This window comes from Bubalus kerabau, chromosome 21, assembly GCF_029407905.1.
Source record: "Bubalus kerabau isolate K-KA32 ecotype Philippines breed swamp buffalo chromosome 21, PCC_UOA_SB_1v2, whole genome shotgun sequence".
Lineage (NCBI taxonomy): Eukaryota > Metazoa > Chordata > Mammalia > Artiodactyla > Bovidae > Bubalus > Bubalus kerabau.
Genome location: NC_073644.1, coordinates 11,685,034 through 11,807,406, shown reverse-complemented (window position 1 = coordinate 11,807,406; position 122,373 = coordinate 11,685,034). Strand labels below are relative to the sequence as shown.

The window sequence follows — 122,373 nt, the reverse complement described above, 5'->3', positions numbered from 1 at the left end:
CAACAGGGGAGTGTGAACTGGAATCATCTGAAAAAAAAAAAAAAGGGACTTATCTATTGGTATCTTTATATTAAAAAATTCATTTACACAGAGAGAAAGATTTTGAAATCTTGCTATTTTCTCCAAACTTTTGATTTTTTCACTTCCTTCCAGAATAAATATAATAGTTTAATGTAATAACCACATGGATATTTGCATATGAAAAGCATCTACTTAATTATAGCTTGACTGCCAAACTTGCCCCAAATAGGAGGATGAAAACATCAAAACAAAATAATACCAGATCATCAAAGCAAGAAGCAGAGCAGCAGGAAGTCCAGACATCAATAACAAGATAAGTTCCAGTAAGATATAATATGCTAGCATTTCTTAAGTCTTTATCAATTTGAACCACACTATTTTTTTTCATGCAAAACATAAGAATAAAAACCTTTCAATACAAACTGTCATTATATGTAAATTGGTTATAAGAAAAGAGTCTTCTGGAATCTATACTGCGGAACCGCAACAACTGGATTCCTTCAAGTTAAAGGATCATAACACTTGAGAAATACTTTAAGAGACAATGAAAAGTGGACTGGGGGTAGTAGTGGCAACCACCCAGTAAACTGCCAGGGCCGGCACTCACTTTATCCATAACCCTCGCTTTATCTGTACTTGCTCAAAGTTCCCAGAGGCTCAAAAAGAGTCAGGCTTTGCACAGGAAAGGCTTCCCTGGTAGCTCAGACGGTAAAGAATCTACCTGCAATGGTTTGATCCCTAGTCAGGAAGATGCCCTGGAGAAGGGAATGGCAACCCACTTCAGTATACCCTAACCGAAACTGAGAGTCTGCGGCTCTCCGAGTTTTAATACTTCAATAAGCTGAACCATTACCCAAGATTGTTCCACATTTGTAAGTCATGTTATACTTCAGAAATCCCTTGAAGCTCCATGAAGACCAGGAACCCATTACACACGCCCTTTATGTATTCAAAACTATGCATTATTTTCCTTAAAGACTGCACCAAAATTGTACCAGCTTTTTGAACCTGCTCAACATTCAGAAAACTAAGATCATGACATCTGGTCCCATTGCTTCATGGGAGGGTAACAGATGGGAAAACAGTGGAAACACTGGCAGACTTTATTTGGGGGGGCTCCAAAATCACTGTAGATGGTGACTGCAGCCATGAAATTAAAAGACGCTTACTCCTTGGAAAGAAAGTTATGACCAACCTCCAGAGCATATTCAAAAGCAGAGACATTACTTTGCCAACAAAGGTCGTCTAGTCAAGGCTATGGTTTTTTCAGTGGTCATGTATGGATGTGAGAGTTGGACTGTGAAGAAAGCTGAGCACAGAAGAATTGATGCTTTTGAACTGTGGTGTTGGAGAAGACTCTTGAGTCCCTTGGACTACAAGGAAATCCAACCAGTCCATTCTAAAGGAGATCAGTCCTGGGTGTTCTTTGGAAGGACTTATGCTAATGCTGAAACTCCAATAATTTGGCCACCTGATGCGAAGAGTTGACTCATTGGAAAAGACTCTAATGCTGGGAGAGATTGGGGGCAGGAGGAGAAGGGGACGATAGAGGATGAGATGAGATGGCTGGATGGCATCACCGATTCGATGGACATGAGTTTGAGTGAACTCCGGGAGTTAGTTACGGACAGGGAGGCCTGGAGTGCTGTAATACATGGGGTCTCAAAGAGGCGGACGTGACTACGCTCATTCAGTGGAGCGGTCCTAACCTCTTCCAGGTGCTGCTACCTTACTGGAATGGATTTTTGATCAAATAAACTCTTAAAAGTTTGAATATGCCTCCGTTTATATTTTAAAAGTTCTATCACCAGAAAAACAAGCCAAAGGGACCCCAAGGGCCCCCAGGAACCCCGAGCGATTAGGCGGAGTTACCTGCGGAACTGGTGCCTCCTCGCGGCTTGCGGAGGTCGTGAGAACTTCCCCTCCCTTCGGATTCCAGTCCTCGTTTAGCAGCTTTGTGTCGGGAGCATTCACACTTCTACAAAAGTCTGAACTTTTTCTGAAAACTGGGGCTTGAAACTGGCTGGAGTTGGCTTAGGTCGAACTTAGAAACCGGACTAGTTCCAGGTCGGACCTGGTCCAATTTAGAAAGTAGTCCAGGTTCTGGTTCTGACGGGGCCTGGGTTAGACTGGTTCCGGCCTCAGACCAGGTCTGACTAAAAGTGGGCTGGGCCCACGTGAGACCTCAGGGGACTAAAATTTGATTTTAAGCCTGAACAGTAGGTGACTACCAAAGATGATCTTGGATCACAGTGGTCACAGCGGAGACCTTGTAACCGAGAAAACTCATAACGGTATCCATTTAGGAGCAGCCCCTCAGGAAAAGGGATAGTTCAAGCATTTCTGTGAAGGGTAGAGGGAAGGTTAGTTTTCCTTCCCTGCATTTCTGGGGCCCAAGAGAGTGGCTGGGACATCTCATTCACTCTGCAGACTGCATCCCGGGCAAACTGGCGAAGCCCACGCAAGGTAAGAAGTCTCACCAAGGCCTGCCCTCCTTAACCTCTGTCTGGGTGACTAATTGAGAGAAGAAGGTAAATTTTTATGTTGTTCCTTCCTTTCCAAATTCAGATTGTCTGGCAAAAGGCATTTCTAAGAATTAGATCTTTGAATTGTGATTTATGGATTTCCATTTGGGTACCCATTGGTTGTCTTCTTTCTCTCTCAGAAACAGTTGTTACCTTCTGGTCGAACTTGTTTTGTGTCCTGAGAACTTGGCTTTAGCAACTGTCAGATTGGGGGCCCCCTGAATATGGCTGGAAAGAAGTATGGTTTATACCCCGTTTGCAGCTGGAATCCTACCAACTTTCATCAGCTCTCGGGAATCGTCTGAGTTTTTCTTTCTTTCAGTAATTTGTGAAAGCATTTCTGAATCTTGGGAGGGTGGAATCTTTTCACCCTCTTTGGGACCCTTCCTGTGTCCATGGAGTTGTTTAATATTGCTAGGAATATTTCCTGTTTCTCCTGGCTGACACTTGACAAGATTTTATTTATTTATTTATTTATTTATTTATCGTAGTGCTGACATCAGAAGTTGGCAAACTTACAAGCTGATATTCAACAGCCTGATAGGATTTTTTTTTTTTTTTTTTTTTTTTTTTGCATTCTCCCCTGAGCTAAAATAAAACTAGGCACCCAGAGAGAAAGAAAAACTTTCTGAAGGCAAATATATCTAAATCTAGAACATAGGAATTAGGAATCTTTCCAGCTTAGACTTCTAGCATAGTTGAAGATTTTCTCCCTGTTGTAAAGAAGCAAACTGAAGAATAAGTAGCTAAATGGCAGATCAGCCTAGGTAGCTTTCAGGTTGCAACTCAATTCCTTAAGAAATTAAAAAAAAAATAATAATAATAACTGCACTGTTCTTGCATGCATGGGTGCTGTCACTTCAGTTGTGTTGGACACATTCCAATCCAATGGATTATAGCCAGCCAGGCTGCTCTGTCCATGGAATTCTCCAGGCAAGAATACTGGAGAGGATTGCCATGTCCTCCAGGAGATCTTTCCTTGACCCAGGCATTGAACTGTAGTCTGTTACATCTCCTGCACTGGCAGGCAAGTCCTTTACCACTAGCACCACCTGCACTCTTCTTAGACATGGAAGCAACCTAGATGTTCATCATCAGATGAATGGATAAGAAAGTTGTGGTACATATACACAATGGAGTATTACTCAGCCATTAAAAAGAATACATTTGTATCAGTTCTAATGAGGTGGATGGAACTGGAGCCTATTATACAGAGTGAAGTAAGCCAGAAAGAAAAACACCAATACAGTATACTAACGCATATATATGAAATTTAGAAAGAGGGCAACAATAACCCTGTATACGAGACAGCAAAAGAGACACTGATGTATAGAACAGTCTTTTGGACTCTGTGGGAGAGGGAGAGGGTGGGATGATTTAGGAGAATGGCATTGAAATATGTGTAATATCATATATGAAACGAGTTGCCAGTCCAGGTTCGATGCATGATACTGGATGCTTGGGGCTGGTGCACTGGGACGACCCAGAGGGATGGTATGGGGAGGGAGGAGGGAGGAGGGTTCAGGATGGGGAACACATGTATACCTATGGCAGATTCATTTTGATATATGGCAAAAGCAATACAATATTGTAAAGTTAAATAAAATAAAATTTAAAAAAAAAAGAATCAAGTTTTTACAAGAACAGAAATGCAGCTTTAGAAACAGTTCAAAGCCCTTCTTTTTTTAACCAATCCCCAACCCTGTCATCTTAAAAAGCTTGTAGGTACTATTAAAATTCTGAATTTAGGTAACAAAGGTCCTTGGGGGAACTCACATTCCTTCCCAGTGCTTTTGAGATGTAAATGTTTTACCCAAATTTCTTTAGGAACTGAGAGCCATCCGTTATCAGAGGAAAAAGAGAAAAAGGAAAAGCTATTTGAAAACTATGTGAATGGAAAATATTAAAAAGCTCCACAAATATTGTAAAACATTAAAGGCATCTAAGCAGTTATATGCAAGTTATGCCATCTGCCAGAACACAATCTATATTCCACTGCTCTTTTATAAACTAGTCAGCTTTGCATTATTGTGTCCATCTTATGGCTAAAATTTTTAAATGAAAGCTGTAAGATCTCTGCTTTCTGTCTGTACGTTTCTGATGTCTATGCATGTATATTATGGATGTATGATATTATGTTTGTCTTAAAAGTTCAATCTAAGATTCACTGTGAGAAGTTCTGCAAGGTTGATTTTTATAAAGCCTTATATGGTCAATCAGTACTCTTGCTGCACTTATATAAATAATTAGGCCAAGTTTAATGAGATTCAATTTGGTCTTCAAACAAATTAGTCTTACTGTGATCATATTTGATTAAAATGAGGGTGATTAGACTGAGGAAAAAAAAACTATGTTTCAATAGAAAATTGTAAAAACTACCTGTGGATGCCAGATTCTAGTCCATTCTAGTCTGTTCATTGTCTTTGAGGTTTTGTTATGTATCCACAAATTGAACTGGATCCTGAATTCTACTCTACTCAGATATCTGGCTAAAACTCCTGGCTTGAGATACAGGTGCAATTCATATGGCAGATAATTATGGATGAAGTTAATTTTGTGGTAACTCTCAAAGTAGAGTACGGGTGGTTTTACCAATGGATGGAAGGTAACAAAGCCCAAATGAAAACCCTAGACAAACAGGCATTCTGTGAGTTTGAAAAAAAAAAACAAGTGATGGTGACAATGGTATAGGGAGCAAGGAAGGAGAGAGAAGCTCCCGAAGTGAGTTTCAGTTCAGTTCATTTGCTCAGTTGTGTCCAACTCTTTGCAATTCCATGGACTGCAGCACGCCAGTCTTCCCTGTCCATCATCAACTCCCAGAACTTACTCAAATTTATGTCCATCGAGTTGGTGATGCCATCCAACGATTTCATCCTCTGTTGTCCCCTTCCCCTCCCACCTTCAAGCTTTCCCAGCATCAGAGTCTTTTCCAGTGCGTCAGTTCTTCCAATCAGGTGGCCAAAGTATTGGAGCTTCAGCTTCAGCATCAGTCCTTCCAATGAATATTCAGGACTGATTTCCTTTAGGATTGACTGGTTGGAACTACTTGCAGTCCAAAGGACTATCAAGAGTCTTCTCCAACACCACAGTTCAAAAGCATCAATTCTTCAGTGCTCAGCTTCCTTCACAGTCCAACTCTCACATCCATACATGACTACTGGAAAAAAAATAGCTTTGACTAGACAGACCTTTGTTGGCAAAGTAATATCTCTGCTTTTTAATATGCTGTCTAGGTTGGTCATAACTTTTCTTCCAAGGAGCAAGCGTCTTTTAATTTCACAGTTGCAGTCGCCATCTGCAGTGGTTTTGGAGCCCCCAAAAATAAAGTCTGTCAGTGTTTCCACTGTTTCCCCATCTATTTGCCATGAAGTGATGGGGCCGGATGCATGATCTTCGTTTTCTGAATGTCGAGTTTTAAGCCAACTTTTTCACTCTCCTCTTTCACTGAAGCACAAGCTGGAATCAAGATTGCCGGAAGAAATATCAGTAACCTCAGATACGCAGATGACACCACCCTTATGGCAGAAAGCAAAGAACTAAAGAGCCTCTTGATGAAAGTGAAAGTGAGTTTGGGACAAAATAACTCACTGAGACTGAAGAAAAGCCAAGCATAAGTTAGAAAAGACCTTTACATTTGGGGACTAAGAACCCAACCATGAAATTTAAAGGAGAGATTTCTATGGAGAGGTGTAGGTGGAAATTAAATTGCTTAAACAGTAAAGAAAGGTGTGAGTCATGTTGTCAGGCATTTTGGTAGTGAAAAGGAAATAAAACAATTATCCCAGCCATGATGTATTTAATCTCAATAAAGTCTATTGCAATACTTTTCCAAATCTGTTTCCTATACCCAAGACTCTTCTCATTTGAATCTATCCTAAACACCTCATCTTAGGACTATTTCCAATATGAATATCAAATAGTAACTTCCTTTTTCAAACATATTGACAACTTCATTGTGTGGTTTAAATTATACAAATTCTTCACACTCAGCTTTATGGTCCTTCAACATATAACATAAATAGTATGATTTCCCATTTATTCTCTGCTGCTCCCCAACACATATTCTGTGCTACACCGGAGTTGTAATATATGTTATTCTGCAAATAACCCCGAACTTTCAAGTTACTATTCATTCCTGGTCTTTCTTCCCCTTAGTTTTGAGTAAGACTTCCACGTCCATGTTCTACATTCTTATGTATGCTTCCACTCTTTCCCAAGTGGTGCATTCTTTATCTAACCTTTCCTGATTGCTGCAGACTATGTTCCCCCCAAATTCATATGTTGAAGCCCTAATCTCTGGTGTATTTGGAGGTAATAGGGTCTTTGCTTGCATGCGTGCTAGGTCACTTCAGTTGTATCTGACTCTTTGCGAACCTATGGACCATAGCCCTCCAGGCTCCTCTGTCTGTGAGATTCTCCAGGCAAGAATACTGGAGTGGGTTGTCGTACCCTCCTCCAGGGGATCTTCCCAACCCAGGGATTGAATCCACATCTCTTACATCTCCTGCATTGGCAGGCAGATTCTTTACTGCTAGTGCCTTCTGGGAAGCCCCTAATAGGGTCTTTAGGAGGTTATTAAGGTTAAATGTGATCATAAAGACAGGGTCCCTATCCAAACTTATCCATGCTGGGCTTATAAGTAAAGGAAGAGAGAGAGATTTCTGCAAGCACTCAGAGAAAAAGCCATGTGAGTTCAAAGAGGAGGCCTGCAAAAAAGAAGAACTCTCATCAGAAAGCCAATTCCACATAAACTTCATCTTGGATTTTCAGCCCCCAAAATTGTGAGAAAATGCATTTCTGTTGTTTAAGCCACCTATTCTATGGTATTTTGTTTTGGCAACCTGACTTGACTAATACATTGATCCAAAATGAGATATCACTTGCATCCCTTCCAGCACCATATATAGAATTCATTTTTGCCTAACTCTAGAGCACTATATCTATTTTTATAGCTATCTTGTCACAGATATTAGGATAAAATTTTTGGATGAGAAGAAATACACTTAGTTTTGTAAACCCCATGTATTCTACATCCTGCACATTCACTAGAACAATTAATATACTGAATTATAATTATAAAAATTCTATAATTCTAACAAAGCCAGATTTTACTAACAGAATTACCTGTCTGTATGTACGAATTGACTAAGTAGTCACCTCTCTGAGAATTTAAGACTGAATTTGCAACCCTAATTTTCTGAAAATACTATAATATCTTTGCACTGCATTATTGTACAAATATATTTGAAAATCTGTATAGCTATTAAAAACAAACAGCAAACTAAAGTATATGTAGTTGTGTGAAACTGGAGAAGTCACTTTCACCCTGGACCACATCTTACAGACCTAAAAATGAAAGTAGATAGAATATGACTCCCAGTGCTCCCAATTATTATCACCTATGGGTCTGTGGATTTGAGGTGAATAAACAAGTACCAACCAATTCATGATGTTTTCATTGTAGCAATGTCTTCAAGCTTTGACCTTATCAATAGAGTCCTGAGGGCATTTTAATTTGCTACTGTGTTGACTGTGGGGAGAAATTATTTGCAACACTGTGAGATTTAAGGAGAACAAGAAGTAAAAAAAGTATCTTCAAATTACACTCATCATGGTCCTAGTATTTGCCAGTGCTTTGCTTTGGATGCTTTCCTACACTCTTGTATCTTTACAAAAATTCTCTCACATTGGTATGAGGACTTCATTTGGAAAGGAGACAGATAAAGTTCAAAAGTATTGGAATTAAATTTCTCAAGATTTTATATATATAATAATTATACCAATACAGTATACTAACACATATATATGGAATTTAGAAAGATGGTAACAATAACCCTGTATACGAGACAGCAAAAGAGACACTGATATATAGAACAGTCTTTTGGACTCTGTGGGAGAGGGAGAGAGTGGGAAGATTTGGGAGAATGACATTGAAACATGTATAATATCATGTATGAAACAAGTCGCCAGTCCAGGTTCGATGCACGATACTGGATGCTTGGGGCTGGTGCACTGGGATGACCCAGAGGGATGGTATGGGGAGGGAGGAGGGAGCAGGGTTCAGGATGGGGAACACATGTATACCTGTGGTGGATTCATTTCAATATTTGGCAAAACCAATACAATATTGTAAAATTAAAAAATAAAATTAAAAAAAATATATATATATAATTATTGTTGTTGTTCAGTCACTAAGTTGTGTCCAACTCTTTGCAACCTCATGAGCTGCAGCATGCCAGGCTTCCCTTTCCTTCCCTATCTCCCTGAGGTTGCTCAAACTCCTGTCAGTGATCCTATCTAACCATCTCATCCTCTGTTGTCCCCTTCTCCTCCTGCCCTCAATCTTTCCCAGCATCAGGGTCTTTTCCAATGAGTCAGCTCTTTGCATCAGGTGGCCAAAATATTGGAGATTCAGCTTCAGCATCAGTCCTTCCAGTGAATATTCAGGATTTATTTCCTTTAGGATTGACTGGTTTGATCTCCATGCTGTCCAAGGGACTCTCGAGAGTTATGTCCAGCATCACAATTTGAAAGCATCAGGTCTTTGATACTCAGCCTTCTTTATGTTCCAACTCTCACATCCATACTTGACTCCTAGAAAAACCATAGCTTTGACTAGATGGACCTATGTTGGCAAAGTGATGTCTCTGCTCGATGTATACAATATACAAAGTATAATTTAAAGTCAATATAATTATTATACATTGTATGTTTATTATACAACATATTATAATGATATGAATACATGTTTAGACATTAGTACATCATATATAACATCAATATATTTTATATAGTTGTAATAATATATAATTTATGATGTAGCATATATATAGTTAGAGATAGGATCAGCACACTAAAGCTTGTGCTGTTTCCAACATTCTATGCTAACAGCTTTAAAATCACATTTTTTTAATTTTAAAATTATAAAGAAATTAGAGAAAAGATGATTGTTAGAAAGCACAAGTTATTATGAACCCTCACTTATGTTATAATGAAAAGTACAAAGAAAAATACAAAATAAAATGTCTCTTGCTAGACTATGCATTAAAATTTCTTATCTTAGGTTTGCTCTTTTCATTTTGGTTTTTTGAAATGTGTGGTATATTTACACAGAAGGAATAAACTGAATGCCACATATCTTTAAACTTGAAACCTGACATATTATATTGAATTTCATTTGCTTCTAAGTGTTGTGCAGTATGAGTTCTGCTCATCAAATTGTGAAATTCAATATTTTTTTTCTTCCAGTTAATGGAAAATGCTTAAATAAATGACATTTTGGTCCACTATATTATATTTGGTGGTGGATCATAGATAAGAGTGGAAAGAAGCAAAAAGCTAAAGCATTTACTTTTCTAAAAAAAATAAGACTGCTACTATTTTTAATCTCTGTAACCTCCAAGGGTTTGTTTGGTTTTGTTTTGTTTTTGTTTTTTACAAAATTAAAAAATACATTCTTAACCTTGTGCTACACACATTAAGTTGGCTATTTTAAGATGATAAGCATTTCATATATTAGACATTTAACATAACTAAAAACCAACGCTTTAGAAAATGGGACTGAGGGGGTTGCTTACCAATTAAAATTTGTTGAAGGAAATTGAATGGCAACAGTTGAGATGTGATTAGCTCACAGCATAAAGCCAAGAGAAGCCTGTCAGTCTCCACCCGCTCCTTCCTGCTACCTCTGTTCCCACTATATTGTAGTCTCTCATTTTTAACTTTTTTGAAACTTCCCATACTCTCCTACTTACCATGCAAGAACAGATCTGTTGAAGGCTCCCTGTATCTTTCCAACTCCTCAATCCTTCCTTTAATTAACTACTTCATTCTGACTAACCCCTCTTCATGGGCCTCCAGCCACCTGGATGATAATAGTAAGCCCCTTTCTGCAGCTGATGCCATGTGCATCTTCAACCACAAAATTAGAGAACTCTTGATGATCACATGGAGTTCTGACAATTCTGACATTTCATAGATGTTAAATTTGTCAATCTAGATTTAATTCCTCTTACTGTCTAAAACTTTGAAAGTACAGTGGTATATATGCCAAAATATATTTTATTCTGAAGACAAACAAATAATATCTGTCACCATCACACAGGTGATGAGAAGGTAGCCCAGAAGGGAAAGTGCATTCTCACCAGGCTAGTCCTGGCCTCTCTCATCTCTTGCCCACATTTCTGCAGCTTCCTCATCTCTCTGTCTCCAAGCTCATCATTCTTCAACTCATCCTCAACACTATTGTCACAGAGGTCTTCCTAAAATACCCTCCATTGAGGCTGATTTTCAGGTCTAGTACTTCATGCTTTATTATTATCTATAAAATACAGCTCTGTCAAAACAAGATGTTAACAAATTGTTTGCTAAACTATTTCTACTAGTCTCCTATAAGAAATCTTCATACTTCTGAACTGGTCTTTTAGCAAACATTGAAAATATTTTTCCAGGCCCTCAAGATTTTCTTGCGTAAATAACCATTCTCCTCATCTACGCCTACCTTTCCTTCCAACCATCCCCACATGGTGATGAAGGTTGAAAAAGTGAAAGTGTTAGTTTCTCAGTCCTGTCTGACTCTGTGAGCCCATGGACAGTAGTCCCCTAGGCTCTTCTGTCCATGGAATTCTTTAGGCAAGAATGCTGGAGTCAGTATCCATCCCCTTTTCCAGGGGATCGTCCTGACCTGGAGATCAAACCCAGGTCTCCTGCATTGCAGGCAGATTCTTTACCATCTGAGCCACCAGGGAAGCCTGTGATGAACATTAGGACCACACAGTTTAGTGATGTCTCTGTTGTCAAACCCCCTGTTCACTTATCATCTGTCTTGCTTGTTTGGCTTGTACTAACGCTATCTCATAATACAGATTTTTATAGAAATTTATTGTTCTCTTTGGAGATATAACTTTGTTAAGGGTAGAGACAACTCCCAATAAATTTATGTCAATTGTTAGAACAATTAAGGTGACTCATGCAAGGATACAAATAATTTGGAGATCGATTCAAAATAATCAAACGATTACCTGACTGACATTTATTTAGTTTTGACACTTTTATTTATGGAAGATGTTAGATTGCAGGGATTTTTTTAATGGGTAGGAAATATACTGTTGTGTGAAAATTGTATGTCTTAATTATGTTGAATTGGTTCATGGTGTTTTTTGGGTCTACTATAGTCTTCTACTTTTCTGTGTATTCATCCTATTAATTTTTGAGAGTTTGATATTGAAACTCCAACTAAAAATCTTAATTTATCTACTTAAAAAATAATTGTAATATACTCTGGAACTATGTTTAACTTTGGTCTGTATCTCCCAAGTCATATGTAAATGTGTTATCATAATTTCATAATTTAAAAATTAAGAAAGAGAAAACAAAACTGATTAGGAAATAGTCTGCCCTCTTCTCAAGAGAATAATCATGTAATCTTAATAACATACAGGCAAAATATTTCAAAAAAATACAACTTATGCTATATAAAGAAAAACTTAGTACTGTACCTCGTATTTCACTTTAACTTTTAGTATACATACCAAAGTCTCTATCAGTGGTAGGCATCCCCTTGAGATACAAGGAATCTGGAACAACATTTAAATAAAGGAGAAAGGAAATTAGAAATCCTTCTGAGACATGTCTTCAATAAATTATCCATGCAAAACTGTTAAGATACTGGCAGGTTCTCAGAAATAAACTACTGAATCTTGCATCCCAGGAAAGTAGACCCATGTCAATAAATTCAGTTGTTTTAGTCTGAGAGTTCACATTACTTAATACCTTTAGAATCGACCCTCATTAAGATAGTGCTCTAGAGTCCAAATTGTCAGGGTCTTGCAACCATTTCAGTGTATAAGCTATCTCCTTTCTTATAAGATCCTATAGATGAGGATAATTATCCATGGTAGCAATGTAATGTGAAGTGGAGAGGATTTAGCCCTGAAACAATATCTATCCTTTTACGAAACTGGTCTTCAAATGTAATCATTGAGAATTTTGACAAGGTGAGCTCTTGTTTTTTAGATGGAAGTCAAAGGTGAAAGTGGTGGAGGGATGTGGTAGGTGGTTTTCTCCAGCAAGGAAGATTTAAGATTTGGGAGGGTTCCCAGTTTTCAGTCTGACCTACGTCTTCCTACATCCCCCTTCTCAACATTTAGAGTCCCACTTTTGAGCCACCAAGGCTCCTAATGCCCATAGTAGAGACCTGGCGACGTGTGTGGATCTGAATGGAAACTGTGCAACAGTTCCAGGTATGCCCTGAACCTGAGGCTCCAGAACAACTTCCCTGCAATGATATGAGTTAAAAGAGAACCCAGAATATCCTAAATACCACATGCTAGCAACTCTACTATATACAAATGGGATAGATTCAAGAGCAAACAACCATAGATCTGTGATTAGAGCATAGATACGTCAAAGGAGGGGAACAAAGAGGCCAAATGTAACAATAATATTTACTAAGGCATATGCTTAACTCTAGGCTTTCCAGATGGTTCAGTGGTAAAGAATCCGCCTGCAGTGCAGGAAACACAGGTTGTGAAGAGTCCCTGGCAGGAAATGGCAACCCACTCCAGCACTCTTGCCTTGCAAATGCCATGGACAGAGGAGCCTGGTGGGCTACAGTCCATGGGGTCACAAAAGAGTCAGACACAACTCGGTGACTAAACAGCAACTGCAGCAATCAACAATAATACTTAACTGTATTGAAAAACAGTCGGAAAAAGTATAAATAACATGAAAAACTATGTAGGAATGAAATGAAACTATACATTTTTCTAAATTACTTACTAATAATAAGCCTAGCAACTACCTTGAATATTTAATGCAGACTCAAAATATATTAGTTAATCCTAATAGCTGACTGAACATATTAAGAAAAAATAAAAGAGGATGATTAATACCATAACCTATAATACACAGAGAAAAATGAATGTAAAATAAGTTATATATCCCACATGCTTTAGTTTATAAAGCCTAAAGATGAAAAGTAAGGAAGTTAATTTTTATCTTGATAAATTAGAAGAACAATTTTGAAAAAACAAAGGACTTCCCCAGTGGTCCAGTGGTTAAGACTCTCTGCCCTCAGTGCAGGGGGCAAAAGTTCAATCTCTGGTTGGGGAATTAAGATCCCATATGCTATATGGAGTGGCCAAAGAGTAAATTAATTAAAAATTTTAAAATAAATTAATTTTAACAAATAAGTGAAACTAAGAATAGAAAATTTTAAAAGATTAAGCTAATGTAAACCAAAATATAAAACAAAAACTATTCAAAAAACTAAATAAATCTGAAATATGATGCTTTGAAAAGATTAATAAGAGATTAACTCCATGAAGATTTAACAAGGCAAAAAGATAGTGAGCTTGAAGGGCAAGATCAGTAATGAACTAGGAATCAGAAGAGTACATATAGAAGAAAGTAGGGGGTTAGAGACAAATACTGTGCACTATATATGGTAGTCAGTTTGAAAATTGAGAAAAAAATATATCTTAGCGAAATACGAGTTACCAGAGTCAAGTCTAAAAAATAGGAGAAACTGAATAAGCCAGTTACAACTACCAAAATTGTGAGTTTTTAGAGCTTTTCCATTGAAAAGGGCACTAGGAACAAATGGATTCACAAATGAGTTTCTGTCTCCTAAAGAACAGATAATTCCAATATTGTTTACAATATTCCAGACCATGGGAAAAACTAAACTAAAAACTCCTAATTTATTTTATAATTATAACATACCACAAACCTGACAAAAATAATGCCAAAGACTAATATGATAGAGTAGATACGTAGCTATAACCAAAAAATTAGTGGAAACATACAAGAATTACAAAAATACATATGCAGTGCCTTATCAGGTCTGCAGGATTTTTTCAATTTGGGAAACTGTTTAGGACATTTTACCATAGCAACATATTAGAGAAGAAAAACCATATGAATGAATATTTACAGTACATGATAAAAAAAAAAATTCCATGCCTGTTAATAAAATCTCTATCTAGAACAGGAAAAATTTTGTGCAAAATTAATAGAATTATTGTGACATTTTGTTGCTACAGAGACTTGCATTTCATTAAATAAAATAAATGTTGCCCCTGGAAGTAAAGACACTTGATTACAAAAGAACCCTGGGGCTTTTAACTTTATTTCAATGTCACTTTAAAATATTAAAGATGGAGCATTAATTAAACATAGTGAAGTAAGATTTAAATATTAACTTGCAGACAACCAAGAGTTGTGCTTAAAGGAGAATGAGAATTAAAAACTTGGGATTTCTTGGGGAGCTTAATTCACACTCTAGTATGTACTTTAAGACAGTATTTTCCTCAAATAGGTATGAGTTACACAGTTATTTTTGAAAAAATATATAGTGCAAGAGGCAAACGTTTTCCATGAAAATGTGTAGATCTGAGGTTTTTTTCACTTCCTCATTTAATATTTTGTATTAATAAATATAGGGTGGGGCAACTGCAGTGGTAGTCATTTAATACCAGAGAATGTTGCCCTGATTTGGACTTAGAGGCATTGTGTTTTGAATATCAACTATGGAGTTAAAAAGAAAAAATCAAGAAACTTCATTCCAGTTTGTTCCTGTATACTTTACTAACTAGAGTGAAGGATGTCTTTCCTTCATGTCTTTGTACCTTCATATCTAGGGGAAAAAAAGGTGTCTCAACTATTGGTTGGTAATTCTAGTCCAACATTTTTTTTCAGCCCTATTTAAGCACTGTCAGTAGACGTCAGTTGAATTTAATGTTGCTTTGATATCACAAATTATACTCACTTTGAGGTTACTTGCACATCCACTTGCTGTGATGTAAGGATGTTAGAAGCCTATTTATAATCACAGAACATTCATGGAATTAAAAAACCAAAATGTTAACTCAGTCTTTCATGAAATAAAGAAAAAAATTGATTAAACCATTCAAAAGATACTATAACCAGGACAGTCTAACAAAATGAGATGGGAATATCAGCCTTTTCCATTAAAAATAAATAAATCTTCCTAAAAATTTAACTTGTAAAATGTAAGCTTCCAAATTGTATATCATCAGCTTTATTCATCTCACTATGAAATTACTGTCTGCTCCTGAAAATAATTATCCGGTGGTACCAATTATACAGGCTTCCCCAGTGGCTCAGCAGTAAAAGTATCCACCTGCAAAGCAGGAGATGCAGGAGACACAGGTTCTACCCCTGGGTCGAGAAGATCCCCTGGAAGAGTAAATGGCAACCCACTCCAGTATTCTTGCTGGGAAAATCCCATGGTCAGTGGAGCCTGGCTGGCTATGGTCCATAGGGTCAAACGAGTGAGACACAACTGAACACACACACATTCACACACACACCAATCATATATTCTTAGGGTCGGTGAATTAGATGTTATTAGAAATGATAAAAGCAGTCTTTTTCACAACATAATTTATAAGGACAGAAATAGGGAATTTTAGTTTCTGAAATCTTGATTTAACAATGATTTAAGGACTTGTGCTCAGCCCCAAGGTTAAGAAGCAGGCACACTCTCCATTCTCTAGAGAAATATACTGTCTACATAGATACAGACATAAAACTCAAAATTATATTGGGGTAAGCAGAGAAGAGTGATGTCAGCAAGATGACAGAATAGATATTTTCAGCACTCATTTGTTAGAATTAACAAATGATCTCAATAAAGTTGCAGGATACAAAATCAACGTATATGAATCAGTTGCACTTCTGTACACCAACAACAAACTGGCCAAAAAAAGAAATTAAGAAAACCCTCCCATTTACAGCAGAATCAAATAGAATAAAACACTCAGGAATACATTTAACCAAGGAGATGAAAGAGCTATATGCTGAAAGCTATTAAACATTGATAAAAGAAATTAAATACTATGCAAATAAATGGAAAGATATCCTATGTTCATGGATATAAAGAAATAACATTGCTAAAATGCTAATACTTGATCCTGAATTGCCAAAGCAATATTGAGGGGGAAAAAAAAAGCTGAAGACCTCATACTCCCTGACTTCAGAGTGTACTATAAAGCTACAGTAATCAACAGTTTGGTACTGGTGTAAAAACAGAGACACAGATCAATGGAATCAATAGAGAACCTAGAAATAAACCCACACACTTATGGTCAATTAATCTATGACAAAGGAGACAAAAATATACAATGGGGAAAAGGCATTCTCTTCAATAAGTGGTTCTGGGAAAATCAGACACTTACATGTGAAAAAATGAGATTACATTTTCTCACATCATATATAAAAACAAACTCAAATGGATTAAAGATGTAAATGTAAGAGCTGAAACTATAAAACTCCTAGTAGAGAATATAAGCAGAGCACTCTTTGATACAAATTGTAGAAATGATTTTTTGAATCTGTCTCCTAAGACAAAAGAAATAAAAGCAAAAATAAGTAAATGGATCCTAATTAAACTTAAGCTTTTGCACAGCAATAGAAACCATCAACAAAATAAAAACCTACTGAATGAGAGAAAATATTTGCAAATAATATGACTGACAAGAGTTTAACATCCAAAATATACAAACAGCTCATACAACTCAATATCAAACCAAACAACAAACAACCCGATTGAAAAATGGACAGAAAAGAAGGAAACCTTGTTATTTACAATAACGTTAATGCAGCTATGAACCTGAAGGACATTATGGTAAGCAGAATAAACTGAAGCCAAAATTTAAACACCGAATGATCTAACAGTCAAACTCATGAGAGCAGAAAATTGAACTACAGTGGCTAGGGGCTGGAGGGTCGGGGAAATGGGGAGATGTTAGTCAAAGGGTATCAAGTTTCAGTTAGGCAGAATGAATAGACTCTGGAGAGCTGATGTCCAGTATGGTGACTCTAGTTAATAATACTGTATTGTATACTTGAAATTTGCTAAGAGAGTAGATCTTAAGTGTTTTCACCACCACCACCACCAAAAATAGTAACTATGTGAGGTGACAGATATGTTAATATGATTGAGTTAATCATTTCACAATGTAGACTTATAAAAAATTTCACATGTTAAACGTTAAGCATACACATTTTTATTTGTTCATAGTAACTAAACAAAACTGGAAAGATACTGAGAAAAGATCTGTGGTATAAATTTGTATGGTATTAGTTCAGTTCAGTTCAGTCGTTCAGTCGTGTCTGACTCTTTGCGACCCCATGAATTGCAGCACGCCAGGCCTCCCTGTCCATCACCAACTCCCTGAGTTCACTCAGACTCACGTCCATCGAGTCAGTGACGCCATCCAGCCATCTCATCCTCTGTCGTCCCCTTCTCCTCCTGCCCCCAGTCCCTCCCAGCATCAGAGTCTTTTCCAATGAGTCAACCCTTCACATGAGGTGGCCAAAGTACTGGAGTTTCAGCTTTAGCATCATTCCTTCCAAAGAAATCCCAGGGCTGATCTCCTTCAGAATGGACTGGTTGGATCTCCTTGCAGTCCAAGGGACTCTCAAGAGTCTTCTCCAACACCACAGTTCAAAAGCATCAATTCTTCAGCACTCAGCCTTCTTCACAGTCCAACTCTCACATCCATACATGACCACAGGAAAAACCATAGCCTTGACTAGACAGACCTTTGTTGGCAAAGTAATGTCTCTGCTTTTGAATATGCTATCTAGGTTGGACATAACTTTCCTTCTATAGCCAGTGTTAAAGGAGGTGTCCCAGGAGGAAACACATGGGACAAGAATGAAAAAACAAAAGAAGAGAATTAGCAAGGTAGAAAAGTAGTCATTTCAGGCAGAAAGAAGAGCTCATTCAGAGACCCCACTGAGGGCGATGAGGATGAAGATGCTGGTAACAGAAATAGTAGAAGAAAGGGAGAAGGACAACTCAAGAAGTGGCAATTGGTTACGAGAGAGAAGTGTAGAATCCAGTGCTTTTTTAGAGATGGAATTTATAAGACTTTATACTGGTTGGGTAGCGGAAAGAAGCTGAAAGAAGAATTCCTCTAAAATAACCAGCCCTCCAGACCAGCAGAGGCAGCAGCCGGAGCAGCCGCAGCCTGCGTCCTCTCCCGCCCGCCCTCCGCCGCCCTCCACCCGCCCCGGGGTCTCTTTCCCCCTTCCTCCTCCTCCTCCTCCACCCCCCCTTCCTCCTTCCTCCTCCGCCCGCCCCTATTGTTCCGCCCCCAGCCTCCCGCCCTTCCCCTTCCCGCCCGCTCCCCTTTTCCCCTCAGTCGCCTCACGCCTGCAGTTTTTGGTTTGACCCCCACCAGTGACCAAAGACTTGACCACTCAAAGTCCAGCTCCTCAGAACACTGCTCGACATGGACACCGGAGTGATTGAAGGTGGATTAAATGTCACTCTCACCATCCGGCTACTTATGCATGGAAAGGAAGTTGGCAGTATCATCGGAAAGAAAGGAGAATCAGTTAAGAAGATGCGCGAGGAGAGTGGTGCACGTATAAACGTCTCAGAAGGGAATTGTCCTGAAAGGATTATCACTTTGGCTGGACCCACTAATGCCATTTTCAAAGCCTTTGCTATGATCACTGATAAACTGGAAGAGGACATCAGCAGCTCTATGACCAATAGCACATCTGTCAGTAGACCCCCAGTCACCCTGAGGCTGGTGGTCCCTGCTAGTCAGTGTGGCTCTCTCATTGGGAAAGGTGGTTGCAAGATCAAGGAAATACGAGAGAGTACAGGGGCTCAGGTCCAAGTGGCAGGGGATATGCTCCCCAACTCAACTGAGCAGCCCATCACTATTGCTGGCATTCCGCAATCCATCATTGAGTGTGTGAAACAGATCTGAGTGGTTATGTTGGAGACTCTCTCCCAGTCCCTCCCGAAGGGCGTGACCATCCCGCACCGGCCCAAGCCATCCAGTTCTCCGGTCATCTTTGCAGGTGGTCGGGACAGGTACAGCACAGGCAGCGACAGTGCGAGCTTTCCCCACACCACCCAGTCCATGTGCCTCAACCCTGACCTGGAGGGACCACCTCTAGAGGCCTATACCATTCAAGGACAGTATGCCATTCCACAGCCAGATTTGACCAAGCTGCACCAGTTGGCAATGCAACAGTCTCATTTTTCCCATGACGCATGGCAACACAGGATTCAGTGGCATTGAATCCAGCTCTCCAGAGGTGAAAGGCTATTGGGCAGGTTTGGATGCATCTGCTCAAACTACTTCTCATGAACTCACCATTCCAAACGATTTGATTGGCTGCATAATCGGGCGTCAAGGCGCCAAAATCAATGAGATCCGTCAGATGTCTGGGGCGCAGATTAAAATTGCGAACCCAGTGGAAGGATCTACTGACAGGCAGGTTACCATCACTGGATGTGCTGCCAGCATTAGCCTGGCTCAATATCTAATCAATGTCAGGCTTTCCTCGGAGACGGGTGGCATGGGGAGCAGCTAGAACAATGCAGATTCATCCATAATCCTTTCTGCTGTTCACCACCACCCATGATCCATCTGTGTAGTTTCTGAACAGTCAGCGATTCCAGGTTTTAAATAGTTTGTAAATTTTCAGTTTCTACACACTTTTATCATCCACTCATGATTTTTTTTTAATTTTATTTTATTTTTAAGCTTTACATAACTGTATTAGATTTGCCAAATATCAAAATGAATCCACCACAGGTATACATGTGTTCCCCATCCTGAACCCTCCTACCTCCTCCCTCCCCATTCCATCCCTCTGGGTCGTCCCAGTGCACCAGCCCCAAGCATCCAGTATCGTGCATCGAACCTGGACTGGCATCTCATTTCATACATGATATTTTACATGTTTCAATGCCATTCTCCCAAATCTTCCCACCCTCTCCCTCTCCCACAGAGTCCATAAGACTGTTCTATACATCAGTGTCTCTTTTGCTGTCTCGTACACAGGGTTATTGTTACCATCTTTCTAAATTCCATAGATATGCGTTAGTATACTGTATTGGTGTTTTTCTTTCTGGCTTACTTCACTCTGTATAATAGGCTCCAGTTTCATCCACCTCATTAGAACTGATTCAAATGTATTCTTTTTAATGGCTGAATAATACTCCATTGTGTATATGTACCACACCTTTCTTATCCATTCATCTGCTGATGGACATCTAGGTTGCTTCCATGTCCTGGCTATTATAAACAGCGCTGCGATGAACATTGGGGTACTTGTGTCTCTTTCCCTTCTGGTTTTCTCAGTGTGTATGCCCAGCAGTGGGATTGCTGGATCATAAGGCAGTTCTATTTCCAGTTTTTTAAGGAATCTCCACACTGTTCTCCATAGTGGCTGTACTAGTTTGCATTCCCACCAACAGTGTAAGAGGGTTCCCTTTTCTCCACACCCTCTCCAGCATTTATTACTTGTAGACTTTTGGATCGCAGCCATTCTGACTGGTGTGAAATGGTACCTCATAGTGGTTTTGATTTGCATTTCTCTGATAATGAGTGATGTTGAGCATCTTTTCATGTGTTTGTTAGCCATGTATGTCTTCTTTGGAGAAATGTCTATTTAGTTCTTTGGCCCATTTTTTGATTGGGTCATTTATTTTTCTGGAGTTGAGCTGTAGGAGTTGCTTGTATATTCTCGAGATTAGTTGTTTGTCAGTTGCTTCATTTGCTATTATCTTCTCCCATTCTGAAGGCTGTCTTTTCACCTTGCTAATAGTTTCCTTTGATGTGCAGAAGCTTTTAAGGTTAATTAGGTCCCATTTGTTTATTTTTGCTTTTATTTCCAATATTCTGGGAGGTGGGTCATAGAGGATCCTGCTGTGATGTATGTCAGAGAGTGTTTTGCCTATGTTCTCCTCTAGGAGTTTTATAGTTTCTGGTCTTACGTTTAGATCTTTAATCCATTTTGAGTTTATTTTTGTGTATGGTGTTAGAAAGTGTTCTAGTTTCATTCTTTTACAAGTGGTTGACCAGAGTTCCCAGCACCACTTGTTAAAGAGATTGTCTTTAATCCATTGTATATTCTTGCCTCCTTTGTCGAAGATAAGGTGTCCATATGTGTGTGGATTTATCTCTGGGCTTTCTATTTTGTTCCATTGATCTATATTTCTGTCTTTGTGCCAGTACCATACTGTCTTGATAACTGTGGCTTTGTAGTAGAGCCTGAAGTCAGGTAGGTTGATTCCTCCAGTTCCATTCTTCTTTCTCAAGATCGCTTTGGCTATTCGAGGTTTTTGGTGTTTCCATACAAATTGTGAAATTATTTGTTCTAGCTCTGTGAAGAATGCTGTTGGTAGCTTGATAGGGATTGCATTGAATCTATAGATTGCTTTGGGTAGTATACTCATTTTCACTATATTGATTCTTCCAATCCATGAACATGGTATATTTCTCCATCTGTTAGTGTCCTCTTTGATTTCTTTCACCAGTGTTTTATAGTTTTCTATATATAGGTCTTTAGATTCTTTAGGTAGATATATTCCTAAGTATTTTATTCTTTCCGTTGCAATGGTGAATGGAATTGTTTCCTTAATTTCTCTTTCTGTTTTCTCATTATTAGTGTATAGGAATGCAAGGGATTTCTGTGTGTTGATTTTATATCCTGCAACTTTACTATAGTCATTGATTAGTTCTAGTAATTTTCTGGTGGAGTCTTTAGGGTTTTCTGTGTAGAGGATCATGTCATCTGCAAACAGTGAGAGCTTTACTTCTTCTTTTCCAATTTGGATTCCTTTTATTTCTTTTTCTGCTCTGATTGCTGTGGCCAAAACTTCCAAAACTATGTTGAATAGTAATGGTGAAAGTGGGCACCCTTGTCTTGTTCCTGACTTTAGAGGAAATGCTTTCAATTTTTCACCATTGAGGATAATGTTTGCTGTGGGTTTGTCATATATAGCTTTGATTATGTTGAGGTATGTTCCTTCTATTCCTGCTTTCTGGAGAGTTTTGATCATAAATGGATGTTGAATTTTGTCAAAGGCTTTCTCTGCATCTATTGAGATAATCATATGGTTTTTATTTTTCAATTTGTTAATGTGGTGTATTACATTGATTGATTTGCGGATATTGAAGAATCCTTGCATCTCTGGGATAAAGCCCACTTGGTCATGGTGTATGATCTTTTTAATGTGTTGTTGGATTCTGATTGCTAGAATTTTGTTAAGGATTTTTGCATCTATGTTCATCAGTGATATTGGCCTGTAGTTTTCTTTTTTTGTGGGATCTTTGTCAGGTTTTGGTATTAGGGTGATGGTGGCCTCATAGAATGAGTTTGGAAGTTTACCATCCTCTGCAATTTTCTGGAAGAGTTTGAGCAGGATAGGTGTTAGCTCTTCTCTAAATTTTTGGTAGAATTCAGCTGTAAAGCCGTCTGGACCTGGGCTTTTGTTTGCCGGAAGATTTTTTATTACAGTTTCAATTTCCGTGCTTGTGATGGGTCTGTTAAGATTTTCTATTTCTTCCTGATCGAGTTTTGGAAAGTTGTACTTTTCTAAGAATTTGTCCATTTCTTCCTCGTTGTCCATTTTATTGGCATATAATTGCTGATAGTAGTCTCTTATGATCCTTTGTATTTCTGTGTTGTCTGTTGTGATCTCTCCATTTTCATTTCTAATTTTATTGATTTGATTTTTCTCCCTTTGTTTCTTGATGAGTCTGGCTAATGGTTTGTCAATTTTATTTATCCTTTCAAAGAACCAGCTTTTGGTTTTGTTGATTTTTGCTATGGTCTCTTTTGTTTCTTTTGCATTTATTTCTGCTCTAATTTTTAAGATTTCTTTCCTTCTACTAACCCTGGGGTTCTTCATTTCTTCCTTTTCTAGTTGCTTTAGGTGTAGAGTTAGGTTATTTATTTGACTTTTTTCTTGTTTCTTGAGGTGTGCCTGTATTGCTATGAACTTTCCCCTTAGGACTGCTTTTACCGTGTCCCACAGGTTTTGGGTTGTTGTGTTTTCATTTTCATTCGTTTCTATGCAAATTTTGATTTCTTTTTTGATTTCTTCTGTGATTTGTTGGTTATTCAGCAGTGTGTTGTTCAGCCTCCATATGTTGGATTTTTTAATAGTTTTTCTCCTGTAATTGAGATCTAATCTTACTGCATTGTGGTCAGAAAAGATGCTTGGAATGATTTCTATTTTTTTGAATTTACCAAGGCTAGCTTTATGGCCCAGGATGTGATCTATCCTGGAGAAGGTTCCATGTGCACTTGAGAAGAAGGTGAAATTCATTGTTTTGGGATGAAATGTCCTATAGATATCAATTAGGTCTAACTGGTCTATTGTATCATTTAAAGTTTGTGTTTCCCTGTTAATTTTCTGTTTAGTTGATCTATCCATAGGTGTGAGTGGGGTATTAAAGTCTCCCACTATTATTGTGTTATTGTTAATTTCTTCTTTCATACTTGTTAGCATTTGTCTTACATACTGCAGTGCTCCCATGTTGGGTGCATATATATTTATAATTGTTATATCTTCTTCTTGGATTGATCCTTTGATCATTATGTAGTGACCATCTTTGTCTCTTTTCACAGTCTTTGTTTTAAAGTCTATTTTATCTGATATGAGTATTGCTACTCCTGCTTTCTTTTGGTCCCTATTCGCATGGAAAATCTTTTTCCAGCCCTTCACTTTCAGTCTGTATGTGTCCCCTGTTTTAAGGTGGGTCTCTTGTAGACAACATATGCAGGGGTCTTGTTTTTGTATCCATTCAGCCAGTCTTTGTCTTTTGGTTGGGGCATTCAACCCATTTACGTTTAAGGTAATTACTGATAAGTATGACCCCGTTGCCATTTACTTTATTGTTTTGGGTTCGAATTTATACACAATTTTTGTGTTTCCTGTCTAGAGAATATCCTTTAGTATTTGTTGGAGAGCTGGTTTGGTGGTGCAGAATTCTCTCAGCTTTTGCTTGTCTGAAAAGCTTTTGATTTCTCCTTCATACTTGAATGAGATCCTTGCTGGGTACAATAATCTGGGCTGTAGGTTATTTTCTTTCATCATTTTAAGTATGTCTTGCCATTCCCTCCTGGCTTGAAGAGTTTCTATTGAAAGATCAGCTGTTATCCTAATGGGAATTCCCTTGTGTGTTATTTGTTGTTTTTCCCTTGCTGCTTTTAATATTTGTTCTTTATGTTTGATCTTTGTTAATTTGATTACTATGTGTCTTGGGGTGTTTCGCCTTGGATTTATCCTGTTTGGGACTCTCTGGGTTTCTTGGACTTGGGTGATTATTTCCTTCCCCATTTTAGGGAAGTTTTCAACTATTATCTCCTCAAGTATTTTCTCATGGTCTTTCTTTTTGTCTTCTTCTTCTGGGATCCCTATGATTCGAATGTTGTAGCGTTTAATATTGTCCTGGAGGTCTCTGAGATTGTCCTCATTTCTTTTAATTCGTTTTTCTTTTATCCTCTCTGATTCATTTATTTCTACCATTCTATCTTCTAATTCACTAATCCTATCTTCTGCCTCTGTTATTCTACTATTTGTTGCCTCCAGAGTGTTTTTAATTTCACTTATTGCATTATTCATTATATATTGACTCTTTTTTATTTCTTCTAAGTCCTTGTTAAACCTTTCTTGCATCTTCTCAATCCTTGCCTCCAGGCTATTTATCTGTGATTCCATTTTAATTTCAAGATTTTGGATCAATTTCACTATCATTATTCGGAATTCTTTATCAGGTAGATTCCCTATCTCTTCCTCTTTTGTTTGGTTTGGTGGGCATTTATCCTGTTCCTTTATCTGCTGGCTATTCCTCTGTCTCTTCATCTTGTTTAAATTGCTGAGTTTGGGGTGTCCTTTCTGTATTCTGGCAGTTTGTGGAGTTCTCTTTATTGTGGCGTTTCCTCGCTGTGTGTGGGTTTGTACAGGTGGCTTGTCAAGGTTTCCTGGTTAGGGAAGCTTGTGTCGATGTTCTGGTGGATGGAACTGTATTTCTTCTCTCTGGAGTGTAATGAAATGTCCAGTAATGAGTTATGAGATGTCTATGGTTTTGGGGTGACTTTGGGCAGCCTGTATCTTGAAGCTCAGGGCTGTGTTCCTTTGTTGCTGGAGAATTTGCTTGTTATGTCTTTCCCTGGAACTTGTTGGCCCTTGTGTGGTGCTTGGTTTCAGTGTCGGTATGGAGGCGTTTGATGAGCTCCTGTCAATTAATGTTCCTTGGAGTCAGGAGTTCCCTGGAGTCAGGGTTTGGACTTAAGCCTCCTACTTCCAGTTATTGGTCTTAATTTTACAGTAGTTTCAAAACTTCTCCTTCTATACAGCACCACTGATAAAACATCTACGTTAAAGATGAAAAGTTTCTCTACTGTGAGGGTCACTCAGAGAGGTTCACAGCGTTACATGGAGAAGAGAAGTGGGAGGAGGGAGTTAGAGGTGACCCAAATGAGATGAGGTGGAATCCATAGTGGAGAGAGTGGGCTATCCAGTAGTCACTTCCTTATGTGCACTCCACAACTGGACCGCTCAGAGATGTTCACAGAGTTATACAGGGAAGAGAAGAAGGAGGCAGGAGACAGAGGTGGCCAGAAGGATAAAAGGGGGAAATGAAAAGGAGGGAGACAGATCCAGCCAGTAATCAGTTCCTTAAGTGTTCTCCACCGTCTGGAACACACAGAAATTCACAGAGTTGGGTAGAGTAGAGAGGGGTTAGGGAGGAGATACAGGTGACCTGGTGGAGAAAATGGAGAGTCCAAAGGGAGAGAGAGCAGTCAAGCCAGTAATCTCGTACACTAGTGAAAAATGGGTCCTGAAGATTGGGTTCTTAAAGGTACAAAATTGGTAACAAATACATAAAAACAAAAATTAGAAATCTAGAGTAGAGTTTGGAATTTCAAAAATGCGATGTTAATGAAAAGAAGAAGGAAAAGAAAGAGAGAAAAAACGAACAAAGAAAAACAAACAAGGTCGTGAAAGTAAAGAACAGTCTTATGGACTCTGTGGGAGAGGGAGAGGGTGGGAAGATTTGGGAGAATGGCATTGAAACATGTAAAATATCATGTATGAAACGAGTTGCCAGTCCAGGTTCGATGCACGATACTGGATGCTTGGGGCTGGTGCACTGGGACGACCCAGAGGGATGGAATGGGGAGGGAGGAGCGAGGAGGGTTCAGGATGGGGAACACATGTAAACCTGTGGCGGATTCATTTTGATATTTGGCAAATCTAATACAGTTATGTAAAGTTTAAAAATAAAATAAAATTAAAAAAAAAAAAAAAGAAACTACAGGTACAAAATTGATAACTAATACCAAAAAGCAAAAATTAAAAATCTAGAGTAGAGTTTGGAATTTCAAAAATACAACGTTAAAAAAAAAAAAAAAGAAGAAGAAGAAGAAAAATAAAGAGAGAAAACAAACAAACCAACAAAAACAATGTCGCAAAAATTATAAAGAAAATACAGGTACAAAATTGATATCAAATACCAAAAAGCATAAATTAAAAATTTTGAGTAGAGTTTGGAATTGCAGATATATGATGTTATATAAAAGAAGAAGAGAAAGAAACAGAGGAAAAAAAAAGTCACAGAAATTATGAAAAAAACTATAGGTACAAAATTGATAGCATATATCAAAAGGCTAAAATTAAAAATCTAGAGTACAGTTTGGAATTTCAAAAATACAATGTTAAAGAAAAGAAGAAAAAGAAAAAAGAAAATAAAAAAAAAACCACGGTCAAAAAATTATAAAATATATATATGAAGTTTGCTGAAGAAGAAAAAAAAAAATAGGGTCTTTTTTTTTTTTTTTTTTTTTGCAAAGTAATAGTTATAAAAGTGAAAATTAAAGGACAATAGAGGACTTAAAAAATTTTTTTCTTTTTTAATTAAAAAAAAAAAAAGAAAGAAAGATTGATCGTAAAAATAGTAAAAATATATCTAGGTCTTTCTCTGGTTTTGTTGTGAGTATTGTGGGTTCAGTTCATTTTTGGCAGTTCCTTAGTCCGACTTATATTTCTCAAGATCTATAGGCCCCTTCCTATGTAATCCGTAGTAACCACAGGGTTTTAATCTATGGCCTGTAGCTTCCAAGGCTTTTCCCTCTGTTACAGCTTCTTCTGTTTGCTGGTCTCTTCAGTGTCTGGTTCCCGCCCTGACACAAAGGGGATGGTTGAGGACACTATTTTTTTTTTTTTTTTTAAATTTAGGCTCACTTGTTCAGCCGCGCTGTGGGGAGGGAGGGAGGGATGCTGCAAACAGATAACACTGGCGTGCGCTCGCAGTGCCTCAGCCACACTGGGTCTGCCCCCGCTCACGGCGTGTGTAGCCTCCGTGCCCACACTGCTAGGGCTCTAGGTTGTTCCGCCGGGAACAATCAGAGGCTGGCCCTGGGCTGAGCTCCCAGGTCCAAGCTGCTCAGGTTCAGGCACTCCGGTAGTCCTCAGAGGCGCAGACTCGGTTGGGCCTGCGTTTTGTGCTCTTCCCAGATCCGAGCAGCTCAGGTGATGTGTTTGGCGGGCGCCAATGCTGCGACTTATCGCCTCCCCGCCACTCGGTTATCTGGGTGTAAAACCGGCGCACCTTCTCAGGTAGATGTTGACCGTCCAGACCCCCAAGAAGTTTTAGTTAGCAAAGAAGCCTGCTTACAGTTTTATAGATAGTGTCTCTCTGGGGCTGCGATTGCCCCCTTCCAGCTCTGGCTGCCTGTCACCGGAGGGGGAAGGTCTGCAGCCGGCTATCTCTGCTCAGTCCTTTGTTCCGTGCGCGGGCCTGGCGGTGTCTTAGGTTAGGGCTGGCTTTTCGCGTGGTAGATATCCCACAGTCTGGTTTGCTAGCCTAAATTATTTCGCTCAGATAGCGCTCAGGACATTCGGGCGGATTCTTACTCTAAGGGACACAGCCCGCGCCGCGCTTCCCTGCCCAGCCCCCGCTTGCTAATGCCGTGTGCAGGCGTCTGCGCTGCTTCTCCGCTGGGGGAGTTCCCGTAGGGCTCACAATCCGCGATTTTTAATTGTTTATTTTTTTTCCCCTCCCTTTTATGTTGCCCTCTGTGCTTCCAAAGCTCGGCACAGATTCGGCAGTGAGAGGGTTTCCTGGTGTTTGGAAACTTCTCTCTTTTTAAGACTCCCTTCCCGGGATGGAACTCCGTCCCTCCCTCTTTTGTCTCTTTTTTTGTCTTTTATATTTTTTCCTACCTCCTTTCGAAGAGTTGGGCTGCTTTTCTGGGTGCCTGATGTCCTCTGCCGGCATTCAGAAGTTGTTTTGTGGAATTTACTCGACATTTAAATGCTCTTTTGATGAATTTGTGGGGGAGAAAGTGTTCTCCCCGTCCTACTCCTCCGCCATCTTGGCTCCTCCCCCCACTCATGATTTTTTAATTAAAGCATTTTAATTCCTTTCTCTGTTCAGCTGTTAATGCTGAGATCCATATTTAGTTTTATAAGCTTCTCCCTTTTTTTTTTTTTTTTTGGCTCATGAATTTTTTTTTGTTTGTCATGGAAATGTAAGAGTGGAATATTAATACATTTCAGTTTAGTTCTGTAATGTCAGTAATTTTTCAAAAAAATTAAAAGATGGACTGGAAAAAATAAATAAATAAAATAAAATAACCAGCCCTAAGAATTGATTAAAGAGTGGGGTGTAAGTTGATGCAGCCTCTATGGAAAGGAGTATAGATCCTCAAAAAATTAAAAATAGGACAACCATATGATCAAGCACTTCACTCCTGGGTATTTATCTGAAGAAAAGGAAAACACTAATTTGAAAAAAGTGTATATGCACCCTTATGTTTCTTCCAGCATTATTTACGACAGCCAAGATAGGAAGCAACTTGAGTGTCCATCAACAGATGAATGAATAAAGAAGATTTGGCATTTGTCTGTCTCAGATCAGATAGATCAGATCAGTTGCTCAGTCGTGTCTGACTCTGTGCGACCCCATGAATTGCAGCACGCCAGGCCTCCCTGTCCATCACCAACTCCAGGAGTTCACTCAGACTCACGTCCATCGAGTCAGTGATGCCATTCAGCCATCTCATCCTTTGTCGTCCCCTTCTCCTCTTGCCCTCAATAGCTCCCAGCATCAGAGTCTTTTCCAATGAGTCAACTCTTCACATCAGGTGGCCAAACTACTGGAGTTTCAGCTTTAGCATCATTCCTTCCAAAGAAATCCCAGGGCTGACCTCCTTCAGAATGGACTGGTTGGATCTCCTTGCAGTCCAAGGGACTCTCAAGAGTCTTCTCCAACACCACACTTCAAAAGCATCAATTCTTCAGCACTCAGCCTTCTTCACAGTCCAACTCTCACATCCATACATGACCACAGGAAAAACCATAGCCTTGACTAGACGGACCTTTGTTGGCAAAGTAATGTCTCTGCTTTTGAATATGCTATCTAGGTTGGTCATAACTTTCCTTCCAAGGAGTAAGCGTCTTTTAATTTTATGGCTGCAGTCACCATCTGCAGTGATTTTGGAGCCCAGAAAAATCAAGTCTGACACTGTTTCCACTGTTTCCCCATCTATTTCACATGAAGTGATGGGACTGGATACCATGATCTTCGTTTCCTGAATGTTGAGCTTTAAGCCAACTTTTTCACTCTCCACTTTCACTTTCATCAAGAGGCTTTTTAGTTCCTCTTCACTTTCTGCCACAAGGGTGGTGTCATCTGCATATCTGAGGTTATTGATATTTCTCCCGGCAATCTTGATTCCAGCTTGTGTTTCTTCCAGTCCAGCGTTTCTCATGATGTACTCTGCATAGAAGTTAAATAAACAGGGTGACAATATACAGCCTTGACGAACTCCTTTTCCTATTTGGAACCAGTCTGTTGTTCCATGTCCAGTTCTAACTGTTGCTTCCTGACCTGTATACAAATTTCTCAAGAGACAGATCAGGTGGTCTGGTATTCCCATCTCTTGAAGAATTTTCTACAGTTTATTGTGATCCACACAGTCAAAGGCTTTGGCATAGTCAATAAAGCAGAAATAGATGTTTTTCTGGAACTCTCTTGCTTTTTCCATGATCCAGCTGATGTTGGCAATTTGATCTCTGGTTCCTCTCTGCCTATTCTAAAACCAGCTTGAACATCAGGAAGTTCACGGTTCACATATTGCTGAAGCCTGGCTTGGAGAATTTTGAGCATTACTTTACTAGCGTGTGAGATGAGTGCAATTGTGCAGTAGTTTGAGCATTTTTTGGCATTGCCTTTCTTTGGGATTGGAATGAAAATGGACCTTTTCCAGTCCTGTGGCCACTGCTGAGTTTTCCAAATTTGCTGGCATATTGAGTGCAGCACTTTCACAGCATCATCTTTTAGGATTTGAAATAGCTCAACTGGAATTCCGTCATCTCCACTAGCTTTGTTCATAGTGATGCTTCCTAAGCCCCACTTGACTTCACATTCCAGGATGTCTGACTCTAGGTGAGTGATTACACCATCTTGATTATCTGGGTCGTGAAGATCTTTTTTGTACAGTTCTTCTGTGTATTCTTGCCATCTCGTCTTAGTATCTTCTGCTTTTGTTAGGTCCATACCATTTCTGTCCTTTATCGAGCCCATCTTTGCATGAAATGTTTGTCTACATATCTATTATATATATGGAATATTATTCAGCCATGCAAAGAATGAAATCCTGTATTTATGACAACATGGATTGACCTGGAGGGTATTATGCTAAAGTGAAATAAACCAGAGAGAGAAAGACACATATTCTGTTATCACTTATATGTGAACTCTGAAAAATAAAACAAATTTAACAAAACTTTAAACAGTCATAGAGACAGAGAGCAAATGGTAGTTGTCAGAGGGTAAGGGGTAGGAAGAGGAAAGAAATAGGTCAAAGGGGGACTAAGAGGTCCAAACTTTCAGTTACAAAGTCACTGAGTCACAGGTATGAAATGTAGAGTCTGGAAGTGTAGTCAGTAATCATATGATACTTTTGTATGGTGACAGAGGGTAACTAGACTTAATGTGGTGATCATTTGGTGATGTATAGAAATACATTTCTTGTTTACCAGGAACTAACATAATGTTAAAAGTCAATCGTGCTTCAAAAGTGAATAAACAAACATTCATAGAAAAAGAGATCAGATTTGTGACTACCAGTGGTGGAGGGTGAGTGAAGCGAGGATTGAATGAAAGTCATTAAAAGGTACAAACTTCCAGTTATAAGATTAGTAAGTACTAGGGATATAATGCACATGATAATTGTAAATAACACTGTTATTTATATGCAATATATGAAAGTTGTTAAGAGTAAATCCTAAGAGCTGTCATCGCAAGGAAAAAATATGTGTCTATATGAGATGATGAATTTCACTAAGCTTGCTCTGGTAAACATTTCATGATGTTGGTTTGCCAAATTATTATGTTGTACATCTTAAACTTATCCAGTGCTGTATGTCAATTATATCTCAATAAAACTAGATGGAAAAATTATACTAGAAGATAGGGCTAAAAAAAAAAAGAGTAGTGCTATAGCAGTATAAGGATGTCCCATACCATATTGGAATATGCTTATTCTTTTTTTAAAGATTTTTTGAACCATTTTAAAAGTCTTTATTGAATTTGTTTTATGTTTTTCATTTTTGGCTATGAGGCATGTGGGTGGGATCTTAGCCCCCTGGACAGGGATTGAACCTGCACCCTGTGTGTTGGGATGCAATCTTAACCACTGAACCACCAGGGAAGTCCCTGGAATATATTCATTCTATACAGTGACCTTGAGCAAATTATCCAAACACCTATAAACCTATCTGATTGTTTGAAAAATGGAAATAATGATACCAAACTTTATGATCTTCTGACGCTTAAAGATAGTGTGTGTAGCATCTAACACTCTACTCTGGCATTTAGTGTTAATTTATGAATGATACATATTGTGTATATTATTATTAGTTGGGATATGGCTGTGGCTGCTGTAAGAGATACCCTAAAAGGCCAGACCTGAAACTGACCATATCATCTCATATGCAGAAATTAGTCTCTATCCTGAGCAGTTACCTGTACTGTGCTATGCTGTGCTAAGCCGCTTCAGTTGTATCTGACTCTTTGCAACGCTATGGACCATAGGGCACCAGGCTCCTCTGTCCATGGGATTCTCCAAGCAAGAACACTGGAGTGGGTTGCCCTGCCCTCCTCCTGGGGATCTTCCCCACCCAGGGCTCGTACTGGTGTCGCTTGCATCTCCTGCATTGGCAGGCAGATTTTTTTACCGCTGCAGCACCTGGGAAGACCAAGAATGTGTTGTAGGAGCCACCTATTTGATTAACATAGGAGCAGAAATTTCTCTACCACAATTATTCTTTCCCATTGTTAAGGAAATTTAAGACTGAATTCTCAAATATTTTTACCTCAAGCAAATGAGATTGAATGGTAATTGTATATTTCTCTTGCTAATTGTGCTTTTCAGACACTACATCAACCAGAGATATGAGAAAAGAAGATTATTTATTCAAAAATGTGTTAATTAGTACAGAGAGAAGAACAGGACCTGTGTATTATTTATAGTCCAATGGCTCATAACTTTGAATTAACTTCAAATATTTATGATCAGCTGAAATTAATGATGGCCTTTTAAAAGGAAATTTATATTTCACAAAAAAAGTCTGTAAGTTTAACAAAAGTCCTACAAGGATAATAAAATTATATAAATTGAAAATATATACATATATATTTAGTGAGCTGGGAACTGTAGTTTAATTCAGGATGTACCCAAATCTAGATTAATTTGATTTTTAACTGTAGAGTTCTCCTAAAAGTGATAACCAGCAATTAAAACAGACAGGTTTCTATATTTCAGAACAAGATCTAACATTAAAGCCCTAATATTATAGTTTAGAAAATCTTTATTTCATTTATAAGGAAAAATAAATATCTGGTTCAGAAAGTTTGAATAATCAAATACTTAAAAATACAATACAAACTAAGGATAACACTCTAAACAGGTCCTTTCATTGCACCTCTTTCTTTTACACACAAAAAAATCATTGCATGCTATGTTATTTCACATAGAAATGCCCTGGTTTTAAAATGTGTATGTTACTTTTAAGAAAAAAGTATGAAGGTATTATTTATAAAAGGAATACTTAATATTCAAAATTGACATTCCAAAGGTTAAAAATGGTAATCTTATTATTCTTCTCCTTTATACTGTTTCTCTATTAACATAAACTGAATGCTATTTTCATACATAAACCTTTACATCTCTTAATGAAATGCCCAATTTTCATGTACTCCTTTGTTATTTCAGACAAAAAACTTCTAAGTGCACAGTGATTTACATAAAGAAAATTCTGCAACCCTCGTTGTTTCTAAAATTTTCTATAGTTACCCTCTGACATAAAACCATTTCATTTAGTGTGTGGCCTGTGGCAACAGCTAATAACTCAGCAGTGGTCCCAGCGAGGAGATGCAAAGCTCCCAGAAGTGTTGTAAGTTAGTGCAATAACGCTGAGCGATGGGTGCGTAGAATTGCTTTCTGATTCTGCTGATGACAAGCCTGCACATGAGATTTCCCCATCACGTAACCTTAGCCTACAAAACTCCCGTACAATGGCATAACTGTAAGATGTCAATAAAGCGTTTGTAATAATGACCATGAAAACCTTTTTCTTTAGACTAATAATGTATCCCTTATTTTTTTCTAATTGGATTTTCCTAATATTTTGGAGGATATACTGTGAAGGCAAATTGATTTTATTCATCTACAGTGTTTCATACATCTAATAACTTTTGAAGCTTCCTTTAACAATCCTTAGAAGCCTCGTTTTACAATCCATTAATTATATTTTAGTGTCTTTATGCAACTACATCACTTTACACAAAAATATTAAAATTAAAAACATGCCTGCTTTAAAATGAGAATTACAGGTAAAAATCAATACTAATGATATGCTCAACACTCTAACATTGATTGTGATAATACATTGTTATGCTAAAAACAATATAGATAGTAATACACACACACACACATATAGCCATCTACTTTAAAATAAGTTCTATTTGCTATTCTTGCAGTTTTTTCTTTCTAAACTTGGGATTGTTACAATCATACATAAAGTGTGAAAAATTAATAATCATATACAACCTGGTTACTTGGATAACTGAGAAACAAAACCTGGCTAAGTTTTCATCCTTCTGTTCAGAAGCTTGTTTTTCTATCAGGTATCCCTCATATCTACATATGTAGATGAATATTTATATATTATATTTTATTGATTTATATTTATGTTTTGGAAAATAAACATTAACCACTATGAGCTATTGCAGGAGATGCAATAGACGCAGGTTCAATCCCTGGGTCAGTAGTATCCCCTGGAGAAGGAAATGGCAACCCACTCCAGTATTCTTGCCCAGAGAATCCCATGGACAGAGGAGCCCGGCGGGATACAGTCCATAGGGTCACAAAGAGTTGGACACAACTTAACCGACAACCCAGCAAGCACATTCAGGTATGTGAATGCACTCTGTCGTGTCTGACTCTTTGTGACCCCATGACTGTAGCCCACCAGGCTTCTCTGTCCATGGGATTCTCTGGGCAAGAATATTGGAGTGGGTCACCATGTCCTCCTCCAGGCGATCATCCCAACTCAGAGATCAAACCCATGTTTCTTGCATTGGTAGGCAGGTTCTTTGCCTCTAGCACCACCTGGGAAGCCCCCCCCTCCTTCCTGAATACTATCATTATAAGGAGCTACTACTTTGGGGGGCTTAAAAGAGCAAATCCAGGAAGAAGCCCTACATAACTTAAGGCAGGACAAAAGCTAGTCTCAGTTTCTGACAGGAATCGACTAGCATCTGCTGGCATTTGAATCTTCACCAACATCAAATTTGACCCCCAGAGGAAGAGTGGGACCTTTCTTCCCTCGGTTTTAATTTCCATTACCTTTTCTGCCTGATGGAATAGAAAGCATTCTTGTTCATTTGAGGAAAATCAACACTGTAATCTAGCCTACATTTCAGAGGAAGGGAAGTCATATTTTCTTCTCTAAAGCTCACTACATTTCTTTAGCTTTCAACTATGAGCATACTCTACATTTACAATCATAAAAATGTTATTTAGAATATATTAACCATCCATTAAATCTGAACACACTATTCAATAAATGGTAGCTAATAGCTTTATAACTTATCCTACAACAGTAATTGCATTTTAAAATGTGTAACTGCCACCAGGCTACATGAATTAATCCAACTTGGTTATGGTATATAATCTTTTAACATGCTGTCAGAATTAGTTTGATAGTATTTTGTTGAGGACTTTTGCATCATTATAATCAAGGTTATTAGTCTGTAGGGGTTTTTTTTTTTTTCCTTTGTTGCTGTGTCTGTGTCTGACTTTAGTACCAGGGTAATGCTGGTCTTGCAGAATGAGCTTGGAATGATTCCCTCCTCTCCACTATTATTTTTGAAGAGTTTCAGGAGGATTGGTATTAAATCTTCTTTAAGTGTCATTTAGTCTTCTCTAGGGAGGTCAAACTGACCCAGAACTTTACTGTGCTGGGAAGTTTTTGATTACCAATTCAGTTTCTTTATTTGTTATTGGTATATTCCAGTTTTCTATTTCTTCATGAGTATCTAGATAGATTGTGTGTTCTTAGGAATTTATTCATTTCCTCTCAATTGTCCAATTCGTTGGCATACAATTGTTCATTATATAAATTATTTTCTGATTTTAGTTACTTGAGTCTTCTCCCTGTTTTATTAGGTAGTCTAGCTAAGAGTTTTTCAATTTTGTTGAACTTTTCAACAAATCAACTCAGTTTCATTGATTTTTTTCTATTCTCTATTTGATTTATTTCTGCTATAATCTTTATTTCCTTCTTTCTGTTAGCTTTGAGTTTAGTTTGTTCTTTTTCTGGTTTCTTGAGTTGAAAGTTAGTTTGTTGATTTAAGGTCTTTCTTTTTTAATGTATACATTAAAGCTATCAGATTCTCTTTTAGCACTCTTCTGTGTACCCAGCGTTTTGTCCCTAAACAATCAATATTTGGTGCCTTTTAAAGTGAGTTTATTTATTCTCTGTTTTCCACACTGGATCCTCATTTTTGTGTGTGGTAGTATTTTTTGAGAATCTTTTGTGTACCAACCACTGTATTGTAGCTGGTGGACATCACAGACAAACATAAGAATACTTATCACAGTATAATAAAGACTATAAGGGAATTAGTGTATTGGTGATAATAGAACACATATTTTCAATTCTATCTCCTTTTTAGAACATTCTGGTCACCACAAACTAAATTTGTTTTGTGACTGACCAATGGAGGATTCCCTGAGGAGTGAGCTACAAGAGCTTAGATCTATCAGGGTCCAACCCTAGAGTTAGGTACAGTTTCCCAAACTGCATAGCATTGGAGAATGATAGCAAGATTTCAGGAAGGAGAACACCATGATGTCAACCACAGGCTGCTCACACAAACCTGAATGGTTATGGTGGGAGGTGGAGGTATCTGAATTAAGAGTAACATGTTAAGAGATGTTGAGTGTGGCCAGAATGTAGAGTGTGAGATCATAAGTGTGAGGATAGGCATAGAAAGGAATTTTAAGAAGTCAGGACTTATCATGAAGCAAAAGGAAGCTACTAAAGATTTGAAAGCTAAAGGATAATAGTAAAAAAGGAAGATAAGTATAGCTATAGTATAAAAATATCTTGGAAAGGTATTCTACCTAGCTGAGCTCGTGATGGTATATGGAGGGAATGGGTGTGTGGATGAAGAGATTGAAAGGGTAAAAAGATTCTCTGGATCTGTTTAGTACAGCTAGGAAAATTATATCCATGAGTTAGAGAAATAGAAATATCAATTAGATTAAAGAAAAAAAAGTGAGCTAAAATTAGAAATACTGTGCTCCTTTGTCTATGGGTCTTTAGGAGATAATTCAAAAGTCTAAGCAGGGATTTAGAAATTAGTAGCATACAGAGGCAAATGGGGTTCCCTATGAGGAGTCAGAGAACCAGAGAGGGAACCCTAAAGAATACCAGCATTTAAGGGGTAGAGATAAAAAAAAAGCAGCTGCAGAGTCTGGACGAGAGTAGCCAGAATGTGGGACACATGGAGAATGTGGCAGCAGAGAAGGTGAGGAAGAAATATAATTTTTTTTTAAAAGTCAAAAACTACTATAAGTGACCAATAAGAAAGATATGGAAATTATCTTTGGGATGCAGAGCAGAGAAAAAGAGATTGCTAGCCATCCTGGGAAACTAACTGAACCTCCCTGTGGCTGGTGACTGCAGTGTGTTAACAAGGAGCATTCCCGAGTTACAAAAGACTCCATGTCCATGAACTTGACGGTGAAGGCAGGTGTGAGTGAGGTCTAGATGGACAAATGCATATTTTCATTAAGATAAGAGAGACAAGCAAATAACTTCAGTAAATATAACAGCACATTTTGTAATCACGAAGTAGCCCAGAATACTCTAGCCACAAGGCACTAAACACACTCTAAGAAACATACAATCAGGCAGATCAGAATGAATTAGTGTTCAGGATTTTACACCCCTTGTCTTTCACATGTGGAGAGGGCAATGACTGGTGTAACCAACTGTATTTTCACAAAGATAATTATCCTTCTCCATCCAGATTTCCTGCTCAGAACAGGTGCTTGCCAAGGAGCATTGCTGTGCTTCTGCAGAAGCAGTGCCACACTCCTGAAAACAAAGAGCCCTGACCTCTGCGAATGTGAAAGAAGCCCTGAGGGCCAGCATAGCCCCTGTGGGCAGTGCTTTGCCCAACAAAATATGAGCAGTTTGATCTCCCAGCCCATCCTTCCTCAGAAAAACTGCATCACAAATAACTACAAGGAATCCTTTCCCTTGGACAGAAAGAAAGCTCTGCAAGGGGTAAGGAAACCATTGCCTTTCCTTTTCTTTGAAGACAGTTGCATCATTTCATGTCTCAGTATTTATAGATAGTACTAGGCATCTGTATCAATAGAACTAATAGCGAGCATCCCTAGATTATACTGACACAATACCAGAGCACGTTAGGTCAAAGAAAGAAGCTTGCTCTAAAGGTTCTGAATAAGCATTTGATTCCTGCATTCCCTCGTAGCTCAGATGATAAAGAATCTGCCTGCAATGCAGGAGACCCAGGTTTGATCCCTGGATCAGGAAAATACCCTGGAGAAGAAACGGCTACCTATTCCAGTATTCTTGCCTGGAGAATTCCATGGACTCCCTTTTGAGTTCCACCTTCCATCTCTACAGGGTAATGTCAACCCACTTTGCCTCATGTTCAAGAAATCAGGCTGCAGATTACCATCTGGTATTATTTTCTCTAGCCACGTGGAGGAATTACTCAAGCCATCTGGTCTATCTTGAACATGCATTCATGGAAAGTGCCCTCCATTCTCCTTGTTCTATCCTCCCAAACCAACAGGTCCCACAAGCTAACTCATACTCTCTTCTCTTAACACTCCATCCAGCATCATTCTCCTCCCTGTGCTGTGCTATACTAAGTTGCTCAGTCATGTCCAGCTCTTTGTGACCACATGGACTGTAGCCCACCAGGTTCCTTTGTCCATGGGGATTATCCAAGCAAGAATGCTAGAGTGGGTTGCCATGCCCTCCTCCAGGGGATCTTCCCAAACCAGGGATCGAACCCAGGTCTCCTGTACTGCAGGCAAATTCTTTACTGTCTGAGCCACCAGGAAAGCCCAAGAATACTGGAGTGGGTTCAGTTCAGTTCAGTGGCTCAGTCATGTCCAACTCTTTGTGACCCCATGGACTGCAGCATGCCAGGCTTCCTAGTCCATCACCAACTCCCAGAGCCTACTCAAATTCATGTTCATGTCAGTGATGCCATCCAACCATCTCATTCTCTGTCGTCCCCTTCTCCTCCCGTCTTCAATCTTTCTCAACACCAGGGTCTCTTCCAATGAGTCGGTTCTTCACATCAAGTGGCCAAAGTATTGGAGTTTCAGTGGCTAGCCTATCCCTTCTCCAGGGGATCTTTCCAAACCAGGAATCCAACTGTAGTCTCCTGCAGGCAGATTCTTTACCTTGCCAAGCTACAAGGGAAGCCCTACCTTCTCTTAATTCTTTATAGTACAAATTTTTATATCAACTTCACAAAAAGTTGGGGATCATATATAACTTCCTAGTCTATTTCAGTTATTTATTAAACATGTATGTATTGAGGAGTTACTAGGGCCCATATAGTGTCCATAAAACATTCTTGCCTTCTTGGAACTATGGCTTTAATGGAAAATAAAAGAACAATGATATAATAGCTATTCAAATCCATATCTTTTGATGTGACCTCCTCCAACTAAACAGAAACTATGTGGAAAACAATATATTATACTAAGTATTTCACCCTTATGGCAGAAAGCAAAGAGGAACTAAGGAGCCTCTTGATGAAAGTGAAATAGGAGAGTGAAAAAGTTAGCTTAAAACTCAACATTCAGAAAACGAAGATCATGGCATCCAGTCCCATCACTTTATGGAAAATAGATGGAGAAACAATGGAAAGAGTGACAGACTATTTTCTTGGGCTTCAAAATCACTGCAGATGGTGACTACAGCCATGAAATGAAAAGACACTTGCTCCTTAGAAGAAAAGCTATGACCGACCTAGAGAGCATATTAAAAAGCAGAGACATTACTTTGCCAACAAAGGTCCATCTAATCAAAGCTATGGTTTTTCCAGTAGTCATGTATGGATGTGAGAGTTGGACCACAAAGAAAGCTGAACGCTGAAGAATTGATGCTTTTGAATTGTGGTGTTGGAGAAGACTCTTGAGAGTCCCTTGGGCTGCAAGATCAAACCAGTAAATCCTAAAGGAAATCAGTCTTGAATATTCATTGGAAAGACTGATGCTGAAGCTGAAGCTCCAATACTTTGGCCACCTGAGTCAAGAACTGACTCATTGGAAAAGACCCTGATGCTGGGAAAGATTGAAGGCAGGAAGAGAAGGGAACAACACAGGATAAGATGGCTGGATGGCATCACCAACTCAATGACATAAGTTTGAGCAAACTCTGGGAGTTGATGACAGAAAGGGAAGCCTGGTGTGCCGCAGTCCACGGGATTGCAAAGAGTTGGACACAACTGAGGGACTGAACTGATGTTGTACTAAGTATAGCATGAATCTTGGAGTTGGATGCACCTAATTCAAGTCTCAACTCTCTGTGAAACAGGCTATAAGTCAAGTAACTTCTCTGTGGCTACTTTATTCACCTGTGAAATGAAGTCATTACTATCTACTTCTGAGGTTTCTGGAGAGGCTTAACTAATGTAATATATCCAAAGTTTACTTACACTGAGAAAGTAAACATTACTAAAGGAATTAAACATTACTGAAAGAATGAATCTTTTGATCTGTTTGAAATTATGAAGGTGATATATATGTATATATATCACCTTCATTAAAACAAGAGACTCCATTAAAACAAGTATGTCAATTGTTGCTTCCAAAAACTAAATAGAACACAAAAATATGAGTGGATAAAAAATGTTGTTATTAAAAAATCTAAAAAGACTAATGAATAGCTCTCATGCTGGTTTTTTATTGAGGGCACTGTATGCCTGGCACTAGGCTGACGAATTTGATATCACCTTATGTACCTTTCAAAACCAATCTGTGAATAAATTTATAGGGATCAAATTTAAGGCTTAGAAAGGCAAGTAACAGGGTTGATACATGTCAGATCCACTTGTCTTCACTTTACTGCCCAGGTACTGACCATAATGTAGCAAGAGATTTTTCAATATACATGCAAGGATTTTCATAAACATACCAGAACAAACTGCACCAAATTTGCAACTCTGAATTGTTGTTTTTGCATTCTCTGTGCTTAACTGAAAGCTCCATACATCTTTAATAAATAAAAGAGTAAAGAGTAAAGTTTTGTCTCTAGATAAATATTCAATTCAAGGGAGTCTCAGAAAGTCCTTTGTGTATTTCAAGTATTCCAATGCTGTTTATTTTTCAAACTCTCAGTGGAGTTTCTTCACAATCTGTGTAACTTTTTTTTTTTGCATTTGTGAAACGGAGGCATTCTCATCTTTTAAAAATGGATGTGATTTCTGAAGATGACGAAAATTTATTCAAGGCCAAAGCTGGAGAGAAAGCATGCAAACATGTTGAGTACAGCTGTTGTGGGATTACCATGAAGTCACACAACAAACTCTCCCTCTAAGTGGAGTCCAGATAAAAGAGTTCTAGCAAGTCCTCCTTTGTTCCGGTGCACGTGGCCTCTCACTGCACTTGGCTGTTTGATAGATTTTGACTGATGCAAAGAAAACATGCCAAAGAAAGAGTACAACTTACCTCTATCTCTGTTTTCTGTCCCTTTAGAGGAAATGATCGGCACCATGTGGAAACATTAGCAGATATATCTCAAGATAGCACTTTCATCTGACACTGTGAGTTATAACACCCTGTGTTTGCAGAGTGATTTATCATTTTAACATATTCTGCAGTTAGTTAACTTTACCGGGCCCCAAAGGTACAGTTGCTGGTATTTTTCACTTCATTTTTCCCTCATGAGCACAACAAGGATGTTTCACTCCCAAACTATTTTCGTCATGTCGTTCTCATCTTAGAAGTAAGTAAGTCTCTTTGTGGGCTTTTGCACTTGTTTTTGCTAACTCTACTCAGCTTTAGTCCCTATTTATGTTGTTTTCAATTTGATTTCAGGTTTTAAGTATTATAACATCATGTTCAGAAAAATTTGTTTTTCCATGTGGAAGTCAGCACACATCACAGTACCACCATACCAGAAACAATGAGAAAAAAGATAGACTAATATGGTCACATAATTAAAAAAAAAAATCTGCACATAGCAACAAGTGATACAGACAAAGTTGAAAGATGACAAGCTGGTAAAAATTCATGTGGCAACCTTATATGACAGTGTGGCTTGTGGTACATTGTATTTGTATTGTGGCTTATGGTTTATAGTGAAATAATTACATAATTGCTATTTAAATGCATATCTTTTGACTCCCAACTAAACAGAACTCTGGAAGCCAATATATTAATATGTTAGGGCACGGGCTTTGGAGGGAGGTGCACCAAATTCAAGTCTCAACTCTGTGTGCAATAGGCTGAGTCAACTAACTTTTCTGTGGTCCAGTCTTTTCTCTTCTGAGAATAAGGCATTATTATTTATTTCTTAAATTTTAATATAATCTAAATGGTATCACTTATCTTGGAATCTAAAAAAAAGTCAACTCACAAAAACAGAGACTAGAAAACTGGTTGTGAGGGGACACGGGTAAAGGAAGAAGTTGGTAAATGGGCACAGACTTTTGTTTATAAGATGAGTAAGTTCTGAGCGTCTGATGTGCAACATGGTGACTATAGCAGATAAAATGGTATTGTTTAACTGAAATTTGCTGAGAGGTAGGCCTTAAAAATTCACACACAAAACCAAGGAAACCAGAATTGAAAGAGACATGTGTACCCGAATGTTCATCACAACACTATTTACAATAGCTAGGACATGGAAGCAACCTAGATGTCCATTGGCAGATGAATGGATAAGAAAGCTGTGGTACACATAATGCAGTAAGATTAAATGTCAATTACAGGAGAAAAACTATTAAAAATTCCAACATATGAAGGCTGAACAACACACTGCTGAATAACCAACAAATCACAGAAGAAATCAAAAAAGAAATCAAAATATGCATGGAAATTAATGAAAATGAAAACACAACAACCCAAAACCTGCCGGACACTGTAAAAGCAGTGCTAAGCAGAAGGTTCATAGCATTACAGGCTTACCTCAAGATACAAGAAAACAGTCAAATAAATAACCTAACTCTACACCTAAAGCAACTAGAAAAGGAAGAAATGAAAAACCCCAGGGTTAGTAGAAGGAAAGAAATCTTAAAAATTAGGGCAGAAATAAATGCAAAAGAAACAAAAGAGACCAAAGCAAAAATCAACAAAGCCAAAAGCTGGTTCTTTGAGAAGTTAAATAAAATTGACAAACCATTAGCCAGACTCATCAAGAAACAAAGGGAGAAAAATCAAATCAACAAAATTGAAAATGAAAATGGAGAGATCACAACAGACAACACAGAAATACAAAGGATCATAAAAGACTGCTATCAGCACTATATGCAAATAAAATGGACAACTTGGAAGAAATGGACAAATTCTTAAAAAAGTACAACTTTCCAAAACTGAACCAGGAAAAAATAGAAAATCTTAACAGACCCATCACAAGCACAGAAATTGAAACTGTAATCAGAAATCTTCCAGAAAACAAAAGCCCAGGACCAGATGGCTTCACAGCTGAATTCTACCAAAAATTTAGAGAAGAGCTAACACCTATTCTACTCAAACTCTTCCAGAAAATTACAGAGGATGGTAAACTTCCAAACTCATTCTATGAGGCCACCATCACCCTAATACCAAAACCTGACAAAGATGCCACACACACAAAAAAAAGAAAACTACAGGTCAATATCACTGATGAACATAGATGCAAAAATCCTTAACAAAATTCTAGCAAACAGAATCCAACAACATATTAAAAAGATCATACATCATGACCAAGTGTGCTTTATCCCAGGGATGCAAGGATTCTTCAATATCTGCAAATAAATCAATGTAATACACCACATTAACAAATTGAAAAAGAAAAACCATGATTATCCCAATAGATGCAGAAAAAGCCTTTGAGAAAATTCAACATCCACATATGATAAAAACCCTCCAGAAAGCAGGAATAGAAGGAATATACCTCAACATAATAAAAGCTATATATGACAAACCCTCAGCAAACATTATCCTCAATGGTGAAAAATTGAAAGCATTTCCCCTAAAGTCAGGAACAAGACAAGGGTGCCCACTCTCACAACTACTATTCAGCATAGTTTTGGAAGTTTTGGCCACAGCAATCAGAGCAGAAAAAGAAATAAAAGGAATCCAGATTGGAAAAGAAGAAGTAAAACTCTCACTGTTTGCAGATGACATGATCCTCTACCTAGAAAACCCTAAAGACTCCACCAGAAAATTACTAGAGCTAATTAATGAATATATTAAAGTTTCAGAATATAAAATCAACACACATAAATCTCTTGCATTCCTATACACTAACAATGAGAAAACAGAAAGAGAAATTAAGGAGACAATTCCATTCACCATTGCAACGGAAAGAATAAAATACTTAGGACTATATCTACCTAAAGAAATAAAAGACCTATATATATAAAACTATAAAACACTGGTGAAAGAAATCAAAGAGGACACAAATAGATGGAGATATATACCATGTTCATGGATCAGAAGAATCAATATAGTGAAAATGAGTATACTACCCAAAGCAATCTATAGATTCAATGCAATCCCCATCAAGCTACCAACAGTATTTTTCACAGAACTAGATCAAATAATTTCACAATTTGTATGGAAATACAAAAAACCTCGAATAGCCAAAGCAATCTTGAGAAAGAAGAATGGAACTGGAGGAATCAACCTGCCTGACTTCAGGCTCTACTACAAAGCCACAGTCATCAAGACAGTATGGTACTGGCACAAAGACAGAAATATAGATCAATGGAACAAAATAGAAAGCCCAGAGATAAATCCATGCACATATGGACGCCTTATCTTCAGCAAAGGAGGCAAGAATATACAATGGAGAAAAGACAATCTCTTTAACAAGTGGTGCTGGGAAAACTGGTCAACCACTTGTAAAAGAATGAAACTAGAACACTTTCTAACACCATACACAAAAATAAACTCAAAATGGATTAAAGATCTAAATGTAAGGCAAAAAAAAAAATAAATAAAAAAAAAAATAAATGTAAGGCCAGAAACTATAAAACTCCTAGAGGAGAACGTAGGCAAAACACTCTCTGACATAAATCACAGCAGGATCCTCTATGACCCACCTCCTAGAATATTGGAAATAAAAGCAAAAATAAACAAATGGGACCTAATTAAAATTAAAAGCTTCTGCACAACAAAGGAAACTCTAAGCAAGGTGAAAAGACAGCCTTCAGAATGGGAGAAAATAAGAGCAATCGAAGCAACTGACAAACAAATAATCTCAAAAATATACAAGCAACTCCTGCAGCTCAATTCCAGAAAAATAAATGACCCAATCAAAAAATGGGCCAAAGAACTAAACAGACATTTCTCCAAAGAAGACATACAGATGGCTAACAAACACATGAAAAGATGCTCATGCTCAACTTCACTCATTATCAGAGAAATGCAAATCAAAACCACAATGAGGTACCATCTCATGCCAGTCAGAATGGCTGCTATCCAAAAGTCTACAAGCAATACATGCTGGAGAGGGTGTGGAGAAAAGGGAACCCTCTTACACTGTTGGTGGGAATGCAGACTAGTACAGCCACTATGGAGAACAGTGTGGAGATTCCTTAAAAAACTGGAAATAGAACTGCCTTATGACTCAGCAATCCCACTACTGGGCATACACACCGAGGAAACCAGAATTGAAAGAGACACGTGTACCCCAATGTTCATCACAGCACTGTTTATAATAGCCAGGACATGGAAGCAACCTAGATGTCCATCAACAGACGAATGGATAAGAAAGCCGTGGTACATACACACAATGGAATATTACTCAGCCATTAAAAAGAATACATTTGAATCAGTTCTAATGATGGAGAAGGAAATGGCAACCCACTCCAGTATTCTTGCCTGGAGAATCCCAGGGATGGGGGAGCCTGGTGGGCTGCCGTCTATGGGGTCGCACAGAGTCGGACACGACTGAAGCAACTTAGTAGTAGTAGTAGTACTAGTTCTAATGAGGTGGATGAAACTGGAGCCTATTATACAGAGTGAAGTAAGCCAGAAAGAAAAATACCAATACAGTATACTAACGCATATATATGGAATTTAGAAAGATGGTAACGATAACCCTATATGAGTGACAGCAAAAGAGACACAGATGTATAGAACAGTCTTTTGGACTCTGTGGGAGAGGGAGAGGGTGGGATGATTTGGGAGAATGGCATTGAAACATGTATAATATCATATGTGAAACGAACTGCCAGTCTAGGTTCGATGCATGATACAGGGTGCTTGGGGCTGGTGCACTGGGATGACCCAGAAGAATGGGACGGGGAGGGAGGTGGGAGAGGGGTTCAGGGTGGGGAACACATGTACAGCCATGGCTGATTCATGTCAATGTATTGCAAAACCAATACAATATTGTAAAGTAATTAACCTCCAATAAATAAATAAATAAATAAATTTTTAAAAAAGGATGTGGTACATATATGCAATGGAATATTACTTAGCTATTAAAAAGAATGCATTTGAATCAGTTCTAATGTGGTGGATGAAACTGGAGCCTATTATACAGAGTGAAGTAAGTCAGAAAGAAAAACACCAATACAGTATGCCGGTGTTGCTGCTGCTAAGTTGCTTCTGTCATGTCCAACTCTGTGCGACCCCATAGACAGGAGCCCACCAGGCCCCTCCATCCCTGGGATTCTCCAGGCAAGAATACTGGAGTGGGTCCAATAGAGTATAATAGCACATATATATGGAATTTAGAAAGATGGTAATAATGACCCTATATGCAAGACAGCAAAAGAGACACAGATGTAAAGAACAGACTTTTGGACTCTGTGGGAGAAGACAAGGGTGGGATGATCTGAGAGAATAGCATTGAAACATGTATATTATCATATGTGAAATAGATCGCCAGTCCAGGTTTGATGCATGAGACAGGGTGCTCAGGGCTGGTGCGCTGGGATGACCCTGAGGGATGGGATGGGGAGGGAGGTGGGAGGGGGGGTTCAGGATGGGGAACACATGTACACCGATGGCTGATTCATGTCAATGTATGGCAAAACCAATAAATATTGTAAAGTAATTAGCCTCCAATTAAAATAGATAAATTGCTGCCAAGTCGCTTCAGTTGTGTCCGACTCTGTGCGACCGCATAGACGGCAGCCCATCAGGCTCCCCCATCCCTGGGATTCTCCAGGCAAGAATACTGAAAGTAAAGTCGCTGAGTCGTGTCCGACTCATAGAGACCCCCATGGACTGCAGCCTACCAGGCCCCTCCATCCATGGGATTTTCCAGGCAAGAGTACTGGAGTGGGTCGCCATTGCCTTCTCCGAATAGATAAATTAATTTGCAAAAATAAATAAATAAAATTAAAATAAAAAGCAGAGACATTATTTTGCCAACAACAACAACAACAAAAAGTCCACACCAAAAACAAAAGGAGATAGGGACCTCTGTGGCAATCCAGTGGTTAAGACTCTGCACTTCCAGTTCAGGGGGCACAGGTTTGATCCCTGGTTGGGAACTAAAGATGCCACATGCTGCTTGCCATGCCCACCCCCCAAAAAAGACAGATAAATACGTGATGTATGATGTGTTAGTTAATTCCATGGAAGTACTTCTGTTACAACATTTCTCTGTACCAGATAATTATGTTGTAGACATAATTATATATACGTAAATATATTACCATTTTACTTGTCAGTTATACCTCAATCAAGCTGGATAGACAGATAGATAGATGAATAGATGAGCATCAGAAAGAATGATGATGGCAGGGATTAAAATATCAAAGATGCTAAAGTACATGAGCTATTTTTATTATTATTATCACTACCAATGACAGTAAATAAACTATTCAGCCACTACTGGAGGTTGCCAGGATCCTGTATCCTAACTCTAGTGATTAATAAAGGCATCCCATTGCAATTTCCTATAGGTTATTTGTGTGACAAGTGACAGTTTATTCATATTATAGTTCATTCCTTGAAGAAAACAAAACCCTGGGAACCCATGCTGAAATCCCACTAGGATTTTATTTTGTGTTATTTGGAATATAAAGCAAAAAGCATCTGTCATTAAAGACACAAAAACCAAAAACAGATTCCTAAAAAAGGGAAATTTAAACAAGCAATTTCCAGATTTTATTCACTCTCAGGGCCTATATGCAATTGTGTTTTAAGAAAGACATAAAGATCATACCAAACATGCTTACGAGCAAAAGTGTTAACCTACTAGTGCCGTGCTCCACCAGGAAGGAAAAACCATTCCAAGACTGTGTCAAAGCTGCCAGGCCCTATTCAGAGATCACCCCCACCAATGCCCCGTAACAATAGCCTAGCAGGAAATTCATAGGTTGAAATACTAACCCCAGGTACCTTGGAATGTGACAGTATTTGAAGATAGGGTTTTCGTAGAGGTAATTAAGATAAGGTCACTGGTGTTTGTTTGCTTTAATCCAATATGATTTGTGTCCTTATAAGAATAGGACTATTTGGATAAAGATACAGATGGAGGGAAGCTGATATGAAAACACAGAGAGAGCACAACCACCTCTAAAGCAAAGAAGGAGACCTGCAAGAAATTGTTTCTCATGTCCCTCAGAAGGAATCAACACTGCTGACATCTTGATCTTAGATTTATAGCCTCCAGAACTGTGGGAAAATAAACTTAGGTTGTTTAAGCCGCCCAGTCTGTGGCACTTACTTATGGCAGCCTTAGCAAAACAGTACAAGGGCTGAGTCACATCTTAGTCCAAAATGGTGATTTCTTCACAGCCAGGATTGATGTCCAGAATAATGGCATTAATGCCTGGAACCTTGGGACAGCATCTACATGAAAGATAAAACTATAGATTCATGTAGGGGCAATGAGGTATGGAAAAGAATGTAATTATAAAAAGTAGATGTAGATGCAGAAACACAGAGAGAAACCATTTAGTGATAAAACTACATTTTGCTCTCTTCATATTAAGAAGAAAAAAAAAAGCAGAGTTAGTTACTACATGCATCAAAAGAAGGACTCTCATGCCATTTCTAAACAGACTCAACACACTGTAACTAAAATTAAATGGTACAAATACATATTTACTCCTGTAATTGCCCTTAAATGTATTATTCATTTCAGAAGCTCTAAGAGGAGACTGGAGTGGGCCATCTGAAATATATAATAGAGCAGACAAGGATTGTGTGCCTTTCCCCAGTAGGAGAATATGTATTAGGAGGAAGCAATTGTTTGATGATGTGTGGGACACAACCGGATCTATTTGTATTCTGCCCTTTGGAATAGTCCTTGTATATACATATTTTCATGCCACACCGCTCAAGGGCTGGTGATTATCTCTTTAAAGGAACTGCTAACGATTTCAGGAAATTGTCGAATATAATATCTGAAAATGATTTCAGAGTGTGAAAACATTTTATACACTTTGCAAATCAAATGTATTCAGCTGGAAGGGACTAGCTTATGTTGCTGGCTCTATTTTGCATGTTTTTAATACTTAAGAGTCAGATGATTTAATCTTTGGCTTCTCGGGCAGGATGCAGGTGCACTGATGCTCATACGCCTCAGTAAGCGTCCTCCCGTACCTTAGGTGAGTTTTCAAGTCTGCCACATGACATGACATTTTCTGCTGACTGCAGACTGGTAAGAAAATTAATAGGTCTTTTCCCGTTAGGTATTTTCTGCTTCCAGTCACACCTAGAGTTAATGAATACAAAAAGTTCACCTGGAATTTATTCAAAAGGAAAGAAGAAAAGGGAAACAGTAAAACTGCAAGCAAAAATCTCTTACAAATTTGGGCTTGAAGCCAGTTTTAGAGTAATACCCTAATTTAGTTCCTTTTGCTGACAAAGGAAAAACCCAAAGAAACATAGACAGACATGTATAGGCATTAGTGTGGGGTCACTGATTCTGTTGGCAAGCCCCCAAGTGACTTGAGGGACCTCATCACCTCCCTATGAGATAGGACCTTGGGTCTGGACCCTATTTGCCTATAAATTATATTGTTTAAAAATAGACAGTTTCAGGGGGTGAATGAGAAATCTGCACCCTCCTCTCATTTTACTCTGAACCTAAAACTGCTCTAAAAATTATCTTAAAATTGTGTTTTTAAAACACAATTCTGCTATATAAATGATATTGTTAGGAGAATGAAAAGACAAGCCACAGACTGGGAGAAAATGTTTTCAAAACATGTTTGTAATAAAGGACCAATATCCAAAATATACAAAGAAACCATAAAACTCAATGACAAGAAAATGAACAACTCAATTTAAAAATGAACGACAAATTTGAACAGAGACCCCACCAAAGACGATATACAGGTGGCAAAAAAGTATATGAAAAGATCCTCAGTATTATGTCATTAGCAATTTGCATATTAAAACAACAGTGAATTACTACTTACATCTGTCAGAGCAGCTCACATCCAAAACATCAACACCAAATGCTGGCAAGGATGTGGAACAATAGAAATGCTAACTCATTGCTACAGGTTAAGTTTGAAAGACAATTTGATAGTTTCTTGCAGAACTAAATATACTTTAACCATATGTTCCAGCAACTGGCTTATATTACCCATGTTGGTTGAAAATTTATGTCCACTCGAAAACCTGTACTGAAATTTTACAGCAACTTTAGTTGTAATTGCCAAAGTTTGAAAGCAACCGAGATGTCCTTAATCTCGGTGGTGAAGGTGAGTGGGTAAACAAGCTTGGGTATATCCAGACAACGGGATATTCAACAACAAAAAGAAATGATCTGCCCAGCCATGAAAGAACAAACCATAAAATATGGAGGAAGCCTAAATGCACATTGCGAAGTGAAAGAAGCCTATCTGAAAAGGCGATGTACTGTATGATTTCATTTATATGACATTCTAAAAAAGGCAAAACTATGAAGGCAAATAAAATCAAAGGGTTGCCAGGGATTTGAGGAAATTGGGGCCTGGGGGGATGAACAGGTACAGCATGGGATTTTTAAGGCAATGTAACTATCTCTATGATAGTGTAATGAAATGCTTTTTAAGACTGGGACTGAAAACAAGCGTCGTGTTCTTTGTGGGAAATTAAATGATGTCAACTGGGTTTTGTGCCTAGATTCCTATGCATTTTTATTTAGGAGGCCTCAGCAATAATGACACTCAGGAAAGAAGGGAATGTCTCTTGTTTTCTAGCCACTTCCACATGTTTCAGCTTCTTCATTTCATACTGTTAGAAAACAATGGCAAAAACCTTCTAATAAAATATTTATATAAGGATACAATGCTTTTAGCTGTGGTTATCTTCATGAGCACTGAGGGAAGAGAAAAATAATTTTACTTTAACTCCTGCATAATATTCGCTTACTCATTTGGACTTTTATGAAGTTTCAGGCACTTATGCGCCACATCCTTAGGAAACATCGTTATGAACTCTTATCCTCTCTCCTCTTCTTTTCTATGACCTTTTTAATTAAATATTTTCCTTCTTTTCCTTTTCTAATTTTCAACCTAATTAAACCCAGCAAGCATTACTTAAATAGCTACTATATTACCAGATCCCATGCTAGGTATTATAAGTAATACAAAGGCATATAGAACTATATCTTTATTCTCAAGTGGAATACAGTATTGCAGGAAGACAAACACACACATATATCATCTAAAATATAATAAATAATAGTAAGTTCCCCCACTTACTATTCAGTGGTAAAACAAAGTGATATGAAAGCAATCATGTATATGGGTTGCTGCTAAGTCGCTTCAGTCCTGTCCGACTCTGTGCGACCACTTAGATGGCAGCCCACCAGGCTCCCCCATCCCTGGGATTCTCCAGGCAAGAACACTGGAGTGGGTTGCCATTTCCTTCTCCAATGCATGAAAGGGAAAAGTGAAAGTAAAGTCGCCCAGTTGTGTCCGACTCTTAGCGACCCCATGGACTGCAACCTACCAGGCTCCTCCATCCATGGGATTTTCCAGGCAAGAGTACTGGAGTGGGGTGCCATTGCCTTCTCCCTGTATATGGGTTACATGATGAAAAGTGAACATCACTGAGCAGGTGGCACAGAAACTGGACAAATTGTTTTTAAAAATAATTAAGGTTAAGAAAAGGGCTAAGAAATTTCAGGAAGCAAAAAGGAAACCATTAATGGGATAACCTTTACTTTGCCACTATGTAATTCTTTAAATGAGTAACTGAATTTACATCTTTTTTTAGAATTAATTGTGGACTGTATTTTTTACTATTAATTTTGCCATTGGTTCAGTTTTGGGATTAGAGATAGGCCAGCAAACAAACTAGACTAAGAAAATTTCTAACTTTTTCTATCATCAAGAAGACTAAATAACACTGCAATTAACTTTACTTGAAAGTTTGATAAAGCTTTCTCTTTAAGTTAAGAACCAATTTTCATAATTTTAGATTAAAGTAGAATACTTTTAAAGTATCTTCCTATTTTTGGCTGCTTAAGCTTGACATATTTTATTCTGTTTTTGGTACTTTGCATTTTCTTAGAAATTATCCATTCGATCTAAAATTGTAAAATCCAAATATATTAATATAATAGTCAAGATAAGATTCTCCAATCCTTCCCCCCCACCAAATAACCATATATTTAATTAACATCTTTCTCTTACCAAGCATTACATTTCCTCTCCTAACACCAATTATTTTTGAGGTCTTTATTTTTCTTTTTGGCTCTGTTCACTATTTGAATTTTGTAATTATCTGTTTTCCATTTCATTCATTTCTGCTCTCCCTGTTAATTTAGACATTATACTTTCTTAGGATTTATTCTTGTGCATTTGTTACTTTGTTAAATTGAATACTTACTTTATATACTTTTATCCTCCCTTTCCAAAAACTGTATTTAAAACTGGACAGTTTCTTCTCAGTATAAGTTTGATCATATTCTATAATTTCTTCTAGTCCTATCTCTGTTGTCTGTAATTAAATAGCTTGGAGTTTTTAATTTGATAAACTGTAAGACAGTATTTTTAGAAAAACAATTTAAATATAGCACATCATGCTTAGTTGCTCAGTTGTGTCCAACCCTTTGCACCAGGCTCCCCTGTTCTTCACTGCCTCCTGGAGTTTGCTCAAAATCACATTCACTGAGTCAGTTATGCCATCTAAACATCTCATCCTCTGTCGCCCTGTTCTCCTGCCTTCAATCTTTCCCAGCATCAGCGTCTTTTCCAGTGAGTTGATTCTTTTCATCAGGTGCCCTAAGTATTGGAGCTTCAGCTCCAATCAGTTCTTTCAGTGAATATTCATTCAGGGTTGATTTCCTTTAGGATTGACTAGGTTTGATCTCCTTGCAGGCCACAGGACTCTCAAGAGTCTTCTCCAGCACCTTAATCAAAAGCGTCAATTCTTTGGCACTCAGCCTTCTTTATGGTCCAACTCTCACATCTGTACATGACTAATGGAAAAACCATAGCTTTGTTGGCAAAGTGATGTCTCTGCTTTTCAATATGCTGTCTAACTTTGTCATAGCTTTCCTTCCAAGGAGCAAGCGTCTTTTATTTACATGGCTATAGTCACTGTCCACAGTGATTTTGGAGCCCCAGAAAATAAAATCTGTCACTGTCTCTACTTTTTCCCCTTCTATTTGCCATGAAGTGAATAGGACTAGATGCCATGATCTTATGTTTTTGAATGTTGAGTTTTAAGCCAGCTTTTTCACTCTTCTTTTTCACCATCATCAAGAGGCTTTTTAGTTCCTCTTCACTTTCTGCCATTAAAGTGGTATCATCTGCATATCTAAGGTTGGTGATATTACAGAGTCAGTTTCGGTGATTGTTCCATCAATTTTTGAAAATGATATTTAGTCTTTGTTAGATGTTGATTTTTATGGATGCTTAAATTAAACTTCTTAATTGCATGATTTAAATCCATAGTATCCTTAATTCTCGACTCAGTCTATCCATTGCCCAGAAACTACTTAAGGTTTCCCAGCCTGATCACATTGTTTTCCTATTCTTATATTTTCATCATTTTCTGTTTCAGACATTTCAAACTTATAATTCACATAAACATCGATGATTTTATACTCTCTTATTAGATTTTATATTCTGTCAATATGAAATATCTCTCTGGACTTTTAAATGCTTTTAATATCAACCCTATGAAATAACATTGCCAAATCTGATATTTTTAAGTATCTAAGTAATTTTAAGAGTAGTTTTTCTTCTCTCTTTTTCTCTTTCTCCTCCTTGCTCCCTAACTCTCTCATTCTGTTTTTTATCCTTTTCATAAAATAATAAAACCTGTGGCAAAATTATGCTAATGGAAAAATGAAATATTAACTTCATTTTTTTAAAGTTAACCAAAATATCTTTTCTACCTCAGAATTAAAATATTCTTGTAGAAACCTAGATCATGAATCTGTATTTTATCCAAGCATTATGATTTCAGAAGAATTGTAGCTATGATTCAAAGCCTCCTTTCTAAAATAAAGGTCATCTGACAGAAAATTATCTAGTTATCTTATACTTGAACTCTTTCCTTCCTGATTAGATTCCAAGGTCCAAATCTGTCAAATCCAAATTTGTGTCGAAAACAGGCACACAAATTTTAATATTACAAAGGCAAAGTAAGCATGTATGAAAAGAAAAAAAAAGTTGATCATTTTAAAGATTCATGCCTTATTTTTAAAAAATAATGGGAAAGGAACTGAAATGTCAAGACAAAAAATAAAAGACCCATAAACTGCAGACAGAGCACTATTTGGGGCTGGTTTCCTCTCTCAAGAGGGTTTGCTGCCCTCTGTCGGTCTTTACAGAAATAGAATTAAAAAAAAAAAAAAAACATACAAAGCATTTAAAAACCAAAATTAAAAGGGTTTGATTGTAAAATATTTCAAAGGGAAGTTTACGTGGTTTATAAAGTAACCCTTTTAGTGGGATCCGTGAGGCTCTAAAGCCACCCCATCTCTGGTTCCCATGGAGAAGGCAGGTGTGAGGGGTCCCACCATGTGAATCGTCTTGCTTTCTTACCTGATTTCACCCACAGACCAGATTCCCTAATGAAGACAACCATCCGTACAGTCTGCACAAATTAGACTGTGTGATTGAAATTCTATACAAAAGTGCACCAGAAAAACACCTCATCTTGAAAGGTGATTGAATAACTTACAGGACATACAAAGAGCTGTATAAGAAATAGAGAAGCAGCAAGTAAAAGAGAAGTTAATAAAGCCAAAGTCACAAAAACAGATAAGAACACCAACAAGAAAATAAAATTTAAAGAAAAAGAGGAGTTTTCTACTCTGTTTACAGTTCACATGTTGAACAAGCATAAATCTTCACAGTATTTTTTTGGATCTATCTCCTAAGGCAAAAGAAATAAAGGAAAAACTAAACTAATGGGATCTAATTAAACTTAAAAGCTTTTGCACAACTAAGGAAACCATCAACAAAATGAAAAGACAGCCTATTGAATGGGAGGAAATATTTTCAAATGATATAATAGGTTAATAGCCAAAATATATAAACAGTTCATACAATTCAATATCAAAAAACCTAGTCAAAAACTGGGTAGAAGACCTGAATAGATATTTTTCCAAAGAAAATATACAGATGGTTAACAACACATAAAAAGATACTCAATATTTCTAATCATTAGAGAAAGGCAAGTTGAAGCCACAATAAGATATCACCTCACCTCTCTCAAGATGGCTATCATCAAAAAGACTACTTGGAGAGGATGTAGAGTTGATGGGAATGTATACTGGTGTGGCCACTATGGAAAACTATGGAGGTTCTGCAAAAAGCTAAAAATAGAACTACCATATGATCCAACAATTTCACTCCTGAGCATGTACTGAAGAAAATGAAGTCACTAACTCAAAAAGATACATGCACCCAGTGTTCATAGAAGCATTATTTACAGTAGCCAAGATATGAAAGCAAACTGAGTGTCCATCAACAGATTGATAGGAAAAAAATATGTGGGACATGTGTATAATAGACTATTACTCAGCCATAAAAAAGAATAAAATTCTGCCATGTACAACAACATCGATGAACTTGGAGGGCAGTATGCTAACTGAAATAAGACAGAAAGACAAATACTATGTATTATCACTTATATGTGAAATCTTTACAAAAAAAAAAAAAGAATGAATACAAGAAAACAGATACAAACTCAGATACAGAGAACTAGTGATTAGCAGAAGGGAGAAGTAAACAGAAAGGAGAAATATAGGGGTATGGGATTAAGAGATACAAACTACTATTTATAAAATAAATATCTAAATGTAAGACCAGAAACTATAAAACTCCCAGAGGAGAACATAGGCAATACACTCTCCGACATAAATCACAGCAGGATCCTCTATGACCCACCTCCCAGAATATTGGAAATAAAAGCAAAAATAAACAAATGGGACCTAATTAAAATTAAAAGCTTCTGCACAACAAAGGAAACTCTAAGCAAGGTGAAAAGACAGCCTTCAGAATGGGAGAAAATAATAGCAAATGAAGCAACTGACAAACAACTAATCTCAAAAATATACAAGCAATTCCTGCAGCTCAATTCCAGAAAAATAAATGACACAATAAAAAAATTGGCCAAAAAACTAAACAGACATTTCTCCAAAGAAGACATATAGATGGCCAACAAACACATGAAAAGATGCTCAACATCACTCATTATCAGAGAAATGCAAATCAAAACCACAATAAGGTACCATTTCACGCCAGTCAGAATGGATGCTATCCAAAAGTCTACAAGCAATAAATGCTGGAGAGGGTGTGGAGAAAAGGGAACCCTCTTACACTGTTGGTGGGAACGCAAACTAGTACAGCCACTATGGAGAACAGTGTGGAGATTCCTTAAAAAACTGGAAATAGAACTGCCTTATGATTCAGCAATCCCACTACTGGGCATACACACCGAGGAAACCAGAATTGAAAGAGACATGTGTACCCCAATGTTCATCACAGCACTGTTTATAATAGCCAGGACATGGAAGCAACCTAGATGTCCATCAGCAGATGAATGGATAAGAAAGTTGTGGTACAGATACACAATGGAGTATTACTCAGCCATTAAAAAGAATACATTTGAATCAGTTCTAATGAGGTGGATGAAACTGGAGCCTATTATACAGAGTGAAGCAAGCCAGAAAGAAAAACACCAATACAGTATACAACACATATATATGGAATTTAGAAAGATGGTAACGATAACCCTGTATGCGTGACAGCAAAAGAGACACAGATGTATAGAACAGTCTTTTGGACTCTGTGGGAGAGGGAGAGGGTGGGATGATTTGGGAGAATGGCATTGAAACATATATAATATCATATATGAAACGAATCACCAATCCAGGTTCGATGCATGATACAGGATGCTTGGGGCTGGTGCACTGGGATGACCAGAGGGATGGTACAGGGAGGGAGGTGGGAGGGGGGTTCAAGATGGGGATCACAGGTATAACCGTGGTGGATTCATGTTGATGTATGGCAAAACCAATACAATATTGTAAAGTAATTAGCCTCCAATTAAAATAAATAAATTTATATTTAAAAAAATAAAATAAGAATTAAGCCTTAAAAAATAAATAAAATAAGCTACAAGGATGTATTGTACAGCACAGGGAATATAATCAATATTTTATAAAGCTTTAAATAGAGTATAATCTATAAAATTACTGAATCAGGGACTTCCCTGGTGGTCCAGGTGTTAAGAATCCACCTTGCAATGCAGGAGACCTGGTTTCCATTCCTGGTCAGGGAACTGAGAGCCACATGCCGCTGGTCAGCTACATCTGCATGGTAACCACTGAGCCCGTGTGCCACAAGTAAAGATCACACAACAAAGATCGTGAGTGCTGCAACTCACACCCAACGCAACTAAATAAATAAATATATATTTTTAAAGTTGACTCACTGTGTTTCACACGTGAAACTAATAAAATATTGTAAATAAACCATACTTCAACTTTTAAAAGTAAGTACATTTTCTAAAATAAATTTTCAAATTTTCATCTTAAAAGAGGAAAAAATGGTAAAGAATAACATTCTAGTACATATACATAACTGATATTGGGGTGCAGGTAGAAAAAAATTTTTATGAAAAGGAAAAAAAATCAAGTATCTCAGACTGTTCCTCTGAACTGCCAGTGTCAACAAAGTTTTGAAGTAAAAGAAAGTGTGAAAAGACAGTTTTATTCCTATTCATTTTTTCTCTAAATGCATTAAGGAAATAGATATTCATTTTCAAGCACATATAACTCAGGGAACATAGGACCCATGAGCTCTTCTTGAAAAGAAAGATCTATCTTAAGGTGAAATCCAGTCAACCCAGAGCAGATATAAAACAAAAAACTCAGGAAAGGAAATCTGTGGTAAATGGATTGGGGGTGAGCATTAAATTGATTTACATATAAAACCGTAACTAAACAACTCTTGCAACTATGGTTACAGAACAGAATGTAAAAATTATAAAGTTTATTAAAAAGTAAAATGCAACAAAATCAATAGTTTAGGAGACTGAATGTGGGAGGAAGTAGAAGTATATTGATTTCCCCATTTTTCATAATGAGACAGTAGACATGTCTCTAGTCATTAATTGACTCTAACCTCCTCCAATTTTGTGCATAGCCTTTGTTCTTAAATTGGGAGGAATTGCTTAGAAAATAATCTCTTCTATCATAAAGCATTTTCCTGAATTTCATCTATTCCTTCAGATCCATATGGAAATTCAGGAGAAATAATTTTGTACTTACAGTTTAAAACTGTATATATGAAAGTTCTTATCACATTTTTTAAAAATAATTTTTTAAAAGAAGTTAATCAGTTCAGTTCAGTTCAGTCGCTCAGTCGTGTCCAACTCTTTGTGACCCCATGAACCGCAGCATGCCAGGCCTCCCTGTCCATCACCAGCTCCCGGAGTTCACTCAGACTCACGTCCATCGAGTCAGTGATGCCATCCAGCCATCTCATCCTCTGTCATCCCCTTCTCCTCCTGCCCTCAATCTTTCCCAGCATCAGGGTCCTTTCACATGAGTCAGCTCTTCGCATCAGGTGACCAAAATATTGGAGTTTCAGCTTCAACATCAGTCCTTCCAATGAACACTCAGGACTGATCTCCTTTAGGATGGACTGGTTGGATCTCCTTGCAGTCCAAGGGACTCTCAAGAGTCTTCTCCAACACCACAGTTCAAAAGCATCAATTCTTCAGTGCTCAGCCTTCTTCACAGTCCAACTCTCACATCCATACATGACTACTGGAAAAACCATAGCCTTGACTAGACGGACCTTTGTTGACAAAGTAATGTCTCTGCTTTTTAATATGCTGTTTAGGTTGGTCATAACTTTCCTTCCAAGGAACAAGCGTCTTTTAATTTCATGGCTGCAATCACCATCCACAGTGATTTTGGAGCCCAAAAAATAGTCAGACACTGTTTCCACTGTTTCCCCATCCATTTGCTATGAAGTGATAGGACCGGATGCCATGATCTGAGCTTTCTGAATGTTGAGCTTTAAGCCAACTTTTCACTCTCCTCTTTCACTTTCATCAAGAGGCTCTTTAGTTCTTTTTCACTTTCTGCCATAAGGGTGGTGTCATCTGCATACCTGAGGTTATCCATTGATATTTCTCCTGGCAATCTTGATTCCAGCTTGTGCTTCCTCCAGCCCAGCATTAAAGAAGTTAATATTTATCCTTAAATTTGTTATTCATCCCAAAGAAAACCACATAATGGTGAAGGAAGAATCTCAGGGCTTCTAGAAACCTATTCAGTTTTTACAGTGTCCATTTTCATGAAAAAGCAATCATTGCTGAACCAAAGGATTACGTTTTAGGAAAGAAAAGGAATCCACGGCATTAACCCCTACATGATGGTGTGTTGACCTGTTACTGACAGCCAGGTCTGAGATGATAAACGTACTTCATTCTTGACTATCCTTTTTTATCATCATCCCTTTGACATTTTGCTGCTCTCAGTGACACTTATACCTACTGTTTACTACTCAACAATAAAATTATCTGGTAGAGCATGAAACTGCTGCTGCTAGGTCACTCAGTCGTGTCCGACTCTGTGCGATCCCATAGACGGCAGCCCACCAGGCTCCCCCGTCCCTGGGATTCTCCAGGCAAGAACACTGGAGTGGGTTGCCATTTCCTTCTCCAATGCATGAAAGTGAAAAGTGAAAGTGAAGTCACTCAGTCGTATCCGACTCTTCGCGACCCCATGGACTGCAGCCTACCAGGCTCCTCTGTCCATGGGATTTTCCAGGCAAGAGTACTGGAGTGGGTTGCCATTGCCTTCTTGAGCATGAAACTAATTGATATGTTTTTTTCCTAATCTATTACTACCAGAGACTAGAACTTTAATAAATATTTCCATGATGATAACAGTATAGTTTTATTTAACATAAGCATCTAGGAATTTTCTTAACCAGGGAAAGGACTCTATGCATGACCATTCCTATGTCATCAGTTTGACTCTGGAGGATGTTCCTGTAAACTCGAAAGAAAAACATGACATGCTAATTCCTTGACTCAGGGGTTTGGCTTGTAGACATCTCCCTGAGAAGGGCAAACTATTCCTGGACATATCAGAGCGCATATTTCTCAGCCCTCTTTCCTGTTTCCTTTTTTATCTTTAACTTTCACTAACATTCTATATTTTACTTATTTATTGTCTATCTTCCCCACCAGTACATACATTCAATGACAGAAGGACTTTATTTTTATTACTATACTCCCAGATCCTAGCAATGTGCCCATGACATATTTGGAGCTCACTAAATAGTTGTTGAATAAATAAATTGAATGCATGAATCTGCAAGTTATAACCATGTGTTATATGTTACCTGCCATAAAAATAAATTTTAGAAGTAAGGTATTATTTTTTCCTGGAGTTATCAAATGTTAGCTACATTAAGCATGTGGCTTAAAAATTTAAGAATGCACCTTAAATTTTTTGTATGCAAGTGCTTGCAAAAAAACTGAATTTGTGGCCTTTAATTGATTTCAATATTGAAATGACTACAAAGAACTAGAATTTGTGCCAGGACATGTGATCTAGCAACCAAAATTTATACTATCATTGGAAGTATACATTGGACAGATACAGTGACTTGACAGTGTTTTTCTAGGCAGAGATCTTTGTAATTCTCATTACCCCATCTCAGAATATGTAGAAGTATTAGAAAGTTTATCTTAAATTCTTCAGTAGAAATCATGTTACAAATTCTTCTATTAATACCATAGTTGTTCCTAAACCATAATAAGTAGTCACATCTTAAGTACAGACAGGCTCGTGTTCAAGTCCCAGTAGCTCAGTTTGCTCAAGTGGTTAGCTTACCAGAACTGAAGGTCACACACTGGACATTTAGATTTTGGAGAATCACCTAGTCACTAAAACACATTTATAAACTGTGAAATAGAGTGTGTAGAGATGTCTAGTGGTTAGCCACACCAATTCTTTTCTCATTTTGGGGTGTAGTCAGATTATTTTTTTCTAACCCTAAAATAGATCAGGACTGTAGAACTGTTCCTCACCAGTTGTCTATGAGCATAAATTGCTTTGGCAACCAAGGAGTCCTCTTGTTTAAGATGGCGTAGCACAAGACATCGAAGTCTCCCACAGTCTGGGCTCCTGAGCCATTATGGAGAGCAGAGCTTTCCATTTGCTGACCCAAGCTGCTTATGTACTATAAGCAAGAGATAAAAGTCAGTGTATTAAGCCAGTGGGAGCTTGTATTTAACCTTTTAGTCTGTTACTGAGACATAATAAAAATCTTGAATATTATATTTATAATAATGATATTTACCTCAATATTATTGAGTGAATATCTAATACATTTAAAGCAATAGGCTCAGTGTCTGCATAGTCCTTTTAAAATTTTATGATTTATAATTATCATTATTGTTATTGCTAACTCTTTATTCATGTAATCCTTTAAAGTGGGCTCAAGAAGATAAGGGAAGAGAGGAGAAATGGCATTTAAATAAGGAAATCAATTCTAAAATGAATACAAGAAAATTCAGCTGGTCATAACATTTGTAGGGATGAAGATGACATACACAACTTAACCTCTACACCCACAGTATTAGTTTACGTTTCATTACATTAGACAAAAGCAAGGCAAGTGGCAGAAACAATGACTGAAACTGTTTCAAAGAATAACTGAACTTATTAGCTTTAGTTAAAGCAGCTACAAGGAATGAAAGCACCAGTACCCTCTCCTCTCTCACACATAGACTACAGGCTGGAAATAAAAATCAGTGACTCTGTTTTGTAGAAATACAGAAACTTATTCAGAAATCTATGTGGAAAATCACACATTCTAGAACAAGTAAAGCAATCTTGAAATGGAAGAATGAAGTGGGAGGAATCTCTGCTCCCAATGTCATGGTTTACAGTTTAGCTACAGTACTCAAGACAGTGTAGTGTTGACAGATTCAGAAATCAATGAAACAGAATAGAGAATCGAGAGACAAATCCACCAAATGCACCCACATGATTTTTGACAAAGATGCAACAGCAATTCAACAAAGAATAGTCTTTTCAATAAATGGTGCTGCTGCAATTGGACATCCATAGGCAAAAAAAAAAAAAAATTACCTAAACCAACACCTCACATTTTATTTTAAAACTAATTTAAAATAAATCCAGGACAAATGTAAAATTATAAGACTTTCAAAAAAAAAAAAATAGAGAAAACTTCACGATTTAGGACTAGGCAAAAAGATCTCCAACTGGACACCCAAAGCACAATAAGCAAGGAAAAACTGTAAAGCTGTATCTAATTAAGATTTGAAACTTATGCTCAGTGAAAGGCCCTGTTAAGAGGATAAGACCAGTTACATGCTTCCCAGATGGCACTATTGGTAAAGAATCTGCCTGCCAGTGTAGGAGATGCAAGAGACGCTGGTTCGATCCCTGGGTTGGGAAAATCCCTTGGAGAAGGAAATGGCAACCCGCCCCAGAGAAATAAAACCACAAAACGTGTGAAAATGATTCAGCTGGTTACATTAGGGGATAAGCCTTGATATTTGCTCTTTCTATAGAAAATTAGTGCAAGTAGTTTTCTTAGCATTTTAGTTAAGGCTTTTACAATTCTTTCTACCGACTGTCATAGACAAATAGCCTATCCATGTGCTATCAACCATATTACATTGGAACATAAAAATACCGTGATTTTTTAACTAAGAATTTGTGTTTAATAGCTGAGACTGATTTTTAGGTGAAACAAACAGTGTTCTACTAATTTGATCACAGAATAACTATGCTGTTACAAGGAATGTCAGCAGGAACTGACTTCATTGGAAAAGGCCATTCCACGCCTAATAAAAATGTCGTTTTGGTCACATCTGGAGAAATATGGTAATCTATAAATTTTACCGTTCCAGAGAGCTGGTCTCATTGAAAGGCAGGAAAGGGATCAACTGGTCCCGTTCCCTGAGCCTTATTACTATATTCCCATTCCTCAGACGGAGCCGACTGATGCTGTAGGCCAGAACTGCTTTCACCTTCCTTTGAATGCCCTACACGCTGAATGTTTGTGCCCTTCCCCCACCCCCAATTCAAGAGTTGAAATCCTAAGTCTAGAGCTGATGGGCATTAGGATGTGGGGCCTTTAGGAGGTGCCCAGGTCTCAAGGGTAGAGTCCTCATGAATGTCCTCCAGAGAGATCTCTTGCCTCTTAGCAGGAGTTGTCTTTCTTAATAGTCTGTTTCCTTTTGATTCTCAGTAGAATACCCTGAGCTGGCTGGAGAGCTGGAGAGGAATTGGAAGGTAGCTGAACCCACCCGGAGTTTGCTCACTCATAACCAAATTCATAATTTAAAATACAGCTGGTCACCATAGGTCAGCACACTGGCCTGATATCTTATCTACTCTTTCAAGAGGATCTGTGCAGAGCTACCCTTTTATTTAAGAAATATTGCTCAGCATGGCTCAGAGATAATAAACTTTACTGGGGAGCCACAGGGGCTGATTTGTCCCCGGAAACCTGCTCTTTCAAAGTTTTGCTGTGTTTTATTGGAAAGTCACTGAGTTGGTACTTGTTCCTCCAGATATAATCTTTCTCTAAATAACCACCCAACAATGTGTGGTTATAGATGACTGACAGGATGTAATGAGAACATTTGTTTGCTCAACCACTGAGCTTTTTTCTTTCCTAAGAAAGAAATATAAAACTAAATAATTCATATAACATTACCAACTCCCACAGTATTGATTATCATCATTGTCATCAATTTGCTGCCCCTCCAGCCATCCCAACAGGTTATTACTTACAGATTGTGGTATTATTTGCTGCCAGGATTCCAGTTTTAAAAATGAGTATAAACAACAGGAGGAAATTCTGAGCACCCAGAGAGTTCCTTTCCTCTTGAAAATAACATAAGCTGTACCTCTGATTTTTAATTAATCAGATGCAGCTGATCCTAAAATTTCAAGTAGGATCAAAATGAGCGGCAAATGATAAGACCAAAATAATTGCAAGGAGTAAACAATGGAAGTTATTAGAATGCATTTCTTTATGATTTAAGACCAATGACAGAGAAATCAAATTCTGATCATTTTTATTGACAAAAGGCTACAATTAAATGATATATTTATTAATTAGATTATAAAATAACAAGTCTGTTTTATTATAGGTCCAGCTCCTGGATGTAGAGAGAAAAATATAAAATATGGCAAGCTATTAAAAATTACTTATCATTTATTACCAATGAGGAGATTTTTAGTTAAATATTAAAGAATTACCTTGAAGCATTTCCTTCCCTCTTCAGAAGGCCAAGAGTATTCTATTTATCTTATTTCAATAGCCAGGTTAATAACAAGCTATGTGACATGCAGAACGGGTAACCAGGGAAAAAACACTACCATGTCATAGTGCAAGACGCATCCTCTGTGCTGTATACACAAAGAGGGCGGGGGGAGGCCCTTTCTACTCTAAAAATGCTTAGTTGATAAACATTTTTAATAAGTTGTCTCCTCTAAGTCACACAAGCAACCAGAATAATAGCAATTTATAATAATTTATAGTTCTAGATTTTCTTGGTGCTGGGTCTATCTGTAAACGTAAGCTTTTCACAATTTGTTCTAATATTTGTGATAAGTATTTTCTTACCTTCAAAATTATCACCAAGGTACAATTTCAACAGTTTGAACAAAAACAGTTTAAAGAGGTCATGAAAAACAGTACCTCGAAAACAACAACAAACCCCAAAGCAATTTTCAACCCCCATTCATGCGCCTGCAAGTGGGCACAGGTGTAGGTCAGGGAAGCTGGATTGATTTCTGTGCTTCGATAGCTGAAGAATCGCCTTATAGTCTTAACCACCTTGATTATATAATTTTCCCACATATGTTTCCCCCTCAAAACTGAGAGAGGCCCCTAATGTCTGAATCTTTAAAAATTTTTAATACCAAATATAGCATTTAATATGTAGGGGATCATAAAGTCTACTTGAATTCAATCTACCCAACTTATGCATTATATAGACATAAAATAACTGAAATTGTTTATTTTTTTCTATGCATTTTCATCAACGTGGCCCAAACACATACAAACACACAACCCACATCCTCTTTTTATAGCCCTCTGATATACTTTGAATTCACCTACTTATGCCCATTTAGCTTTCAAAGAATGAAATACATTCTGAATTGCTTCGCAAATTACAGTCACTGCCCTCCTCCTCCCCACCAGCAAGCTTTGCCTAACCACTTGGTATTCTTACAGTGCTTTGGATTTGCCAAGGGTTTTAAAATAATTTTTATTCTCTAGGCTATCATATTCTTGAAGAGTAACTATATTTCAAATGTACTTTATTACGTTATAGTTGCTTCTAGTCTTCCCTGGTGGCTCAGATGGTAAAGAATCTGCCTGCAATATGCAAGACCCAGGTTCGATCCCTGGGTCGGAAAGATCCCCTGGAGAAAGGAATGGGAACCCACTCCAGTATTCTTGCCTGGAGAATCCCATGGATAGAGGAGCCTGATGGGCTATAGTCCATGGGGTCACAAAGAGTCAGATACGACTGAGTGACTAACACACACATATATCACTAAGGAGGAGAAATAAGGAATCAGAGGGGATGTCCTTGAACAATATTAGTTTCAGAGTTTTTATTCAGAGTACTAATATGTCAACCAAGTGGAAAACTTTGGAACAAATAGTATAATGTGAATTAAGTCATCATTCCTTTCCTATAATTTAGATTTATTATTATTCATGTGAAACTGCTGGCTACCCAACCTCCTAAAGCCAACTTTCTGCCAAACAGATTTGTCAGTAAATCACTAATCCACTGATGATTTTTCAGAGTCTATGACTTTTTTTTTCTTCTTCGTTTATATCACATCACTCTGGGTCCCTTGAGATAATCATATTTCACCTTCAGCTAAAGAAAGAATAAAAATATGAATAAATAGAATGTACATTTCAATAATTACACTGTTTCAGAAATATATCAGCCATGAATCATGTTGCCTTTAGCAATTTTCAGCATCATTTGCTTATATATACTCAGATTATATATCAATACATCTCAAGAATTCAGAAGCAGTAAACGACATAGTGTTATACGCTGAAACTGCAAATCAACAACCAGTGTTGATTGCTATTTGTACAATACAGTATTATTCACCATTACTCTCAGTCATAAACCCTTCAGGTTTGCACAGTAATTCACGTATTACTAGCAGCACATTGATTCATGACCTGCTTTATTTTATTTTATGATCTTGGATTTCTTTCCTTGTTACCAATGCTCATTTAAATCCCAGCAATCATTTCTTATCCAATATTCACTTCAAAAACCTACCCCAACTGTTGTAATCCATGAAATTCTTCAGAAGTGTGCAATGAAAGCATAATGAAAAGCTTTGCAATTGAGTCCTGGCTTAAATGTTTACTCCTATAACATGGGGCACATTGGTTATTTCACTTTAGCCTCAGATTCCTCATTTGTAAAGCTGAATGGTAATTATACCTATTTCTCAAGTATACAGTTATTCTATAATGAAATAATTTAAAACAAGTAATCATCAGAAGTTATATAACATGTAAATTGTTTTTAAATGTCTGTGCTTAGTCGTTCAGTTGTGTCGCTCTTTGTGACCTCATGGATGGTAGCCCTCCAGGCTCCTCTGTCCATGGGGATTCCCCAGGCAAGAATACATTAAATGTCTAGATGCTACTATTATACTTGGGGTCTAGGCATAGGACCTAGCGGTTGAATAACACAGTGTATTTTTTTTTTTTGTCTTACCCTCCAGAATAGATTGCAAACTTAGTGATGCTAAAAAATTTGCACAGAAATTTTATTGTCTTCTGCAAAACATGTAGCGAGTACTGCTAAGTCACTTCAGTCGTGTCCGACTCTGTGCGACCCCATACACGGCAGCCCACTAGACTCCTCTGTCCCTGGAATTCTCCAGGCAAGAATACTGGAGTGGGTTGCCATTTCCTTCTCCAATGCATGAAAGTGAAAAGTGAAAGTGAAGTCGCTCAGTCGTGTCCGACTCTTAGCGACCCCATGGACTGCAGGCTACCAGGCTCCTCCGTCCATGGGATTTTCCAGGCAAGAGCACTGGAGTGGGGTGCCATCGCCTTCTCCAGTACAGTGCTAAACAAATACCCGTTTCAGTAAAATCTGCTTAGAGATGGATGGGTTCTTTTTCTTATTCTTTCAACCAGATGACTAAATAGATTAACAAATGAGTTTAACTTGATGGCTATCACTTGACATTTCATTACCTCTTTTCTTCAAAAGCGATTAAAGCATTTGAGCAATTTCTTTAAGAGAGTTTCTCTCTGGAACAAAATATTGGAGGAGTAAATAAACAAACAAAGCAGGGACTCTCTTGTGATGGAAATGAAACCTTGTTTTAGGAGAAAGCAGTAACAAAAATCACTGACAAGAAGATCACATACACTGAGAAAACGACAACTGAGTAGTAATCAGCCAAGAAAAGAAATAGAGGAAAATGGACAGCTTCAAGTTTCTGCTACACTGAGAGCAACTGGGAAGCTGTAGGGAAAATGAGTTTTGGTGACCATCATATTCTAGCTTTGAGATCTTGCACAAATAGGTTAAAATCCGTCTACTCATGTTTCCTCAACTATAAGATGGGGCATAATAACATCTTGTTCATAAGAGTTGGGAATATTGTTTAAGCAACTGTTAATTTTATCAAAAAGCAAGTTCTCTGACTGGTTCCCTAACTTTGGAAATTTCCTCTAAAACATTAGTCTTAAGAGGAGTGAACTAGAATGACCAAATCTGAGTAGATAATTAACTACATAATTAAGCCAATACCAAGGTCTTGACTTTTCTTTATGATTAACTGAAAACTAAACCTTTCTCTCTTACTTATGTGACGTTTTCTAAAAAACAGTTTCCTAATACCAAATTATTCAGTAATCTGTAATGATTCCATGTAATAAAATACAAAAATGTATATTAAAAATTCATTGGGTTATAGCATTCACAATTAAATCAAAATGTACCACAGATATAAATGCAAAAGTATAGAATTCCTAAAAGATAAAATAAGAGAAAGTCTACATGACCTTGGAAATGACAATGACTTTTAAGATACAAAGGCACGATTAATGAAAAAATAATTGATAAGTTAGAATTATTAAAATTAAGACTTCTGCTTCATTAAAGATACTGCCAATAGAATGAAAAGACAAGCTACAGGTTGGTAAAAAATATTTGCAAAAGACATAGCTGATAAAAGAATGGATTCCAAAATATGCAAACACTCTTAAAACTCAACAGTAGGAAAGCAAACAACCCAGTTTGAAAATGGGCAAATGATCTGAATAGACACCTCACAAAAGAAGATATACAGATAGCAAATAAGCATTTAAAACATACTCAACATGATATATCATCAGAGAAACACAAACCAAAACAATTAAAAATGAAAACTATACACCTATTAGACTGTGGAATCCAAAACACTGACAACACCAAATGCTCGTGAGGATGTGGATTAATAGTATCAACTGCTGTTGGGAATGTAAATGGGTAGCCACTTGCGAAGACAGTTTGACAGTTTCTTATGAAGTATACTTCCTACCCTATGATCTGGCAGCTATGTTCCTTGGTTTTTACCTAAAGGAGGTGAAAGCTTACACCTGCGTACAAAAAACCTGCACATGAGTGTGTTCAGCAGCTTTGTTCATTAATTGCCGAAACCTGGAGGCAACCAAGATGTACTTCAGAAGGTGAATGGATAAATCAAGTGTGGTACACCCAGAGAACAGAATGTTATTCAGAGCTAAAAAGAACTGAGTCGTCAAGCCATGAAAAGTCATGGAGGAAACTTGCATGCATATTACCAAGTGAAAGGACCCAATCTGAAAGCACTACAATATTGTATGATTCCAATCTGGAAAAGTAACCAGTGATTGCTAGGAGTTATGGGGAGAGAGGAGTAAATAGGTGCTGCACAGAGAATTTTGGCAGTGAAAATATTCCGTGTGATCCCACAGTGATGGAGAAATGCTTGGATATTTCTATTCGTCCAACCCCGTAGAATGTACAGATGAAGAATGAACTTGAAGGTGAACTGTGGACTTTGGATGATTGTCACTGTAGGTTCATACTTGGTAACAAATGTACCACTCTGGTTGGGAACGTGGATAACAGGGGAGACTGTGCTCTGGTGAGGCGGAGAGGGTGGACAGGAAATCTCCATACTCACCACTCAGTTTTGCTGTGAAACTAAAACTAAAATACAGTTCTAAAAATACAGTTTAAAATACATGTCTAAAATACAGGTCTAAAAATACAGTTTGTTTTAAAAAGAACTCTAGTAAGACATCTGGAGAGGCACATATAAGTATAAATCATTGATAACTTCAAGACAAATGCCAAGCTAGTTATGTTGAATGTTAACATCTGAGCTTGAGTTGGATGAAGAAGACCAGGTCCCACAGGTCACGAAGGTTCCACATAGCCCGTCCAGTTTCACCTGTGAATATGAAACATTTACTTCCTTAACTGCACTGTGTCCAGCCTTCTTTATATCTGACCTCATTCCTGTTTGCAGCCTTTTAAAAAATCAGTTTTCAACTTCCTTATTTCCATGCACATCCTAACCTGATTCCAATCCATGGAACTCTCTCTTATTGCTCTGGTTTTGATTCCTGGCTGTATCCTGTCTCTATTTAACTTGAAATAACACAGCGGTAAAAATTCTGGGCCCTTTTCTTGGCATTAACTAGTGTATGGCAAAAATGTATTTAGATGGTACTCACCTATTTTCTCAAAAAGGGTAAATTTAAGCCACTTCTGTTACACTTACATGTTACATGTTAAGTTTAACACTTACATGTTAAGTTTTATTCCCAAAAATGACACTTTTGTGGTGTATTAAAATAAAAATTGACTTTTTAATCTGATAAAACAGACTACAGAATTGTTTGGAAGTAGTTACTGTATAATTTATATCACATATCTGTACAAAGGACTTCCCTGGTGGCTCAGAGGTAAAGAATCCACTTGTACTGCAGGAGACACAGGAAACACAGGTTTGATCCCTGGGTTGGGAAGATCCTCTGAAGAAAGAATGGCAACCCACTCCAGTATTCTTGCCTGGGAAATCCCATGGACAGAGGAGCCTGGAGGGCTACAGTCCATAGGGTCGCAAAGAGTGGGACATGACTAAAGTGACTTAGCACACACGGCACTTGTATGTATCAAAATAATAATAATCAACCAACAGAAAATACACCAGCAGCAATGAGAAATACACACATTCACACACACAGAGGCATTAGGGATTTAGTTTTTGCCTTCCATCAAGACCAGGGCAAGAGATGGTTTCTTTAAAAGCTAACTTTGAAAAGATCTGTTGCAAAAAAAAAAGTTATACACTTAATAAGTTAGGCATTGTTTTTTTTACCCCCTGAAAAGTGACTTATTTTATTCATGTGCATATTAAGAAGATTGCTCAACTTTGACTCAGTTGTCAGAAATTCTAAACTTGCTAGTCAATCTTGGAGGATCATAAAGCAGAAACACATCTATGAATATGAAGTTGGTATCTCCCTTGATCAATATGACAGTGATTACTTATACCTTCATCCTGTGAAGAAATTCCCTTACTACTCATCCTTATCACACTAAATTAGGATAAAGGGTATAAAATTTTTATTTTCTTAAATATGTCTGTTTCAATGATTTTTTTTCTCCTCTTTATTTAAATACTAGAAAATAGAGATTAAACGAGAATAGATTTGGAAAATTTATTCAAAAAATAAGTATTTCTGTTTTATTTGCATCTACCTGTTCTTCATAAACAAAATGTCCTTCATAAACATTCTGAAGATAGTGGAAGATTTAAGATGCATACAGCCAACAGTAACAGAAAATTTCATCCCAAGCCAGTTTAAACAGTGATAAAAGCGCTTTATCTCACATAAAAGAAGTTCTGAGGAGAGCAGGTGGAGGGCTCAGTGAGCTTAAGCTCAAAGTTCTCTTCAGCCTTTCACACTGCCTGTGTGGCTCTCAGCATAGCGTCTCATAGACACAAGATGGATGCCAGAGTTCCAGTAGTCTCATGCTGACTCCACAGCAATCAGCAGGAAGATGAGAAATTTCTTCCTGTGTGTCTTTTGTTCTGAAAGTAAGCATTCTGAGGGGAGAAATGACAGAAAATATGCCCCAAGCCCATTTCTAATGGGTGGGTGGTTTAATCACTGGCAAGGAAAATTGGATTACCAAGACTAACTTGGGGACAAGTGAAGAAACTGGATATAGGAATAAATCAACATCTTTTCCTAAGGATAAATCCTACAGGCACCATCAGTGGCTGTTATGTAACTGAAAAGCAAAAATTTTTCCTGGCTTTATTGAGGTGTAATTGACAAATAAACATTGTATGTCTGTAAGATATACAAGGTGATATTTTGATGTGTATACATTGTGAAATGATTATAACAGCCAACCAGTTAACACATCCATCACCTTGTATAGTTTCCTTCTGTGTGTGGGGAGAACACTTAAAATCTACTCTCTTGGAAAATTTCTAGTATATAATACAGCATTATTAATGATAGTCACCATGCAATACATTAGCTCCCCAGAATTTATTCATCCTCCATAATTGAAACTTTGTCCCTTTTGACTGATCTCCCCGTTTCCTCCACTCCCCAGCACCTGGAAACCACAATTCTACTCTCCACTTTTGTCAGATTCCACTTATAAAGGAGATCACACAGTATTTGTCCTGGGTTCATTTTCTGGCATACCAATATCCTTTGGGTAGTTCCATGGCATAATCGTGAACATTATAAACTCTGAGAAGCAAATTATAATAAACAGTTGAGACACTGCTTAATTGTTCTTTGTTGTTGCTGTTCAGTTGCTAAGTCATGTCTGACTCTCTGCAACCCCATGGACTGCAGCATGCCAGACTTCCCTCTCCTTCACTGTCTCCCAGAGGCTGCTCAAACTCATGTCCATTGAATCAGTCATGCCATCCAACCATCTCATCCTCTGTTGCCCCTTCTCCTCCTGCCTTCAGTCTTTCTCAGCATCCGGGTCTTTTCCAGTGAGTCAGTGCTTCGCATCAGGTGGCCAAAGGATTGGGGCTTTGGCTTCAGCATCAGTCCTTCCAGTGAATATTCAGGGTTGATTTCCTCTAGGATTGATTGGTTTGATTTTCTCGCTCTCCAAGGGACTCTCAAGAGTCTTCAATTATATATATATATATATATTTGGAGTGTAATTACAACATTGTGTTGGTTTCTGCTGTACAATGAAGTGAATCAGTTACATGCATACATACATCCCCTCCCTCTGGAACCTCCTTCCCAGCACCATCCCCCCATCTCACACTTATAAGCCATCACAGAGCACTGAGCTGAGCTTCCTGTACTTTTTTTTAATGCTTGCTTTTACAAACTAAATTCCAAAATCCTTTATGTATTTTCATTATACACAAAGTAGATATGCAGTGAACATTTTTCATAATCCATTATATTGTAATTCAATAAGTCATAAATAAAATGACTCTCTCTAGGGTTTGGCATAAGAAACTTGCCTCCAGTCATGAATTTCAAAATAATAAATAGTGTTTTATTTAGTTTAATGCAAGCTGCTATAATTGTAATTAGTCCCCAAATGTATAAAGTTAAAAAAAAAAACAGACAAGTCTGTTTCTATCCTGCCCAACGGTACTTGTCAGCCAACAGCATAACATGGTTCACTCTCATGCAGTCATTTTTGGATCCAGGATAAGAAAGTTTCCACTATCTTTACTTTCCAAGTTTTCCCTAGGGGTTTTCTCTCTTCCAGCCTGCCGGAATGACCACAGAGCACGGGACGAACCATACTCTTCTTCCGGACCAGGCTTGGAAATGTTACAAGTCATTTTTCACTCACATCCCGTTGGCTGGTGTCACAGTGTCCCAGCACAGAGTGTGGCTGGGAAGGGAGCCCAGATGTGTGCTGGCAGGAGGGCAACACAGACAGAGATGCACTCTGACACATACGGAGCGTGTTGTACACTGATGACCATGCTTAATTCTCATAACTACCCCATGATGTAAGTGTGATTAATACCTCCATACTGCATATGAGAAAACAGACACATTCAAATAGATTAGTCTTCTTTTTTTCCAGTAAGTAGTGACATACTAATTTGCTTCAGTCGTATCCAGCTCTTTTCAACCCCCTGGACTTTAGCCCGCCAGGCTCCTCTGTCCATGGGATTCTCCAGGCAAGAATATTGGAGTGGGCTGCCATGTCCTCCTCCGGGGGATCTTCCTGACCTAGGGATTGAACCAGCGTCTCTTGACGTCCTCTGCATTGACAGGTGGATTCTTAGCACTAGCACCACCTGGGGAGCCCAAGTAGTGTCACCTGGAGTCAAAATTTCCAAGTGTTTTCCTTTAATGTTACATTTGGTTCTCTGAGGAGAAATAAACTTCAGTTACTTGTCCTCTCAAGGTTGTCTCAGTCATTCAGAGAGTTCAGCCAGGTTTCAGCTGCCAGAGCCTGCCTTCAGCAGAAAGTGTCTGCGCTCCTACATAATTAAGTCTCAGTCACCCACTGCGCTTGGTGCTTTAATACACAGCCTTTATCGGCTGCCTCTGCCCACCTGTATCAGTTCATTTATCCACTGGTGTTCTCAGAAATTTCCACAAAAATTTCTTTCACTCAGATCCTGTTTCAGGGTCTGCTTCTGAGAGAATCAAAACTAGGATAATTAAAAACAATTTTGATTGAAAAAGTTGCAGAAGAGTTCACAGAGTATTATACAGAGCTGAGAGACATGCAAAACTAAATAACATTGTGTAGGGACATATATATATGACAGATCATTTTTTAAAAGTGTGAAGGAATGAAACATGCAATTCAGGACAGTGCTGCTTTGTGTGAATAACCATATGAGATGGTTTTGTTATGCGTCTACTGGACTAGGCTGAAAAGCATTTTCCAGAATTCTTTTTTCTGTATGGTTCCCATTAGTTCCAGCTGCAGGCCTGGTTCAGTGGTAAAGAATCTGCCTGCCAATGCAGGTGACATGGGTTCGATCCCTGGGTCAGGAAGATCCCCTGGAGGAGGGCATGGCAACCCACTCCAGTATTCTTGCTTGGAGAATCCCATGGACAGAGGAGCCTGGAGGGCTACAGTCCATGGGGTCACAAAGAGTTGGACATGACTGAGCGATAGAGCATGCACCCAAGCCTGACAAACTGAAGTCTGAATTGAATCCCCCAAAAGAGGGCCAATGGCCCTCAATCAATTCCCAGTTCACACATCCAGATACCCTCAAATTCAGGGGAAACCAGGTCCCATTGATGAAAAGATGCTACCTCACAGCAAAGGAAAAAAAAAAAAATAGAGTGTAAATCATCTTCTTTGCTGGACTTTAAATGTCCTGTTGCCCTGTTATCAGGATGAAAGCCTTGGGGAAGAAAAAATAATCAGATATTAAGGATTTATGGACACTGGGTCAAAATTTCTGTGGTCCACCAGAAAGAGCAAGGAGCTAGCAGGTCAGATAAGCCACAGGGTTTGGTCTCAAGTCCATCTCACAGCAGCTCTCCTATCTCTGTGATTTTTTTCCTGGTTCTGGAATGGATAATTAGAAATAATGTATAGCGCGTCTCAGGATTTCCACATGTCACCTGAACATGATGTGAGGGCCATTTAACAGGGAGAGTTAAATGGAAGGCCCTGAAACTGGCTCTGCCTTTCCTTTTTTTTTTTTCCACATTTTATTGAAGTATACTTGATCTACAATGTTGTATTAATTTCTGCTGTACAGCAAAGTGGTTCATTTATACACTTAGCTACATATTCTTCTTCACAGTCTTTTCCTTTATGGTTTATCACAGGATAGTGAATACAAAACTCTGGGCTTGTTGTTTATCCATCCTGTATATAATAGTTTGCATATGCTAACCCCAAATTCCCAATCCTTCCCTCCCCTGACTCAAAGGCTCTGCCTTTGAAAAATAGTAAACCAAAGGCAATACCACATTCCTGGAAGGACTGCAGGACTTATTGCCATCATCAAGGACATAAAAAATGCAGGGGTGTTGCTTCCATTCAAATCGCCTGCTGTGCCTATATAGAAAACAGATGGGTGTTGAAGAATGAAAGTGGATTATTGAAAATTTAATCAGGTGGCAACTCCACCTGCAGCTTCTGTTCCAGATGCGGCTTCTTCGCCAGAACACAGAACACACCCCCTCATACCTGGAATGTAGCTGTTGATCTGGTAACTACTCTCTACCAGGGAAGCTGTGGCATGCTGGCCAGATCCAGCCTGCGGCTTATTTTTAAAGAGGCTTTGAGCTAAAAAAAAAATTTCTACATTTTTTTTTTTTTTTACATTTTTTTGAGTTAAAAAACAAAGTAAAGAATATGTGACAGAGTCCACACGTGGTCCTCCAAGCCTAAATTATTTATCATCTGGCTCTTTACAGAAAACAAAGTTTGCTGACCCCTTGTGGGGCTTTAAAGAAAATGTTTCTATATTGCTGTGTTTTGAGGCCTTTCGGAGCCAATTTTACTCAGACTTGGGAAGTGAACTGAAAACAAATGTTGGAAGGTAATTTATGAGTGTTTTGAAAAAAAAAAAAAAAATGCTGTTTTCCATGCTGTATTTCCAAAAAAAAAAAAAAAAAATGCTGTATTTCCAAGATTGTGACAAGGAAACGAGTTTATTATAATGCTTACTCTGTTTTGTCCCTTAACATTTATTTTTTAGAAGTTTAAACCTACATAAAAGTTGCCAGAATAGTACAATTGGTGATTCTAGGTGAAGGGTACATAACACCGATATAGCTTGCCTGGAAAATCCCATGGACGGAGGAGCCTGGTAGGCTGCAGTCCATGGGGTCGCTAGGAGTCGGACACGACTGAGCGACTTCACTTTCACTTTTCACTTTCATGCATTGGAGAAGGAAATGGCAACCCACTCCAGTGTTCTTGCCTGGAGAATCCCAGGGATGGGGGACCCTGGTGGGCTGCCGTCTATGGGGTAGTACAGAGTCGGACACAACTGAAGTGACTTAGCAGCAGCAGCAGCAATTGTAAACATTGAACTATATTTGCTTTACTTACTTTCCTCTGTATACACATAGTAAGAAGTCTTTATAACATGGTTTTGTAAAAAAAAAAAAAAAAATGCTAGAATACATAAACCTGATAAGAAGCAGAACGGGGACAAAGCCATGGCACCATCTCTTCCCTTCTAGCCAGTATCACTCCATGGGCACCTGGAAATTTAGTTCTTCTCATTTTCTTATTATTCTACAATCTGGAGTCAAATAACCCAATTTCCTAGTGAAGAAACTGCTCTGATCACAAAAGTCCCACTGTCTAGAACTGAACTGCACTCTTGGATGTGCTGTGCTTAGTTACTTAGTCCTGTTCGACTCTTTGCAACCCCATGCACTGTAGCCCACCAGATTCCTCTGTCCATGGGGATTCTCCAGGCAAGAATACAGGAGTGGATTACCATGCCCTCCTCCAGGGGATCTTCCCAACTCAGGGATCGAACCCAGGTCTCCCGCATGGCAGTCAGATTCTTTACTGACTGAGCCAACAGGGAAGCATACTCTAGATGGTCCAGCAGAAATGCCTTCCTGCAGAACTGTGCATTGGCTATTTCTGAATTTTGGTTTTACATTGCTAAGTGAACATCTTGGCACACAATTTATATTTGGGACCAGTTAAAAGCAGAGATATTACTTTGCCAACAAAGGTCCATCTAGTTAAGGCTATGGTTTTTCCAGTGGTCATGTTTGGATGTTAGAGTTGGACTGTGAAGAAGGCAGAGTGCCGAAGAATTGATGCTTTTGAACTGTGGTGTTGGAGAAGACTCTTGAGAGTCCCTTGGACTGCAAGGAGATCCAACCAGTCCATTCTGAAGGAGATCAGCCCTGGGATTTCTTTGGAGGGAATGATGCTGAAGCTGAAACTCCAGTACTTTGGCCACCTCATGCGAAGAGTTGACTCATTGGAAAAGACTCTGATGCTGGGAGCGATTGGGGGCAGGAGGAGAAGGGGATGACAGAGGATGAGATGGCTGTATGGCATCACTGACTCGATGGACGTGAGTCTGAGTGAACTCCGGGAGTTGGTGATGGACAGGGAGGCCTGGCGTGCTGCAATTCATGGGATCGCAAAGAGTAGGACACGACTGAGCGACTGAACTGAACTGACTGAATTGATACGTGTTTCATCAGAGGCAATCAATGCTCTTGTAATCTAATAAGCTTTCTGGTTAAGAGTCCCTGATAAGCCCTACTGGTTAAGAATCTTTTAACTTAAAAGTATGACTCTGCGAGACAATGGACTGTAGCCCCCCAGGCACCTCTGTCCATGGAATTCTCCAGGCAAGAATACTGGAGTGGGTTGCCATGCACTCCTCCAGGGGATCTTCCTGACCCAGGGATCGAACCCAGGTCTCTTGTATTGCACATAGATTCTTTACTGTCTTGAGTCACCAGGGAAGCCCATAGTAATTATTACAAACAATTTTAGACAGACATGTGCAAAATAGATAATTATTTTCCCACTGTTGAGGGATGGAGAATAAGATTACCTAAAATTTCCCACAGTTCTTGACCATCTATTCTTATTGTGACTATAGATTTTAAGATTTTATATCATAAGCTAAATAACAATTTTTCACATTAATATATATTTTATAAATACAAAAATATTTTCAAAGCTTATGATTGTATGTTAATTATTTTTTATTGCTTAATCATTAAGTATTTAGATACTTTGGGAATATGCATTTAAAATCAATTAAAATAACATGAATGCTTTTTTACAAAAAAATCAGAAACCTTCAACTTGAAACATGCTAGTGATAAATACATCATTATATAAATACACTATATTCAGTTGCTTATTCACTCATTCTACAAGCACTTACTGAATGCATACTTCTTGCCAAGCATGTTTTAGCAACTGGGAGTATAGCCTTGAAAAGTCTGTCCATTCGGAGCTTACATTTATTGTGTATTTGAGAGGGGAAGCAGTCAACAAACAACATATATGATAAAGAAGAGCTTATACAAAATAAAGCTGCGGGATAAAGGGGTTAGGGAGAGTGGGCGGCCAGCAGGTGTAATTGATACAGAGTCATTAATACTGGCGTTAGAGTAAGTGACCTAGAATAGGGAGTGAGCCCTAAGGACATCCAGATTATTCCAGGTAAAGGGGAGTCTGGGGACAGGAAGGGGCAGAAGGCTGTTATGGCATGAACAAGCAGCTGGGAGACAGGGAGATCCAAGCGGGAATATGTGGGAGCTTTGGGAAAGCGCCAGAGGCTCTGTCGGAGTACTACACCCAGGCTGACTTAAACAACAGGATTTTATTCTCAGTGTCCCTGGAGGTCAGCAGTCCAAGATAAGGGTGTCGCCAGGGTTAGTTCTTGAAGCCAAGACAGCTTCCATCCCATGTCTCTCTCCCCGCTTCTGGAGGTTTGCGGGTGTATCTTTGGCCTTCCTTGACTTGCAGAAGCCTCACCTCAACCCCTGCCTTCATCTTCATTTGGCATTCTCCATTTACGTGTCTGTCTTCAGATTTTCCCTTTTTGTGAGGACACTGGTCACACGGAATTAGGACGCACCCTATTTCAGTATGGCTTTATACTGACTGGGACTTCCCTTTAGACAGTAAAGAATCCGCCTGAAATGCGGGAGACCTGGATTTGATCCTGGGACAGGAAGATCCCCTGGGGAAGGGCATGGCAACCCACTCCAGTATTCTTGCCTGGAGAATCCTATGGACAGAGGAGCCCAGAAGGCTACAGTTCATGGGGTCATAGAGTCAGACATGACTGACTGACAAACACACTTATGCTAATGTCTGTAACAATCCTACTTCCAAATAAGGTCACATTCTGAGGTACCAGGGGTTGCAACTCCCTTGTATGAATTTCGGGGGGACATATTTCAATCAGTAACATGGCTATTAATGCCGAATGAGAGAAGCCATTGGAATCTTATGAGCAGATAAATGCCACGATCCCCCTTAAATTGTAAGAGGACACCTTTTGCTGCTCCTTTGATGCTGGGCTGCAGTCAGGAAGGCTGGAGCAGTGAAGCCTGGTGACGGCCTGGACGTAGCAGCCTGAACACAGATGGGTCATTCCTGCACCAGAGACATTCTCATTAAGAGATATGCTCATGGTGTATCCAGTGTGAAAAATACATGATCAAAATAAAGTTCTGTTTTTTCAATAATACACTCTCCCCATTTGATGCTACTTTAAAGAAGAAACCCTGAGGTTCTAGATCTTCACTTTATTGACAGTGAGAGTGAGGGGCTGGGTGGGTCTAAGACTACAATTTAGCAGTTGGATCAAGGACTCAAATCCAATTAGTCTAGCTTTAAACTCTGCAATTAATACTTAATACAATCAGGTTTTACAAATACAAAATATATCAAACTCATGAATCTCAGGTTTTTCATCTCCTATATGAAAGAATTAATTATAACCTGATCTCTATCAAATGTGTTTAAATTTTTAAAAGCTATGTTTCTATAATTACATGCTTACAATTAACAAGAGGGGAAAAAAATTACTTTGTGTAAGATGAGTCTCAACTGCCCTTTTTGCTTGCAGAGAAAAATTTACATCCCAGACAACCAAAAGATAAATAGTAAAAATAAAATGGTTACATGTTTTCAATTAATTTATTTAGAAAAACGAAGGTTTACAATTGGTGCCTTAAGGCAGGAGATCATGAATTCAACAAGTTAGTATTAATAATACAGACTTTCAAAAACCTTTATAGATTAGTCCAAAGTAGAAAATTATTTTCTGCCCACTCTTGGACTCAGACACATTCAGAAAAAATATATATTTATAAAAATAAAATGGCAAACATAATCCCACCAATGAACTGATATCAGTTTGTCGGAATAACCTCTGTGTAATAAGAAAAGCTGAGTGATTTTTCCCTGCCCTACCTCCATATCATATGAAGTGATGATGAAAATATTTATTTTTTGAAAAATAAAAAACATCCCTGAAACAAAACACAAGAAACAGTAAGAACAAATATCCGCTAAATAAAAACAGTATAACTAATTGCTTTACTATTCATACAGCCTGTCCAGACTCAGCCTCTAGACTTCTGGCTCTTCATGTTATCTCTACTTCAGACACCAGGGAGCACATGTATGAAAGAAAATGGAAATCCCCGGTCTAATCCACCTAGATTTCAGATGGCAGTTTCAGAAATATTAATGCATACAATGAAGCAAAAAGGACTGCCAGCTATAATGAAGTGCGCTGCTGATAAAAACTCCCTCGCTGAAACATCTTTAAAAACTGTGAGCACCGGATTAAGCAACAGCAAGCATCTAGGATCCTGGATTTCAGAAGTTAGAAAGAGAACTTTATTGCAACTGAAAGAGAAGGCAGAAGTCCAACTTACTAAAAGATATTACCCCTACTGACATGATCACAGTAAGACTTGTCACTGAATTAGGATGTTCAGTGTATCTATGTTCTATAAGATTCATTAAGAAACCTACCTTTATTTTGAAGAAATTTTTCCTAAAATGAAAACAGCATTCCTAGTAAACCCTGCTATCACACTAAAGGGAAAACCATACTAGTGAGCAAAAATTTTCAGTTTCGTGAGGATACTGTGACAGTTATCTTAAACAACTAAAAAGCAAAATTAAAAAAAAAAAATCACTTACAAACCATCTATACTTTTTGTTTCCCCAACATCACATTTTGAAAACACAAATAGAATATGAGGCAACAGTACAGAGTTGTGGAAAAGGTAACAAAGAACTAAGGCTTTAATAGATGAGAAAAATCTCAGAATACAAACATCACTGAACTGTGTTGATACATACTAAGCTTTGCTCTTTTTCTTTTACCTCTTTTGCTGTTTAATTTATAGGTGTGTTTGACAAAAGACAAAACCACGCAGATGATGGACCTGATAGTGATAAACATGAAGAAAAAAGCCATGACATTCTCACAACCTCCTCCTATTCACTGGTAGTGGCTAAGCTGTAACTTCCCGGCCAGGCTGAGCCCGAGGATCTGTGTTTAACTAAGACTTTCACACACACAGAACAAAACAAGCCTGTTAATACCTATTTTCCAAAAGACTCACTCGTTACTCATTAGAGAGAAATTTCCTTGTTAAATTAACAGTATCTATATTCAATTTCCATTTAAGAATACCATTTCATTCTAGTGTTTCTTGCAATTTCCTGTGACTGCCTATGTGCTTCCATTATAAAAATGGTAATGATGAAGTACCAAATTTAAGAATAAATAATTATTGTATACTAAAAGGTACAAGAAAGCAATTACAGGTGACTCCTTAGGACTTAAGACTCAAGAGCTTCAGGTTAGTGGTGATCATGGCATCAGAGATAACCCCAAGCTGCCCTGGGGACCACAGCCCTGAATAGCTTCAGTATCAGGACCATAAATTACATGCTTTTAAAGTGATGAAACATTTTAAAATGTTTAATAATTCAATGAATAACCACTCAAATTACAGTCACTTAATAAAAATCCTAAACTTAGTTCAAAAATAAAGGTCTCAAAAATAAGCTAATCTATGATAAACATACTATACTATTATTTAAAAAAAATACCAACTTTGCACATTACTTAGGATAGAATTCCTATGTTATTCTATCATGGAGAGATGAAGGGTCACTGGCTGAAATGGGTAACACCTGGGAGGATGGAGAAAGCAACTGGCAGATCTCTTTAATCACTGGATGTGAATTTTCTTCATAGGCTGATTATGTCACTCATTATGAACAGGCACGCCCATAGCATAACATAACAGATGTTAGTAAATTCTCTATGTGTATATGTATGTGTATATATACACACACCCACATACACACACATTAGATCCTAAGTTACCATAAAGTTTCTAAACCATAAACATAAAAATATGATATATATTACTCAGCAGCAAGAGCTTTTTATCAGAGAAAATTTTTAGATGAAATCCCAATATATAAAACAGAGAAACAAGAGTAGGCTGTTCTGGATAAAGCAGGGGAGGCAGGAGTAACAGACAGCCGTGCCCTTCCCGCAGCCTTGGCTGAGACATTGACTCAGTGTCCGAGCCATCATCTGAAATCACTGATCCAAGTAAATCCTGTTTACACGGTGAAGATTAAACATAAGACAATATAGGCCCACATTATAGGCCCCTATGAAAGTTCTATAATGCAACTGAGTATAAAGGTAAAAAGTAACAGTTCCTCTCCTTTAAAAATAATAACAAAATAAAATCACTATGCTATATAAAACCAAATTGTTTTATCTCATAATCTTAATTTGATCCTTGGAAAAAGTTACTAGTTATCTTTAAAGTGCCTAAATTTCAAAGATTTAATTTTGTCCATATAAATCTTATCCAAAACAGAGGAGAATGCATGGTGGGAGGTGGAGGTGTTATTTTTCTCTATCACACATGTATCTTCTACCTGACTGGCCGATTTAAATATTCTGCCCAAGAATCTTAAATTTTGTCACAGAATATTCAGATAGAGAAACATGCAAATAGAACTGGTCTGGTAGAACAACATCTACAAGGTAAACTCTGACGGAGTGTTTTGACTGTTTTGGACAAACTTCCCATCTCTTTGCTCCAAACATCTCCCCGTTTGTGGAAGGACTATTTTATAACCCATGCAGTTGATGTTAGCAAAATACAAATACCACGTTCTCTTCTGGAAAGGTCATGATTAAATGTCTAAATTCAATAAATAGACTCTTTTAATAATGTGAAATCCTATGGAACAGTCTATCCGAGCCGAGTCTCAATCCTTCTTCTTCTCTAGCACGTCTTTGGGCTCCTGCGGGGCGGGCAGCGGAGACGCTGCGCTCCTGGGCGGCGGGGGTTCGGGGCGCTCCGCCGGCTCCGGGCCGTCGTCGGGCTCGCTCTTGGACACTTCGTACCGCTCCTCTATGTAGCCGCCGTCCGCGTCGGCCGTGCAGATGCCGTAGCACATGATGCTGATGACGCCCAGGGGCAGCCCGAAGAGGAAGCAGCCCATCAGCGGGGAGCTCCTGAATATGGACTGTGGACAAACAAGGAGGCCCCTGAGACGCCGCCTGACACGGACACCGGCAAGGAACTTGAAAGCCGCTACAGAGTTCCTCCTCCTGCGGCCCTCCAACATGCTTTTCGTTCCAGTGAGTCAATGTCAGTTTTTCTGCAGTAACTACCCGTGAAAGACACTTTAGACATTTTATATCCGTGTATGTGAGTATGTGGAGCCAAGCTATTGGCAGCAAAAAAGGGCACCAAATCCTCCATTTTTTTTTTTTAATTGAAACTTTTTATTTTGTTTTGGAGGATAGCCGATTAACAACGCTGAGGATAGTCTCAAGTGGACACCAATCCATTTCCTTTTCAAACGACATTTGTTTTCCTCACATTAATCACAAAGCTCTTTGAGGTGGTGGTTATGTGCCAACAGCTTTACAGCCATATCCTGGCTTGAGAAGGCCGGTTCTTTACCATAAGGAAGGTAATACTCTCTTCACATAACATTTTTTACTTGTCTGATTAGAAATTACTAAAATTAACTTAGTAATTTCCCTCAGACCCCAGAAAAGTAAAAGCAACGTGACTGAGTTTTTCAACTATACTCTAGTCTATGGATTGTGACTGTGAGAACTAAACAGACAAATTCAAAGCAGAGCAGGGTCACTTGGGAGTGAGATAATGGAAAACAGCATCACAGAGTCAAGGTGCTGCAAGCAAGAACAAGGCAGGCCGGCGTCCAGTGTGGGCTCAGACCGAGGAGAAAATGTGAGAGGGACAGAGAACAGTGACGTGAGTCACTGGAAAAGGGGAGGAGAGTGATCAGCGCCAATCACTGCAGTAACACTAACCATACAGAGGTTCAGAGAGGACTTGGAGACAGGGCAGGAGGTGAGCAGCAAACCACGTGGAGGCCACTCACACGCGTGTGACCAGGGCCCAACCCATGGGAAGGTCACGACAAATGGAAGGCGCAGGAGTAGGTCAGGATTAATAGCGGCAACGTCTCACCAGTGGAAGATCAGTTCAGTTTTAGTTGCTTTAGGGCACAATGAATGAAAACACCCAAGGAGTGTTTTCAAAATAGACAGCGAGAACTACATTTAAGGCTTCAACAAATTTAGGGCTACTCTGCAGCCAAGCTGACAGCTGAAGCTGGGATAGTAAGAGAGATTTCCTAGACTTCTCAGCAAGAGGGTTTCAGATCCAAGGACTGAGAAGGGCAGGAGGAGGAAAGAAACTCTGAAAAACACCAAGTCATGCTGTTAAGTTAAGCGATACTGAACTCCAGTTGCCTCACCAATCATACAGAAAAAAACAACTGGAGAAACTTAATTTTCATCTGATCAGTATCTTTTCTTAACATAAATATGTACTAGATCTCATCTTGTAAGATATATTTTTATAAAATCCTTTGAAACTCCAGATTTTATTAATATCTTAGACAAAACCTATATCCCTATGTTCTCAATTATCAATGACACTAAACACACTGTCACAACTTACCACAACAGTAGATTTGGCATCAAATACTATTCGTTTCAATCTCTGCAAAATGCTGTCACCTCCTTGGGCCTTAAAGTTAACAGGAAGAAACAAACTGTTATTTCAGTGCTATCATTTCATTCATCTGTTAGGTAATCATTCTTAGGATGGTAGGTCAAGAGTTGACCACAAAAGATTACACGGAGCACCTGAGAGTTGTGGAGTAAACCTTCCTGGTCTTTCCGTCCCTCCCTGCTTCTGTCCTCCTGTATGAACACAATCTGACTCTCCTCTGAAAACACGTCCTCCCTAGTACTCTGGCTGAGGCTGGCCGGCCCCGGGTGCAGGCCCGCCCTGTTTCTGAGTTTAGCTGAGCGTGGTAAGAGCTGCTGCAGGGTCTTTCCTGTCCTACAGGGGAGAGCCTCCCTGGTGATGAAACCCAAAGGGAAACAGGGCTGGAAGGCAGAGGGGGCAAAATTCCTGACGGAAACCCATCCAGTTCCTTATTCAGCACCCCCTGAAGTCTGTTCCCTCCCCAAATCTCACTAACTGACACAGAAGTGCTCTCACTCACACAGGTGAGCCTCACTTGAACAAGTGTTACCTTTACAAACATAAAACCCCTACTACGTGGTTAAGAGCATTCCCAAAGAAGAAATACTTGTTACCCTGTGAGTCAACTTTCAAATACAGTTTGTGTAAAGCTGAAAGCAGTCTCACAAAATAATTAAGCTTCATGAAAGCACAGAAGTTTCATATTTTCTCTTAAAAAAAGTTTAGATTATCCATTCATCATTCTGAGAAATATTTTATAGAATTCTATTTGGAATACTCCACTCAGGCTGGTTCTAAATACATTTCCAGATCTTTTAAAGAAACTGTGGCTTTATTCACAGGTTTTTGTAAGAAAACTAATCCAAGTGACTATTCAACTGTATTTGTGAATCCAGATACTAAGAATTATTTAGTTCACCGTCAGATGGCTCTGTCCCCCACAGAACTCTCAGCCTCCACAGCCCTGACTCTGACTCTACATGTCAAGCACCTCCCCGTCACTACGACAAGTGGACATGCCCTCCTAACAGCATCCCGCCCATCAGTGCCCTCGCCACTGACAGCCTGCGGAACTGATTCCACCTACAGTGAGAGAACTGGGGAGGACAGAGGTCTGCCCCACCCGGGGGGAGGCCAAATCATCTTCTCAGAATCAGAGGAAAAGAACTCATTTCTCCTCTACGTCCTCCCATCACCCCTTTGAAATTACAATGAACAACTCACATCTACTGTGCCATCCAAGATGTTATTAATGAACTGGACCATGTCTTCTGCATTCTTAATCTGTCTATCTAGTAAAAAGTACTGTTGGTTTGAAGTATTCAGTACAACCACAGTTGGAACTTTCAATTCACTGAAAATAAAAAAAAAAGAGAAGTCAAAATACATGTTAAACACAGAGACAACAAATATCCTGATGTTTGAATTAAATCCAAATAACTAAAAATACAAAAGGGAGCTATAATGGTTTTGCCTTCCTCTGTTTATATAATTTCAAATTGTGCATCAATTTAAAAAATAGCTAAATTAACATTTATGAGAACTGCTAGCATACAATATCAGATAGCTAAATATTTATGATTAAACCTAAAGATAAAAGTTAGTATGTATGAAGTGCCCATTTCTGGGCAGTATAATTCCTTGCACAATCTATGTTAAACACCATCACTGTTAATCACACACAGCCCACTTCAGTTGAAGCGTTGTCTCCAGAGTCACTGCCTGTGGTCCACTCTGATGCTTTCCCACAATGCAGCTTAAAGCTAATACTTTTCATTTAAAGGTAAATAAAGGTGGGGGAGTTTGAGTAAACTCCAGGAGTTGTTGATGGACAGGGAGGCCTGGCGTGCTGCAGTTCATGGGGTTGCAAAGAGTCAGACACGACTGAGTGACTGAACTGAAGTGAAGTGAGGTTGCTCAGTCGTGTCCAACTCTTTGCGACCCCATGGACTGGAGCCCACCAGGCTCCTCCATCCATGGAATTTTCTAGGCAAGAGTACTGGAGAGGGTTGCCATTTCCTTCTCCAGAAACTGAACTGAAAAGGGGGAGGACTTATCTTGTAAAAGCAATTAAATGAGAAAATTCAAGTTAAATATCCAGCACATCCTTTGTACAGAACAGTAGTTCAATAAACATGATTCCAAAGCCTCTCAACTTGCCACCACCCCACAGTACAATCACCCATCCTCCTGGGTGCTCCAGGGACATACTAGATGTCAATTCAGTTTGCAGACAAAAACCGTAACATAATATTACTAATGTGTCATTTACTTCAAATAATTTTTATCTTTTTCCCTTCAAGGATAGGACTTTGCATAATTATAGAAAGGGGCTTCATTCTGTGCACTATCTACGCATCAGGTTAGGGTGAGTTGTGTGTCTATTTGTATCAGTTCATGGTTATTCGTGTGTCTATTTGTATCAGTTTATGGTTATTTGTGTGTCTCCTATTATGCAAAAGCACAGAACTCTACAGTAGAAACAATTCACAGCCCTGTATAATCACCACATGAGTAACTGAGTCCAGGAGGCTGCCTTCTTGCTTAATAATCCTTGACCCCTCCCCACACCACATGCTTCTCCCAGGGAGACAACGTGCGCATCTTCGCGTGTCTCCATGATTGCCGCGAGCAGAGGATCTACCTGCCAAGTATGGGGACGACAGGGAGGCGAGGCCTGGACCTAACTGGCAGCCTGCAGCCACATGGGACTGTGCCCAGACAAGGTCAGCCAAGCCCAGACAAGCGAGAGAGAATAAATGATTACTGTTTTACACCAATGGGTACTAGGGTACTTTATTATGCAGTATTATTAGGCAATAATTAACTGTGTAATTAAAAAATACTTAGCTTCATTCTTGTTCACAAAAACAGGAAACAACTTTCTGACTTATAGCAATTTTCATTATATTGTATCAGTAGCAAAATTCTATTTTTATGGAATGAATTAAGAACCTGGTCTTCCTACAAAAATATACTTAATAAGAAATTAAAATACACAGCTGAACTAGAAACAATATTTTCTGAGATAATTCAATTTGAATAACGATGAAAAATAACCCCTCATCCTATCTCACAGACACCTAATATAAAATAATTTAACACACCAAAGGTCTGAGAGGACCCTATTTCCTTGGAGAAAAAGTAAAGAACATAGTCAAAGCTACCGTGTTAAACTGTCGTGTAATATCATGTATTTTGCCCTAAGTTAAAAACTTCTAGGCATAAATACTGATTAAATCCCACTAACGTATGTGTCAATACTGATGGTACAGTGGTGAGGAGCTTGTGGAGTTACAGAGGTCTGGATTCGGGGCCTGGGTCTCTGACTTACTTGCTGGGCATCATTTGGCTTATTAGTTAACTTCCTTGAGTTTCTTCTAAGAAATTTCCATTTCCTCATCTACATAAAATGGAAAGAATAATAGTACTTACACCTTACTGAGTTGGCATAAAAGTCAGAAAACACAGGCTGACCACCCAGTCCAGTGTTGGTCACAGAAGTGCTCATTGAGGACTTTCAATTACTAATAAACATCATTATATGCTTTCTCTCTTCTCTTAAAAAAAAAAAAGCACAAACTTCTAACCATAGCAGTAGCAAAACTTCTACTATTACATAACTCACATTAGAAATAATACTCCTGAAGGAATGTCCATCCATCTCTAGAAATTCTGAGTATTACCCAGAATCAAGGAGATGTTTATCAGGCACAAACTGCTTTGGCCTCTTGCTCACAATGTTTTACTGCATCACTTTACTGGCTTGCCTCCAAGAACATTATAAAAAGTGGTTGTATTGAAATCTTTACTATACACAGTATTACAAAATCCTACTAAAACATATTTCTACTGTAATATGGGGCTTCCCAGGTGGCACATGGTAAAGAATCCACTTGCCAGTACAGGAGACACAGGTTTGACCTCTGGGTTGGGAAGATCCCCAGGAGGCAAAAATGGCAACCCACTCCAGTGTTCTTGTCTGGAGAATCCCATGGACAGAGGAGCTTGGTGAGCGACAATCCATGAGATCTCCAAGAGTTGGACATGACTGAGCACATTATAACGTGCCCCCTTTATAAGATTACGCAGCACAGCAATTTCTCTTACGTCTCTACAAGGTCAACCGAATTCCTGTAAGCCAACAGTCATTTTATAGGTGATGGGAAATGTGTAAACCATGTTTTTATACTTTGTATTGAGTATTAAAAATTCAAATAAGTACCTTTAATAATTGTATAGATACTTTATTTTCCTTTGTCTTGATTTCTTCATTATGTATTAAATCTGGTACTTTATATCATTGGTAAACCCTCTCAAATTCTTACTGGAATAAGGATAATGAATTGATTATAAATGAATAAAGCTACTTTACTTTGTAATTTTAAGATCATTAAGACATTTGCTCCCTGGAAGAAAAGCTGTGACAAACCTAGACAGCCTATTAAAAAGCAGAGACACATCACTTTACCGACAAAGGTCCATATAGTCAAAGCTATGGTTTTTCCAATAGTCATGTATGGATGTGAGAGTTGGACCATAAGGAAAGCTGAGCACCAAAGAACTGATGCTTTTGAACTGTGGTATTGGGGAAGACCCTTGGACTGCAAGATCAAACCAGTCAATCCCAAAGGAAATCAATCCTGAATATTCCTTGGAAGGACTGATGCTGAAACTCCAATACTTTGGCCACTTGATGCAAAGAACTGACTCATTTGAAAAGACCCTGATGCTGGGAAAGATTGAGGGCAGGAGGAGAAGGGGACGACAGAGGATGAGATGGTTGGATGGCATCACTGACTCAATGGACATGAGTTTGAGCAAGCTCCGGGAGTTGGTGATGGACAGGGAGGCCTGGTGTGCTGCAGTCCATGGAGGCCAAAAAGTCAAGCACCTGAACTGAACTGAATGTTGTAATTTTAGGCTCTGGAGGGACTTCCCCATTTTCACGCCTGCGCTCTTTTTAAGACCCATTTTCCAAACGCTCGTGTGTCTGCCTATTGCTCCCTGCCTGAAATGACCTCTCTGCGTTCTTCATTCAGCTACCTTCTCATTCTTTAGAACTTCTCTTAATTACTGCCTCCTCTGGCAAGCATTTTCTGAGCCCCTGCACCTTCTGTGCGTCGGGACGAGGGCGACAGTGGGGGGGTCTCTCACATTCTCAGACAGTCTGCAACCATCATCCTGTCTAACCCAGCAAACTGGAAACATCTGAAGACGGAGACTCCATAATCTACTGACTTTTTTGCATCAACAGTGCAGTGCCAAACACAGCGTGTGACACACAGCAAACACTCACTGAATGTCCGCTGCATCTAACAGGCTTTCATTTGAAATTCATTAATTTGGTACAGGTTTGGTAAATGTTCTCTAATATCAACTTTCTGAAGTGACAAAGCAGATCTTAATACCATAAGCATAATCAGTATTATTTTAAAACTGCATGGTTATCCTATAAAGTTAAGTCTGTTAAAATATATTCTTTTAGAATAGTAATTAATTCCTGAATGCTAAAAATTTTCTAATTAAGTTTTATTCATTAAAACTGAACTAAGGTGCATATTAGACAGACACTACAAAGTTTACAAATTTTTGAATGATGATAGTCTTTCCAAAATACTATGTTATCAACATTAAAATGGGAGTATATTTTTAGAATAGAGAATTTTAAAGTTTAGTAAGTTTCAAATACATATTTTAAAAACTAAAGTAAAATATTTAATGGGAATGTATCTTTACTAACATATACAAAGGTTTGCTTTCTTTCAGCTGTTAGTCCTTCTGCCTGTCTTTGAAAAACAGAAATTTAAAAACTGATAGTCAGGACTGCCCTGATGGTCTGATGGTCAGGATCCCACACTCCTACTGCAGGGGGCATGCTTTCAAACATTGATAGAAGAACTAAAATCCTGTAAGCCACACAGTGTGGCCAAAACAATAAAGAAGAGTTGGTAGCAAAATCACTGAGTCATTTAGCATTTTACTTACTCCATCAGCAAGGTATTTATATAGTCATTTCCATCCATATGGCCAAACTGAAAATCCCTAATCAACAACCAAAAAGAAGAGAGAGAAAGAGACCAATGTTAAATATTAATATACAAAAAAAAAGAATAAATACAAACCACTGAATTTATTGTTTGCTAAGCATATAAATACTGTAAACATATAACATATAAATTATATACAATAAATATTAAAAAGTGTCAATTCTACTAGCTTTGGAGATACAAACACGATATAACAAGCAAATTTTAAGACATTTCTATTTTGTTTCATACTATGTAATAGGAGAAATATATGTATATATAATTGGCACATCATTAAGAGACTCAGCATAAAAAAGGTATAAGAAGTCATGTGACAGATTTACACTGACTGTCTTATGAGAAACGGACTCAGCACACAGGAAAAATACCACCTATTCTTTAGGCTCCATTTGAGTTCTTGCTAAAATCATCTTTCTGCATCTGACTTGTGGCTGCTCACTGAACTGTACTTCAAATGCATGACTAAACAGGCAATCTCATTTTACTGGGCTTTGCTTTACTGTAGTTCCCAGGTCAGAGAAGGCAATGGAACCCCACTCCAGGACTCTTACCTGGAAAATCCCATGGATGGAAGAGCCTGGTAGCCTGCAGTCCATGGGGTCGCTAAGAGTCAGACACGACTGAGTGACTTCACTTTCATGCACTGGAGAGGGAAATGGCAACCCACTCCAGTGCTCTTGCCTGGAGAATCCCAGGGACGGGGGAGCCTGGTGTGCTGCCGTCTGGGTTCGCACAGAGTCGGACATGACTGAAGTGACTTAGCAGCAGCAGCAGCAGTTCCCAAATAGTATGCTTTTTTCTTTATTTCCCCTTAACAAATTGAAGTTTCTGGCAACACCGTTGAGTGAGTCTATTAGTGCTATTTTACCAACAGTACTTGCTCATTATGTGTCACATTTTTCGTAATTCTCACAATATTGCAAACTTTTTCATTATTTTTATATCTTCTCTGATGATCCGTGGGCAGTGACCTATAATGTTACTGCTGTGATTTTGGGGCACCATGAACTGTGTCCATGTAAGACTTCCAATTTAAGTAATAAATGTTATGTGTGTTCTGACTTCTCCACCAACCAGCCATTCTCCCATCTCTCTCCCTCTCCTCTGGCCTCCCTGTTCCCTGAGACACAACAATGTTGAAATCAGACAGGGTAATCACCCTACAATGGCCTCTAAATGTTCAAGAGTCCCGTGTCTCTCACTTTAAATCAAAAGCTATAAAGATCCAGTTCAGAAAGGGAGGGAAGTTGAAGGTCGAGATAGGCTGAAAGCTAGGCCTCTTGCAGCAAAACAGTCAGCCAAGTTGTGAATGCCAAGGGAAAGTTCTTGAAGGAAATTAAAGGTGCTATTCCAGTGAATACACAAATGGCAAGCAAGTAAAACAGCCTTATTACTGATACGCAGAGTTTTGGGGGTTCTGGATAGAAGATCAAAGCAGCTACAACATTTCCTTAAGCCAAAGCTCAACCCAGAGCAAGGCCCTAACTCCCTTCAGTTCTATGGAGGCTGAGAGAGGTGAGGAAGCTGGGAAAAAAATCTGAAGCCAGCAGAGGGCGGTTTATTAGACTTAAGGACAGAAGCCTTCTCCATAACAGGAAAGTGCAAGGTGAGGCAGCAACAGCTGATGTAGAAGCTGCAGCAAGCTACCCAGAAGACCCAGCTCAGATCATTAATGAAGTTGGCTGCATCAAACTAGAGATTCTCAGTGTAGGTGAAACAGCCTTCTGTAGGAAGAAGATGCCATCTAGGACTTTTGGAGCCAGAGAGGAGACGTCCGTGCCTGGCTTTTAAACCTTCAAAGGACAGGCTGACTCTCTTGTTAGGGGCAAACATAGTTCGTGACTCTAAGTTGAAACCAATGCTCATTTATCATTTTAAAAATATTACAAGTTTTTAAGAATTATGCTAAATCTACCCTGCCTTTTTATGACAACATAGCCTGGGTGCAGCATATCTATTTACAACATGGTTTGATAATATTTTAAGCCCTACTGTTGAGACCCACTGCTCAGGAAAACAAAAAAAAAAGATTCCTTTCAAACTATCTGCTTGTTGACAATGCACTTGGGTCCCCTAAGAGCTCTGATGGAGAGATACAATGAGATGAATGTTGTGTTCCCTCCTGCTAACGTTAACACAACACCCATTCTTCAGCCCATGGATCAAGGAGTCGTTCTGACTCTCAAGTCTTCTTAGGGAAGAAGCGCATGTCCTAAGGCCACAGCTGCCACAAACAGTGACAGACCTGGTGGATCTGGGCAGAGTCAACCGCAAACCTCCACCAGGGAGTCACAATCCTAGCTGCCCCGAGAGCATTCATGATTCATGGGGACAGGTCAAATATCGACACCAAGAGGAGTTTGGAAGAAGCAGATTCCAACCCTCATGGACGACTCTGAGTCATTCAAGATTTCAGAGAAGGAAATGACTACAGATGTAGTGAACAGTCAGAAAACTAGAGGTAGGAATGGAGCCCGAACTGCTCCAATCCTGTGATAACATGTGAGGGGATGAGGAGTTGCTTCTTATGGATGAGCAGAGAAAGTGGGTCCAGGAATCTACTCCTGGGGAAGAGGTTACCAAGACTGTTCAAATCACAACATTTAGAGGACTCAGAATATTACATAAACTTAGCTGACAAAGGAGCAAGGTTTGAGAGGATCACTTCAGATTCTGAAAGATGTTCTAATGTGGGCAAAATGCTATCAATGCTATGGAGAAATTGTTCAGGAAAGGAAAAGTTGATCCATGAGGCAGATGTTATTGTTCTATTTTAAGAAAAAGCCACGGCCACCCCAAGGTCAACCACCCTGGTCAGTCAGCAACCTTCAACACGGGTGCAACTGTCCACCAGCAAAAAGATCACAGCTCACTGAGGGAGCGGGTGATGACTGGCATTTCTAAAGTATGGGCATTTTTTCAGACACAATGCTGCGGCACGCTTAACAGACCACAGTATATATCAAAACATAGCTTTTATATGTACTAGGGAAACAGAAATTTCATGTGACTTGCTGTATTGCAGTGGTCTGGAGCCAAGTCCGCAACACCTCTGAAATATATGCTTGTAGATGGGCATGTTTTCTTACCACACACTTACCCTAAATCCTAACAAGATGCAGGTATGATTCAAATTAGAAGGTTTTTTTTCTTCTAACTTGTAAGACATATATCAACAAACTTAAACCTAACAATTCATAATGAAATGCAACATGCTGTAATTTATTTCAGCTCCTTGATTCATCTTTGAAAGTATGGAATACTCCTTACTTTTGCTTTACTGTATTACAAAACATAATGAAACAAAGATAATGGAGCTTTCCAGAATGTAAACACCTACCTGTGGAACTGGTCTCTGTAATCTCTAGCAACTTCCTGAATAATTGATTTTAATCTGTAAGAAAATAAAAAACGCATGAACATTCCATCTTGTCAACTTGAAAAAATAAAATTATTCAATTATAGTATCTGCTACTTTATCTAATGTTTAACGCTGCAGGAAAAGATACCATATCAAGTTTATCTGAAGGCCATGTAAAGTCTGAACTGGATGATAGCTAAAGCTTAAAACTATTTCAAGGCACTATACCTGGTATGTTCAACTGATGTATTTTTCTCATCAATTACTGCGATAGCCACAAGCTTTCCTGAAATGAAGAATAACATATTTAAATTCAATAATCCTAATTATACAAACTTTCCAATTATTACTGTACTTATGAAAATAGTATATAGCTTCTAAATCCAATTCCAATTATTTTAAACATATTATGTTTAACATAGTGAAAACCTGAATTATTTAACATCAAGTGATAAATTCCAACCTACTTCCCACCCCCAAAATGTAAGTATCAATTAGTGAGTGAAAGTTGCTCAGTTGTGTCCAGCTCTTTGTGACAAGGAGTATGTCAAGGCTTTATATTATCACCCTGCTTATTTAACTTCTATGCAGAGTACATCATGAGGAATACTGGGCTGGAGGAAGCACAAGCTGGAATCAAGATTGCCAGGAGAAATATCAATAACCTCAGATATGCAGATGACACCACCCTTATGGCAGAAAGTGAAAAATAACTAGAACTAAAGAGCCTCTTGACGAAAGTGAAAGAGAAGAGTGAAAAAGTTGGCTTGAAGCTCAACATTCAGAAAACTAAGATCATGGCATCTGGTCCCATCACTTCATGGCAAATAGATGGGGAAACAGTGGAAACAGTGGCTGACTTTATTTTTCTAGGCTCCAAAATCACTGCAGATGGTGGTTGCAGCCATGAAATAATTTTAATTACTCCTTGAAAGCAAAGTTATGACCAACCTAGACAAGAATGTTAAAAAGCAGAGACATTCCTTTGCCAACAAAGGTGCGTCTAGTCAAGGCTATGGTTTCTCCAGTGGTCATGTATGGATGTGAGAGTTGGACTGTGAAGAAGGCTGAGCGCCGAAGAATTGATGCTTTTGAACTGTGTTGTTGAGGAAGACTCTTGAGAGTCCCTTGGACTGCAAGGAGATCCAACCAGTCCATCCTAAAGGAGATCAGTTCTGGATGTTCGTTAGGACTGATGTTGAAGCTAAAACTCCAATACTTTGGCCACCTGATGAGAAGAGTTGACTCATGTGAAAAGACCCTGATGCTGGGAAAGATTGAGGGCAGGAGAAGAAGGGGACGACAGATGATGAGATGGTTGGATGGCATCACCAACTCGATGGACATGGGTTTGGGTGGACTCCAGGAGTTGGTGATGGACAGGGAGGCCTGGCATGCTGCATGCAGTTCATGGGGTCACAAGGAGTTGGACACGACTGAGTGACTGAACTGAACTGGACTATACAGTCTGTGGAATTCTCCAGGCCAGAATACTGGAGTGGGTAGCCTTTCCCTTCTCCAGGTGATCTTCTCAACCCAGAGATCGAACCTAGGTCTCCTGCACTGCAGGCAGATTCTTTTCCAGCTGAATCACAAAGGGAAGCCCAAGAATACTGGAGAGGGTAGCCTATTCCTTCTCCAGTGGATCTTCCTGACCCAGGAATTGAACTGGGGTCTCCTGCACTGCAGGCAGATTCTTTACCAACTGAGCTATCAGGAAAGCCCCAATAATGGTAAATATTTAACATTTCATATACTCAAACTGCATTCTTTCACACAACTCACAAACTGATGAAAATAAGTATTTTGTTGAAAAGTAATACAAACAAAGCACTTCTTCCTAACACATGGTTGGCTTATAATTTTTGTAGTTTATATCTATTTGAGACCATTCAGCTAGTTTCTTACAACTTTCTTTTTGCATCTGTATTTATATTTGCTTTGCTTATCATTTTCGAGCATGTAACTTCAAGAAACCATGCCAACCTGACACCCTTATTTTCCGCACAAGTAGAAGTGTGCTTTCAAAGGTTGTGATAACTTGTATTCCAAATTCTATTACAAAATCAGCCTTCTGAGGACAGGTTTCTGGTGGTTATTTTTTTCTTATTTCCTTATTATCCAGGCTCTGTTTTCCCTGTTGCTATTAATTCTTTAACGAACCCTTTCTTGTTGTTGTTAAGTCGCTTCAGTCATGTCCGACTCTGTGCAATCCCATAGATGGCAGCCTACCAGGCTCCCCCATCCCTGGGATTCTCCAGGCAAGAACACTGGAGTGGGTTGCCATTTCCTTCTCCAATGCATGAAAGTGAAAAGCGAAAGTGAAGTCGCTCAGTCATGTCCAACTCTTCGAGACCCCATGGACTGCAGCCTACCAGGCTCCTCCGTCCATGGGATTTTCTAGGCAAGAGTACTGGAGTTGGGTGCCATCGCCTTCTCCGAACGAACCCTTTCTAGCTAATCTTTATTCCACAAGTATGTTCTTTGGTAATATTCATCTATATTCTCATAAAGTTGAACTGGCATTCAGGTCTGAAAGAAGGAATGATATTATGAAATAGAAATTAAAAACTCATTTCCTACAGATTTATGTAATCAGTTAAGGAAAAGCTTTGTAGAGTGATGGAGAGTTGTACATATGCTGTTACCAGTGTCTCCAAGTTCATACAAGAGGAAGCCGTCCATCGTAAGGTAATTCTGAAACCTCTCCCTGTTGATCCAAGATGACAGATCACCATCTTCATACTCTTTAAAACAAAGTTAAAAAAAAAAAAATTTTTTTTAAATAAAAAATAAATAAATAAATAAAAAGAAAATAAAACAAAGTTAATAAATTAGAGTATAAATATGACATTAAAATGTTTACAATGTTTAATCTAGCAATATTTATAAAATGCCTGACACAGGACCATAATCTTAAATTCATAAACTTCATTTTTAGAAAGCTATTCGAAGAAAACAATCAAATGTAAAAAAAAAAGGATTAATACACAAAACAATTCATCATTACAGAATCATTAACACAGCAAAAGATAAATAAATAAAAATATAGGAAATAACTGAAATACCCTAAACAGGAAGTAATTTAAATCATTATGGTACACATTGAGGAAGGCCATTTATAGATTTTTAAAAATTAAAATAATTAATGGGTAAAGCAGGTGACAAAATAATACAACATGACTGTAATACTGCCAAAAATGAGTATGTAAGAAAACTGACAGAATGAAAAATGAAGGCACGTATATTCTATTAAATAGTTTTCCTGGGCTGATGAGTCTTCTTGGATGATGTCCTTATGGACAATTTTTTTACTCTAATTTCTTTGCTCTTCTGTATTTTATGACATCCTTTTTCTTATGTAAAACAAAATCACATACAACATCAAACACAGTATTTTAGCCCTTTTCTAACATCATATACTTCCTCTGACAGGAAATATAATATCCAAGAGGATTATGTCCTGATTAGAAATGTAAGTCTGAAAAATGATCACAACTGCATGAAAAAGCAGCTGATGGAAACGCCTACCAACGTGTTTGGAGGAAGACTGGATTTTATTGACTTCTTGAAAGATGTGCTTTTTCGGTCACTTGCTAAACAGAACATTTTCAAGTTATCACACCTATAAAATGAGTAATATGACGCAAATCTGAAAGCATTTATGGATTCAGACTGATGACTTAGGAGAGTAAACATAAAACCAGAAGTTGATCACTGGGTCACAATCTCCACTCCAGGTCAAATATTCTAAAGATTATACACGAAAGTGATAAAACTAAAACTCATCAGGAAATACACCACGCCCCCTGAGCTTCATCCCCATGCTCCTGACATTATCAACAACAATGAAAAGGCAGGAGAAGCAGGCTTCACTGTGGAAGATGGCTTACTTCTTCCACTTTTTTGTGTGTCTCAAATGTCAGACCCTTTTAAAATGAATTCTGAATATTTTAAAGTAATGTAGAGAAATTGCATAGGGCTCATTTCCAAAGAAGGCAAATGATCTGATAAGAAAAAAAGAAAAAGAAATTTATTGTAAAGAAACTCAGAATGAAAGACCACTGAGTGGAAACATGAAGTTGAAGGGTAAGAAAAACCCAGCAGTCACGAACTAATGGGTTTTGTAAACAGTAGGAGCATCTGACGTCAACATCTAAGGCATGTAATAGACACGGCATTTTAATTATAAGCTGTTTTGTTTTACATCAGTTAAAATGCTGGAACTTACCATCATAAACAAAATATGTTTCATCTTTGAAAACAAGCACGGCAGGCATCTCTTTCAGGGTCACATACTGCATAAACCAGAAGAGCAAATGAGCTTGACAGTTCAAAATTTTCAGTTGGCCACCATGAGTTTAAAAGTATTGAAAGATACTTGGGGGAAAACTCACAATGCTAACAAAAAAATTACAAATGGTTAAAAAGAACACAATCAATCTCAAGCTCATTCAGTGACTGGACTTGTTACCTCTTGATACATCCCCTGTTACATGCCCTGTCTGCTATGGAGGAACCATGGAATATTCTTCGAGTTGCTAACAGACAAAGATATTACAAGAAATGGGGTCCAGGCGGCACGCTGAAATGGCAGAGGAGCTGGGGCAGAGGTAGCAGGCAGCACAGGGCCGTCCTCCCCACAACTCTCAGGCCGTGTGACAAAGACTCCTTCACTGCAGCTGTGAGTCAGCTTCCTGTGAACCCAGGATGCATCACTACCTCACTGGAGAATAATAGATGCTCACATATGGGAGAGGCGAGAACGGGCTTAGACGGTAACCTGGTTCATGAATGAGAACTCATAATGGCAATAAATAAGAAGAAATTCATTCAGTGGGTGCCTGCTTCTTAGCCCTGTGCTGTGCTTAGTCATGTCTGACTCTCTGTGACCCCATGGACTGCAGCCCGCCAGGCTTCTCTGTCCATGGGGATTCTCCAGGCAAGAAAATTGGAGTGGGTTGCCATGCCCCCTTCCAGGGGATCTTCCCAACCCAGGAATAGAAGCCAGGTCTCCTGCATGGCAGGTGGATTCTCTACCCACTGAGCTACCAGGGGAGCTGTGTTGTACTAATATCAAAAGAGAAAAATTACAGCAGAGAAATCAGCATCAGAGCAGGAAAGATGTAACTTGGGTAAGCCACAGAGGATTACTACATGAGTGTGGTAATGCTGAACATAACAATGAACAAATCAGTAGATGACTAATAAAATAAAAATAAAAAGAAGGACAGCTGTCCTGGAAAGATTAAAAGGGAGGGAGGTATGTCTCAGTTGATACAGAATGATCTGGTTACAATGCATTAAAAAATTCCACAGCACCATGAAGACAGCCACTGAAGGGCAGCGATAAAGCCCTCAGGAGAGGCTCTGCCATCAAGCACGCCGCTAGTCACCCATCCACACTGATGCTCTCGGAGCAGTTCAGAACATCCTGCGTCTCGCCCTTCCAAGGGCATCCCTGAGTGAGCCATTCCTGAAATCACACACCTGTGAGGCACCTGTCCCCATTACGCCTCTGAAACCGTTTTTCTTAAAACCATCAACTACCTGCATGGGGACAAACACCACTGTTCCTCCCTCTCCTCAAGTTGGTGTTTCACAAACATCTTGCACAACTGGCCACTCTTCTCTTACACACCTTGTATCCTGGCTTCCCTTTCACCTTGTTTGCCTACTTTACTGGTGAGTTTTTCTCATTATTCTCTGCTGTCTTTAGGACCTGGGACCTTTTACCCACCACCCTCCCCAAATTTGCACTCCATGTTTGAGAAGTTTATTATTTATGCGGCTGTGACTTAACTCCCAACCCTTATATCCAACAACTTATTTGATGTTTGTACTTGGATGCTTAATATGTCAAATTAAAATAAACCTTCAAAACTCAATCATTCCTCCCATACTCTTAACTTGTTCCTTCCCCAGTATTCCCAAGCTCCTAAGTAACATCACCAGCTACCTACCCAGTTGTTCAAACCAAAAACCTCGAGTCATCCTTTTATTAAATTACTAAAGCACATCTTTATTTTGCAATTGAACAATTCAAAGTCACAGCTAGAGTCTTTCCATGTTTGAACCTGAACAACTAGTTCTCAATCTAAATGAATTTCAACCAAGAGAACACGTATAATGAATTCTTATTCATCTCTTTTCCTCTAGGGCAAGCTCAAACAATTCCATCTCCAAACATAATTCTCTCCCTTCTCCCTAATTCTTTTACTACCTTTCAAGCCTAAATCCTAGATTGTTTCAAGAGCTCAACTGATCTTCCTGATTGAGTCTCATCCTGATCCAGTTCTTTTTGCACTTAGCAGAGGAATGTCCTTAAAACAAACTTGAAACCAAGTCCTTCCCTAGCCCTTCGCACGTGTGGCCATGACCTACAAGGCTTCCACTGGCCTCTACCTACCTCTCGTCTCCTTTCTCACTGCAGTACAACCACAGTGGCGACCGCTGTCATTCCACTGTGCCGGGCAGGCTCTCATCCAGGGCATTTGCATCCCCTGGTCCTTGTTTCTGGTTTACTTTGGCCACAGACCTGTGTGGCTCCTTCATGTCCCGTAAGTCCCAGTTCAAATATACTTTCTCCTCAGACAGACACTTCTTGACCAACCAGTCAAGAGCAGCCATCCCACCTCTAAATGACTACACTGCCGCTTTTTTTTTTTTTAAAGCAGTTATGGTATCTTGTTCATAGCTTTGTTTCCCGAGGACCCAAGCAAAGAAAGACTCGTCTACAATGCTAAAATTTAATCCACTTCCCCATCCACAAGAACATAACCTCTACCGTATGAGGGTCCTGATGACTTTGGTTGTCATCAATAATCCAGGACTTAAAACTGTGCATGCCACAATGATTAAAGAACAATCAACAGTTGTTGAATATACATATTAACACATTACTTAAAATTCAACTTTAAATATTACCGCAGGGACGACTTCTTCTGAGGCAGAAAAGAAGTATGTATATACAATTAATTCTGAAGCAGCATCAATGTATTTCTCCTATGAAGATACAAACAGAAAAAAGGTAACTTTTAAATAGTAACCAAGATCAAAATTCATTCCTCATTAAACATTCAGAGCAAGTAGTATCATTGCTAAGTGTTAATAGATCACGACAATTTGCTACCTTAAATCCTTTCATGTGGAAAGATTAAACATAAATAAACTGTTTCTTAGGCAAAAGACCATTATAACTAAGTGCTTTTATACACCTTCAAATAATGTTCATTAAATAAAACAAGCTCAAATTATATTAATTTAATTTGCTAATGAAGAGATAAGTGCATGCCCACACATGCAAACATACACATACATGTATACAATAATCTTAAAACAGTGAGCTTTTGCCTATTACACTCAACTGTGTGTTGCATTCTCAAAGTCTCAAAATGCTGAAAAGCAATACAGAATTTAAATAAATAGGTCAAGAACAGAAGAAAGACTAAGGTAGGCCACATCCACCCACTTTTTACTCAATTGTTTCATGAAGGCAAATACTATAGAGGGTATATGACAAAGTGCTTTTATTATAAAAACACTTAGATTGAACTAAAGTATTCCTAATAAGGGTGAAATAAGTCCTGAGTTTTTCAAGAAAGTCTTCATTATACAGAAAATAAATTACAATACATTCTGTTCTTATGGATTAAAAAATAAAATCATTTGATACCTTCAGAGGTGACTCTCCACCTATATAAACAAAAAATACACGATGTCTCTTCTGCATATGTTCAAACATTTGCTGACTCGGAAGTGGCCGAATTAGAGCCCTGTTTGAAAATAGAACAAATGAAAAAAACCTTGTACTTGAACTAAGAGTAGTACATACTTTATTTCTATTTATGTCAGCCCATCATGTCTAATGTCACAAACTTTTATTACTGTATGAATTGCCTTTTAAGTATATCATTCAATCCACATAAATCGTATAAACTATAGCCCATGACCACTATTAAAACACAGTACCTACAATTTGATCTACCAGTTTAAAAAATAAGCTTTAAATATGTCCCTCTGGAGAATATCACCTTAACCAATGTTTGGATAGGCAAAGATGGGACTATACTCCATTTAGAATCCTCAGCTAAAAACAAAACCATCCACGTGAGAGGTAATTTTTTTTCTCCCTTTCAAAAGATCATTCACACAAACACACTCTGAAATATACTATTCTAGGAGTTAATAAGATTATATTTAGAATGTTTATGTCTTACTCTGTCCATTTAAATGCTATGTAGTTTTAATACACCCTATAAAGATTAAAATCTTAAATGTTCCTAAGTATGTTATTCTTCTCGGGAAAAATAAAATGGAAAAGGATAGCATATAAGAATTTTATGAAAACAAAACTGTAAGAAGTTTTATTATATATTTCAAAGCCAAATAAACTGAGAAATGAACTACATCAAAGGTGACTATAAAACATATGACTTATGAAATACTATTAAAAGCTAAGATGCAGTCTTTTTCTAAATGTGGTCTATAAGATTTTTATTCCATCACATTTGCAAAAAGAACAAAATATATTCTGCAAAGGCAAACATATTTTAAAATGCACAGTTCTTTAAATGCATTGCATCACTCTAGTCTAGTCTCTATTTTCATGCGTGAGTAATTAACTGGTAAGTGACGCAACTCCAGAAGTGATTCTTGAAATTTCCTTTGCAGTAGAGATTCAGTCCTGGTTACATCAGGAGAAGGCCATCTTAAAATTGCCAAAACATAAAGACTAATCTAAACCACAGGGGAATAAAGTAATCCTACTAGAGACCCCCTCATGTAATACAAAGTTACCTCAAAATTATTCACAAAGCAAATAAAATGAAATATGCAATCAGTAAGAAAATACAGTAAAAATTATATTTTATCAAAGCTTTGCAAACTTTAATATTCAAAGATCATTCCTAATTCTGTGTCTTTTCTCAAATAATTTAAGCTAGATAGTATCATGCCACCCAACAAATATACCCCAGTATTTCAATTTAACTTAAAAATATTTAGAGCTATCAATATATTACATCCTGTCAAACTCATAAGCTACTATATTTTCAAAGTAACCTACTTTGATAAATGTTCTCTTCAAGAAGTTATACATAATCCCACTAAACAATATGCACCAACTTTCTATATATGCCAGCAAGATGTAAATTAAAAAAAAAAATCACCATATTCAAACCAAAAGGAAAGACAAAATTCGTTTTCTTAGCAGTAAAACTTCAGAGATCTGAAACTCAAAAAGATCTCTGGGTTCTAATTACATTATATTCTAAGCAAAATGTGCAACAATACCTCACAGCTGGCATACAGGAGCATGTGAAAGATGAGGGAAAGAATCTTAGCTACATCTCAAAAGCATCTTCACGTATCACAGGCTAGGGATTAAAGTCTAAGACTATTCAGAACATCACGTTGTGGGGTTTCTCTTAACACTGAAATTAGACAATGAGCAAAATAATGTAAACCAGGTTGTACAAAGGCGAAACCATCATGAAATAAAAATTAAGGTTCACAAAGCCGTTAGAAGTAATCAAGTCTTGAAAATGTATTAAAAAAATCCATTGGGGAAAAGCTCTTCTATACACAAAATAAATTTAAATGTGAGTGAGGTCAACAAGTATGTAACATAAATCATGGACCCCTTTATTTTTCTAGAGAAGCTCTCTGCATATGCTGTGCAACTCTCTCTCTCCTCATAGACAATTTTATTTAAAAACCTAAAAATATGTATATTCAGTGCAGTTTATTAAAATACATTTAATTTTCAAATACTGATATCATAAAGGCCTGTCATAATACAAACTTACCCTGACACTCTGTGAGCAAACTCAATAATATCATCTTTTGTTCGTGGTCCTCTATAATTATATGCTAGGTCTCCTTTTAATCTTAAAAGAAGAAAAGAAGATAAAAGTTTACATTAACTGTTTTCATATTTAATGCTAATCACTCTCTATTGTTACACAAATTACAGCATACAAAATAGTAAATGGAGTTTTAGAAGCAGCATAATCACGGGAAAAAACAGCTGAACACTGCCTTCAGGGGATCAACAACTCAAAATGCAAAGAAGACAACTATATTTTTCTAAAATTATGCGAAAATATTTCACTCTATGTTTGATAGCTGCATATATTTTTCCTTCTAATAAATGAAAAACATACACATTCATGGTCAGGAACTCAAAGCATAAGTCTTACTATCTTCTCTATTAAAAGGCCAGTGAAAGGACAGGGAATTAATATTCGGTAAAGATAAAACAATTTTAAGCAATACAACAGAGTAACGTGATAAATGCGCCAAGATTACAGGGTGAAACAATGCATTAAAAACACCTCTTCTAGAAAATTAGATAATCTTCTAAAATCTTGCCAATGAATTGTGTCCAACTAACTGAAATTTTAAAAGTTGTGAAAGTGCAACAGAACACCTATAATTAAACCAAAAGAATAAAAAAGATAATTAACTGAACACAGGAAGCTAAGAGGCTTAGCAAACATTTTTAAACAGTGGGAGAAGGAGGGAGGCCAACACAGAACCCAAGGAATTAAAAAAATAACTTACTTTATTACAAAAATAAGTTTCCAAGTAATTCCTCAAGTCTTCATATTACCAAAATAAGGATGAGATCAGGATTAAACTCATGAGAAAATTCAATAAAACCATGATTACAAAAGAAGGCCTTTAGAATTATCACAAGATATAGTTTTACTGTATATGCTCTGTGACAGATGTGGTCAAATCTATAGGTGATAACTAACATCCATCAATTTTACTCTCTTTTTCTTTCACCTCTAATGAAGCAAGTCTATTTTAATTATAGAAAAGTAAAATCTGTTACGAGATAGGATTCACAAGTTAAACAGAACACACTCTTGAGCACCTGAGGGGTAAAAAGCCTGTTGTAATTTACAACCTTTGTCCTGCTAAGCGCCTTTCACAGTCCAACTCAAAACACATTTGGTGAATTAGCCTTAAACCACACATTAACTTAAGTGCAAAGAAAAACCACAGATGGATCCCTTTCCCTGGACCACACTGCACCTAGAAAGAACTGCTGAACCCAAGTCTTCAATTCTCCAAGGAAGCTACTAGAAATATAATAAAATGTAAGTAGAGTGAACTAATAAAAATACACATATAAACATACAACACTCAACTTACAGCTTAATTGTTGGATAACCTCGAACTCCAAACTCTGAAGCAATGCCTTGATAAGAAAAAGAATAAATAATTCTAAATTTTTTAAAAATGAGAAACTAGGTAATAAATGAGCCTTTTACTTAAAAAAAATATATATATACTTATACAAACCCATATAGATATGTTGTTCTTAATTCTTAAAAAATAATGTAAACACACAAAAAGGAAAAAACATGACATTCTCATACAAAATAATTACTTGATAATCCAACTTATGACTTACACAAAAATACTATAACAAAATAAAAAATAAATTCCAAAAGAGTAAGTTTTATCTCTAAAGTACTTATTTTAAAAGATATTGTTTTTCTAAAAAATTATATATAAATATATATATACACCCACACACATATAAATCTCACTCTTCATTTGACTTCATTTATAGGATACATATTTCTCCAAAAAAAGGCCCATGTCTTCCGTTAGTGTTTTCTGAGTCTTAAAAGAACTGCTTTGTACTTTAATTTTAAAAACATGAACTATAATTACAAAAATGATTTATGATCTAAAAGCAACATTACTTGTTTTAAAAGTTTCTGCTTTTGTAATAACCTAGAGTATTAATTTCAGTTACTTCAAAGTTACTGTGAAATCCCCACATTAATTAAAATAAGATACAGTCACTACAATGGTATCTTTTTAAGGAAAACAAAAAACAGTAATGAAAATAAGGAAACAATAGAGAATTAAATGACTTTAAGAGGCATAGTAATCACTATAGAAAATCAAAACTATACTACTTTACAGATTTAAGGCAACTGGGACAGAAAAAAGAAATAAAATATTCTCAGTAGACAAAATACAATATATTTATACAACTATCCTAATTTATGCAAAGTATACTGTATTTACTCACATAATCGCTCCCTCTGTTCATTTTCTTTTATTTCCAAAATATTTTTTATGACAGTTGGGTATAAAAAAACTGGGTGCTGATTTACCAATCACTTTAGTAATCATTAATTTTGGTTTCTCTCCCCCACACCAATACACAAGAAAAAGACAAAGTGAATTTGTGACAAATAGTACCGAAAATCTCTCCTTCCTTTTTCAACTCTAGACCTTCTCCCTTAAACATGGAGAGAGGTGACCAGGAGGTTCTGGCCAGTGATCAACAGTGGCTTTTATGAGAGATGACACAAACAACAGGGTGACCAGAATAAAAACCTGGTGTATATATATGAAGACACAGGTCCTGTCCTTGAATAGCCCTGTGAGCTTAGACCAACTACATAATTTATCTGTGCCTATCTCTAACTTAGGACGTAATTCTGTCAAGTGTTACACACATACATATATATAATTGAAGTACAGCTGGCTTTCAATAATGTATTAGTTACAGCATAGTGACTCAATATTTTTATAGATTATGCTCTACCTAGGCTAAGACTAAGTCGCTTCAGTCGTGTCCGACTCTGTGCGACCCCATAGACGGCAGTCCACCAGGCTCTGCTGTCTCTGGGATTCTCCAGGCAAGAACACTGGAGTGGGTTGCCATTTCCTTCTCCAACGCTCTACCTAAGTTTACTATAAAACATGACTGTATTTCCTTGTGCTGTACAATATAGCCTTGTTGCTTATTTATACACTGGTTTGCAGCTCTTAACCCCATGCTCCTATCACACCCCTCTTTGCTTCCCTCTCCCTACTGGCATCCATACTTGGTTTTCTATTATCTGTGAGTCCCTTTCAGTTTTGATATTAATATATACATTGGTTTTGTCAGATACACAAACAAGTGATAACATACAATATTTATCGTTTTTTGTCTGCCTTATTTCACTAAGCATACTACTTTTTAGGTCCATTCGTGTTGCTGCAAATGGCAGAATTTCACTTTTTTATGACTAAATAGTCTGCTGTGTATATATATATATGTGTGGGTGTCTCTCTCTCTCTCTGTCTCTCTCTCTATATATATAGAGAGAGAGATACAATATATATATATTATATATATATATATATATCACATCTTCTTAAACGCATCATCTGTTGATGGGCACTTGGATTGTTTCCATGTTTAAGGTATTATAAATACTGCTGCCACTGGGGTGTATATATTCTTTCAAATTAGAGTTTTCATTTTTTCCAGATATATACCCAGGAGTGGGATTGCTGGATCATAGGGCAGTTCTAGTTTTAGTTTTTTAAGGAAGCTCCATACTGTTTTCCAAAGTGGCTATATCAATTTAATTCCCACCTACAGTACACAACTGTTTTCTCCACATCCTCGCCAACTTAAGTTATTTGTAGACTTTTTGATAGTGGCCATTCTGAGAGGTGAGAGGCGACATGCCTTTGTGGCTTTGATTTGCATTTCTCTAATAATTAGTGGTCTTGTAGGTCTTCATAAAACCATTCAACTTCAGCTTCTTCAGCGTTACTGGTTGGTTACTGGTTACTCTTAGAACTAACACCCAAAAAAGAAGTGCTTTTCATGATAGGGGACTGGAATGCAAAAGTAGGAAGTCAAGAGACACCTGCAGTAACAGGCAAATTTGGCCTTGGAATACAGAATGAAGCAGGGCAAAGACTAACTGAGTTTTGCCAAAAAAATGCACTGGTCATAGCAAACACCCTCTTCCAACAACACAAGAGAAGACTCTATACATGGACATCACCAGATGGTCAACACCGAAATCAGACTGATTATATTCTTTGCAGCCAAAGATGGAGAAGCTCTATACAGTCAACAAAAACAAGACCAGAAGCTGACTGTGGCTCAGATCATGAACTCCTTATTGCCAAATTCAGACTTAAATTGAAGAAAGTAGGGGAAACCACTAGACCATTCAGGTATGACCTAAATCAAATCCCTTAGGATTATACAGTAGAAGTGAGAAATAGATTTAAGGGCCTAGATCTGATAGATAGAGTGCTGGATGAACTATGGATGGAGATTCGTAACATTGTACAGGAGACAGGGATCAAGCCCATCCCCATGGAAAAGAAATGCAAAAAAGCAAAATGGCTCTCTGGAGAGGCCTTACAAATAGCTGTGAAAAGAAGAGAAGCGAAAAGCAAAGGAGAAGAGGAAAGGTAGAAGCATCTGAATGCAGAGTTCCAAAGAATAGCAAGAAGAGATAAGAAAGCCTTCTCAGCGATCAATGCAAAGAAATAGAGGAAAACAACAGAATGGGAAAGACTAGAGATCTCTTCAAGAAAATTAGAAATACCAAGGGAACATTTCATGCAAAGATGGGCTCGATAAAGGACAGAAATGGTATGGACCTAACAGAAGCAGAAGATAAGAAGAAGAGGTGGCAAGAATACACAGAAAAACTGTACAAAAAAGATCTTCACGACCCAGATAATCACGATGGTGTGATCACTGACCTAGAGCCAGACATCCTTGAATGTGAAGTCAAGTGGGCCTTAGAAAGCACCACTACAAACAAAGCTAGTGGAGGTGATGGAATTCCAGTTGAGCTATTTAAATCCTGAAAGATGATGCTGTAAAAGTGCTGCACTCAATATGCCAGCAAATTTGGAAAACTCAGCAGTGGCCACAGGACTGGAAAAGGTCCATTTTCATTCCAATCCCAAAGAAAGGCAATGCCAAAGAATGCTCAAACTACCGCACAATTGCACTCATCTCACATGCTAGTAAAGTAATGCTCAAAATTCTCCAAGCCAGGCTTCAGCAATATGTGAACTGTGAACTTCCTGATGTTCAAGCTGGTTTTAGAAAAGGCAGAGGAACCAGAGATCAAACTGCCAACATCAGCTGGATCATGGAAAAAGCAAAAGAGTTCCAGAAAAACATCTATTTCTGCTTTCTTGACCATGCCAAAGCCTTTGACTGTGTGGATCACAATAAAAACTGAAAAATTCTGAAAGAGATGGGAATACCAGACCACCTGATCTGCCTCTTGAGAAATCTGTATGCAGGTCAGGAAGCAACAGTTAGAACTGGACATGGAACAACAGACTGGTTCCAAATAGGAAAAGGCGTACGTCAAGGCTGTGTATTGTCACCCTGCTTATTTAACTTATATGTAGAGTACATCATGAGAAACGCTGGACTGGAAGAAGCACAAGCTGGAATCAAGATTGCTGGGAGAAATATCAATAACTTCAGATATGCAGATGACACCACCCTTATGGCAGAAAGTGAAGAGGAACTCAAAAGCCTCTTGATGAAAGTGAAAGTGGAGAGTGAAAAAGTTGGCTTAAAGCTCAACATTCAGAAAACGAAGATCATGGCCTCTGGTCCCATCACTTCATGGGAAATAGATGGGGAAACTGTGGAAACAGTGTCAGACTTTATTTTTTGGGGCTCCAAAATCACTGCAGATGGTGACCACAGCCATGAAATTAAAAGATGCTTACTTCTTGGAAGGAAAAGTTATGACCAACCTAGATAGCATATTCAAAAGCAGAGACGTTACTTTGCCAACAAAGGTTCGTCTAGTCAAGGCTATGGTTTTTCCTGTGGTCATGTAAGGATGTGAGAGTTGGACTGTGAAGAAGGCTGAGCACCAAAGAATTGATGCTTTTGAACTGTGGTGTTGGAGAAGACTCTTGAGAGTCCCTTGGACTGCAAGGAGATCCAACCAGTCCATTCTGAAGGAAATCAGCCCTGGGATTTCTTTGGAAGGAATGATACTAAAGCTGAAACTCCAATACTTTGGCCACTTCATGTGAAGAGTTGACTCATTGGAAAAGACTCTGATGCTGGGAGGGATTGGGGGCAGGAGGAGAAGGGGACGACAGAGGATGAGATGGCTGGATGGCATCAGTGATGCGATGGACGTGAGTCTGAGTGAACTCCGGGAGTTGGTGATGGACAGGGAGGCCTGGCGTGCTGCGATTCATGGGGTCACAAGGAGTCGGACACGACTGAGCGACTGACCTGAACTGAAGTGAACTGAGTAATTAGTGATGTTAAGCATCTTTTCACATGTCTGTTAGCCATTTGTATGTCTTTTTTGGAGAAAAGTCCATTTAGGTCTTCAGCCCATTTTTTAATCAGGTAATTTTTTTTTTATATTGAGTTTTTTGATGTAAGCTGTTTCTATATTTTGGCATTAAACCCTTATTGATCATATCATTTGCAAATACTTCTGGGTCAAGGATATTCTAACTGAATACTGTTATTGAGATTGCCCTCTTCCAAGTAAAAATATAGATTATGTGAGTAAATATGTTCTTTTTTTTCATACTTTTATTGCATTTTTTTTTACATATAAATATGTTCTTAATGCTCCTCACCTCAAATTAAGAAGGCAGGCAAACATAAGCCCTGATTACCTTCAACTGCACGTAATTAAGAAGTGCCAAAATACAGAGACAAATGTCACTGATCTGGAGAGGGAGGGTATAGCTAGTAGCAACTGCTTTACATAACTCAAAATCTGTACACAAATCAAATAAAGAAAATGAAATATGCAATCAATGAGAAAAATGGTGGTAGAATTGTATAGCTGATGTTAGGGTTCTCGTAACAGGCTGCAGTGAGAGAATCCCAGCTCCACACTTCGTGCCATCACTTAATCTCCTCGACCTCAGTTTTCTTGCCTATAAGATGGAGTTGATACCACCCACCCTTTAGCCACTCGGTTCTTTGACCGTTAACTTCCATCCCTGATAGAATTTCAGCTGACAGTGCTGGGGGAGGGAGGAGAAGGGAGCTACCGGCATCCAGTGAGCAGAGGCCAAGGTCGGGGCTGAATATCGGACCACGCACAGGGAACTCTTCCCCTGAAACATCATCTGGCCCCAAATGTCCACTGGACCAAGTCGGAACAACCCTGAAATACAGTCACTGACTAGAAGGGCTTATACTCTAGAAACGTATGACTGATCTGCAAATTTATCTGCAATCACAGAATGAGAATAAGAATCTGACTGGCCAAATGCCCCTGAAAGTTTCTACATCACAGAGAGGTAAAATATGATCTTTATATAAAATGATGTCACACTCAGGCAGAAGAATAAGTGGAATTTTCAGTGGTTTCATAATAGATATCAGTACATGATTACAGGTAACATCGTAACATTTTAACTTTTGGATGAGAACCTTTTTGTCCTCATTTTTTAAGGAATATGTAGAAAAAGAAAGGCCAAAGTAACATCTGAATTTACACTGGACATAATACATCAAATAACACTAAGAAGTTATATAAATAGTTAAAACCATGCCATCAAGAAATATCTGATACAATTCCAAACACATATTACAGGATAAATTAGGAAAGTTCAAATCTCTCCCATTCAACAATTCTATACACAGAGACTTACTGGATTGAATATGATGGTGTTTATTTCAATCACTGCAATTACATGACTGAGAACTAAGCTATCCTCAAGTAGTCTAAGAGATTTTCTCTACTTGATCACTGAATAATCCTATCCCACGCCAAATTGAAATCCCTTAACGATCCATCAAAATTATATTTTACTTCGTGATTCTTTAACTCAAGAATCACCCGAAGTCCATGTTAAAAATACAGATTCTCATGACTCAATCTGATTTTCATTTGGTAGGGGAGGTGTGGGCCTTTGGAATCTGAATTCATACTGAGCACCAAGGTATCCTAATACAGGTAGCCTGCAGACTAAATGCTGGGAAACACTGATGCTGTGACCATCTGCAAAGCCACCTATGCAGGTGGAAGAGACAGGCAGGAAACTGCCAGTCCTCCAGGGCTCCACCATTAGAGGCAGAACACTGCCCACAGCTAGCCTGAAAAGGAAATTCAATTTCCTCACCTGTTTGAGTCCAAGTTCTACTAAAATGCCCGTATTTGAGCTGCTCTGAAATATTCAAGAAAGCTATAAGAATTATATGCCAAAAATCTATTTGTAATCTCTAAACAGTAGTTTTTGAATACTTAACAACTTTCTTTTTTTTTTAAGGAAGATGGTATTTTTCTCCATAGCACAAAAAACATCTTCTTGATCTATAAGGTGAAAAATGCATCCATCGCTGACATCAAACACTACCAGACAATTTACTTATGTTTATTGACTTTGACTCAGTGAAACTAATGAATTACTATATAGACAAGTGTACGTGTATGCACGTCTAATCAACATACATGCCTAGACATAAGCATTAACTTTCACAACAGTTAAAAGGAGAGATTTCTTAAACACTGTAAAAGATTATATCAAGAAATATCCACTCGACCACATTATCTTCTCTCTCTCTCTAACTTCTTACCATCCATCTCACCCCCTCCTAAAGCTGCAGCAGTTCACTTGTGTGACTCAACAATTCTAGTTCTAATATCTCACCTGCACTCTAGCTCCCCATATTCCCAAGCGTCAATAAAGCAAAACACCGCAAAGTTGGAACAGCTACTAACACAAAAACACAGAATTCACTGTAATTGTTTTTTTCCTGGTAATGGTAATATAGTTCAGTGTGAGTTTTGCTAAGACTCTTAACACTATTATTTTCAATTGTTTTTCTTTATACCAGAGCCAATCTATCACATCTGTGATTTAACCCTTACAAATGTCTATTAAGAATTATTGTCTCTTTACTCCCCTGCCAATCACTCAAGTCTGGCCTCCCAGTATCCTATATCAAGATGCATACAAAAGTCAGCTTAGATAATCTTTTTGCCTATAACTGCTCTTTTCATCCTACATGTTTCTGCCAAAAGCATTTTTATCAAATCATCTGCCTTCTCAAAAATGTGTTAGTGCTCTGTTGACAACTGACAAAACCCAAAACACCTTGTCCCACCTGAGAGGCTCTTCAAGTCTGGTATTATCCCTCAGCGCTTGACAAGCGCAAGCCACTGTGCCAGGGCTTTTGAATAAGAAATATTAATACAATCCTCACAACCTTGAGAATTATCACTCTCTCATTTACAGACAAGGGAACTAACATTTAGAGAGGTTACCACTTCCTCAAAGCAACCAAAAAGTAAGAGATGACTGACCTGGATTTAAAACACAGGTCTGTCTTCTTCTCAATTTATACCCAGAGTACAAAGCTCACTTCCTAAAACGAAATACGCATTTCGTATGTCACACTTCCACTTTCATTAATTAATGGAAAAAGGAACCTACATTTTATTGCACACTACAAGGGATTGTACATGTGCTGTATCATTTTAATCTCACAACAACCAATACAAAATGCATCATAATTAAACACTTACTGGTGTAGAAATCAAAGTTTAGCGATTTGGTAAATGTTAAGAAATGTTCCCCGGGCTACGGGAAACAGCAGCAGGCACAGTGGGATCTGATCTACTTTCTGAGCCATGCTCTACCCGAGTCTGTGTGACACCTCATATTCTCTGAACTTAATTTTGCCTTTTCCCAAATCCTTTAAGACAGGTATTGGTAAACTTTACCTGTACAGGGTCTGATAATAAAGATTTTGGCTTTGTGGGGCAATAGGCTCTGTTGTAACTACTTGATTCTGCCTCTGGGTCACAAAAACAGCCACAAAGACAACAGTAAACTCAGGAGAGACTCTGGTCCAGCGGAGCTCCATGCACAAAGCGGACGGGGTCCAGCCTCTGCCTGAAGACATTCTAGTCTCTGGTACAGACTCGCTGAACCTATTTTCAGCTCTACGATTTCGCTGTAATACCCTCTCTAATGTGAGAACTCTCCTGGTCCCCACTTGCATGTATGTTAGCTCGCCTCATCCTTCGAGCTCCCGTAGACTCCTCTACCATGCCACTCTGGCTGCTCAGACAACAAACTCTCCTTCTTCACCCTCACAGTGACATCCCGAGTTCACCACTCCATCTCCTATAGTTGTCTCAGGCAACTGATTATCTCAAGTGGGCTCCCAGTAGGAACAGGGGCTTCCACATCTGTATTAAGTATAAGATTAACAGAGATTGTGTATCACACGTTCAACAGTTAACCCATCTAACTTGTAAAACACAGTCTGAAATCTCGTCTTCCTGTTACCTTAAATACTGCTTCCTGTAATTAAAACACTTGGTTACGAGAACAGAAAAACAATAAACCGAGTAGCTGCTTACTGGAATAGGAAGTAGCATCCATCTTTCCCACTTTCACTGGAGAACCGAGGCTTTTCATCTCAAGACCAACTTCATTCCAAATCGGTTCCAGCTTTTTACAATGGCCACACCATGGTGCATAAAACTTGTTTGGAAAAAAAGAGAGGGAAAACCATTAAGATGTTGTACTACTGTGGATGTCAATCTTAACTGTAAAAGAATCTTTTTCCCTAAACAACTGGATAATAATCTATTTTGGACCAAAAGTCTAAATATAATTTTTAAAGTGGTTACAAAATGAACATACACAAATACAAATCTAGACATGTCAACTTCCAGGATACAACTCAACACTGATATTACTTTAAAGTCATTTTAAATGGCTACTGATATCTATTTCAGATACCTATTTAAAATAGATAATTTACAATTAAAAACATCTTTGCTCCCAAATGAGTTATGTCCATGTTAGATATAAAATTAAACCACCAAATACACTTCATATATCATATGCACACCCCTTAAGTGTTAATGATAAACATCAACTTATTTTTATTGCAAAAACTGCAATACAGTAGGTAACTCTGCTCCTGTAAGTATAACCACTGGTAAGACAGTTTGGCACAGCGCCAAGTCAGGCTGATGAAACTAAAATCCTGGTCCTTCCTTCTTCAGGATCACCAGATGGTCAGGGTGGTACTTAGGTGCCTCCCATTAGGTAGCATAACAAAAACTGTTTTGTACTTTTATGAAATAAGATTTAACTCTCTTGTAATATCAGCCTATGGAAACGTTCAAACATATATCAAAGGAGACAGACAAACCAGGGAGCTTTACGCTTCGCTGCCTGGCTTCAGTGACCGTCAGCTCTGCGTGTCTCATTCCATCTCTCTCGCTGCCACTCACCCCACTTTCTCACTGAGGCATGTCAAAATGCACCCCAGACATCACAGGGTTTAAACACATTCAAAACGTCACGGCGAGGAAAAGAAGATGGAAAGCTGATTCTCTCACTACCAAGATGAAAATATGAGTTTGATTGCCAAGTGATACTAATATACTCAATCTCTTAGATGAAATGAAATACTGAGTGAATTCTGTGATAAAACCATACCATAATCTCCTTCAGACATCATGCACACGTGGACTTTGTGAGAATTTCATCAAAAACAGGTTCCCCTGCCAGAGATCCTAAGGATCTGAGGTTCACTTTAATATAAAACCCCGATAGTACTATCTGAGAAGACAAAGTGGGCTACGCACACTGGTACTGGTACTGTCTGTTACCATATTTGGGTGAGGAGAATGGAAAGTCACATTTAAAATAGGAGAGGGATGGTTGATCTGTACAAAAAATTTAAATACTCACATCTACAAGCCAAATGTCATCTTTTCGATTTTCTTTAAACCTAAAAAACAAGAACACAGATCTTGCCTGTAGGTTTCCACTTTGCAACAGACTAGCACAGGTAAAGATAACAAATTGATAAATACGGGGGCACAGGACAAATTTTTCAGTAAGTTTTACTTTAAAAGTTTTACTCAGTGACCTCTAGATCTTATCCATTTAACACCTTAATAAAACAAGAGCAATGATAAAGTAATTAGGAGTAAAAATTCAAGTGGGACTCTGTAGAAACATAAATACTTCAGCTTGGAGCCCCTCTCCTCTACTTAAACCTGTGCCTAACAGTGAACAGAGCAGGGCGGGGGCGGGGGTGAGCCTTAGGAAGTCTGCTGGCAGGCCTGGCCCCTGAGTGGGATCTGGGAACCTGACTCTCAGGCGGGTTTCCCCATTTCCCGTTAAGGGGTTTACAGTAAAAAATTCTATTTTATATTCATTTTGTGGGGCTACCCAAGAAAGTGTCATGGCCACCTTAAGCAAACTGTTCAACCAGAACGCTCTAACCGATGGCCATTATTCTCGATGTCTTTGCAGGCAGCTCTGCACCCAGAGGTAAAGGGCGGGGGCCGCTGTCTCCCATCATTTGATGCTTAATAGCCTCTCTCCTAGGCAATGGCACCCCTCTCCAGTACTCTTGCCTGGAAAATCCCATGGACGGAGGAGCCTGATGCTGCAGTCCCTGCAGTCCAACTGCAGTCGCTGTGTGTTAGACACGACTGAGCGACTTCACTTTCACTTTTCACTTTCATGCATTGGAGAAGAAAATGGCAACCCACTCCAGGAGAGTTCTTGCCTGGAGAATCCCAGGGATGGCAGAGCCTGGTGGGCTGCTGTCTATGGGGTCGCACAGAGTCGGACACGACTGAAGTGACTTAGCAGCAGCAGCAGCCTCTCTCCTATCCCATCGATGGGAAGGAGCTGACTGGTACAGAATCCCAGACAGGGCCCCATGTGGAAAGGAAGGTGTCAGGTACACCCATGACTGCGCTCACTGATGAACGGCTGGGGCTGCAAACCCTAGGCATCACCAGATCCAGTGCCCTCGAGGAATCTGCACAGCAAACGAACATGGTCTCACAGGACCTGATGGTGCGGCCCAAGTCAGTGCAAGGCAGGGGACGGCTGGACCCAACCTAGAGACAGTGTCGTCTGCAGTCAGGATCCAGAGTCCCTATTGGGGGATGAGGAGCCAAGGTGCTCCATCTGCTGAGAACACTCTGGCCCGCATGGTCATCAGTCCCTGGGGAGTTAGCTTAGCCCCGGCCAGGGTTAGACAAGCAAGGCAGCCTTCTCACTCCGGTTCAGTCTTCTTCAGCCATGGCAATCCCTGCTCACCAGCCCAAGCTAGTACGGTGCCTGAATTTCCAAGGGCCATCCTCTTGTGCACCCGGAAGGCAATTCGCTGCACGTCTGCTCGCTCTGCGATGAAGAATAACTCAGTCCCCGTGTTCAGCTGACAAGCATAGAATGCCTGTTGGCTACTTCCCTTAGTCCCTTAGTCAGCACAGGGCCATTCTGGTGAGCGTCACGGAAAGAACAGAGCGCCAATCAGGGGCAGGACCGACCCTAAGCCCAGTGCCTCATCTTCACAGGGGTCCAGCAACAGGCAGGAGCAGAAAGCACAAACCCAGAACCCGGGCCCGGTTAACGGCCTCCTTGCTGACTGTCCTTGATCCCTCACCACAGACCCAGCTCACAGGAGACTCGGGTGGCCGCGGATGCTAGGAAGGTGGGCCAGACAAGCTTTTCACTTACAGGAGACTCTGTTCTTGCTGTTGTTTAGTTGCTCAGTCATGTCTGACTCTTTGCGACCCCATGGACTGTATCCCACCAGGCTCCTCTGAAAGAATTTCCCAGGCAAGAATCCTGGAATGGCTTGCCATTCCCTTCTCCAGGGGATCCTCCTGACCCAAGGATTGAACCTGCATCTCCTGCACTGGCAAGCGGCTTCTGTACCACCTGGGAAGCGCATTACAGGAGGGCCAACCCTGTCAGTTCAGCAGCACCCAGCTGAGGAGAGTCAGGGTCCCAGACTCCTGCCCCAGCTCACCCCCCGCTTTCTCCTCCTCGGAAAGGAGCAGGTCTGGGGTGCCACACCCTTCAGGGCACCACGATCTTTAACAAAATCACCTCAGTGTTAACAGCAGCTTCTCTGAGAATTGAAGCGCCTGTAACAATCCACGAGGGCGCCCAATACCCACCAGGAAGGCTGCTGAGCACCCAAGGGACCCTGGGGCTCTCTGCTCGTCAGACACCCTGCTGCGGGCAGGGGTGGTGAACGAGAACAACCAGCCAAACAGAGAGTCAAGACTTGACTCACTCACTGCGCCAGTGCGCGCCAGCAGACAGAAACGAGCTGCCAGCTCCTCAGCACTGAGAGATGCATCTCACCCCGGAGGAGGCCCAAACCAAAAGCGTCTGCCTTGCAGAGGACCCACGTGCAGAGGGGAGGGATGAGGGAAGGGACAGGAGAGGTACCAAGTCCACATGCAGAAAGGGTCTCAGCCAAGCCCCTCAATAAGGAGGTTTCCCTGAGAAACGCCTGAGGCAAGGCCCCCACCAGCACGTCTCCACAAGGGGCCCCCAGGCTGAGAATGCAGACGCACACAAGGGAGTCCGGCTGGCCTGGGGGCCTGAGTCTGCGACTATGGCTCACCCCACCCCAGAGACCGCGGCGCACGGTCTGTGCCCCACGTCTGGTGCGGGGAGAGCAGCTTCCCCCCAGAGCCCTGCCAGGAAAAGCCATGTCACTGCCCATGCTCAGGCCTGAAAGCAACACACAGGACTCTGGTCTGAAGCCGGACTCCCCACCTACGACAAGTAAGGCCTGGGGATTCACGCTGTGTTACTGGATGGCTACCAAACTCCAGCACCCACTCAGTAGTGACTAACAATGTACAGGTAAAACAGAAGACTTCAGCAGTTTTTCCTCTTATGACTGTTCATAAAACTGCCAAGTGCAATCCCATTTTGTGCATATACAGCACTTAGTGCAACTCCTGGAGCAAAACTGGTGCTAGGTAAGCACTGGCCATTGTCTGCTTTTAAAAGATTATATTCACACAATGTAGTGCACTTGAAACTAACATATAAATCAACTACACTTCAAAGAAAAAAAAAAATCTACCTCCAAACAAAATTAGCAAATTACGTACCACAGATTTACGTGCTCAATAAATCAAGTGTCATTTTAAAAAATATTGGACTCATACCAGTATTCATACAACATCACAGCTGGAAGAAATGAAGATACTATTTAAAAACAGATATACTCACGAGTCATCTAGATCTTCCACGTGTCCTTTACAGAAAGCCAGATCCAGCAGAAAAACTGAAAACAAAAGACAAGATGTATACAGTAAAATACATGCTAATTTATCTTGTGGCTTCCATTATATGCTTATTCACCTATAAAATGTTTCCAGTTTTTTACAACCTCCCAAAACACACACCATTCATCCGAGGACACAAGTTAGGCAAAAGCATAAGTCGTTCACCTGTCTAATAAATATTCATGACCATGTGGTGACAGCAAGCTCTACCTAGGCCAGTAATTCTAAAGGACGGAAGTTCCTTTTAAATATATTTTTTATTTCATCCTGTTTTTCATCATCTCATCTTTTGGGGGTAGATGTGAACATTGTCTATATTTCTTTTCCTCTAGAAGCAATTATCTTCTCAGCGATAAACTTCAAACGCCATTCAAAAATATTGTCCCCTCCACCTCCAAATTGACAGAAACAAAATTGGGTTGGACTCCTAACACTGATCACGGAGCAGCGCCGGGCACGCGGTGGGAGCTAAACGGTGCGAGTGGACCCATCGTGGGGAGGACAGCGAGGCGGGCCCGAGACTGAGCAGGACCAGCCGGTCCCCAGGCCACACCGCACAGCCCCGGGGCCCGGCCAGGATGCGCCCGCGCGGGCGAGGATGCCTCCGAGCTGGCTAGGCTCAGAGCCCAGGGACGAGCAGGTGTGCGCGCCCGCCGGGGAGGAGCGCCCTCGACGCCCGCCGACGGAGCCCACGCTCCGCGAACCCCCTGCCGCCCCAAAGGCCGGTCGGAAGGCGCGCGTCTCCGGCGGAGCAGCGCCTGGTTAAGGGCCGCCCAGCGCCCACTCTGTGTCGGGACCCGGGACCCGGGACAGGAAAGCATCTCGGCGGCCGCGCAGGCCTCTCCCCACCCGGAGACGGTCCCCGCGCCCGCCTGCACCGCCCCCGCGGCCTCTACCTGCAGCCCAGAACCGCAGGGCAGGTCCGCGCCTCCGAGCTGCCATGCTCGCCGCACAGGCGCTGCCAGAACCGACTCAGCGCCAGCAACAGAAACGAGCACCGGCTGCTGCCGCCTGCGCGCCCGGAAGGGGAAGCCGGCCGGCCGAGCCGCGGAAGGGAGGCGCGGGGCTGCGGGAGCGGGCGGGGCGCGCCGGCCTCCGCCACCCGCCCAGGCCCCGCCGACCTCCACCTCTGAGCATGCGCGGAGTCGCAGTGCCTGCGCGGGGCCGGCACGCATGCGCGGAACTGGCACGCATGCCTGATCGCGGCCCCGAAGCCCCTGCGCCCGGAACCGCCTCTGGGAGCGTGGGAACCTAGGGTGCGGGCGTGGGCGCCAGGGCGCCTTTCCCGGAAGTTAAATGCGCGCCAGACTTTGAACGGAAGATGAGGTAGACTAGCAACGCTAGAGATTTAATCCTGCCATCTCTTTCACCTGCTGCTCTTATTCAGTTGACAGTTAGAGTCCTGAAAAAAGATGGGTCTTAACAGTGGACAGAAAGATGGAAGACTCTGGATGCCGAGTGACCTTACATGTATTTGCAGAATGAATTTGGAATTTTCTTTGACCCCCGTTTGCAACCTGCGAGATCTGTTTCACAGGAGTAAACTCCATTAATGCGTTTTTGCCAGCTAAGCCTTCCTTTTAAAAAGTGTTTCCCTTGAAACTTGAAAACATGAAGTTAATCATGGGATGTAATTTATGATTGTTCCAATTTCCTGATTTTTGAAATAAGTAAACTACCTGCTATAAAACATTTATATTGCTGTGTGGTTTTCTACATAAAAGTTATTCGTAAAAGCTATTGAGTTTTATATGATAGTGATCGCTGCAAGAACTACTACCAATTACTGAATGTGTGTTATGAGAAAAAAAAAAATGGATTATGATGTCAGCCCATTCACCATAGTTTCAAAATTCTATGAGGCAGAAGGCTCATTAGTCAGTTCAGTTCACTCATTCGTGCCGGACTCTTTGCGACCCCACGGACTGCAGTACACCAGGCTTCCCTGTCCATCCTTAACTCCCGGAGCGTGCTCAAACTCATGTCCCTCAAGTTGGTGATGCCATCCAACCATCTCATCCTGTTCTCCCCTTCTCCTTCTCTTTGATCTTTCCCAGCATCAAGGCCTTTTCCAGTGAGTCAGCTCTTCACATGAGGTGACCAAAGTACTGGAGCTTCAGCTTCAGCATCAGTCCTTTCAATGAATATTCAGGACTGATTTCCTTTAGGTTGGATTGCTTTGATCTCCTTGCTGCCCAAGGGACTCTCAGGAGTCTTCTCCAATGCCACAATTCAAAAGCATCAATTCTTGTGGTGTTCAGCTTTCTTTGTGTTCCAACTCTCACATCCTTACATGACCACTGGAAAAACCATGGCTTTCACTAGACAGAGCTTTGGAGGTAAAGTAATGTCTCTGCTTTTTAATATGCTGTCTAGGTTTGTCATAGCTTCTCTTCCAAGGAGTAAGTGTCTTTTAATTTCATGGCTGCAGTCACCATCTGCAGTGATTTTTTGAGCCCAAGAAAATAAAACACTATTATTCCTAAAGACCAGAAGATTAAGTTATAATCTGATTGAGAGCAAACTCTAGGTTTCATCTTGTTTATGCAGTCAGCATAGTATCCAGTGCAGGCGTTCAGCAGATCCAAATACATATACTTTTAAACTGAGCATCTAATTTATTCTATAAGTTTAACATACATAAATAATTATTCCTCGTGAAAGTTCTCAAAGTAAGAAATAGTATAAATGAGGGTCTAGAAGGTCAGGGGTAATTTGCTTAATAGTTGAAAATGATGGAATTGCTGTTGGAAACCAAGTCTCAGATTCCAGAGCTGGAATTCTTTCTGTAAAAGGACACTACCTCTTAGGATTCCTTTCCACTCTAGAATTTTCTCCCTCTCTCCCTTGTCTCCTATTTCATTCACCTTATTTTGGCTAATGGTACAAATGTGCGGCCAATTTCCCTGAAAGTTAGGCTAGGTACTT

At 38.9% G+C, this 122,373-nt stretch overlaps 2 protein-coding genes across 3 annotated transcripts; one reads left to right on the top strand and one right to left on the bottom strand.

Moving 5' to 3' along the window:
* Positions 1-18,700: 18,700 nt before the first annotated feature.
* Positions 18,701-20,037, top strand: LOC129635921 (poly(rC)-binding protein 2-like). The gene is given in 2 exon segments (XM_055559155.1): positions 18,701-19,578; positions 19,580-20,037. Coding segments are annotated over 2 exon segments (1,101 nt in total). The 5' UTR covers positions 18,701-18,811; the 3' UTR covers positions 19,914-20,037.
* A 60,199-nt stretch (positions 20,038-80,236) lies between these two features.
* TMX3 (thioredoxin related transmembrane protein 3) lies at positions 80,237-120,598 on the bottom strand. 2 transcript variants are annotated; one of them, XM_055558916.1, is made up of 16 exons: positions 120,342-120,598; positions 119,390-119,444; positions 116,078-116,117; positions 114,730-114,853; positions 105,728-105,773; positions 104,371-104,451; positions 102,237-102,336; positions 101,489-101,566; positions 98,793-98,859; positions 97,210-97,308; positions 94,790-94,847; positions 94,541-94,594; positions 91,139-91,195; positions 86,375-86,504; positions 85,118-85,186; positions 80,237-83,642 (listed from the first exon to the last, which is right to left on the bottom strand). In XM_055558916.1, exons 1-16 carry the CDS (start codon positions 120,385-120,387, stop codon positions 83,382-83,384), a joined length of 1,365 nt encoding a protein of 454 aa, XP_055414891.1. In that variant the 5' UTR covers positions 120,388-120,598; the 3' UTR covers positions 80,237-83,381. The 2 variants fall into 2 exon arrangements, with proteins under 2 accessions (XP_055414891.1, XP_055414892.1); XM_055558917.1 differs by lacking the exons at positions 105,728-105,773; positions 116,078-116,117; positions 119,390-119,444; positions 120,342-120,598 and having other exon boundaries at positions 114,730-114,846.
* Positions 120,599-122,373: the final 1,775 nt, after the last annotated feature.

Excerpts from the sequence above, each read along its gene's own strand:
- TMX3 (XM_055558916.1), bottom strand. The coding sequence starts at position 120,387 with ATGGCAGCTCGGAGGCGCGGACCTGCCCTGCGGTTCTGGGCTGCAG. Across the intron at positions 98,860-101,488 it reads CAGAAGAAGTCGTCCCTGCG|TATGTGACCCTGAAAGAGAT; the intron begins GTAATATTTAAA and ends TGGTTTATGCAG. Across the intron at positions 85,187-86,374 it reads TCTTGGATGGCACAGTAGAT|GCCCAAGGAGGTGACAGCAT; the intron begins GTGAGTTGTTCA and ends GTTAACTTTAAG.